Below are 103,711 nucleotides of genomic sequence, written 5' to 3' on the forward strand. Positions count from 1 at the left end.
CTGCCTGACAGCAATTTCTGATTTGGGAAGTCTCACCTGCCCTCAGTGATACCCCAAGGACAACATTTTCTGACATTGCAGGTACTGATATGATGAATGAGGCCGATCAGGTATCTCCTGTAGATTGATGCACTTTTAAAAAAAGAGCCCTCAGTACCCACAGCACAATTTCAGCAGAAGACACATGGACGTGGAGGAGCTAGAACAGTATTATTTTGAATAATTTCAGTATTGCAGAGAAACCTTGTAACCTACCACAGGAGAAGAGAAACTTGGCCATAAATGACCCTGCCTGGGCTTGCAGCCTCAGCGTGAAGCACACGTGAGCAGCCTCTAACTCATCAGGGTCTCAGAGGTAATACAGGAGTTAAGGCTGCTCTGACATCACTCCTGAATATAAAAAATAATAAGTCAATGCTTTAGAGAAAAAAATAGCATTTCCCCTGTTTACCTCAGGCTCCCACAGCACAGCCCCTGTGCTCCGTGTGCCAGTGGCAGCCTGCAAAGGATCCCCATCGTTGCTTCATCTCACTAATTAGAGTTTACCTGCTGCAGATTACAACACGGGATTAGCGTTAAGCAAGAGCTGTGCTGCTCACCCTCAGCCTGGTCCTGAGAAGTGCTGAGCAGCATTTTAATTCAGCCCTTCCTTGTAGGGAGGCTAAAACTTAATAACTTCTATTTAAAGTAATAAATACACATACATTTTTTTATACCTCCAGGTTTGGGAAGGGTTTTCAATTCCCACCATAAATCAGACCCCAAAGGAACCCGTGTGTCACTGAAGGAGGTGTCAGAGCAGCAAAACCTCGGGAAATGCTTGTGATCCTGCAGGGCACAGAGAGAGAACTGCAACGGCAGTGCCACTGTTGGTGCCCAGCAGGTTAAACCCAGAGAGGCACTGCTGGGACAAACAGACCCGGGCTGGACTCCACTGGTACCAGCACCCCTGGTACCAGCTGGCACCAGTACTGACTGCAGCTGCACTGGTACAGACTGGTCCCAGTACTGACTGCAGCTGCACTGGTACCGCCTGCACACCTGCACTGGTACCAGCTGGCACCAGTACTGACTGCAGCTGCACTGGTACAGACTGGTCCCAGTACTGACTGCAGCTGCACTGGTATCACCTGCACACCTGCACTGGTACCAGCTGGCACCAGTACTGACTGCAGCTGCACTGGTACAGACTGGTCCCAGCACTGACTGCAGCTGCACTGGTATCACCTGCACACCTGCACTGGTACCAGCTGGCACCAGTACTGACTGCAGCTGCACTGGTACAGACTGGTCCCAGCACTGACTGCAGCTGCACGGGTACCACCTGCACACCTGACAGGCGCTGATGCTGCCCCTCTCCTGCTCAGAGGAGCAGCTTCACACCCACAGTGAGATGTGTCCAGAGTGCCTTTCCCCATGGACAGAGCATGTTCCCTATGGACAGAGTACCTTTCCCTACATACAGAGTGTTCCCTGTGTCCAGAGCACCTTTCCCCATGGACAGTGTTCCCTATGGACAGAGTACCTTTCCCCATGGACAGAGTGCCTTTCCCCCACGGACAGTGTTCCCCATGGACAGAGCGCCTTTCCCCGTGTCCCGAGCGCCTTTCCCCATGGACAGAGCGCCTTTCCCCATGGACAGAGCGCCTTTCCCCCACGGACAGTGTTCCCCATGGACAGAGCGCCTTTCCCCGTGTCCCGAGCGCCTTTCCCCATGGACAGAGCGTGTTCTCTATGGACAGGGCGCCTTTCCCTACATACAGAGTGTTCCCCATGTCCAGAGCTCCTTTCCCCCACGGACAGTGTTCCCCGTGTCCCGAGCGTTTCCCCGGTGTTAACCCCGTCCCCGCCGCGGGCAGGCCGGGCCCGGCCGGCTCAGGCAGCGCACACCCGGCACGGCTGCAGGCCGCTCTCGTCGCACGCCGGACACCGCAGCGCCCGGTAGGACTCCCGGAATCGGTTGGCCAGCATCGAGAACTTGCTCCCGTGGCACAGGGAGCAGGGAGCACAGCCCGAGCCCTTGCACTGGGAACAGCTGTGCCCAGCATCGCCCTCCTGCAGCAGACACAGAAACAAACTTGTTAGTGGGTGGGGGATACCAAAGTCAGGAGCATTCCTGGGAGAGGGAAGTTCTCTGTCCCAGCCTTTTCCATCACAGTTGCTCCTGACACACCACTCTGCCCGTGACAATCAGTTCTCCACAGCAAGGACTTGGACAAAAAGGCTCCCACATGCTTGGGGACAATTTGTGGCTGCTGCTAGAAAATGAGCAGTTGGTGTGACTGGGCTTATAACACAATACTCCAAACTCATCTTTCTCCTCTGCACAGCTCCACCCATCCTCCTGCCATTTCTTATCACACCATTTCCACTCTGTAGCCTCAGGTTTGAGCCACACTTCATTTCTTCAGGGATTGCTCGTCACCCTCTCTGCCCAAATCCCTCATCACCAGCATGCACACTTTCTTTTGAGCTGTGCTTTGTGCCTGCCTCTCTCCCACTGTGCCAGGCAGCCTCTTTCAAATCCCACCTTGAAATTCCTGGGAGCAGAAGGACCGCAGTGACCCACGCTCAGTTCCATGAAACTATCAGCTCCACATGACAGCATTAGGTTTTGTGGGATCAAATCATGGTCAGACTAATTGGGATTCTGACCAACAAAGACTCCCCCGTGAGAAAGCAAATGTAAGGCACAACCTTATTTCAACTGATGCTAAAATTTTAGCCTGAAGCAGTCTCAGCCACAGAGCAGCTGTGTTTAGCCTTGTCAGGCTGGAGAAACTCTGGCCTGCTCTTATCCCACTGGGAGGGGTGACCAGGGATGGAGCCCAGCCAAGCCCTGTAAATGCCAGCCATCTCCAGGGGAAGAAATCAGTGGGAGACATGAGCACCTGGAGCCAGCATTGTCCCCAGAGCAGCATCTCAGCAGTGTTGGTCGTTATCTCCCGAGGGAAACAGAAAACATTTGCTTCTTATCCAAACTTAGCTGGGAGCCAGATACAGAGAGGGATGGGGCTCAGGTGGTTGGACCAGGCTTGTGGGGAAAAAGCACTTTCCATTTTCTCTTACCTGCACATACTGGCTGCAAGTGACCATATTCTCCACATCTTTTTTATGCCCGCCACTAAGTCGCTCTTTCTTCTCCCGGTACACGAATGTCCAGTCATTTATTCCCTCCGTCTGGATGATTCTTCTCATGAGATCCTTCTGGTCTATCGGGGCACGGATGATTTTCAGGTTATTGGTGTAGATGATGATCTTGCCAAAATCTACAGCTGGGGAAGCCTGAAGAAGGAAGTTGCCAGTGTCTCACCAGGATAAATTCACTCTGCAAACACTGGTGGTCCCTTCCAGAAGAGTGTCCCGTGCCCCAGGCCAGCTCCCCTGACCACCCCCAGAACACCCAGCAAACTGGTGGAGGTACAGCCCAGCTGGGTGAATTTGTATTTTTTTCTAGTCATTTTAAAGCTAAACTTGGTCCAACATTTCCCTGAGAGCAGCACTTTGCTGACCTGGTCCCTCCTCCCTGGAGTCATATGGAGTTACTGGGGCCTATTGTTTTACACACTCTTCATATTTCACAGGCATTCTAAGTGTCTGTGTCAGGAAGCCGTGCAAAAGGAGACGTTCTCCTACAAATGCCCTGAGTCACATCAGCTGCTGCGGTGGCTGGTGCTCTCCTGGCAGTGGGCACCTGCTCCCTGTGGGGAGGAGCAGACACGGCTCTGCAAGCACCCAGTGCGTGTGGATGCAGCACAAGCTGGTACTGGACAGTGTGGTCACTGCAGGTATCTGTGGCTGGGGACACTGGGGAGGAAGAGGAGCATTACCCAAGAATGCAAAACAAATTAAACGGGCTGGATAAGATCACAGCAGGGCACTGCCCTTGGGCAGGAGAGATGCATCGTGGTCTGATGTTTGCAGGCAAACTGCATGTCCAGTGTGTCAAGTATCAGCCATCTGGGTTTCCCACACACAGCTTTGATGAGCACCAGGAATTAACAGACTTTCACTGTGTTCAAATCTAGGCCATAAAAATTATTTACACATATTGTGCATGTACTGCCTCTTTATAAGGACTAAAGAAGCAGTTCTCTATCAGTGGCATTAATAACATGTTAAGAAAATAGCCAGTGAAACTAAGCTGGGATTGTCAAAGTAGCCAAAGAGGAATTCTGGCTGCCAGGGGATGCAGACAGCGATGGCAGCGCTGGCTTCCTGCCAGCCAAAGTCACACAACTTTAATATTTTAAATCTATCTCATTACTTAACATCCTCCTTATATTTGACTGATCTAGATGCAGTAGGATTCCCATGTACAGATAGCAATAGGTAAGGAAATTTTCTCTTTTACTCTACCCAATGGACAGATGCAGACCAGACCAGGAGAAGCTGGAGCACAGCTGGCAGATGCTGTTCCCTCCTGCAGACCCTGAGGATCCTGCCACATGTGCCACATTCAGCACACAGAATTCCTGGAACAGTGGCTGGAGATTCACAAGCACCCTTTTCAAGTCCTGGCCTGACAGAAGAGTTTCATGTGGATGAGGCTGAGGTGTGAGGCTCCTGTCAGCACGATCCCCCAAGCAGGATTTAGGCTGGAGCTGAGCCCAGAGGGGGACAGGCAAGGGCAGCCCTTACCCTGCAGGGGCTGGCAGGGGACAGCCATGGCCATGGGCAGCATTTCCCCTGCAGGGGCTGGCAGGGGACACGGTGGGCAGTATTTGCCCTGCACAGGCTGGCAGGGGACACCCAAGGGCAGCACTTACCCCGCACAGGCTGTCAGGGGACACGGTGGGCAGTATTTCCCCACACAGGGTGGCAGGGCACACCCAAGGGCAGCACTCACCCCTCACAGGCTGGCAGTGGCACAGCCATGGCCATGGGCAGTATTTACCCTGCAGGGGCTGGCAGGGGACACCCAAAGGCAGCACTCACCCCGCACAGGCTGTCAGGGCACAGCACTCACCCCGCACAGGCTGGCAGGGCACAGCCATGGCCAAGGGCAGCACTCACCCCTCACAGGCTGTCAGGGCACAGCACTCACCCCGCACAGGCTGGCAGGGCACAGCACTCACCCCGCACAGGCTGGCAGGGCACAGCCATGGACAGCACTCACCCCGCACAGGCTGGCAGGGGACACGGTGGGCAGTATTTCCCCTCACAGGCTGTCAGGGCACAGCACTCACCCCGCACAGGCTGGCAGGGGACACCGTGGGCAGTATTTCCCCTCACAGGCTGTCAGGGCACAGCACTCACCCCGCACAGGCTGTCAGGGGACACGGTGGGCAGTATTTCCCCTCACAGGCTGTCAGGGCACAGCACTCACCCCGCACAGGCTGGCAGTGCACAGCCATGGACAGCACTCACCCCGCACAGGCTGGCAGGGACACGGTGGGCAGTATTTCCCCTCACAGGCTGTCAGGGCACAGCACTCACCCCGCACAGGCCTGTCCCCGGGCGGCAGTCACGGAGCAGGCCCGCGCTGCCCAGCAGCCGCTGGTGCTGCTCCTCCCGCAGCACGCTGATCCTGTGGGCGGTCAGGGCCGTGGGCCAGCAGAGGCTGTCGCTGCTCCCCGGTGGCTCCCCGGGCCCGCACAGGGGCTCCCCGGGCTCGAAGCTGTGGCGCAGGAAGCGCCGCGAGCGCTCCTTGGCCGGGGGCTCCAGCTCCTGGCCGTCCTCGTAGACCTGCTTGAGCACGCGGCCGCTGCAGGCCGAGGAGATCCTGAACCTCACCCTGCGGGGCCGCCCCTCGAGCTGCGGCTGCTGCTGCTCCTCCATCACCCGGGCCCAGCTGCAGCTCCCGCAGAGCGGCCCCAGGAGCTCTGGGCCCAACAGAAAACACTTCCAGCCTCCCCCCCACGCATGATGTATAATTCAAGGTTTCTAGTAGTTCTTCTCATCTTACAGCAAAACTGACTCCACTCTATTAAATATTGATAGGAATTCACAAAGAGAAAATATCACTGGTAGTGAAGTCAAAAGCAGGTTGGTGAGTGGGGGCCAGGCTGGACACCACAGCAAGAAAGGAGTTAACCTGGAAGGAGAGGATTAAATGGGAAACTCTAGCCATGTTTCTGAAACCATGGAAATGCTTCTGCCACGTGCTAAGAACTACCCCAAATACATCATCCCAGTAGCTTTTCATAATTTTCTGACAAGGTAAAAAGTTAAAAAGACAAGTTCAGAGAAAAAGCAATCCAGCCTCACAAATTGCAAATTAAAATGAATAATTCCTCTCCCATTCTCACACTGAAACCCTGAGAGAACAAAGCTCAGTTTCATTTAATCTAATGCATTCCTCTACAGGTTGAGAGATCTAATTGAGATATTCTCTCGTTAGTGCTCAATCCCTATTTGTAATTCTTGATGCCTTTTAGGGCCTTTTGGACCATTCTGGGTTTGGTTTTCATTTTTAGGAGACAGTCACTCATGCAGCCCCAGCTTCCTTTCCCCAGCACTGCCAAACCTCCAAGTCCAGGCAGCCTGGGACCCAGACACATCCCAGGACAGCCCATCCTCGGAGATGCCCCTGTCGGCCAGAGTGGGACCTCACTGGCCTGGTCTCTGTCACTGAGGGTTTGGTTCCTGTGCCCATCCCTGCCTGGGCACCTCGAGCTCCTCTGACCTTTCGAGGGGTAAAATAAAGAGCACATGTGGTACAAACACATCTACCAGGTAACTGCTGTCTGGGCTTCAAACATCTCCCAACACTTACTTGAACCACGTAGGTCCCCAACAGGAGTTATAATCTCTTTTTTGGGGTTTTTTTTTGAGTTCCGAGATTTTAGTACATATCCACCATTACAATCCAGGGGGATTCCGCCTTGGCAGGATGTAGGCAGAGGGCTTCATTTAACTTCTTTCAGCTCAAATCCAGCACTGTTAAAGCTTAATGCTCTCAATAGGTTAATTCATTATCTTTTAAAAGTTTATTAATGAAATCCTAGGATGACACATTAGAATCTGCACAGCCCTTCCACCAACCAAACAGCCACCACGAGCAGTTTCTGTCACTACAGACCCGCTCTGGAGGGTCCCCTGGGCTGCAGGAAGCCTCAGCACAAGGACGGTAGAAAACGTTTCCTGCCCCAAGAGAGCAGGTCTGAGCACGCCTGCGAGAGCTCCCGGCCCCGGAGCCGCCCTTGGCACGGCTCAGCCCCGCTGCAGCGCTGCTGCCAGGCTCCTTCCCACCCCACACGACAGACCTCGCTTTGTATGAAAATTCGGATTTGCATGGCCTCAGCCCCGCTGCAGCGCTGCTGCCAGGCTCCTTCCCACCCCACTCGGCACAACCTCGCTCTGTATGAAATCTCGGATTTGCATGAGCCGCACCGGGCTCCTGCTGATTCCCTTGGGAAGGCGGATCCACCCCTTCCCCTGCGAACCCACTGAATCCAGCCTCAGAATTGCTACTCTTCAAAGGGTCCCCAGCGGCCACAACCCGACACAAATCGCACTGTGAGGTACCTCAATTGGAGCTCGTTTTCTTTTGATTGAGGGAACAATCAGGCAGGAAAGGCAGTTCAAAGCAGCAATGAGAGAACAGAGCAGGAGCACCGCTGCGAGCCGAGCAAAGCCACGGTGGCAGCACAGTTATCCACAGGTGCTGCCCCGGCTCGGATCCAGACCGTGCTGCTGGCACAGCCCTGCTCGGCGGGACTCAGCCGGGCACGGCCGGCCCGTGCCTCCTGCTGCCCGTGTCACCCCCGGGCCGGGACACAGCTGGCCGTGTCACCCCTCGCTCCTTTGTGTCCGTGCGCTGGTGATTCTTGCAAAGAGAAGCTCCCCAAACGGCCATTCCGCATTTCTGAGCTGTTCTGAACACCCCGAGTCAGTGCTCCCACATTAAATACCCAAACGGGGACTTGCCGGGTGCTGTTTGAGGAGGCCACCCCCAGCGCCACCCGCAACCCCCGGAGCCCGCAGGGTGCGGGGACAGGCGCTCAGCCTGCGGGGCTGGCACGGGACGGGCGGCTGCGGGAGCCCCGGCACGGGATGGAGGAGCCTGGCAGGGGCGGCTGCGGGATGGAGGAGCCCCGACACGGGCGGGTGCGGGATGCGGGAGCCCCGACACGGGCGGGTGCGGGATGCGGGAGCCCCCGCCGCCCGCACAGCCCCGCAGCTCCCGGGGCCAGCGGGGGTTTGTTTCCCACAGCCCGCACGAGCCTTACTAAAAATGCAACAAAAATAATTTAGCATTCAACAGTGAAGTCATTAAGCTGCACGACCTAGATGATCACAGCACTATATTTGACTTCAGACTCTGTTCCAGTGCATTTTAATGACATCTGTCTCCCGAGCGTGGGGCCCGTGCTCCCCCCGCAGCAGGGGAGGATGGGGCGGCCGGGGGCTCTGCAGAGCACAGAGCCAGCCCCTGCCTGAGCAGCACAGCACTGCTCTGGAGCACCGCAGCAAAGCTGGGCCCAAAGAGAGCCACAGGCAGCTGTGGCTGCAGAGCAGAGCCAGCCCCTGCCTGAGCAGCACAGCGCTGCTCTGGAGCACCGCAGCAAAGCTGGGCCCAAAGAGGAGCCACAGGCAGCTGGGCTTTGAAGACGTGTTTCCACCTGCAAGCTTTGCTGGAAAAGGCTTTGTTGTGCTGTGCTTCCTCAGAGCAAGCCATGCTGCCCGCCTTGTCCTGCACAGGGAGCAGGATGGGGATGAGCACCAGGCTCTCACTGCAGCAGAGCCCTGCTCACATCACCATGAGCTCACAGCACCTGGGAGCCAGGTGCAGCACACCAGGGACGTGTCCCAACAGCCCATGTGACACAAAGAGCATGGGAGGGCATTCACAGAGAGCCTGCACAGCCACCACTCCCTCTGGCCTGGCAGCCTGCACCTGGATTTCATCATTCCTTGTGCCAGGGGATACTGGCATCTGCAGCTAGAAGTGAACCTCAAAAAACACAAGTGTTCTGCTAACTCCTGCTCAGGAGTTTCCCATTCAGCAGCACTGAGACAGTCTCAGCTGGCACTGTGTTTTACAAACCTGTCCACGTGAGCCAAGGCAAAGGCCTGCTTCCAGCTGTCTCCAATTGATATCTGCCAGCAGCTCAGAACATCTGTAATCTTTTATCTGACATTAAACAACACATTTTTAAATGAACAACTTTTAAAGGGTGTAGAAGTTTTAAAATAGGATCTGCCCCAGCCAGAGCTGACAGGTCATACAGTGCTCAGGGCTGGCTGTGCCCTGTGCAGGGTTTGGTTTGGGATCCCCAGGGGTACCTAATGCAGTCCCCCCCAGTCAGTCTGGTCAGTGTTCCAGCTCCTACCACGATGCACTGGATTTGTTTGGATTAGCAGAAAACAGGCACAAAAGAGCAGCACACAGGAGCTGCAGTGGGTGGCACCTGCACAAGCAGCCCTGGCACTCACTGCCCTAACACCACTCTTTCCAAGTCAGGGAAACACTGCAGGATTGGCTCAGGTGTGAGCTCTGATGTTCAGATCAGGAGGCACTACAGTCTGTCTCCAGCAACCTGACCCACACCGAGCATTTTTGGCATTCCTGGCCACCACCATCCTCTGCCAGGGACTTACACAGACGTGCTTGAAGTACTGGCCAGGTGGGTGGTTCCTGCTGTGGGCAGGCACAGATCCTGTGAAAATCCAAGGAGTGAAGCAGGAGTTTTCTTCCCTCCCAGTGAGAGCACAGCCCTGGCTCCTGCAGAGGGTGGGTGGGTAGAGCCCAGCATCTCTGGGCTGGGGGGTTTGGTGTGTCCCACTCCCCCAGAAGCCCTGCAGCCATCAATGGCGAGCAGAAGCTGATTGCTCACTGTCAGCACAGGCATTCCCACACATCCCTCCTGTACCCCAATCCTTGCTCCAAAGAGAGCTGAACACGGCACCCTCAGCCTGCCATCGGGGCTGGGACACGGCGGGAATGGAGCAGCAGTGCCGTGGAGGGCAGCAGCCCCTGCACACATCAGGCACGGCCGGGACAGGCTGGGCTCAGGGCTGAACCTCTGATGCAAACATCCAACCCCTCCTCGGGAGTCCTGAGCGCCTAATTAGAGCTGAACTAAGGAGTGATGTCATGCTGCATCACCTGCCTCATGAAGGGGCTGACAGGGCTTCCTTTTGTGCTCAGCCTGCTGTTTTCACAAGCTGCCAAAGTCACGGGTTATTTAAAATTCCGGATGCTTTAACACTCCGGTGAGCTGGATTCACAAGTCACGAGGGTGCACACACACAGAGCTGCACGCACACACCTTCACACCTGCCGTGAGCCCGCGGGACTCCGTGCTCCAGGAGCCGGGAAGCTCGGGAGGTTTCCCCGTGCCGGCAGAAGGCAGGGCCGGCCCGCTGCGCATTCCTGCGGGCTGGAGTCAGCGGGAGCGGAGACGCCCAGCACCGCCGGGAGAGCCGGCAGGCCCGGGATGGCAGCCAGCTCACGCTGCACCTGCCTAAGTAAGCACAAAAATCCTCAAGTCACAAAGAAACAAAGGAGAAAACAGGAAAAAGAGCTTCAAAGAGGGAAATTCCCAGGTGCTGAGTTTTGTCTACAGACACAACTCTGCCTGGGCTTCTCCTGGGAGCAGCAGCACAGCCTGGGACCAAGCCCAGAGAATACGTGTGCAGCGGGCAAGGAGCAGCCCAGGCACTGGCCAGGGCAAGGGGCACTGCCCACCCAGAGCACAGGGGCAGGGAAACGGCCCTCGCTGGATAAAGCCAGCTGGTGATGGAAGCGAGCCCCCAGAGCACTGCTCTGCCCTGCAGAATGGAAGGACACTGCTCTGCCAGCACAGGGGCGCTCCACCACAAGGGCTTGAGCCCCCTGTGCGTTCGCAGTGGCTCAGGAGCAGCCTGGTGCTGCTCCCAGACCTCCTCCCACAGGCAGCTCTGCTCTGCAAGCAGGAGCTCTGGGAGAAGCCCACTCAAACGGAGCCCCCAGAGCCAGCAGCTGGCCCAGTCTGTCCCCAGCAGTAAAGCAGCAGCAGCAGCACACCTGCAGTGCTTTGGCCAGCGCTCACCTCTCCAAGCTGCCCCTCCTGCTCTGCACTATCCCCTCCTGGAGCTGGGGGCTCAGGGCAGCAGGATTTATAGCCTGCTCCTGCCTGCAGCACTCACTGGTGGCCAGAAGCACCTGGGGGCCTTGCAAGCAGCAGGGCCATTTCCATGGGTTTAATTAGGTAACTGGAGCCTGTTGTTTTCTGCTGTCAAACCTATGTGGAAACCAGCTTCTGGGGGCCTGTGTCCAGGTCCATACTGTTTGGAAACCCTGAAATCTTGTCTTGGAGGATTAAAACTGCATCCCTGCAGGTTCAGCACTGATGGGCAGATCCCAGAGGAGCAGGATGCTGTTCCGTGGTTCTCTCTGCACTGCAGGGAAAAAGGAGCAGTGTAGCAGAAGTCCAGAGCTGGTGGGGGATGCTGGGCACTCTCTGCTGAGGGCCAGGGGCTCACAGGCAGCTCCAGCTCCCAGCAGAGCAGAGGGGCTGCCCACTGCCCCCCTGTCTGTGTGGGGAGGCTCCAGCCCTGGGCCGTGCAGCTCAGAGGTATCAGAGCTGGTTTGTGTCTGCCCCACGGGCTCACAGCTTCAATCGCCCCCATTCCATTCCTGCCAGGTGCAGGGACCAGGCAGCAGGAGGAGGAAGAGGAGGAGGAGCAGAAGCAGGTGGCCTGGGTGACCTCTCCAGTCACAGGAAGGACATGTCCATCCTCTCTCACTGCTGCTCAGCCTGGTTCCACCGCCAACTACTCCTAATGACACTTCAACAAACACACAACAAGCTGTCTTCATGAAAATCAGTGAATAAATTTAATTTAAAAATACTTTTCTATTTCTGGGCAGGCACCACTCTGCTCCAGCTACTTCAGAATCAGCTGAAGCCTGCACAGTGCCCAACAGCCAGACTGCACAAGGCTGTAATGGCAAAACACAGCATTCAGCCCTCTGTGAGCTTAATAAACAGCTCCCCTCACCCCTCCTCTTTATGAAGTGTAGATGGGGTCTCAGTGTTTGGCTTCCACCCTCCGGCTGATGTGTACGTACCTCGTGAAGGGGAAAAAAGGAAAAGAAAGCCTGAGCCATGCAGCTGCCCCAGGGTTTGTCCCTGTGGGGCCCCTGGGGCTGTGGGGTGGGCATGGAGCAGGGCAGTGGTGCCCGCTGCTGCTGCTTCCCACACCAGGCATTGGTTTGAGAGGTGGAACATTTCAGAGGCTCTTTCTCTGCTGGCTGCAGGTCCCCCCACTCTGCACATCCCTGCAGAGTCACGCTGGCCTAATTATGTCTTGAGGCAAACACAAGTTATTTACTGAGAGTGCAGGGCTCTGCCTGGGCACCGCGGCGCGCTCAGAGCCCACAGGCAGCGGGCACTGCCCCCAGGAGCGGCCATCCCGTGCCAGGAGGGCACTGCCAGCCTGGCCCTGGGGTCTGCAGACACAGGCAGGGCCTGCTGTCTCCCCTGCCAGCAGCAGCGCTGGGCGCCGTGCTTGTGGGTGGGTGGGAGGGTGAGCTGCCAGCTCAGATCTATAATCTGTAGCAGCTTGTAAGAGGCACCCCCTCTCCCTGCCCTCCAGGAGCTAAAAACAGCCTGAAGGTCCCTCTTCCCCCGGGAAGGAGGCATGCGGCATCCACTTGCACGGTGCAGAGTGGCTGAGGTTTTTATCCGCCCTGGAGGTGCTGCCGTGCTGGGCCCTCAAGGCACACACAGCCCTGGCTGCTGCAGGGCTGCAGAGGCCACTGAACCCCAGCCCTGTGCCCTGAGCTCCTGGGCATGATGAGGACAAAGCTGCTCTGCTTTGCTTTGGGATCCACTGGATCCATTCACAGTTCTGTGTCCTTTCTCATCTAATCAGATGAAAATACAAACTGAGTGCTAATCACGGAGCACAAATAGGGAAGAGTACGTGAAAAAGAAAAACAACCCTCACCATCTTTGTCTTCAGTAAAGTTTAAGTCATTTTGAACCACTGGCAGAGGAGGTGAAGCTGCTTGCAGCATCCCTCATTGCCAGTGTGAGCCCCACCAGCCCAGCACACACCAGCACAGCACAGGCTGCAAAGCAGCACCAAGCACAAGGAAACTGGAGATGAAACACAGTGGGGTCATTGGCTCCTGGCATTATCCTGAAGATGTTTGTCAACATTTTAGTGTAGCCAAATAGCCACTATACTACAGAAATACAGAAATATTTTGTTTTGACATAATCATAATCTGGGGGGGAGAACTTTTGAAAAAGCACATTAACCCTTTCCACACTGTACTTCTGAAGAATCCTGACAGTAGGGCAGGGACAGCTGCAGCCTGCTGGCATTATCTGAGACATCCTTGGATTTACAGTCTTGTTCTCTAACATTTGTAGTACTCTTATGTTGAAAACACAGGGCTGAAATGCAGCAAGGTTTGTAAGGAAAGTGGTCTTGGGCCTTAACTGCCCCTCCTGCTCTGCTTAGGCAATCCATCAGTATGTGCGAGCAGGCAGTCCCGAGATAGGGATTCAGCTGATAAAGGGAATGCAAATTGCAGGTACCGAGGTGATGCCCGGCCTCCCCGGCCAAAGCCAGTGCCTCGTTGGGCAGGAAGGGCCCCTGGGACCCCTCAGGCTGTGCTGGGCTCAGGTCCCGCTGGGCTGGGCTCGCACACGGACCCTGCCCGCAGGGAGAGGGGCCGGCCGTGCTCAGCACCCGGCTGTGCCCCCCTTGCCCGGGCACCAGCGCGCTGCCGGCCAGCCCGGAGCTGGGAGCGCTGGCAGTGCTGGAGCTCAGATGCTCAGAGCACCAGAAGGCGCTCAGAGGGTCAGCCCGGCCCCGCTGGCGCAGTCCCGGTGCCCCTGTGCCAGGGGCGGGCCGGGGTGAGCATCCCCCGATCGCGACAGGAGCGATCGCACCGGGCGCAGGCAGCCGGCTCCGGGCTGGTCCGGCACCCGCAGCAGGCCCGTGCCAGCCCGCACAGGTTGCCAGGGGTGCCAGGGGTGCCCCGTGCCCTCGGCGCACCGCGGCTGAGCTGCGGGAGCTGCAGGCCCGGGCTTGAGCCGCGCCGAGCGCGGCCCCGCAGCCGGAGCCGAACAGGTTGGACGGCTCCGGGCCGTGGGAGGAATAATCGCTCGGGGTTGATTCAGCGAGCTGAGGCGGCCAAACCGGGCGGGGATGTCACTGCGGAGCCAGCCGCGGCACGGCCGGCTACCCCCGGCCAGCGGTGCCGACTGAAGGACTTTTTCCAGAGCCGCAGCGGGGCGGCGTGCAGTGTGCGGGGTGTGCGGCGTGCAGGTGTGCGGGGTGTGCGCGGGGTGCGCGGGGTGTGCGCGGGGTGTGCGGCGTGCAGGTGCGCGGGGTGCGCGGGGTGTGCGCGGGGTGTGCGGTGTGCAGGTGCGCGGGGTGTGCGCGGGGTGTGTGCGGTGTGCGCGGGGTGTGCGCGGGGTGTGCGCGGTGTGCTGGGTGTGCGCAGGGTGTGCGCGGGGTGTGCTCGGGGTGTGCGGGGTGTGCAGGTGCGCGGGGTGTGTGCGGGGTGCGCGGGGTGTGCGCGGGGTGTGCGCAGGGTGTGTGCGGTGTGCGCGGGGTGTGCGCGGGGTGCGCGGGGTGTGCGCGGGGTGTGCGCGGGGTGTGCTCGGGGTGTGCGGGGTGTGCGGTGTGCGCGGGGTGTGTGCGGTGTGCGCGGGGTGTGCGCAGGGTGTGTGCGGTGTGCGCGGGGTGCGCGGGGTGTGCTCGGGGTGTGCGGGGTGTGCGGTGTGCTCGGGGTGTGTGCGGGGTGCGCGGGGTGTGCGGTGTGCGCGGGGTGTGCGCGGGGTGTGCGCAGGGTGTGTGCAGGTGTGCGCAGGGTGTGCGCGAGGTGTGCGCGGGGTGTGCGGGGTGTGTGCGGTGTGCGCGGGGTGCGCGGGGTGTGCGCGGGGTGTGCTCGGGGTGTGCGGGGTGTGCGGTGTGCGCGGGGTGTGTGCAGGTGTGCGCAGGGTGTGCGCGGGGTGTGCCGGGTGTGCCGGGTGTGCCAGCGAGCGCCGCCGCAGCCGGAGCCCCGCACCGCAGGTCGGGGCTGATGCTTATCACGGCCTCTCACCTCCCGAGCTGTGGATTTTTCCGTGCCGTGTCAGCCCCGCTGCGCGGAGCGGGAGCGCTGCAGCCTGCCCTGCGCTCCGCTGCCCCTGCTCGGCTCCGGGACCCCTGCCCGGCCAGCAGCCCCTGGGCTCCGGCGCTCAGCCCCGGCCGCAGCCCCGAGCCGTCCCCTGGCTGCAGCTGAGTCAGGGGTGACTCATTTGGAGCGGGCTGCGGGCGCAGCGAGTGCGCTCAGATTGGCTGCGAGCGCAGCTCTGGATGTAGGTGGCTGCGTTACACGCTCCGGCAGCAGCGCAGCTCTGCTCCGCGCTCCCTCCTCCTCCTCCTCGCCCTCCGTGCAGGATTGCTGCCTGAGCCCGGGCTCTGCTTCTCGCGGGAGGGCAGCTCAGGCGGCTCCGGTGGATGCGGGCTGCGGACGGCCCCGGCCCCGCTCCTGAAGGGGCTCTGCGCTGAAGATGGATGATTTGGCTCTCCTTGACCTGTTGGAGTGTCCCGTGTGCTTTGAGAAGCTCGACGCCACAGCAAAGGTGCTGCCGTGCCAGCACACGTTCTGCAAGCCCTGTCTGCAGAGGATCCTGAAATCGCAGAAGGAGCTGCGGTGCCCCGAGTGCAGGACCCTCGTCCTGGGCAGCATTGAGCAGCTGCCCTCCAACCTGCTCCTCATTCGCCTCCTGGATGGAGTCAGGTGCGGACAGAGCGTCAGCAGGTTTGGCTCGGTGCAGAGGTCGGGGGTCCTGTCGTCCCCCGCCTCCATCAGGAGAGTCCCCAGGGGGCTGCAGCTGCACCAGCACCGGCTGGCAACCAATCCCCGGATCCACATGGAGGGGGTAAGGAGGCTCTTACTTCTTTCTTCTGCCTATGAGCGTAGAAAGGTTCCTGCTGTGTGCCCAGAGCCAGGAACCTTCTCTGCTAGCAGCGCTGCAGAGTGCTTGAAGTGAGACTGAGTGTTTTGTGTGCACATTTGGCTGCTGTTTCGGTGTGATATTTGACTCTTTCCAGCTCACTACAGCAGAAAGTGACTCCCAGGCTGAGACAAAGCCAGCCTGCCCTTCTTACAGAAACTTCCCAGCAGCTCTTTTCTCCCAAAGTTTTCAGATGCTTCCTGGCTTTTGAGGGCATTTCAGGTGCTTGGACTTTCAGGCAATACACTGCTTTTGACTGATAGCCATTAAGTCAGTAATTGCAGAGCTGTTAGTGGTGGAGAAGGTATTTCCATAGCTGCACCTCAGTTTCCCCACACTGGAAGAGAAGGGAGGGGGTGCCCAATGCAGCTGCTGTTGTTCAGTCCAAAGTTATTGGAAGTTCACTAGTTAAGGATTTTAAATTTGACTCACTTATGACTGTACCTAGGGATGATTTACTAGGCTAATTTTAAAATTCTAAGTTCTTTCCATCATTTTCTTTAACAATACAAAAGCTTTTCTTGAATAATGAGGACAGGATATTAGACCTGTTAAAAGAGCTTGGCTCAGTTGGAATTTAGGGAAGAGACTTGTGGCTTCACCTTTCCCACATTATATTCCTGGATTTCCATTTCTCTCACCTGAACTGCTCTGTACATTGCCTCTAAAGCCTTTTAATAACACTCAGCAGCTGGGCTGAAAGGGCTGCTGAGCCCCAGAGCCTGCTCAGAGCTCTGCAGGTCTGGAGGCACAGCACAGGTGTTGTGCCCAGGGAGCCATGCAGGTGCTGCTGTGTCCTGTGGGTATGAGCTGGCACGTGTATCCCAGGCAATCTCTGTGGTGTTGGTGAGGGATCTGATGGATCTCACACCAAACCAGGCATCCCTCAGGAGCTCCTGTCCCTGGTGTTCTCTCTGCAGCCTGAGCCCAAGGCACCGTCCAGGGAGCACAGCCAGGGACAGGGGCAGGTCCTTGGCTGGGGGCTCCCTCCGCAGGGCCCTGCTCAGGGTCAGACCCTTGCTGGGAGCCCCCAGCCCTCCGGGAGCTGCTGGGGGACAAACCCTGGTGCAGGGGACAAACCCTGCAACAGTGACAGCCTTCAGGCACTGCCACCCGGGCAGCATTGCAGCTGACAAGGAGAAGGTTGTAGATTGTCCAACTGGACTCTCCTGGCCCTGGATAAAAGAGCACAAATACACTTGTCTGGCTTTCTTCTCTCTCACTCATTTAATGTTTCTTTAACTGGTTCTCAGGACAGGTAGGAACTTGCTGCTGGTATATAATGGCAACATCCATCCATCCATCCATAGCTCCCAAAAGCTTTTAAGACCAACTTAAGACCAAACTCCGGGGAATCAGCAGAGCCAGTGAGCACTGGGGGAGCTGTGGCTGGCTCCCTGGCACTGGGACAGCCCTCTGAGCTCCTGTGCCTCTCTGGGAAGGGATATAAAACACATTACACTGAAATACTCTTAGACTTAATTAGGTACTTAATTATAAAACACTTTGGAATCCTCTGCTGCGAGGTGAAGAATGCAACTATTAGTCACATTTTGGCTTTAGTGGTTTGAAATACCTGCATTCAGGACCAGACATTGCTTTGGGTACTCCAGTGGGATGTTAATGGGTTTGGAGCCTCCCCTGAGCTGGCACTCAGTGACAGCAGCACATCACCCAGCACAGCAGGGACACATTTGAAAGTGCCCATGCAGTGCAAAGATGAGACAGTGCTGAGGGTGACTTGTCACCACCCTACCCCTGGATGCTTGAGTTCCAGGGTCACCTGAAGGAACCTGGGTAAGCAGAGACCTGCAGATGCTTGGGAACCTCAGAGCAGATTCTTTCTGCCAGGAATCACAGTGAGAGCAGCTGCCCTGCAGTGCTGCTCACCCCACCACAGCTCTCCCTGGGTACTGGAACTGCAGTGTCCATGTGCTGCTGCAGCAGAGGGTCACAGCTCCCCAAATAGACTGCCCCGGCCTGCAAGGGCTGCTGATCACCCACCACCAGTGCTACAAAGCAGACACGACTGGTGTGCTCCACACAGCTCTGCAGCCAGAGCCACCACCCAGCCAGGATGGGGGCCAGCCTTGGTTTCACCAAGGCAGCTCTATAAATAAACTTCCTTTACTCCCTGGGGCTGAGAACATAGCAAGTTTGATCAAAGTTTCTCTCTCAGCAGAGAGGTTTCCTTGCCAGCTCTTTGCTCTTCATGCTCACGAGCATCCATGAAGGCAAAAATAAAACCAATCCCTCATCACCCAGCGAGCCAAGAGCTCATCTCCCTGTGAGCAGGAGGAGCCAGCAGGCCCCCGTGGAGCTGCTGGGTTAGCGCAAACACAGCCCTGCTTTGCAGGCAGGAATTTCCCAGAGCCAGCTGTTAAAAACCAGGGAATTTTCTAATTGCAGCCCATCCCAAGCGATTTATTTGCTGGCATTTAAATCCCTTTTGAATGCACTTCCTCCGAGCAGCCGTGGTGTGGGCACGTGCTGGCCGTGTGCACGTGGAGCAGTGCGGGTGCGCCAGGGCCCGGCCTGAGCCCGGCTCTGCCCCTGCTGCTCCTGGCCAGGCCTTCAGCTCTCCAACAGCAGTGCGGGGAGGACTTCGGATTTTCCAAATCTCCACATAAGAAACTGTCTGGAATTTAAGAATAAAGGGACTTGCTGGGAGGTGTATGCGTAAATAAGGCACGCTGGAGCCTTTGAACTCCGAGGAGCCGCCCCTGGCATGTGCCAGGTGTGGTCACAGCCTGTGCTGAGCTCCTCTCACCTGGCTGCAGCCCCAGCCGAGCTGGTGAGCAAGCAGAGCGTGTGTGCTGAGGTGTGCACGAGCCTCCCACGCTCTTCAGGGGGGCAGGATGACCCCTGCAAAACCCATCCAGGCACTGAGCAGCTGCTGGGGTGCTGAACCTGGTCATGCAGCAAACATGGGACACTGAGCCAGAGGAAAAAAGTTCCCAGTGTGACAGCTTGCCTTAGGAAAACACGGACCACGCAGATTTAACTGTGACTTGGGCTATTTTCTCTTTGCATGAACTGAGTGCTCAACACCCCCTTCCAGCATTTCATGGGAGATAGACAGATAACACCTCTATTGGGATAAAAATACTCTGCACTCCAACGTCCCACCTTCACACGGACGTCTATAGATAGTGCCTGCGTCTTGGTATTTTCTTCTCCTCCAGAGTCATCTCCAACTCCTTTCTGCCTTTGACAGACAGGACTTGGATTGCTGGAGCTTCTTGTTCAAAGCAAACTCCATGTTTGCACCTGGCAGAGGCAAGCAAGTTTCCTGGCCCCCTCACTGAGCCAACCCCATTCCCACCCCACCAAGCCCCCAGCAGTTCCTGTGCAGTCCCAGCAATGACCTCAAAGTGTGTGTCCCATGCTCTGGGCTGGCCAGGAGCTCTGAGGTGTCACACACCCGCGGGTGCTGCCCAGGCCTGGGCTCTGCCTGATGTGCTGCTGCTGGCTCCTTTCCCCCAGAGCATCCTCGCAGCCTGGGGTGGGTGGGGTTGTGCCACAGAGCCCCTCAGCTGGGCACCGAGATGCTCCATGTGGCTGCACAATTCTGGGTGGCCTTACAGCCTTTCTGGAGGCAGGATTTGTCCCAGGTCTCCTCCACCACCGTGTCCCATCTGGGTTTGTCTCATTCCAGCAGAGCAAGGAGCTGCTCCCACAGTGCTGGTGGCACCTTAGGCCAGGCATTGGTGTGTTTTCTCCCTCTGCATGCAGTTCTAGCACTTTTATCTACTACAAAGAGAGTCAACGTAGGCTGATGGACAATGCACAGCCCAGAAGCTGCGTGAGCACCAGAGCCAGCACAGGCACCCCTGGGTGGTACCTCTGGCTCTGGAAACCCAAGGACCTCCACAGCCTACAGCAGGAGCCAGTTTCCCTGGTTTTACAAAATTAGGTACCAAGCTGCAAACACATAAAAGTGTTTTAATTTGTTTCCAAGGCAATGAGTCAGGCTCAGATGGCGAGTCAGGAATAGCACAGCAGGGCTCCTCTGCAGCTCACCTGCACAGTGCTGTGGTCAGGCAGGAGCCCCGAGGTCTGAGCCCCCCCTCTCACACCCTGCTGCTCACTGGCCACTGTCCCTGTGTCCATGGGACCGGTCCCTGGCCCGAGTTTGGGTTTTCCCTCTGCAGGGAGGGCTGGGGAGGAGGCACCGTGCTGTGAGCTCTGCAGGTGCAGGGCTGGAGGCAGCAGTGTCCCCACTGAGGGACAGGACAGCTGTCCCTGCTGCCAGCACTGGGCCTGCAGAGAGGCCAGGCCCTGTGCTCACTGGCAGAGCTGCCCACGGTGCCAGGGCTGGCAGTGCTGGCTGAGCAGCCACACCAGCCACACTCCCTTTCCCAGCACAGGAGGCACAGAACCAGCAGGGAGAGGGCTGGGGAGCAGCAGCAGGGAGCAGGATGCAGGTTTCCTCCCTGCACAGCAAACAGCCTCTTCTGAGAGGTGCTGCTGAGGCAGAGCATCGTGACTGGGCACGCTGAGGGCTGGCACCGTTTGCTTTGTGCAGCTCACACCCATGACACACGGGCCAAGCACTGCCCGGGCCTGCTGACAGCAGCGGGGCCCATCTGCTCCTGCAGCAGCCAGCCAAGGGCCTGGAGGGCTGGGTGCCCACTCTGCAGCCCCAGCTGCTGGGACCCAGTGCCAGCACACCCCTGCCACGTCCCCTGTGTCCTGTCCCAGAGCTGTCCCTGCTGTCCCTGTGCCTGCAGCTCTGCCCTCGCCCAACCAAGCCACGCTCAGGCCCAGCTCCAGCCCTGGGCACTGCCCCTGCTTGCCTGGATGTCCCCCGTGGCCCACGCAGGCCCAGTGCAGCCCTGGGGCATCCCCAGCACGGGGCCAGGCGTTCCCCTGGGCGCTGGGGGCCAGCAGTGCCGCCTCAGCACCTCTCACCCTCCCCATCAGAGAAGCTGCTCTGTGTTTTCTTTAATCATTTCTCGCATTTTCCATGCCACCTTTGCATTCCAAAGCCAGGCCATGTTCAGAAGTGACATGGGCCTTGATGCTGTGGTACCCGGGGCTGCGAGTGGGCACAGGGGGTAGGAGCTCCCAGTCCCTCTGCACTGCCCCAGCCATGGTGCAGATGGAGCAGCACAAAAACAGCTAAATCCACTCAATTCACATCCCCAGCACCTCCCCGTGATGGCCCAGGAGCAGGTGGCCACCAGCATTGGCCATGGCCAGGGCTGGGCTCCCATTTGGGCAGGCCCAGGGGGAGTGGGGGAGCTCCAGGGCTGACGTGAGCAGGAGGGACTGGCTCTGTTCTCCCTGGTGCTCACAGTCTACGTGTGCTTGGAAGACAGGAACAGTTCTCCTCAGGGAAGAAATAATGCAGAAACCACCCAACTGTCTGAATCCTCAGAATATAATTATGTGAAGAGATTGAAATGACAAGTTCACTTTTGAAGGTTTTGTTCTCTGTGACAAGGCTGAAGTTATCTCCTCTGCCGAAATGCAGAAAAACAGAATTGTAATGGCAATTAATTTACATTCAAATAGCTCTTTTCATCCACCTGGATCCTGCAGAGCCCTGAACGGTGCTAGCTGAGCACACAGGCAGGTGATGGGGCTCATTCATGCCATGGAGACATGGGCAGGCTGGCAGGAGGCTGGAGCAGCTCTCAGGAGTCAGGATGGATGGAGATGTCATTGATCATCTCCATAGGAGGCAGCGTGTGCCCGTCCTGTGGTGTCAGGGCTGGATAACAGCCGGCTCCAGGGCTCAGTGCCAGTCACAGCTCCTCAGGAGCAGGGGCTGTGCCCTCAGGCCTGTGCTGCAGTCACTGGTTGCCCCAGGGGGAGGCATCCCCTGCCCAGGGCTGTCCTGCACAGAGACCCTCCCTGGGGCAGCTCCCATGGCACCCGGACTGGGGCAGTCCCTTGGCATTGACTGGGGACAGGCACGGGGGCAGCTGCCCCAGGGCATTCCCTGCGTGGGGCTGGCAGAGCCAAAGCTGGGAAAGCAGCAGTGCAAGCCCATCTGAGGCCATTCCTCTGGAATTCACGAGTGCCCTGCTGCCAGTCCTGAGGAGTTATTTCAGCTCATTTCAGACAATCACAGGGTGCATTTCTGTGCTAGGAAGAGATGCCCCACATTGCTTCCTCACACACATATACGTATTTTTAATCCTTGTTTGGTGCAGAGGGAGACTCAGAGGCATTGGATGGCTGCCCAGCACAGCTGATGCCAAATGCCAAAAATAGTGAAAAAAATCAAATCTTTTCTCCCTTATTGGCCTCAAATCCACTGAGAATGGGGACAAGGAGTTGAAGTGCATCTGCCATGACCATCCCTGCTGGCAGAGTGGCCAAGGAGAGAGGTGGTGCTGATGAAAGGGGGTTCTGCCCCACTCCTGGCATTCCCTGCTGCCTTCTCTCCCCAGGGCTGCCCCATGCTCTCTCCAGGCACCCCAAGGCAAGGAGCACCTGGGGCTTGGCCTCTCTGAGAGCCTGATGTGGCTCCTGGGTCTCACTCAGGCATGATGGGGGAGAAAACAGAGGGGAAAATCAGGAAAAATGAGGCAGCATTGGAACAGTAACAGGCACCCCCAAAATGGGTTTCTTTGCTGTAGTTTCTCTCTCTCTGCTGGGCAGCCATGCTGTACACAAACTTGCAGCACCCTCAGCTGAGTTTTCACAAAGTGAAGCTCCCAGAGTTTTCTCTCTGGGCTGCTCAGACAGATGCCAAGGGTGCCCAAGGGACTGGACCATGTGTGCAATCCTGGGCTGAGCATTTTGCTGCCACCCTGCTAAAATGAAAGGCTGCTTTGGGCTGAGGAGAAGCAGCTGGCCACGCTAACGGGAGAAGGCTCCACCAGAAGAGAGCAGGTCCTGCTCCCCTGCCAGGGCCGTGCTCTGGCCTGGACAGCCTCTCCCTCTGCCCTCAGCCACCTCAGGCACTCCTTGTCTTTATCACAGGTTAATTAGCACGCCAGTTTCTGCCTTTGCAATTAACCTACTTTAAATAAAGCACAACAGATCCCTTGCAGAGGATCTGGGGCAGCCGGAGTGGGCAGGAACCAGCCCAAGCTGAGAGAGGCTCAGCTCAGCTCGGCTCAGCTCGGCTCAGCTCAGCTCAGCTCGGCTCAGCCCAGCCCGGCTCAGCTCGGCTCAGCTCAGCTCAGCCCAGCTCAGCCCAGCTCAGCTCAGCTCAGCTCAGCTCGGCTCAGTTCAGCCCGGCTCAGCTCAGCTCAGCCCAGCCTGCTCAGCTCAGCTCAGCTCGGCTCGGCTCGGCTCGGCTCGGCTCAGCTCGGCTCAGCTCGGCTCAGCTCAGCTTGGCTCGGCTCAGCTCGGCTCAGCCCAGCTCGGCTCAGCTCAGCTCGGCTCAGCTTGGCTCAGCCCAGCTCAGCTCGGCTCGGCTCGGCTCAGCCCAGCTCAGCTCGGCTCGGCTCGGCTCAGCTCGGCTCAGCTCAGCTCGGTTCAGCCCAGCTCAGCTCGGCTCGGCTCAGCCCAGCTCAGCTCGGCTCAGCTTGGCTCAGCCCAGCTCAGCTCGGCTCAGCCCAGCTCAGCTCGGCTCAGCTTGGCTCAGCCCAGCTCAGCTCGGCTCAGCTCAGCTCGGCTCGGCTCAGCTCAGCTCAGCTCAGCCCGGCTCAGAGCTGCAGCCAGGAGGGAGATGCTGGCCCGGGGTGCCCACCCAGGGGCTCTGCTGCCCACCCCAGCCCCAGCACCGTGGCTGGCCCTGCAGGGGGAAGTTGTTCTTTCCTCCACCCTACAAACACATTAAAAAACAGGGACTCTGCGTGTCCTCCTGAAATCTTCAGCTTGCAGATTTATTTTGTGACAGGGCACATTAGTTGCTCCCTGTGGGTAGGTAAAGGCTTAGTTTGTGTCCTAAATAAAGTTGGGAAATTGATGGGATATTTTTGGCTCGGCATCTGAGAAGCCAAACAGAATTTATTTTAAAAAATTGGAAGTATCAAAACCTACAGACTTTGGAAAAAGCTGACTTGGGTTGGGAGATTTGAAAAGGCAGAGAAGTGTGAGGAAAGGGTTAAAGAGGAGGGGAAGAGCTGAAGGTTGTGAGTGTGGTTAGAGGAAAAAGGAGCCCATTCACCCAACCGTGCATGCATGCGAGTGGAGGGATGTGTTCGGCCAGAGCTAACGCCACAAACGCACCTGTCCTGTCCCACCTGGGTTCTGGGTATTTGTCCCAGTCTGCCCTGCTGTCTCATCCCTTTGCCTGCTGAAGAAAGAATATTCCAGACTCTCAGCTCTCTGTTGCTTGCTCCCTGTTCCCTGGTAGCACCAGGTATGCATTTCATTTCAGAGTTTCTCTTCTTTGTAATACATTTCCATAACTCGTTCATGCTGCCTTTAATGCTTTGCTGTATCCTGCCATTCCCTCGCATCCCAGACGCTGCTGCTCCTCCTTCCCAAGCCCTGTTCTCTCCCTTTGTGAAGGTCCCCTTGTTTTCTGGTTGCTCCTGGGGCAGCCCCCGCCCTGTGCTCCTCGTGCCAGTGGTCCCAGCGTGGTTCTGAAGGAGAGCTGCTGTCCCCAGCCTGTTCCCCTCAAGGCACGCCCACCTGCCCAGGTGTGTGTTTGCAGGGAGTCCCCATGGCCCCACAGAGGTTATCCCTGCTTTTCTGATGGAGACAGCACTGGCCCAAGCCTCCCTTCCCCGTTTCCTTTCTCCCAGAGATGTCAGTGTCACTGAGCCAAGCACATGTGTTCACTCTGAGCACAAATTAAGAGAGAGAATGACTTAATTAGAACTAAACATTAAACTAATTGCTTCCCATTTCAAAGACTTTGAAGTAAAAGCAGTACATGAAATTTTTCTCTTCTTGGTTCCTTTTCCCTAGCAGGCATCAAGGTTTGGGGATGCTGGAAGTGCCCTCTTTCCAAAACCTTAACTATTCCCATGGGAAACTCGATCCTTTCCACACTTCTGGAAACCCAGGAAAAGGCTGGGTTAAACCCACAGTCACACGTGTTACAGCAGGGATGGAGCCAGGGGAGCACAGAACCTGCACTCACCTTGCTCTGCTGCCTTCTCCTGGCAGGTGACAGCCACCAGCTGGGCTGGATGATGGCTGTGACCTCCAGTCCTTCTGACATAGAAATATCTGGGCCATTAGAATAGATATTGTGTTGGAGGAGCCCTTATAGCAGGCAATAAGATCCCATGGGAAGAGCAGTTTAAGGCCTTAACTGTTTCTTAATATTCTTAAACAAGTCCAGCCTGCTTTTCATCTTGATACAAACTTAGCATAAGTATTTGGGAGCTTGTCTTCATTAGTAAAAGCCATCAAGGAAGGATGTGGGTAGTTAATCCTAATAAATGCATGCTTGAGCCTTAGACCTCTGCATTTTTTTCTCATTAATTACGAGTGCTTTTGGGGAGCTCTGTGTGTGTGTGACGAACGCAGGGGCTGTTTCTGGTCCCGCAGGTGCCCCGCGCCAGGGCTCTGTACTCGTACCGCGGGCACAACCCCGGCGAGCTGCGCTTCAACAAGGGCGACACCATCGCGCTGCTGCGGCAGCTGGACGACAACTGGTACCTGGGCGAGCTGAACGGCGCCAGCGGCGTCCTCCCGGCCAGCTCCGTGCAGGTCATCAAGCAGCTGCCCCTGCCGCGCCCTCTCTACGGCCTGGAGCTGCGGGGCCGGGACAAGGCGGACGGCAAGGACATCCTGACCTTCCCCAAGGTACCGCCCGGGCCAGCCGGGCCCCGCAGCTCCTCGGAGCTCCGCTCTGAGGCTCCCCCGGCCCCGACACTGCAGCTCCCCTGCCCCGCCATCCCCCGGCCGGGGCACGCAGGGTGCCACGGGTCCGGAGAGGGACGGCGGCCCCGGCCGGCGCCAGCCCCGCGCTCGGGGCCACGCTCCAGAGACTTCCCAGCCTCCCCTCCCTGGCAGAATTTTCCTCCAGCCACCCTTCCCTGGCAGAATTTTCCCTCAGCCTCCCTTCCCTGGCAGAATTTTCCTCCAGCCTCCCTTCCCTGGCAGAATTTTCCTCCAGCCACCCTTCCCTGGCAGAATTTTCCCTCAGCCTCCCTTCCCTGGCAGAATTTTCCCTCAGCCTCCCCTCCCTGGCAGAATTTTCCTTCCAGCCACCCTTCCCTGGCAGAATTCTGTCAGCACTGGTCTAGACATTAATTGTGTTGTGCACTTTAGCTTGAGATGCAGGGTGTACATGGCACCGGCACCAGTTCCTAGAAATAAAATTAATACTTGTAATGCCCATAATTACAGCAAGCTCTGCTTTGTGGCTGTTTTATAGGAGGACGCAAGCAAAACATCTTATTTGGAGTTCTAATATATTTTTTAATGTCTTTTCATTTAATGAAATCATTTTAGCTTCAGTAATGACTTGTTCAAGTCTGGCATCGAGAGACACAAGTTAGTTAAGGGACACATACAGCCACCAAGGAATTAGAAATTAATTCTAGAGAAGGCAAAGGTAGGGCTACTGTGGGAGACACGAGGCTCTCCTGGCTCTGACATGCAGTTTGTGCCCCATTTTATCATGTCTTCTGGGACTTAGGCAGAAAAACATTTCCAGTTTGCTGACACAGAAATGACAGGGTGGCCATGGCACATGTGTAGCTACACACACGCTGTGGGCTTTAAGCCTTATTTTGGAGAGGGGAAATGAGAAACCAGCCCCTGTTGTAAAATATCAACATCTGAGAGCCACCTGTACCTCCCCTGCCATGGTCTCCCTGTCCATCCCCGGCATCGAGCACATTGCCTGCCACGAGTGGGTGAGAATCCCAAGTTTTGCAATTCATTAATGTCAGCAGTAAATCATGATTAATTCCTGTGGCAGCCATGGTGGTGAAAAACGCTGTCACCACATGCCCTTTGCTACCAACACCCTGATCAGCAGTTTCCAAGAAGTACTGAGTGAACACTGCCCGTATGCAAACTCAGGGCCTGCCCCTCCCTCATCAACCCCAGTCCTTGACAAGCCGGGAGTTTTTCAATGGAAGCAGCACTAAGCCATGCCCTCAGCTGCAAGATGCACCCACGTGTGCCAGCACAGACAGGGAAAGGGTGACGAGTCCAAACATCCCTTCTAATTCAGAGCTGGAGTTATTAAGTGCAGCTCTCCCAGCACCTCTGCCAGCCAAAGCTCTGGACGAGGAGTGTGTGGGGGCAGGACTCATCCTCAGTAGCCCCTTGTCTTAGCACAAGTTTTAAAAACCACTTTGAATTTTGCTGTCAGCTTTGAATCGAGAATTTTACACCCCGAGTTTGTCAGTGACACCAGCTGAGAGAAATGACAGAGCCCCAAGATGTTAAAGATAGCTCGGTAAAGGTAACGCCACCTGAGCCCTGGCTGCCAGAGGGAAGGGAGCAGAGCATCGGGGGCAGTGCCGGCTGTGGCCCTGAATCCGTGTCCCCTGTTGTCTCTTGCAGCCAAGTGCAGCCCAGCAGCTCCTGCAGGCCACCAAGGGCCACTGGTCGCCCCCGCCCCGGGCCGCGTCCCTGCGCCCGGCCAAGGCCCAGGCGGCGGAGCCGGCGGCGCTGCCCAAGGCTCCGGAGGCGCGGAGGAAGAGCTTGCGGCAGTTCTCGCTCACCACGGCCCTCAACACGCTGAACCGCATGGTGCACGCCGAGCGGCCCGCGCTGCACATCAGCCCCCCCGTGCTCATCAGCTCCAGCAACCCCAGCGTGCCCACCCAGAGCTGCGAGAGCGCCGAGCTGCCCTGCGCCGCCCCGCTCCAGGTGAGGCAGCGCAGCCCCAGCCCGGGCTGGTCCTGAGCACAGGGAGCCTGGCGCTGAGCTCCACACCCAGGCTGACCCTCTGGAACTCAGCCACTCCTGTCTCATTCCTTCTTCCCTCTCCGGCTGAAGATCTGAGCACAGAATCTTCACAGATATCTGATATGGGAGAAAAAGGGGGGTTTTACATTTATATGGCATCTTTCATAGTGAAGGTTGCTCCCACCTTTTCTAGAGCAGTCACCCAGCCCCTGGCAGTCCATGTCCAGGCAGGAACACCCAGCAGACACCTTGTCCTGGGCACCAGCCTGCAGAGAGCTGGGATGTGATATCCCGGGTTACAGAGGGGAAATGAAACAGGAGTTCCATAATTCAGCTGGAACTGTATCTTGTCTCACACCCCAAAAGGATCTCACCCAAAAGTCTCAGTGTGAACTACTGCCAAGAGCAGCAATGAGAGAGGGGACATGTTATGGTTTGGCCTTAGCAGGGTTGGAAATCTCTTGTTTCCAATCAGCAGTGCTGCTCCCAGAGGTTTGCAGGGGAACCTGTGCCATTTCTGGGCCTGCACAGGATGCAGCTTTCCTTTTCCATCTCTGGGTTTGGGCTGCAATGACTGAGCTGCAACGCTGAGACCCCTTCCCAAGCCCAGGTGGGCCCTGCCAGGGTGGCTGGGAGCCGAGGGAGCAGGGGCTGCACCCCAGGACAGCCAGCAGTCCCTGGACAAGGCAGGGCCCAGGGGCCGTGCCAGCTGCAGGGCTCCCGCCGCGGGACCTGCCTGCCTGGCACTGCCAGCACCAGCAGCAGGTCGGACTCCTCTCGGCCCATAAAAGGGAATTCCCAGCGCTGCCCAGCCTCCTCCCCCGGCTCCCGCTTCCCCTCGGCTGCCAAGCTCAGCTGGAGCCAGAACCGGTCTGCAGGGCTGCGGTGGCCGTGTCTGTGCATGTGCCTCTTGTGCAAGCGGCCGTGGGGGAGGGCAGCGGGGCACCCACGCCCTCCTCTCACCGCTGGAATCTCCTCCCAGCGCAGCCCAGCCGATTCCCTGTGCTGGCTGTTCTGGCTGGCTCTGACCCAGAGCTGCTGCTGAGCCCCGAGCTCGGGGAGCGAGCTGATGGACCCACAGCTGCCCCCAGCACACCCGGCTCTCCTGAGTCACAAATGTGGAGCTGGCAGGGCCCCGTGCCCAGAGCCCCGTGCTGGGATGGGCAGGGCTCCCCTCACCACCAGGACAGTCCCAGTAGGGCCTTGCCTGCGTCAGCAGTGCCGGGGTCACATTGGTGACACGCTGGAAACAGAGATGGAGCAAGAGAGGGGTTTCAGGAGAGGCAGGGAATTAAACCCTTTGTACTTACAAGGGCTTGCAAGGGACTCGTGGGAGATCAGCAAAAGTGAGTGCTGAAATCAGTTGTACGTGACTCGAAAATATTTCTCCCAATCTTTCTTCCCCCCTGCGTGTTGCAAATGCAAAGGCAACTTTGAGGATGCTCTAAGTGATGGCTGCTCCTAGGGACAGGGAACACAGGGATGAAAAACGTGGAGCTTTCCACCCAGAAGGGGACATTTCAACACAGTTCCATCAGGAAAAACAGCAAAAGGCTGGTTTTTGTTCCAATGCAGAAAAGGCTGGTCATTTTGTTCCAATGCAGAAAAAAAACAAACTCCAAATATCCAAATTTCAAGAATTTTGATTATGGTAATTAATAAAACAAGATTATAATTTCCAGTCAACTTTATGAGCACCTGGTCCAATCCTGCCTGGACTAGAAAATGAGGAATGCAGAGAAGGTTTGAAGCTGACCTGCTACTCCAGGTCCGAGACAGAAGCTGGAATTGCTGGGGTGTTTTAATTAATTTAATTTACTGGAGAGCACCAGGGCGGGTGAGTCACTTTACTTTTTCCCTAGGTCCTTGCCAAGCCAGTGCTCCAGCACCGCATCACAGACATGACCACTAGAAATTAGATTTGAAACGAACATGAGATTAAAGCCCCAGCTTGCATCATTTAGATGCTGTGGTGGCTGCTGGAGAGCGCAGCTGCCGCCACATCCAAGCGCGGCGCGTTCCGCTGCCCGGAGCTCCCCGGGGCGCCACTGCTGCCGCCACCAGGGCTCGGAGCTCCGTCCTGGACAGGGGCCACGCTGCTGCCGCCACCAGGGCTCGGAGCTCCGTCCCGGGCAGGGGCCACGCTGCTGCTGCCACCAGGGCTCGGAGCTCCGTCCCGGACAGGGACCGCGCCGCTGCTGCCACCAGGGCTCGGAGCTCCGTCCTGGACAAGGGCCACGCTGCTGCTGCCACCAGGGCTCGGAGCTCCGTCCCGGACAGGGGCCGCGCTCCTGCTGCCACCAGGGCTCGGAGCTCCGTCCTGGACAGGGGCCACGCTGCTGCTGCCACCAGGGCTCGGAGCTCCGTCCTGGACAGGGGCCACGCTGCTGCTGCCACCAGGGCTCGGAGCTCCGTCCCGGACAGGGGCCGCGCTCCTGCTGCCACAGGGCGCAGGGCGCAGCAGGGCACGGCCAGGCCCCGCCGCGGCGTCGCCTTGAGCGAGGGCCGGGCTGGTCCGGACGGGAAGGAGCCGCTGCTGGCAGCTGCTCACCCGGGGACGCTTTGAGCTGCAGGAGGGACGGCCCGGCAGGAGGGACAGGAGGGACAGAAGGGACAGAAGGGACAGGAGGGACAGGAGGGACAGAAGGGACAGAAGGGACAGAAGGGACAGAAGGGACAGCCCGGCAGCAGGGACAGCCCGGCAGGAGGGACAGAAGGGACAGAATGGACAGAAGGGACATCACCATCAGCCCAGCGGGGAGATGAGGAGGGACAGGGAGTGGGACCAGCCCAGCGCTGCTCGTGGCCTCAGGGCCACAGCAGGGACAAGGAGCCACCCTCTGGCACAGCGCAAGGCATTGGTCAGGCACAGGTAGCTCAGAATCGGGGCTGCAGTTCCTCCCTGGAACACCAGAGACCCCGAGAGAGCCCGGAGGGGACACTGTGGTGGCTGGTGCCACCCTGCAGGTGCAAAATGACAGTGGGGAAAGGACCAGGTGGGGATCCATCACAGGGGCTCGATGATCCTGGAGGTCTTTGCCAGCCTAAACGATTCTGTGATTCTGAGTCTTCCTCTTGCTGCCTGGTCTTTTTCTAAGTCAAATGCTCCAGACTCTTCCATTTCCTGAAATGTCTCTGATGGCTTTTTGAAGGGTGGGTGAAGCCAGTCAAGTGTTACTGTCCTCCAGTGGCTGAAAGCTGATAACCAGATCAATACTTTGTTTTCTCTGTTTCCTTTCTCCCACAGGTCTACCCCACACCAGCAGCACTTGGGCCCCCGGCAGCCATCGTGACCCTTCCCCACCTGCAGCACCACGGGCCAGCTTACCTGTACGTAAGGAAACTGGGATGTTTGGGTGCCATTTGCTGTAGCCTCAGCAGGAGCCAGGCAGGAGGTGCAGACAGAGCAGAGCACAGCTGGGATCCAAGGGCAGATCCATGTGGGAATGTCCCTGGCTGGTCCAAGCCAGGGTGGCAGAGATACCACAGCTGAGTGCATCTTTCTGCCTCACTGCAGGTTCTGCGGAGAAACAGTTCTGCCTGTTTGCCAACAATATATTTTAGGGTTTTTTAAGTGTAAAGAAACTAATTACTCCTTAAGTGCCTCTAGTTATTTATCCTGAAACCCTCATGGCCATTGGTGTTTTGAACAATCCAATTTCTGAAAACTTTCATGAAGTTAAAATTTGCAGATAACGCTCTATGGTGATTACATCAAGGTAAGATTCACCACCCTGGCATTTAGTAAAGCATCTGAAATAACAGCAGCATCACAACACACTGTTTACACAGCACTCAGCACCCCTGGTGCAGGCCAGGCCTTGGGAATGCTGGTGCATTGACCCACACACACCATCATCAGTCAGCCAAGACTCCAGCACACAAATAATCCAAAGGACAAGACAACTCCCAAGACCTTAAAATAATTTGCAGAAGGACGGTGTGAGAGCGTGGCACCAGCTGCCAGGTGTGCACAGGGGCAGCGTCAGAGCAGCCCCTGCAGGGCCTCCCCTCCTGAGGAGCCTGAGCAGCCTGAGCTGGGCAGCTCCTGAGCACTCCCAGAGCCCCTGAGCACTCCCAGAGCTCCTGAGCACACCCAGAGCCCCTGAGCACACCCAGAGCCCCTGAGCACACCCAGAGCTCCTGAGCGCACCCAGAGCCCCTGAGCTGGGCAGCTCCTGAGCACACCCAGAGCCCCTGAGCACACCCAGAGCCCCTGAGCACACCCAGAGCCCCTGAGCTGGGCAGCTCCTGAGCACACCCAGAGCCCCTGAGCTGGGCAGCTCCTGAGCACACCCAGAGCTCCTGAGCACACCCTGAGCCCCTGAGCACACCCTGAGCACACCCAGAGCTCCTGAGCACACCCAGAGCCCCTGAGCACACCCAGAGCCCCTGAGCTGGGCAGCTCCTGAGCACACCCAGAGCCCCTGAGCACACCCAGAGCCCCTGAGCACACCCTGAGCACACCCAGAGCCCCTGAGCACACCCAGAGCCCCTGAGCTGGGCAGCTCCTGAGCACACCCAGAGCTCCTGAGCACTCCCAGAGCTCCTGAGCACACCCAGAGCTCCTGAGCACACCCAGAGCCCCTGAGCACACCCAGAGCCCCTGAGCTGGGCAGCTCCTGAGCACCCCCAGAGCTCCTGAGCACACCCAGAGCCCCCTGGGCTGTGCCAGCCCCAGGAGCCACCCCTCACACACACTGGCCCAGCAGCTCACACCTTCAGAGGCTTGTGCTGAACCACAGGGAGAGAGAAACCCTTCTGAGAGTTCTGGGGTAGCCCTGGCTATCCCAACAGCCCATCCATTGTTTGTTTTGTAAATAACACCTGATACTTGTGGTGCTGGGCTGTAACTCATTAATTCTTGGAGCAGATCACGTTCCCCTTGAAAAAAACAACAGTGCAATTAAATGTGTTACACTGCAGACAAATTCAAGTTCTTTAAGGAACAGATAGGGAAAAGTTTTGAAAAATACACCATTTCTTTTGCTGCTGTTTTGCTGTGTGCTCACACGTGGGTCAGAGGGAAGAACGAAGCTTCAGGTCCTGGTCCCAGTCCCAGAATCCCAAGAGAGGTCTAGGGGGGATTTGAGACTAATTTCTAGTCTCATTTCCTCACTACCCTGGAGTGGAGCCATGTACCTCCTCCTACCTCCTGCTCTGTCCATTCTCCGTGGCCTCCAGTGGCTGCCACTCCTGTCCTTGTGCTCCAGTCAAGGAGAAGGAGGCAGGGAGGAAGGGAGGGAAGGAAGGGAGGCAGGGCAAGAGTGGTGCTCTTCCCTGGGCCTCCAACACCTCCTGGTGATGCTCCAGGCAAGCAGATCCAAGGCCTCTGGTTTCAAAGGCAGAGCTGCCTGATGCTATCTTGAACACAACACCATAACTGTGCTCTTTCAAGAGCTTTGCCTTAGGATAGGTACTTGTCAGGCCCTGATCCGTGTTTCTGGTGGAGCACTGCTGTGTGAGGTGCAGAGCAGCAGTTTCCTCCTCCCCAGCATTTGTCACCCTGGACTGGCACTTCTGGGACAGAAACCGTCCTCATGAGCTGCTGTGTTCTCTATTCCTGCTGGCCCTTCTCTTGTCCATGTCCCCTTTGGCCTGAGGCTCCTTCCTCCCTGCGAGTTCTCTCCACAAACGCTCGATGCAGCCCTGGCTGAAGGGCTCAGGAACATCCTCCCCCTGCCCGGTTAAACCACAGAGCTCCGCAGGGCTCCAGGCACAGCCAGCAGCCTCCTCCCCTGCCCGGTTAAACTGAGGAGCCCCAGGCACAGCCAGCAGCCTCCTCCTCTGCCCGGTTAAACTGAGGAGCCCCAGGCACAGCCAGCAGCCTCCTCCCCTGCCCGGTTAAACTGAGGAGCTCCAGGCACAGCCAGCTTCTCCTCCCTGCCCGGTTAAACTGAGGAGCTCCGGGATGCCCCAGGCACAGCCAGCTTCTCCTCCCTGCCCGGTTAAACTGAGGAGCTCCAGGCACAGCCAGCTTCTCCTCCCTGCCCGGTTAAACTGAGGAGCTCCAGGCACAGCCAGCTTCTCCTCCCTGCCCGGTTAAACTGAGGAGCTCCGGGATGCCCCAGGCACAGCCAGCTTCTCCCCTGCCCGGTTAAACTGAGGAGCTCCAGGCACAGCCAGCTTCTCCTCCCTGCCCGGTTAAGCCGCGGGGCTCCGGGTGCTGCAGCCGCCCTGCCCGGGCAGCTCTGCCTCCCCTCACAGCCTCTCTCCCCAGGTGCGTGGCTCTCCACTCGTACGCGGCGCACGGACCGGACGAGCTGGAGCTGCAGAAGGGAGAAGGGGTCCGTGTCTTCGGCAAGGAGCAGGACGGGTGGCTGCGGGGCATGTCCCTGGTCACCGGCAGGGTCGGCCTCTTCCCCAGCAACTACGTCACCCCCCTCTTCAGGTCTGGCACTTCTTACGTGAAAATGAACGGGGAGAGGGAAGGGTCACGTAGAACTTGGGGTTTTCTTGTTTCCACAGAGAACCCATGGCAAGGCATCCCCCCCGTACTGACAAGGGACCCCCCAGAACTGGGCAGGGCCAGGGGTCCCTCGCCAGGTGGGATGGCACCCGGCAGCCCTCGCCCTTCTTTTCCAACAGGAAATCCAGTCTCTCCGACTCGAAGATGCCTTCCCTGTACACCTCATGGACGCTGTCCACGTCCTCGCTGTCCTCGCAGGGGAGCGTGTCCGAGAGCGGCCCGCGGCAGAGCCGAGCGCTGCGGCCGCTGCTGCTGCCCGTGCCCATCCCCTGCCCCGGCCGGGCTCCGGCCCCGCTGCGCCGCGGCCGCGGCAGCACCAGGAGGAGTGAGTGAGGGGGAGCAGGGGGGGAGCGGGACACATCCCCTGGAGTGAGTGAGTGAGAGCGGGGACACATCCCCTGGAGTGAGTGAGGGGGAGCAGGGGGAGCGGGGACACATCCCCCAGAGCACACCAGTGCTGCGGTTCATGGACCCTCAGCCCTGCTTGGCCCCGGCTCTGGGGAATTCGGGAATTCCAGGGATGTGACTCAGCATGGAGAAATTCCTGTAAAGCTTTGTGCAGAGCAGGGTGGTTATATTCTCTACCAGGAGGCCGCAAGGTTTATCTTCATCCCATACACCGTGTTTTGTAACACACTTCCAGGAGTATTTGGGGAGCCAGGTGTGCGTTCCCAGCTCTGGCAGCAGAGCAGCTCCCGGAGGCAGCAGTGCCGTGGCAGGGGCCACTGTCGGAGCTTTTACAGCCGGAATCGGTGCCGGGGCACAGGGGCGGGCACGGGGTGGTCCCTGGGAGCCGCAGCCCCACAGCCTGCGGTGAGCGGGGCTGTCGGTGGGGGCTGCCCATAACCGCTGCTCTCTCTGCACGTTTTGGACTCCTGTCTAAACGCCTGTCCGTGGTCCTTGCTCCCCAGACGGATCCCTGCAGAGGCCGGGCCAGGCGGGGACCCCCGTGCAGATCACCGGCTCCCTCAGGCGCCCCACGGCCGCGGGCCGAGCTCAGCACTTCCAGCTCTACCCGCACAGCCCCCCCGGCGCTGGCACGGACGAGACAGCGAAGCCAAACTCCTCCTATGAGGCTGCCCCGGCGCTGCTGGTCAGGGCAGGGGAGAGCCGAAGCCCCTCCGTGTGCAGCTCGGTGATCCTGGACGCCAAAGACCCCTCGGTGAAGAGCGAGGCCGCTCCAAAGCCGCCGGCGTCGGCCCCGCCGTCCATCCTGGTGAAACCAGAAACCTCCCGCAACAGCGCCGAGAAGGTACAGAACCCCCTGCCCCAGAGCGTCCCCGCGGAACCCCAGCGGCAGCCAAAAGTAGCCAGAGCCAAACCCCCCGAGGGCTTTGCTCCATCCTCACCAATTTCTTCCAGTAGAAATCGGGGCGATTGACACATGCCTTAGGAAATCGGGTATTGGTGCTGCTGAGCAGCTGTTCAGATTAAGCTCTGAAGAAAGGCAGGACTGCAGGGGCTCTGTCCCTGTCACCAAGCTCAGTCGCAAACAAATCTCGAGACGTTTCTGAGGTCATAAATTGGGCAAAAATCTGTGAATTTGGGAGCAATGCCACAGAACTGGTGTCAGGCAGAGGTTTGCAGAACTCCCCCATCTCCCTCATGTCACTTGGGCTGAGCCACTTAGAATGGGAATTTCTTTCCCTTTTGGCAGCCAGAAAGAAATTTCATAAAGGTAAAATCATTCTGAAAATTGCCCTTGTGACAGCTCCCCTCTCCCACTGTACCCAAAGACGCGCCCAAATTGTTCCACATGCCCCCAGAAGCCCAGCCAGCCCCAGAGCTCCCAGGCAGCTCAGCATCAGCAGAGAGAGCCCGCGGCTCTGCGAGGGCAGCAGCTCCCGGTGCCTCCCGCTCGCAGAGCAGCTCCTTGGTCTGGAGGAGCTGCCGGCACTGCTGAGCTGCTCCCCGGGGCTCTCTGCCACCGACGCGCACCACCCTGGGCTGCTCTGCGGGCCCGCTGAGCCCCGCGGGGCCCGGCCGCCCCCGAGCGCAGCCCCCGGTTCCGCAGGGCAGGGCAGGGCAGGGCGGGCTCCGCAGCGCCCACCTGACCCTGGCCCCTTCTCGCTGCAGCAAGTGAAGACGGTGAGGTTCCAGAACCACAGCCCGCCGCCGCCCAAGCGGCACAGCCTGCAGCCCTCGCCGAGGCTGGCCCGCAGCAGGACAGAGCCCGGCCCCGAGGCGCTCCTGCCCGAGCCCCGCCTGGGCCCCGAGCTGCTGGTGCTGTACTCGCCGCGCCTGGGCTCCAGCCCCCTGCACCCGCGCCGGGCGCTGCACCCCAAGGCGCTGTCGCTGGACCTCTCGGGGCAGCTGACCTTCCCCATCAAGAAGAGCTACAGCAGCATCTCGGCAAACTGAGCGGGCAACGCGCGCCTGCTTCCTCCCCGCTCCTGCTCCTCTCCCTCGGCGCCCGGCCCCGCATCCTCCCCCCGGGCAGGGGCCGCTGCTCCCGCACCGCCGGCACCTCGGGAGCTGCGGGCACCTCTGAGGGACCCCGAGCCCCAGGGCTGCCCGAGCGTGGGGAGAGGTGCCCGAGCAGGAGAGAGGTGCCCGAGCAGGGGGAGAGGTGCCCGAGCAGGGGGAGAGGTGCTCGAACACGGGGAGAGGTGCCCGAGCACGGGGATAGGAGGTGCCCGAGCAGGGGGAGAGGAGGTGCCCGAGCAGGGGGAGAGGTGCTCGAACACGGGGAGAGGTGCCCGAGCAGGGGGATAGGAGGTGCCCGAGCAGGGGGAGAGGTGCTCGAACACGGGGAGAGGTGCCCGAGCAGGGGGATAGGAGGTGCCCGAGCACGGGCAGAGGAGGTGCCCGAGCAGGGGGAGAGGTGCCCGAGCAGGGGGAGAGGTGCCCGAGCAGGGGAGAGGAGGTGCCCGAGCACGGGAGAGGAGGTGCCCGAGCGCCGGGAAAGGTGCTCGAACACGGGGAGAGGTGCTGGGCTCCGCGGCCCCCGCAGAACCGACGTTCCCCAGGTCGCTGCCCGCTCTGCAGCCCCCGAGCAGCGGCAGGGCAGGAAGCGTGCAGGTATCGGAGGGAGTCACACTTGCTTTGGTCTCCTCAGGGCTGCAGGAAAGCCCAGAGATCAAACACCGGCTCATTACCTGCCTGCCTCAGGATAAAGAAACCATAAATCAGAATCAGTCAGCTCCCGGCTGATGGTTCATGCTGCCTTTGAGGGGAGGGGGTCGCTCAGATTTTTTGTTAGGGTGGTTGCTTGCTTGCTTTTCTCATTGGTTTTAGCCCAGGAACTTTAACACAGAAGCCTAAAAGGTGATTTGGAAGGCAAAGAGCCAATGGAAGGGGCTTTGCCCTCACTGCAGTCACCCAGGCTCTGCAGTGAGGGCACTGAACCTCCCTTCTCCTCATTGCTTGTTTTCCTCTGGTCACCTGTCAGCTACCTCCTGCCCATGAGCTCCTTCCAGCCCGTTCCCACCACCCTCCCACTCAGATGTGGCTGTTGTAAATATCTTAAGTGGGATTCATGGGTTTCAGATGCATGAAACACTGTCCATGTAACAGAGAGCAGAACTCAGAGCTCACCATGCCCCAGACCCCCTCTGCCCCCCAGCCCCAGCTCTGGTTTGCAGCTCACCCCAGGCCAAGCATTCTCCTGTGAATCCCAGGGAAGCCAGCAGAGCTCTGCTGGCTCACAGCTGTGCCTGCTCTCTGTCAGTCTGCCCAGCAGAGCTTGGTTTTCATGCTTAGTTTCCATCGCTGGTTTATCATCGGCAGTTCCCAGCCCAGCTGCAGGCACCGGCTGCCCTCTCCTGACAGGAGGAGCTGTGCTCCCTCCAAAACTGCCCTGAAATCCCATCCTCGGTTCCCTGCCGACAGACACGGGGAAGGAACTCCACTGGTCAATGGAGACTCCCCAGAGAAGGACATTTTTTCCTAAAACTACACAAAGGGAATGGATAAAACAATTCACTAGACCACAGCCCCCGGACCTTCCCTCTTGCAGACTTCCCGTGTGTGGAGCAGGGAAGCTGGGTCTGCCTGCGGGGGTTTCAGTGGCACAGCGAGCTCCAAGGCACAGCCCCGCTCTCACTCTGTGCCCTCTGCCAGAATCCCTGCAGAAACACCCCGCCAGGCTGAAAGCATGCTCTGTGCCCAGGTGGGAAAGGTGGCGGCAGCTGCAAGACGAGGGCGAGTCCAGCTCAGCCACACCACCTCAGAGACAGCTGAATGCCTCGGGGGAGACGAGCTGCCTCTGTGCTCAGGGCTCCTGACATCCTTTTTAAACTGCACCAGAAAGCAGCTGGCTCTGAGACACATCCACATATCCCAGCACAGCATGAACAGAAATGAACAGAATTGCACTCAGTCCACCAGCCCCTCGCTCCCTCCGAGAACTAAGAATGCAAGCACTGGCTCCAAAACGTTTTAGTTGGAAACACGAGCAGCCTGGGACTGTATAAAATCTCACATTTATCATTCTTAGGAGGTTTATTCACTGCCCAAAAATCACTGCAGTTAATTTGTGAAATGGGTGTTGGAAGTGTAATCACACCTCTAGACTTCTCAGGTTGTTATAAACTTCAGGATCTGTCCCATTCAAAAAGCAACACTTCCAAATATTAATGAGATCAGTGTTTAGAACCCCAAACTGTCCATGGAGCCCGTGGGAGCTCCCCAGGCTGATCCTTTTGTATTGTTTCCAATGGGAAGCACTGATGGATCCGAGACTGCCTGGGGACAGCACACGAGGGACCCCAGTGCCAGGCTGGGGAGGACTGTAGGGGAATGAAGGGGGAAAAGATCTCCCTGCACCAAAGCTACAGCCAGAACAGAGCCTACGGGCAGAAGGGGCCAGCAACAGTTCCCTAATCCTTTACATGACCAAGCAGGGAGTTCCATTGTCTACTTTCTGCATCCAGCACAGGGAATGCTCCAATTAAAGGTTACAGCCAGGTCACCATCAGTGAGAAAGCATAAATTACTATTTTTACATATATATCTTAGAAACAGTAGGATGTATAACATTTGCTTAGTTGGTGATGGGTAGGAAGAATAAATAATGTTTAGTTTATTGTTCAGAGACACTTGTACAAATTCAGGGATGCTGAATATTTTTTCCATGAAGTGAAGTTCATTTTTTAAAAAGGTTTTTTCAATTCAAGGCACTATTTGGGAGAAAAGTCAATAAACAAGAAGATACTAGTTTCCTGTTTTGTATTAATCCTCAGGCTATTTATTTTGTATTTCTGTAAAAAAAAAAAAAAGCAATGTTTAAAGATATTTTAAGTTTTCAGAAGTTTATTCATCTAAGTTTATAGCACTAATGCTTAGCTCTGTAGCCTGTAGATAATTAAATTAATTGGGGCCAAATGGATTACAGCCCCTCATGCACTGCAAGCACTGGGGAGTGCACTGGGGAAAATGGGGCTCAGGAAAGATTTGGCACCCACCGTGTGAGACACCAGCCTGTGGGAGCTGCTGTGGCACCATTAAACCTTTTTGCATGAAAGCATGTTTATTTCCACTTTCTTATTTCAGGTTTTGCCTGTTGGGAACAGATGGCAAGGGGAGGGTGGGAGGGTCACTGGCTGTGGGTTTGAACTGGAATAAAAGCATCCTGAGGCAGTACCCAGGAGAGAATAAACCATGATCAGACCCTAGACATCCAATGTGCCAGAAGGACTTGGAGGCAGCACAGGTGACACCATCCTGGTCCTTGCCTTGTGTGACACCCGTTCCCACCTGCCAGGGCCACCCCCCTCTGCCCCACCAGGCTCTTCAGTTAAAGCCTTTGGCTGAACCAGCTTTGGAGGCAGCTGAATGGAGCTGAGAAGCAGCACAGCTCCCTGGAGCAAGGAGTGCAATTCTAAGCATGGCATTCAAATTTGTTCCTGAGACCCTGCCCACAGCTGGAAAAGAAGGGTCTCCAGGATAACTTTCTTTTCAAAAGAAGCCAAAGCACCACAGGAAAATAATTTTATTAAATCCCTGTTTAAAAGAGCAGGGGCAACTCACATGTGAACTCAGGTTGGTTTAGGTGGGCTTTATTTTTTTACAGAACAAATTCTCCCCTTTGTTCAATACAAATGCTTCAAGTCCCTCCAGGAACCCTCTCACTGGGGTTCAATGGACCAGGTAGACAATTGTGTCCCCAATGTCCCTTGTCAGGCCGTTCTCCGTGACACAGACGTGCCTCTGGGCCAGGTCAATGTGGAAGATGGCTTGCTCCAGGATCGGAGTTTTCCCTGCTTCCTCTTTGCCAAGCACTGGAACACGGCGGGGCCCAAGCACGGGATCATCAAACCTCATCAGCTTCACTTTAGAGAGATCTGCACAGAGAGAGCAGCTGGTCAGGCCCTGGGAGCTGCACACAGGCCACAGCACCTAGAGTTAATGACCACAGCAATGCTGAACCCTTGGAACGTCACACCTGCTCCAAGGAAACATGTTCTCATGGGAATGAATACCTGTCGTGCCAAGGTTTACACCAATACAACAATGTCCTTCAGGGGTTACACAGTGAGTTACCAACAGAAATGGGGATAAACCACACAGAAACACCAGCTCCTAATATCACATTCCAAGCACTGAATTTGCTTTATCTGGCTCAGGAAAGGTCTGAGTAACTGAACAGTTATTCCTCATTTTCTGAGGGGTGAACTGTCGAGAGCGGGAGGAAGAGGAGGGTGAGAGTTGATTTCAGTACAGTTCCCTATCAAAAGGCAGACTAGCAAGACTGCTAAGCAGACCAAGCAGCCTGAGACCCTTCAGCTAAGCCTTCCTGCAAGTGCAGCCTCCCAGCCCTGTGCCCCACAGCACCCTGACAGCTCCTGGGAAGACAGGCAGGGAGTCCCTGTTTCACCTCCCTCATTCCCAAACCTCCAGCCAGGAGCTGGCACTGACTCCCACCCCTGCACACACAGGGCACGTCCCACGTCTGTCACAGCTGTGAGCACCCCCCAGCAGCTGGCACAGCTGTGCCCTGCACTGGAGGCTACCTTTGATGCCCCTGTCCATCTTCATCAGGCGCCTGATGATGGTCTCTCTGTTGTCCCCTTGCCTGATGTCCATTTTTGTGGAGAAGTGGCCGTTGCAGGGCTGAGGGTTCACCAGGAACACAGACACGCCAGGCTGTGAGACACAACACAGACCTTAGGGGAGAACTGTGCATGTGATCCCTCAGGAGAAACATGGAACTAAACCAAAGAAACAGCTGCTGTTCATGAATCTTCCAGAGGGATAAAATCCCTTTAGAACCTGCCTGCCCGTGCTGGATACCAGCACTGCCCCAACTCTAAAATGCAGCCCAAAGTGTAACAATTGTTTAAGATGTATTTAGGGAATGACATTTTTACTTTGCAAGTAGAACTATTCATACATGATAAACATTCATGTCTGATCAAAGTTTTTAAATGGCATATTTAAAAAAACCCAGACAAAAGTAAAGTTTCAATTTAAGTTTTTTAATTAAGTTTTCAGACTTTCAATATCTGAATTTCTGATATTACCTCTGTTCTGAATACAGAAAATGGTTTTCCAGGACAGCAGTCTTCTTTGATTTTATCTTCTGCTTCAGAAGCAAACTTCACCTCAATGTGATCCAGCTGTAAAAGAAGAAATGGGGCAGGAGAGAATAAGCAGGAGTTTAATGGCTTTAGAGGGAACAGCAGAGGCTACAGCCCCATCAAACAGCCGGTGCTCCAGCCATCCCAATAAATGGCAAGTAGTAGGTGCCAAGTCTGTACCAACCTCCAGGGAATTTGTCAAATAGACAATGTTCTCCATGAGCACTGCACGCTCATCGAACTCCAGCTCAAGATCAAGAACACGAGAACCATTTTTCTCCAAGTTTTCCTGTGGGGGGGGAGGGAAAAAGTATTAAAACCCTCCAAAGGCTGCAAGTAAAATGGTGCTTCAAAATGGCAAACTATCCACATTAGTCATGAAAAGAATAGGCTTGTAAATCCAAGAGCTCTCTGCTGGCACAACATTAACATTGGAGCAATAATTTTCTTGTAACAGGGCTTCTTCTTCTGCAGGGAGCTGGTGACACTGATGGGAGGAGTAAGAGCAATTAGAACACATTTTTAATATAGAATTGAAAAGGTGTTTGACATTCACAGTTATTTAAATCCCTACTTAATGTGCAGGTTGAGAATTCACAAAATCAGTCAGCATTTCAGTGGTATTTCACAGCAGGAAACTCAGGCTTATGACCCAGTTTAAAATAAAGGACAAGCCCACAACACCTGGACGTGCTCACAGCGAATTCTCTGCAGGGAAATAACAACCACTTTGTACGTTAACATAAAAGTAACTTAATTAGTCCAGAAAGCCAGCAGCAACAGTCACAAGAGACACAGTATTAAAGGCAGGATAAAAACCACACTTTTTTTTTTTTAGCTAAAACAGAACTTCCTCTTTGGAGTTTAATCTGTCCCTGCCTGGCTCTCACATGCTGAGCCAGCTGTCTCCTTTGAAGCTCTGCTTTGTCAGCCTCAGCATGGTTGTGGTTTCCTGGTTTCCTCATCAGTTTAATGTGAAAGATTCCCTTTTAACATGGAACTGCTTCCCTTTGTAAATCACAGAGGCGCTCCTACATTTCAGCCTCCTCTGATGAGGAGGAAGCACAAGCAGAGATGTTCCTTGTACCCTGGAATTGATTAATAATTGGTTTCAGAGAAAGACACTGCTCAGGGGAGTCTGAGCTCAGGTGTTTCCATGTCTGGCTGCTGCTCTTTGGAAGCAAAAAGCTGGGTTTGAGGTAAGCCTCAGCTCCTTCCCCACTCGCCCCAGGATCGCTCACTGCTGCCAGACTAAAGACACCAGAACACAGCAATGTTCCAGCCCTACCTCTGAGGACTGAGAGCTCGTCTGACCTTTCCCAGCTGCATCAGAGGATCTAACACATCCTACTGTTCTTACAAACCTAGACAGGGAGCTCCAGAACTGCTCTGTGCTCTCTGCTCCTCTGAGGATTTCCAAGCTCCCATGAAAAGGAACAATCAGAACAACCCCACAGAGAGAGCAAAGAACAGTTCCACTCCTCATGACAAAGCTTACAAAGAGAAGTAATTATTATGTGCATTTCAAAAATCAAGCTAAAGCTTAAGAACAAAAAGTATTTTTTTTTTACACTCATTAAGATTTTTTTCCATTACTAATCCCTCTCAATTTCTACAGATCATGAAAAGTCATTAAAAAGGTTTTAAATCATACACTGCAACCCCCACCCCTCATTTTTAAAAAAATTTGTTAATTCTTTGTTTCTTGGCTCTCCCTAGTTGCATTGAATTTTCATCTGCAACAGCAAACACAAGAAAGTTTCTTTAAAGAAATGGAAGCCAAGATTTTCATAGACTTGCATGACTCAGGGAAAATAATGGACTAACAGCATATTAAATGATAAGCATTAAGAATTACACACAAATTGTGTATTTCCATTCAAGGCTCAGAACAGTCTGTTGTTTCCTCCCTTACACATACTGCAATCAATCAACTCTTGGCCTTACTCTCAGCTTCCAGTTTCTATGTCTCCAAAGCAACACTCGACTCATTTCAGCATGAAAAACTGGAGAAGTCAAATAGGACACATTTCAAATACAGAGGGATCCAGCTATGTTTGAAGTACAGATTGCATCACCCACAAAACACAGAAAGCACCAAGCCCCAACCAGCTCCAGAGCTCACCTGGGCTGATTCACACAGAGACATTTTTATTATGTAGCTCTTCTAGAGATGTAGAAGATGTTTCTAAACAAACTCTTGAAGATGCCAAATAAGCACAGGGCAAGGGGAAGCCACTGCATTCACAAAAGCCTTTCCTGTAGCAGAACTGTCCCTCTGACACTTACCTTAACCATGGCAACAAAGGGCATCACCTTCTTCATATACTTCTTCAGCTCTGGCAAGGTGTTCAGCTCACTGGCAATTACTTTATTATCTGGCAGCTGACCTCCACTGCCCTAAACAGGGATGAACAAACATTAAGGAGAACAGCTATAATGAAAAACTTGCCTTTCAATACCATGTACCTTTCCTGCTTTCCCATAAATACCAGCAAGGTTTGTCAGCATCATTGATTCCACAGACAGTTTTCTCATCCTTCTGAAACCCAAACAGCATTTAACACTAATACAGAAAAAAAAGCCTATACAATGCCCAAAGGTGAAAATACCCCCAGGAACAAATCCCACAGAAGGAATTCCACAAATTCCACAAGCTGGAATAGTCAGGACTCCCAAATCTATCAGCTACAACCCTGGTGTGTTCAAGCTGAGGATGGTCCATTGGGATCCCAAAAGCCACTCTCAGCAGTTTCCCCATGTCTGAAACATAATCCTTCTGTTTTCTTAATATATTTCTTCTTATACTCACTTATTCTATTTCAGCTATTTCTTGTGACACTGCTGAGTGGTTTACACTTACTCAAGGACTAGAACAAAGCTTTTAGGCCCACTTGTGGAGTAAGGCAGCAGTAGTCTGTCAGTCAACCATGTTTCCTCAAAAACATACTTGTAAAGAATATTTAAAAGCTCACCACTTACAATTGGAAGAAACAACAGAGCACAGGCATGTTTTTTACTCAGATTGTCAAAACCAATGAAATGCAACTGTCAAATCAATGACAGTCCTTGGGACATTTTCATTAAGCATCAAAACTTACTGGACAGTTGTAAAAGTATGAAGAAAATGAATCTACTGAGATAATTTGATAACGAGGTGCAGCTTATAAACTTTCTACAGATGAGCCCCCAGAGAGCTGGCAAGCAGCTGGGGGGCAGAGGAGGGGAGGAGCACCTGGAAGTGCTTGCGCAGGACGGACAGGGTGGTGTGCTGCCAGGGTGGGTAGCTCTTTGCCACGTAGATGGTACAGTGAGAAGGCTTCTGGGAAGGCTCCTTTGTACCTTTCTGAGGAAATAAAAAAGCCCATCAGGAAGGGGTCCCTAGGCAACACAGACCTATCACAGGTGCACACAAACAGCAGGCTCACCTTTCCCTTCGCAGGGGCCATGTAGCTCTTGAGGCGCAGGCGGAGGTCGTGAGCCGCCTCCATCAGGTACTGGGAGGAGCGGATCAGCACCTCATCCACGGGCCCTGCTGCTGGCCACGAGGCCCTCATGATGGAGTCAGCCTTGGGGCAGAGCGAGACAGCAATGCACTGAGGGACACACCTCAGCTGGGCTCCCAACCAGTACAGCTTCATTGGAAAAGGGAGCTTAGCCAGTCTGGGCTCAGTGAGCCCCTACCCATAACCACCCAAAGGAGGGGGCACGCAAACGAGAAGCACTGCGAGTGTGTTCAGGACTACACACACAATCACAACTACCATGTACCTATGGAATGCCACCTACAAGCAGAGGGCTTAAAAAACATCAAAACCAAGCTTTATGCAGAAGTGTAAGACTACTGCATTGTTACACTAAATTTCAGATCACCTCTTTGTAAGCAGACAACGATAGTGACTGGTACTACTGTTGCACATATCATCACAGCAACAGGCCAGCTCCCTGCAGTCACTGTCCCAGGGACAATGAGCCAGTATGAATTCTTGTGCTCTGACATGTCCTTTCTACTTGTACACAAATATCTGTAAGCCTGACGTGGGTGTTACTGAAATCCGTAAAAGCGCAGATGCGAATCAATGACAGAACTGAAACGTCAGTACCTTCCCCAGCAGGGACCAGATGTGCTCACACAGGTGGGGGCAGATGGGAGCCAGCAGCAGAGTCTGCACCTCGATGAACTGGAACACCAGCTCCCTGTGCATGCCCTCGATGGCCAGCTCCCGGTACTTGTCCTTGGCTGCCTGGAACAGGAGCACAGCCATCAGCCCTTGCTGCCAGGGACAAACACACACACACCCCTGCAGGCTCCAACATGCCTTCAGAATGAGAGCAACTTGTCATAATCCATTATTGAGTTCTAGGAACTGTATTTTCCTGAAGCACCCACATGTGAACCTGCCAGTCGGCCACTGGATTTTTGCATTTATGTGGTACTTTAAAAAACTGTTTATTGGCACAAACATAAAAGACAAAAACATCCACAGCTGCATATCAGGTGCTGTCATCCCAAATAACTTACATACTAATAAGAACTAAGAAAAAGGCAATGAATATGATCTATCATTACACATAATTCAGCCTATTTAACCCTGCTCCTGAGTATCTCAAAGCAGCCACATGAAGGAGTGTGTGTAATTCATTAAATGGAGCAGCATGGCTCTGCAGACACTCTGGAGACATGGTTTATGGAGGATATCAAAAAGCACTATGCTTCCAAACAATTTTGTTGATGCATTTTCTGGCTTTCTTAAGAAGAGTCCTTTATCATGAAAGATATAAAGGCAACACTATTTTTAATAGTGTCTTTTTTAAAGCAGCTTCTTGCTCATATTAGATATCAGGACTATTTTGCAGAATTGCATTTGCCTTCCTCTGGACCTTTGTAAACTGACACAAGCACATTTCTACGATTCCACATTTATTCCCTTGAAGTACTCTGTTTTCTTGACACAATTCTGATTCCAATTCAGCTGTATGATTAAGGATCAGAGACAGAAAGATTAAAAGAAATCCACTAATAACAAATACTAGGTGTCATTTTCTTACATCTCCTACCTGAAACTCAAAGAAGCCAGTTTTCAGAGCTTCCTTAAACATCATCTTCTCATAATTTTGGTCTGTCTTCATTATGCCTGCATTCATCTCACTGGGGAGGGAAGGGAAGTGACAACATCAATACTGCATAGTCTGCCCCATGTAATGGCAACTTTGTAAAACTGTCACCAAGGCAGCCAAACCCCATAACCTAGTCTGGAATGAGATCTGTTTTATGAAATTCATTAATTTTTAGAAAAAAAAATAACTACAGGCTTCCTCCTTGCAAGGAAAAACCTGGTCCAAACTGTATTATTAACCTTCGTACCACACCTGGCAAAGACTCTGTCATTGAAGGTGCTGGCTGGGCCACTCCTCAGGCTGTCTCTGTTTGCAATCATCTCCTTCACCCACTCCACCCACGTGTAGAGACGAAGAATACCAGCATCTGCCATGGCTTCCACAAAGTTGGCATCTTCAACAGTGTCTCCAGCATCAGCCAAGGCCAAACGCATGCCTGAAGAACAGGGATCAGCTGCCAGGGCTGGGTGCCAGCAGGCTGGGTGCCAGCAGCTGCCAATGCCCAGGCGTGCTGTGCCTCCTGCCCCCGTGACAGCTCCCTTCAGCTGCAGCTGACAAATGCCAAGCCAGGTCACAAACTGCCTGGCCAGCCAGAGGCACCTCAAAGGAGGCACTTCCCCGGGAGAGGAGCACTGCCCTCCCTGGGACGGCACCAGAGACACCAGAACCAGGAGCCAGCACGGTCCCTGCCCAAAACACAGGAGCATGGCACACATGGATACACAAGGCACACACATGTACACAGCCCAAGCACACCAACAGCATGTCCTGTGCTCTGATCTCTTTAGTGGATGCAGAGAGCTCAAGCAGGCTGCTCCTGGAGAGCTCAGCCCCAGGAGCAGCTCCTGGCTGAACCAGGTGTGCTAACACACATCCCAATCTTCCATGTGGAGTTCAGCTTTTCCACAAGAACAGGTGGTAAGTGGCAGATTTATTGCCATTCAATACTCCAATAAACTTCTTTGAGAGCAAAACACTAATTTTAGTCATTTTGGCATAATTGACAATCAGATGCAGGTCAGAATGCACTCACCATCTGCAGAAAACTTGTCAACAGCTTGAGTGAGGGTGAGGAAGTTGCCTGTCGATTTAGACATCTGAAAGAAAGATAAGAGTGTTTGTTTTCTCACACATCCCCTGTGTTGGTGGATAAGCAAGACAGACCCAGCAAGGATTTGGGCAAACAATTTTCTCATGAATCACAGCAAAAAGCATTTTGGTAAATCTGAATGAGGTCTCACAGTAAAAGCAGACTGAACTCTTCTAGGATTATATTTTGTCGCTGCGTGCATGCAATTCCCTAAATTAAACTTAAATACCACTTTAAAACTGGTAGCTTCAGATCACCATGTATTGATTTTTCAAGAAGAACTCCACTAGGGTTTATTTTGGGTTTTTTTGATTAATATCAGACAGTCCCCAAGGCCTAATTCCTGGGTTCACACACTTGAATTCAGTGTCAGAACTTGCACATATTAGCAAGCTATTGCCTCAGACTTTTTCCTCTCATTGCACCTACTCCAATGCTCTAAAAATATAAACTTTATTTAAATAAATAAATATTCTATATTACCCTAAAACTTAACAGAAATCTTCACTGAACTTTTCACTAAATTGGTGAGACCACACAAGAGCTGACTTAAGAGAAAGTGCTACATAAAGTCACACACAAGGCAGGTCTTTACCTCTAATGAATGAAAAACTGGAGGGGAACTAATGAAGAAATGTCACTATTTCCCCTGTTTACATGCCAAGAAGAAGTTTCCAGTCTGGCTACCAATGCCTATTTTGACAATACAAAAGCCTGTCACACAAAACCTCACCGTACCTTTTCGGAATTGAGCAGCAGATGTCCATTGGCTCTCACAGCTACTGGCCATTTTTCCCTGTTCAAAGGCAAGATAGAAATCTTTTGGCCAAGTAAATACATTTTCTCTTTTTAAAAATAGGAACAAGCATTTTATATTCCAGTTTGAGATGAATGCCTTGAGTGGAATCTTCAAAAAAAATACCTAAGGGTTGTCTTAAATATATTAAGGAGTGTCTCTGAAGATGAAAAGAACTACAGTATAAAGGCTAAGGATTATCATTGCTGAAACACAGGGCAGGGAGCAGTGCACCTGCAATTACAGTTCTTTTACGTCACCCTCCTCTGGTCAGATATTTTTAATTTAAAGGCCAGTGATTGGCACTGCCCAAGAAATGGGTCCACATTTCTACCCATGAAGGAAGGAGATATCGAATTATCCACAATCATCTTTACTATACATCAGAAACACACTTTTCCTATGTACAGTTTTATACAACCCCTAAACCAAATTTCAAGGGAATGCAAACAGTATCTTCACCATAAAAGCATCATGCAATGGGCAAAGATTCTCAACCAGTCCTGCACAGCCCATGGGAGTACACATGGCTCTTTTAACCATCCTTGAGAAGGAATTAGGGAGACTTAATAATAATGCCAAATAAATTCCAGTGCAGGAATGCAACTCAATGCTTGGAAATCCATAGGAGGAGATAATGCAGAAAAACCAGGGGAAATAATGGTAAAAACCCTTTCCATTTCAATCACTTCTGCTATAGACAACTGTATTAAAGCTGCAATATCAAAGAATACATTTTCAACACAATTCTAAATGTTGTACAGTCCAAAGGCCATTAGCAAATGTAACAGAACTGCAGTCTCCAGCTTTACCTGCCTCAGATCCCAACTCACCTTTGCTCTGACCACATGGCCACATGATTGTAGAGGTAGTACGACAGGTGATTTGGAACAAGATCCTTGCCAGAAACTCTGAGATCCACAGGATACCAAAATTCAAACTCCTCCTTCAGCTTATCCAACTTCTCCTTTGGAATCTCAGTTTTAGGGAACGGGGCTGTCTTGAAAAAGATGTAATCCCAAACCTCTTTGCTCATTTGATGTGGCCTGCACAGAATCAGTCCCACATTGCACAGTCAGTAAAAGCTCCTCACATTCTAGCACTTTCTGTAAAGCAGCTTAAACCTGTGGCTCCATTCTCACAGCACAGTCCACCTGATAACAAACACAGAGAGAGTGCCCATGGCCTTTATCACCTGAGTTCAGGTGATAGCTCTGTGCTATGCAGAGAGGAAACGCATTCTGGACCCCAAACACTTCCAGTACACATTAAAAAACACCTCAGATGGTGACCTGTACTACCAGTCCAGAAAAAATCCTAGAGGCACAGGCTTGCTGGTTTGGTTCTGGCAGTTCTTGTTCCATGCTCTAAATTCCTGTGCCATGACTGGGCTTGTGTTTGGTGCCAAATTCATTGTAACTGTAGGTGACTGAAAGGATGGGTCATAAATCCCCTTTTTCTTCACACCACAGAACAAGTATCAGTAAAAAGCATTTTCCAAGGCTTCTAGATGTTATCTACTTGCATAGGAGAGCATTCTAATTGTGCATGCTTAATTACATCAAATCTGTAATTCAGGGACCAGGATGCTCACTTCAAAGCTTGTTTCTAGACACGACTAGCTCGTGCATAGCTTCTCTGTAATTAGAGAGGTTTGAGCCCAAATGACAGCCTTGCCCAGTCTCAGAGGTATTTCTGTAAGAATCAGAATATTTGCTTTGGAAATGGTTTTCAGATTAGTTATAACATAAAGTAAGAAAAGTTTCCATTCCAATATGTAAGCTACTCCAGAAATTAGTCCATAAACCACACAGAATTAGAGCAGATGATTCAAGGCACAATCTGAAGTGTTTTCTCAACTCCAGACTGAGCTGTACTATCTCATCTCTCTGACCCCTATCACCACACTTCAAAAGCCCCTCCAACCAAGAGGTCACATGCCTCCTCCCCCTTGCTCTGAAGACTTCACAGACAAGCTGTGGATAAAAGATGGTTCTGAGCTTCCAGGAGAGTGACAGTGACAAAAACCAAGAGCTAAATCCTACTCCCTCTGTACACTGGAGCCTCCAATTTATTGTGGTGCACAGCAGTCTCAGCAAGCAGACACCCAAGCAGCCAATCACCCAAAAACCTGCCAAGGTCCATTTCAAGGCAAGTCAAACAAGTATTGAAAAAGGTGATTTACTCTCCACACAGTTCTTTCAGAGGTGCTTTCAGAAGCATTTTTCCACTCTCTCATCCTCTCACTGCCTGTCACACTCTTTCCTTACCGCCCCTCTGTAAACTGTTCTAACTCAGCTCATGGCAGGTTAAGTTTAATAAAGATGCTTTTTATACAGAAAAGCAAAGACTCAGCCTCCTTGGCAAGTCTTTCTGCAGAGCAATTCAGGAGATAAGCACACCTAATTAAACAAGAGAATTTAATGGTTCACTCTCCTTACCTGATGCCCAGAGGAGACTCTCCTTGGCCCCTGAGGTTCCCCCCCTGCAGCAGGTGAGCCACAGTGTAATAGGCCATGTAGATGGTGGAGTCAGAGAGAGACTCAATCAGCCACTGCTCATCCCAGGGTAAGCGGGTCCCTGCAGGGGAAGGCTGTGTCAGGCACCCAGCACCACCCTGACCCCTCACACAGCTGCTGATGGTGATTTCACGTGGAACACATACATACATACATACATACATACATACATCAGGGGAAGGCTGTGTCAGGCACCCAGCACCACCCTGACCCCTCACACAGCTGCTGATGGTGATTTCATGTGGAACACATACATATACACATCATACATACATATATACATCAGGGGAAGGCTGTGTCAGGCACCCAGCACCACCCTGATCCCACACAGAGCTGCTGATGGTGATTTCACATGGAACACATACATACATACATCATACATACATATATACATCAGGGGAAGGCTGTGTCAGGCACCCAGCACCACCCTGACCCCTCACACAGCTGCTGATGGTGATTTCACATGGAACACATACATACATACATACATACATACATCAGGGGAAGGCTGTGTCAGGCACCCAGCACCACCCTGACCCCTCACACACAGCAGCTGATGGTGATTTCACGTGGAACACATACACATACATTAGTACTCATGCTAATGGGTTTAAAAAATATTTGGTTTAAAAATTAAACTATGCATTTGAAAATTTTACTCAAGGGTAAACAGTTGCTGATTTTCAACCTATTTCCTGGCACAGCTCAGCTGCAGAACATCTGCTGTGGGTTACAGTGCACATTTAGCAGCTGGCCCATGTCAGGCTACACAAGATGAAGGCTAATCAGGATTCCAGGAGAAAACTCAAGAAATGGTAGAAGCTCCCTTTTCTTCCAAATCAATGGCCCAGGCAGAAAGCTACTAAGATTCTACAAGAACTACCTGTAGTAACACAAACATTACCAGCCCCATGCACTTCCAACAAAGCACACCTTCTCTGGGATGCTGGGCCAAGATACAATTGGACAATGTTGCTCCCACACTTCCTGTATCACTGGGGATGTTATATAGCACTTCAGCCTTCCAAATGAATGAGGAGTACCATCCTTACAAAGAGCCAACCGAGAAAGGAATGTTTTGCCTACCTAAGCCATACGTCCTGGAGCACGCGTGCTCTTGTAGCCAACCTAAGGTAGCTTCAAAATTTCTCCTAGTCTCTTCACAGAACCTGTAAGAAAGAAGCTCTTACTGCCTTCAGCCCTCTCAGACCCCACCAAGAGCAGCAAAGTCACTCTCCTTTACAGGCACATTCATAACTCACGTCTCCAGATGTTGCAAGCACTCTGACGTCTGTTTCTTCCAGCTCACTTCACCATAATCTAAATACCTACAGCCAGGAGAGGTTTATTGTAATAAAGCAATCCAGAAGTAGTGCACAATTGGAGCAACTTTGTAACTGCAGCTTTGTTTCACTCACCACTGGTCACAAAGGGCCACAACACACTCATCAGCAGATCTTGATATAACTTGTTTCTCAGGTTCCATATAAATCATGGCTTCACCCTAAGATTGAAAGGGCAATGGAAGCTGAGATTTAAGTACTTACCAAAGTACTGAAAACCCTGACAACTTACTAAAAAGCATCCCCTCCATTCTAATTTGGTTTATAGCATTTACTGCACAGCTCTCACCACTACTGAAGCTCTCTGCCTCAGTATTCCCTCAGGTAAAATGAGGCAAGGCTTGACTCTGTAACTTCTCTAAGGTACCAGCTCACAGCACTTTGTACAAAATGCATGAGGAAAAGGAGGACATAAGCACAAAATATTCCCCACCAACTATGCCCCCTGACTGAAACAGCTCCTAGGAAACTCTGGAGGACAGAGGGAGGGGGAAAGGCAAAGGAAAATGGGATGCTGAGCTTCAAATCTACTGCACACATGATGCGTGCTGATGCATTATAATCTGGCCATAACAGCGCCACAACAATAAGGGAATGATGGCTAAATGCCTGAAGCCTCCTCTCACTCCCAATCCTCATCAGGGAGTCTCATTAGAGGGATGCCACAGTCATTGATTGTTTACTGCTGTTTTCTGAAACAGGAGCCCAGCAAGGGGGCATTTGCACATCACACATCTCTTCACTGGCTTGAAAGAGACCTGACAGCCCAGCTCCTACACTTCAGCACCCTCCCAGCTATGCTAAAGAATCAATTGGACCACCAGAACATGTCCTAGGGAGGGTGACAGGCAGGGAACAAGGCAGGGAACAAGAGAACTCTAATGAAGCTGCTCAGCCCACTCAGCCCAAGAACACCAGGTCCCTCTCTCTGCAGCGACCCACAGCACCCTGTGGGCTGCAGAACCACACCAGGGGTGTCTCTGGTGACTCAGCCCTGTGAAAAGGACAAAGCAGACAGTTCAGAAGCAGCTGTGTGCACACTGCCACTTACCTTATCCAACATCAGCTTCTGAATGCGTTTCTTGACATCTTGAACTTTCTGTCCTTTGAATTCATCCACCAGCATCACCTGCAAAGATGGGTCACAGAAGATAATTTTGTTCAAAATTCAGCAAGAAATAGGTGCCATAGGTGTTCAAATCAATATAAGGAAATAGCAGGTGCTGCAATCTTTGACATGCAAAAAATAGGAGTACAGGTATTAGGTTTTTTTCATTATGTGCAGTCATCTTTACCCAAAAACAGTTTGTACACATGTCAGCATCCACACAGATGGCAGACTGCAAAGAGTCAGAAATAAAAACTATTGCTTGCTTACAAAAGAACAGCTGAGAAATACACATGGTAAGCTACTGAGGTAAAGACAGGAGAAAAAAAGAAAAAACATAACAAAACAAAACAAACATCAAAAAAACAAAACAACAAAAAACCCCCAACCCAAAAACAACAACAACAAAAAAACCTGCAAATAATAACACCTTCTCATTTCATATCAGTTTCCCTATCTATACTTGCAACAAAATGGATCAGCTCCCTAGAAGGTGGTCACTTGTTCAGAGACCAGGTTATAATGCTCAGAAAACACAGCAATGTGTGAGTGCAAACTTTCTCCAATTCTACATCACTCCTTCAACTGCAGAACCCTACTGCAGGAAAAGTCTAAATGAAAAGTCCTTTGGGACTTTTTTGGGAAAACAGGACACTGTCCCTCTTTCTTGAGATTTTTTTTTTTAATTCTTTACCTGCCTTTTTTTCCGCCTAGTTGAACTCACCAAGAAACCACTTACCAAAATCTTGTATTACTTACTCCTTCATAGAATCCTTTCAGGTACACTCTCTCCTTGGCCTCTGCAAGCTTCTCTCTGTCATTCTGGCTCTGGATTTTGAGCTCATCACAGACAGATGGAGCACAAAGGCTGCCATAGCCTGGGATTTCAATGATGGGCACCTGAGAATTAACAGAGGGCTGTCAAACCCCTCCTGCACCCCAGTACTCACTCCATACATTCACAGCATCCAACACAAGTTACACAGGGCTTACAACAGATTGCTGCAATTGCACTCGTGGCCCAGAAGTTCTGGCAGCCCCCAGGGGGACTCCTGAGCTGCCCAGGTGTGTCCCATGACATGGCACCACCCAGAGCTGTGCCAGGACTGGAGCTGGCCTGTGGAACCAAGGGTACTGCAGAATTCTGGGATGGCTTTACCTGTAACCTGCATTTCCTAATGAACACTGCCTCTGCCTCGAGGCTGTGCTAACAGAGAGGCACTTCAGCTTTTTGCATTGAACAGATACCCTCCTCATCTGGCCATCAGGGCACAAAGTTTTCATCAGCCAACAGGTTATTAGGATAATGATGCATTCCATTTCCCAAAACTCTAACTCCTATAAAAATTGATGCTTTCCTTTCTCTCTGAAACATAGCATACAACAACAAATCTTGGATGCAACCCTTAACAGACCAAAGGTGATAACTACAGGAAAGGATGAAAACTTTACGTTTTTCAGCTTTCAGCTGAGCAGGACTTTGAACAGAAACTCTGGCAGAGGTGGCACAGCTCCTGCTTTGTTTCTCATCAGTGAACATAAGATCCTGTGCCCAGTAGATGGACACGTCTGGGTGCACTCACCGGCTCGAACGGCAGGACCATTTCATCTCTGATGCCATACTTCACCCTCAAAGCCTTGAAAGTTGGAAGAAAAAAATCAATAGATAGAAGTCTTCTAGATGTAAAGGTTTTTATCCATTCATAGTGGGTTTTTTTTTACATAATGCTTTATTACAAATCAGACAAAGCCACTTCCCTGCCTTCTCACCATTTCTGACACCTGAGCTCAATCTCCATCTCATTTCCAGGTGATTCCTTGCCATAATTGTCTACATTTTTTAAAAGGGCAAAAATTGATATTGCTCTACCCTGAAATGAGTGGGCAAAAATTCAGTAGCCAGGGATAGCTGTTCAGACACTGAGGTACTCCTGCAGTTAGTAACAATCACTTCCAGTCTCATTTGAAATTCATAGAGAATCTTAATCTCATTTTTGGAAGTCATTTCCACAACAGGAATTCATTTCTGTTTCCCTGGTGCTCTTCTCTACCTTAACATGCAGCACAAGTTACATGATTCTCGTCCAAAACTCAGACCTGAAGTCTGGAAAAAACCCATCTGTCCTAGCCCAGTTGGTTTAAACTTCATTTATTTTTAAGTGCTTTGATTTCAAGTTAGAGACGGCAGAATGCCAATTAAAGCAAGTTTCATTTTTCCCACTGGATATTCACTTTTGACCCTTTTCACTAGGAAAAGGAAACAGAAACAATTCAGTTAACAGACTGACCTGCTTCTTTTTCAAGTCTCTCAGTGCTGCAAAGTCATCTGGAGAGTCAGAGGGAACACTTGTCACCACTCCAGTTCCTTGGCAAAGGAAAAGATAAACAGATGAAAGGATTAGTCCCCCATACTACATGCCAGTGCCCATCCAAGAGGCTCTGCTGCAGAATTACCTTTATCCTCCTTGATGGTGAGCATGGGCAGGGCATATATGACCTTGTAGGTGCTGAGGGGTGCTGAAAGTGCAGCACCAAGAATCTCCTGAGCAGGACAAAGGAACAGCATTACAGTAAATCAGGGGCTTTCAGCCTAGTAGAGTAAGCTCTCCTAGCTGATATTCTTCCAATTTTCTGTAAATTTTCCCGACACATTACAAACAAACTAAATACATTTTATGTACAGATGGATAAGGAGGAAGTACATATGAAAACGTGTGGTACTATTTGAGACAGGATATAGGTTATATAATGGTAGGAAAGTCAAATACCAAGAAACTTAAACTACAAGGATGTAGAATTGGGAAAGCATAGGAAGCAGAAGGACAGTTTGCTTCCAAGTATCTGAAGCACAGCAGCACTGAGGCAAAAGTGGCTTAGGAAGCCAGTGTCAAAAGTGACATTAAACAAAGCATATTGTCAAGATAGCCACACACTGACAGGAGGCAGGCAAGATCTAGCAGCTGTCTTCTACCTCACTAATTTGCTTGAATTCACATCATGTCTACTAACAAAGGAAAAAAACACATATTTTCTACTTCATTCTTCAAGGCAAGATCAAGAAAGATGGTGACAAGTTGTAGTGAATGGAGATCAAGGGATGCAAACAGCTGAAGGTGCTTTGTATCAGGATGAATAAACACCACTGATGACACTTGCACAAAGCACACAAGTTAAGGACAGCAAACCCCAAAACCACTGACATTCACTACTCAGCTAAGAAAGCTTCATTCACACAGATGTACTGGAAATGTCAGTACCAACAAAAGCCTTTTCCACATAACCCTTTCTAGCTATTGCTTTTCCCCCTCCCTTTCCATTTAATCTTCCCATCAAGGAAAGCTTTACTTAACACTATCCTTTCACCACATCATGCTGAGGGAATAGGAATGCATCTGTCCCCAGCTAAGTGCACCAGGTTATTCTCCCAGCAGCAGCTCTGGCTTGGCTGCCACAGAAGCTGCCTGCTGCTGGCATTGTTTGTCACTGAGGATTTCAGTCACTCCAATGTTCCTGTAATCCCTCCTGTATTTTCTTGCCCATTAGAACTGCACCATCCCTCACCCCTGTGAGCCGCAAGGGGCAGCAGGGCGGGCCTGCAGGCTGCTCACCTCTCCCATCAGCTCTAAGGATTTCAGTCACTCCAATGTTCCTGTAATCCCTCCTGTACTTTCCGTCCCATTAGAACTGCACCATCCCTCACCCCTGTGAGCCACAAGGGGCAGCAGGGCGGGCCGCAGGCTGCTCACCTCTCCCATCAGCTCTAAGGATTTCAGTCACTCCAATGTTCCTGTAATCCCTCCTGTACTTTCCGTCCCATTAGAACTGCACCATCCCTCACCCCTGTGAGCCACAAGGGGCAGCAGGGCGGGCTGCAGGCTGCTCACCTCTCCCATCAGCTCCTTGACCACGGGCAGCACGCCGCTGTCCCTGCTGAAGCCCTGGTAGGACATGTTGCGGGCGGCGCGCTGCGTGCAGATGAAGATGTCCCCGCTGCCCGTCTCGAAGCCGATGTACTTCATGTCCGGCCGCAGCCAGCAGTTGGTCTGCCCAAACATGGTCTCTGGCCTCAGCGTGGCAGCCACCAGGAAGATGTTCTTCCCTCTCAAGCCACTGGGGGGAAAAAGTACTGGGTAAGTTAGCAAAATAAAATCATCATGGCTCACACAGAACAGGCTTTTACACGAACATCAACTTCCAAGCAACATTTCCTAAGAGACAGAAGTGGGTCACTAGTTCATTGTGGGTTTTCCTTTTTTTTCCTTTTTTTTTAATGCCATCTTGAGGTCCACGCAGACACAGCAAATAGAGCAGGTCAAAATTCTGACTAGGTCTTTGAAGTGATGGAAATAAGCAGGTGAAATTAAATTCTGCACTAGGCAAAACACACTGTTTAATTCAATGGCCAGTTCTGGCCAGGAGATAGAGCCCATCTGCCACTAAAAAGTCAAGACTTACCTCAATTTTGCAGGGTAAGGATCCAACACCTTCATTTTTATCAGTGTGTATTCTTGAGGCCCAACACCCTGCAAGTCCCACAGGCAATGCAACAATCAATAAGTGAAACTCACTTGAGCAGGAAAGAAAACAAATCCTAATCTGTAGGAGCCTAATCCAAACACTATTTAAGGTACTGATGCTTTCCTCAAAGTAAATCCTATTTCCATTAATATGAAAGGCTGTTCACTAAACTGCAGACTGCAGAGAGGTTATATTGTGCTCCTACAGCCAAAAACTTACTAGTCCCAGACACTGATTCAGCAGCATCTAAGTTAACAACAGCTTGTTTATTTAGCTTCAACAGCTAACAACACAATGGAGTAATGCTGCTGGCACAGATTGCCAAACAATCACAGAAACCAGATACAATGTAAAATACTATCCATAGTTCCAGACAAATCTGCTCAAGAGAAGAGTTCATTCAATTTTCACATGCACTGACAGCTGAGAGCCAGTGACTCTGCACATCCAAACTATGTTTTGCTCTAAGATACAACTTACTTTCCATTTAGTATTTAAGATCATAAGCAATGCATGAAAATGTCAAGTTAAAACATTACCTCTCCTGTTTGCCTGTCATGATCCATGCAAGGCTGTCCATCTTTAGGAGAATAAATTGTATATCTAGAAAAAGATTTTCATTTAGCAGTGAGTAAAATAGTGTATAGATCAAGAAAAAAAGTATAGCTCTCTGGGAAAAAAAGACCTCTTAATGGTATTTTCAAATTTTGTTTGGATCTGTTTCCATCAGTGCTAATGTTCAGTTTTCACAAGAGCTTTCAGAATTGCCTGTTTTTTGCTTGGAGTTGGTACCCGAGGAAAAACTAAACCTGGAAGACAAATCTCACGTGCTTTGCTGGCACAACAACTACACTTCACTGCATCAGGCAGAGCAGCAGCAAGGAACAAGTCCATTTTCTGGTGAGTTAAAAGCACACTCTAGAGATGTGTCACAGGGCTCTGTCTCTGGTACAGCTGAGCTTATCCACTCTCCCAAAACCTCAGAGCCGAGTGGCAGCTTACCGTTTGCCAAACTTAATCTTATTTCTTTCCTTTAGAGTAAGGAACTGCCATCGCACAAAGGAATCATAGTAGGGATTGACATTGGTTGTAATGAAGGAACGCCTCCAGTCCACCTGAAAACGGGCAAGAGGCTCCAGTAAGTAAGCACAATCAAGAAATCAAAGGAATCTCACAATACCATAACTATTGCCTTAAAAATAAAAACAGCTTTCTCTCCAAAAAGACAATGCAAGACATGTCCCATAAAGGGTGTAAACTTAAATACACATCTGTGCCTGCTCTCTGAGCAGACATGTCAAAGACTTGAGGTCCCTCCACTGACTGAGAAATTCAGAGGTTTTGTAGTAGTTTAAACCAACCATTTGAGCTGCATTTCAGCACTGCCCTGTTTCATCACCTTTATTTCTCTCCATTTACAAAAATCTGCTGTCAGCGGGACAAGTACTTTTAGGAAGAAGAATGATGAGATGTCAAATAGAACTACTGTCAATACTGACTACTGACAAGTTATCTCACAGGGGAGCCAAAAGTCATAATGTCTTTATTGGACTCATTTCTAGCTGTGACCACTGTACAGGGTACAAGCTCTATATAAGAAAGCACTTAATTATCACCCAAGACCTTAAATGTTAAATGACTAATTCCATAGATAGCAGAAACATTCCTGGAATTATGCTGGTATTAGTCAGAAAATCTCACAGGGAAGCAGTACATTCACCAACACAGTAACAATACAGGTATGGCTGCCTGCATAACTGAGGCTGGGATCACCCAGAGTCACCTTCAATCCCATGCTCTTCAGATCCTGGACAGCAAGGGGAGGGAAATAATCCAGCCAGTGCTCAGCTTCAGAAAAACTGACCACTTCTTCATCAGACAGACCCAAAGACTTCATGATCCCCCACTGGTACTTGGAAGAGCCAGTCTTGGCAGCAGCCTTGCTCTGAAAGAACAGTTGGGATTAGGAAGAAGTCCACAGGCTTGTCACAAGAGCATTTACCTCTGTTTATGTTATGGTTTCTGATTCCAGATACACAAGTTAATACAAATACATCCTCCCTCTAAGAGTGAGGGTAATTGATTAGAGTTTCCATTCTACACCCTGTATTCCCAGAGTTTCCATTCTACCATACCTTGCATTTACTGTTCATTCCCTAACCCTCCTCTTCCCAACTGCCCCATGCCAATGTCCAAAACACCTGCAGAGGCTCTGCCACAACAGCCTGGCAAGGAATTGCCTGTTGTCAAGGCCCTGCTCAATCCCATGGGTTTTTGCACCACAGAAGGGTGGATAGCCTTGCACCCCTGTACCAAAATCCTTTGCTGCTGTCACTTTGCTCATGGTACTTTTCCCAGCTGTTGTCCCTTGAGAATCTCCTGGCTCTCCCCAGCAGTGACCCAGGCAAGGTCACACCTTCTGTCCTGTAGAGCAGCCAGAACCCCAAACCCAGCAGCTCCAGTGGGACAATCTCTTGAGCATAGATAAACAACATACAGTGCATCTCGAAGAGTCTTTTCCCTGACTTGATTCTTTGCCTTGCTTTGGAATACTCCCAAAATCCTAAATCTCATTTAAAAACCTGGTAAGTGAAAATAGTTTGGATGATTTTACTGAGCCTATCTAGACAGAACTGGCTAGACACCAACTTAAAAAACAGTAACTAGAACAGCAGGAATACACATGCTTTACCTCTGAGAAAGCAGGGCTATTTCCTACAACCTGCTTAGGAATGTTCCATGAATGGATTAAAAAAAAGAGAAAAAATGAGAGTATTACTCTGGATTCTTTCTCAGAAAACTATGAGGCAGCACATTAGCTTACCAATAAGGGCTCATGCATTAACATGGTATCTCTAGAACCATGCAGCCAATGCATTTTTCCAAGTCCCCCCTAAAGGTAACTCAGCTACCTTGGAAAAAACAAAAAAATCTTTGTATTGAGATTTCTGTGAGCCCAAAGGAGGAAAAGCCTACAATGTGCACACTGAAGTTTTGACAGCACAGCTCTCAGTCCAGGAAGGCTTGGTTTAAACTTTACCTTTTTGCCTTTTGCTTTGTCTTTGATGATAATTTCTTCCCCTTTTTTACCAGAATTTTCTTCCTCTTCCTCTTCCTCATCAGGAAATTCTGGTGGGCAACCATACAACTCCATTTCTCTTTTCAGCTTATCTGCACAAGCCTGAACAGAGTTATTGGGAGTGTGTCAGCCAGGGCACCAGCTGCATCCACAGCCAAAGACAGGGTTTTACTGATAACATTTTGCATTCCACACTTTAAACTTTTTTTGGACCTTGCATTAAGATCTAGGAGATCCTGCCACTTCCAGAACACCTTCCAGGGCAAGAAGAGGTTTACTGTAAGGATTTTCTTGCAAAGGAAAACATACTACAGGTAAAATGCAGTTTTCCAGCACTTTGTCTTTTAAAGTGATGTTACAGCTCAAGCACAACACAGGTTTATTACAAATTCAGGCTCCAAATCACACTGTCTTGGTGAGCTGTTAAATAAACTAAGGTGCTGTTGGGGATGGACAGTAAGCAAGGCCCCGAGCAGCTTAGGGATAAAAACCCCATCAGAAACAACCCCCCAGCACTGCCAAGCTCTCACCTTGATGGGCATCCCCGTGCAGTGCAGCCCAAAGGGAAACAGGCAGCTCCTCCCCTTCAGCCTCTGGTAGCCGACCGCGAACTGCAGGCAGGGAAAAGGGAACAGCTGAGACGGGAACAGCCGGGCTGGGCCAGCTCCTGCTCAAACACAGCTGGGCCTCCTTCTGCAGCACAGCCAGGGCAGCTGACAGAGCTGGGGCAGCCCTGTTTGTGTCCAGGCCTGCCCCCGTGGCTGCCCGGGCACAGGCATGGCTGCACCAGAGACCCACAGGTGCACAGGGGGCTGCTCTGGAATTCTAGCACCCAAAACCTGCTCCCACACAGAGCACAGCAACCACAAACTAAAGGGACAGGTCTCTTGTGAAGTTTGAGCCGTTTAGCAGCATCTCCTAAAAATCTCATTTCAAAGAACAAACAGGGGAAACGCCTGCAGCCCCATCTCATCAAATTAAAAATTACATTAATGGAATTTCCCTTTAGCTAGCAATATTCCTACTGAAAATGTGGGGAAAAAGGAAAGTTTTAATAAGTCGTTACTAAAGCTATAAAGGAATTGACATGGCATCCTATTAGCTCAAAATTGGACTACAAAATCAGCATTTGTTCTAGAATAGTATTTAAAGGTATCAGCAAAGGAGAATTTTTACCTCACATTTAGATAAGGAAAACGTGTGTCCCAGATGCAGGCGGCCATTCATGTAAGGGTAAGGAAAGGTAACAAAGTACTTCCCTTTGCTGAGAAGAAAGTCAAAGGATTAAAACACATAATGAGCTTTGTAAATGACCATCAGACAATACACAGCAAAACAGGTAACTGGGATGTTCAGCTATTATCTGCCCACAGTGATGTTAAAATATTTTCCTCACCAGTAACATGAGTATTTGATTTTAAAGAGCTGATGCACTAACAGGCTTTATCATCTTAAAAAATAAACACAAAAGAAAAACCCACAGAGGACTGGCATCACACAGAAACATTGAAATAGATACAGCATGCTCCCAAAGGTAACAAATTTAATCCTGCTTCTGTAAATTAATTACAGCAAAGTCTTAAAGTCATTTATTTAATCTCCCACTGTGTGAGTTCAGATTTTAAGGGCACACCGCTAGCAATCACTCCTTTCACAGGGATATATTGTTGCAGGGTGTTTCAACCATGCATTAAGTTGTTGGAACCTGAGCTCTCAAAGCAGCTAAGAAAATATTTACATTTAGAACACTGAATTTCTACCTCCACCTTGTACTTCACGCCTTGTCTCTCCCCTTCACACACTCCCTCGATCCATTACCATGAAGGAATAAAGGCCAAGTAATTTGTTTGCCTGCAAAATCTACAAGTTAAGAACCTGACACCTGTTACACCACTTCAGTTATTATCTTGGTTTAGTCTGACTTTCCCACACACCAAGTATTAACCTCATAGTGCCAAGGTCAGTGCTTTTCCAGCCAGAAAACCACAGGATTAACGCAGCTCCCCCAGACAGCCCTCCACAGCTGTGAGGAGCATGGATCCCACCAATTCCAGAGGAACTGTGCTTCCAGGCACGCTCCTCCTTTATTCCCAGAGGATAAACAAGTTTCTCAGGGTTTACTCTGGGGCAGAAATGAGAGCAAGAGTCCCATGGTCATCCCCAGAGTGCAGAGCACTCCCTGCACCTGCGCAAGGCTCTCCCTCCCCGCAGCTCTCTCCATGCCCTGGGGCTGGGGCTGCAGCCAGTGGTGACCAAAGGGGCCCACCCAGGACCCTGCCCTCCTCCAGCTCCACACAAGGACAAGAGGCTGCCCCACAGCAGGACCTGGGCTTCTGCTGTGCCCTGTGAGGCAGAGCAGGACACACCTTCCCTCAGAGTGAAACCTCCCCAGGGGGAGGGCTCAGGCACCCACCGCAGAGCCTCCTCCATGTCAAAGGGTACAGGTCACCAAAGAGAACTGGTTTTCAGCCCACAGAGGGTAACTGACACTGCCAGGCAATGAAAAAGCTTCTCTCATCCTGCTGGAACTCAGCTACACACGTACCCAGCTTTATGTCATCAGCTACAGAAATGCCAACAACGTGTGAGCAAGTCCCTGCAGCTGAGCCATGAATACTGCTCATTACAAAGGGGCCACTTTTCCCCCCAGCAGATCTCAAATGAAAAGACATTTCAAGCAGTGAAAAACCAAGTACAACCATACCTCCTCTGGTCCTTCCTGTCTGCAGCATTGACCTCAAACACTCGATCACGCTCCCACTTCTGCTGGACCTCTCTTTCAATCTTCTTCAGGAAATCCACTTTCGCTGTTCCTTTACGCTCCTGTTCAGCAGAGAAAGGAAGAGAGGTCTGGCTGAGCAGGGTAAGAAAGAACTGTAACCCATCACAGCCCACCCTGATCTCCATGGGCAGGGGCAAGCACTGCCCCCGGTCCCTGCAGCAGCGGTGGCTCTGCCAGCCTGAGATCCAGCCCTCTGCAACTGGAGCCAAGATCTGCAAGGAAAGCATCAACAACCATTTTCTACAGCAAAGGACTCTACAGTAGCCAGGACACACACACACACTGACCATCTTGCCAATAAAACAGAGGTCTCTGAACTGGGGAGGTAGAAGAGAATATAAATCATAAGTGAAAACTCCTATAGAATTCTGGTTTTATTCCAGGCTCTCCATAAACCCACGTGATGCGTCCCCCTCTTGAAGTACATAAAGTGGGTACAGCATTCCCTATGCCAGGAAGAGGGCAGGTAACAGCTCTGAGTGTAGTTCACGGAGCTCCTCAGGTAAAGCATTCCAAGCGATTTTAATTAAATCAGTGCTCAGCAGCCTTTCCTCTCATTCTTTTATCACATAACATATGGCAAGTATTAAAGGATCTTATTATTTCACCGTATAACACACAGGAATTGTTAAAGGACACACGCATTACGGACACACGCATTCTGCACTCATAAAGGCTGAGGATGTATTTTTTGCCCATCAAAACCAAGACACGCCTAAGACCTTTACACCAAGGGGCCGCAGCCGCGGCCAAAGGCCCCGCGCATGCCGCTATAGGACCCTCGTCCCGGAGAGCGCGGCAGCGAAGAGTGACCCTGAGGAGCGGGTGAGGAGCCTCAGGAGCGCCCCGAGCCCCCGCAGAGCCCCCAAGCCGGAGCCCCGGCCCGGCTCCTGAACTCACCGCCATGTTGCCGCGCCTGACGGGGCCCGTACGGGCCGTGCCAACAGCGGCAGCGCGCGGGGGAGCCCAGGCCGTACCAAGGCAGCGGGCGGGGGGACACCGGGCACTTTTTAGCGTGCAGGGAGGGGAGAGAAGGAGAGCGGCAGGAAGAGCGAGCGGAGCGGTCGCTGCGGGCACTCGTCCTGGCCTGGGAGCGGGGACCGAGCCCGGTGCGCCGGGCCGAGGGGTGCGTCCGCCGGCACGCTGTCCCTTTAAGAGAGCCCCCCCCAAGATGTCGCCGCCGGTTCATGTGCTCGCTCTACCGAACTTGCTGGTTCTCCCTGACCCTCGGCTCGGGCTCTGGGCGGCTGCCATTGGTTGGCAGCGCGGAGCGGCAGCTTCTGGTTGGTGGTGTCGCGCGGCCCCGCCCCGGCCATGCCCAGCAGGCTGCGCTGCGGGCGGTGCCGGGCAGGTCGCGGCGATGGCGGCGGCAGTGTAGCTGGGAGCGGGCGGCGCGGGGCCACCATGATCATCGAGAGTGTAGACGCGCTCAAGTCCTGGCTCGCCAAGCTGCTGGAGCCCATGTGAGTGCGGGCGGGCGGGCCGGGCGGAGCGGCGGACAGCGCTTCCCGCGGGCCGGGCCCGGCCCAGGCGTTACGGCCCTGCCCCCGGCCCGGGCCCGGCGCGCCCGGAGTGCGGGACAGCCCGGGCCTGGGGAGCTGCCGGCGGCCTTCTGTCCTACAGCGTGCAGCGGAGCTGGAGAACGGCTTGGAGCACAAGTCTGATGAGGAGCAGCTAGGAAAGGGGCTCAGCCTGGAGAAAGGGAGGCTCAGGGGGGACCTTGTGGCTCTGCACAGCTCCTGCCAGGAGGGCACAGCCGGGGGGGCCGGGCTGTGCTCCCAGGGAACAGGGACAGGAGCAGAGGGAACGGCCTCAGGCTGGGCCAGGGCAGCTCAGGGTGGGCACAGCAGGAATTTCCCCATGGAGAGGGGGCTCAGGTGCTGGGAGTGTTCATCCCTGGAGGTGTCCAAGGAAGGACTGGCCGTGGCACTCAGTGCTCTGGGCTGGGGACAAGGTGGGGTAGATTGAATTTGGTGGTATGGGAGTGCTTTTCCAATCTATGTGATTGTGTGTGCTCCCAGCTGCTGCCCCGGCTGTGCTGTCGATTTCAGTCCCAGCTCTGTCATCTCAGAGCAGAGCCAGGGGCTGCTGCAGGAGCTGACAAAACCAGGAATAACGCTGAAACTGTGGGAACTCTGCATTTATGTCCTGCTGCTGCTTGCACTGGGAGTGGGACTGGGATGGAATCAGCATGGGTCCAGGTTGTGTCGTGCATTTTGTGGGTTCTGGTAACTGGCTGCAGAGGGGCTGGATTTGTGCTGGTCCCGAGCTCTGCAGTGCCTGAGCACAGCTGGTGCTGGTGGCACAGGCACAGCGAGGGGTCAGCAGGTCTCACCAGGGGAAGCTGCTTGTCAGTGCCTGGCCAGGCTTGGGTCTCCCATGGAGTACAGCTGAGACCTGTGGGAAGAGTTTTAAACAGGCCTTAGGTCTGCTCCGTTGCCATCATTAAGTATTGGGCTTTTGGAAGTTCTTCACAACTTTCTTTTTCCCTTGTTACAGTCACGGGTTTCTCTGGTGTTTGGTCAAACCCTGCTGAAAGTCTCTAGGCTGGAGCACAACTCCTGCTCCTGCACTTTCCCTGCCAACTCCAGTCGGTGTCGAGCGTTCCTTGGGCATTTCAGCTGCACTGTGCAGTGGGAGGCAGGAAATCAAGGAATTGGCCAGTGGGCCCCGACAGTCACAGACTCTGTAGTGGCACCAGTGTGACAATACAGACTGGCTTGCCTGGAGGAGGGCACTCACCTTGTGTGCCCCTGTACCCCATGATGGGATGGGATGGGGTGCTTGGGAGGGTCTGACCTATGGAGGAAGGAAAGGTAATGGTTGTGAAGTGAGGGGTAACTTCTTCTATTTGAAATTGAACATTTATAGTCAGTGGGTGAGGGCCCCAGTACATCACACACAGTGAATGGATCACATGCAGGTTATTTCTCTGTGTGTGTAAGAATTGTAAAATCTGTTAATTTGTGGTTTCTTTGTTCTTAATTGCTCCATTTACCCTGGCTTTCATTGGAGGTTGGATGTTGTTGGAGGCTATATGAGAGCAGAACTACTTGATTGCTGCTCATTGAGGATTTTTATTTCTTTCACCTGTTGCCCTCTGTTTGGCTTTTTGCCTTTTGCTTGTTTTCTGGATCTTTTTCTTACTTGAGATTATTTTGAGGTATATATATGTCAGAATTTTCCTTTCTATTTCCAGAGTTACTGTTCTCAGAAAATACACAATCATCTCTTTAAATGTTAATTAAAAAAAAAAAAGGTCTTTTGAGTATTTTAGGTTTCTGCCCCCACCTGATATCTGCCATCTGCACACTCTGAGAGGCCAAACAAGGAGCTGTAATTTAGTCACACTGTTACTCTATTTCATACCTGGGGTGTTCCTAGTAGCTGAACAATGGGATCTAAAGCAATATCCAGTTAAAAGATCAGTGGTGTGAAGTATCACTGCACACAGTTGGTGACTTTGGTCTTTGTGGACCAGATGCAGGTGAGGGAGTGTGAGGAGGGAACCTGGGTCAGTAATTGCTCCCGTTTAGATGTTGTACCAGCACTAAAAGGTTGCTGTGAAATCTGGCATGGAAGTGTCCTCGAGGAGGAAACCCCAGGACAGTCACTGAAGCTGTGCAGAATGTGTCTGTGTGTGTATTGAAAATGGACCTCTGTGACCTCTTCTGCACTCCTTTACAACAGTGTTTTAATTTTTAAACACATGTTAATCAGTCCTTCTGAGCCCTTGTGCAGTGCCTGCCCTGGCCCGTGCTGTGCTGTGGAGCCATTGGAGGTGTGCTTGCTGGGCCAGGAGGAGGTTCAGCAGCAGCAGTGGGTCTGTCTGGGCAGAAGAGAGGTGCTTTTCTTTCAGCAGAGCTCAGGAGGAGCAGGGAAGAGGGGCCTTGGCCAGGTGTGGCTGGGGGTTCTCAAGGCACTGAAATAGTGGGCTGTGGTTGCAGAGAGCCCTTTGCAGGCTCCATGGCCCCAGTGCAGCTGTGCTGGTGCTGCATGTGAGCCCAGCAGTGCAGGGGTGTTGCAGGAACTCCGGGGGGCTCTGCAGTGCCTGTGCCCCCACGGTGCAGCAGCCAAGCACAGTTCTCTCTCTCTCTCTCTCTCTCTCTCTTACTAGATGTGATGCTGACCCCTCAGCCTTGGCCAACTATGTCGTGGCGTTAGTCAAGAAAGACAAGCCCGAGAAGGAGCTGAAAGCTTTCTGTGCTGACCAGCTGGATGTGTTCTTGCAGAAAGGTGTGGTGGCCACGGCTGGCTGGGGGCTTGGGCTCTGCATGGGAGGAGGGAGGGTGGTGCACCACTACTGCCTTCAAAATCTTTCTTGGTAGCCATGAATATTCCATACAGAGCTTGAAGGAATTGTGTGATTAAAAAAATAATAATCATAAGATGAAGTCATGTAACTTGGACTTTTCACAGTGGGTGGGAAGAAATGTTCTTAAATAAAAGCAATTTAATTAAAAGTGTCAGTCGTGTTGCCAGAAGTTTCTCTGACAGGTGTTTGGTAACTTTTGAAAACCTGGTCCACATTAGTCCTCCAGACTGCTGGGACCTTCACATGTGGCAATTTGCTTCATAGTCAAGGGTTTAAACACCTGAAGGTCTGACACTCACTGGGAAGGTTATTGTGCATTTCTTGTGATGTTGAACTGCTGGTGAGGGTGTTGAAAATTATTTACTCTCATAAAAATTGCCCTTGAGAGGCTGCTGAGTGTTGCTGATGGAACTTGTGGATAGCTGTGGACTTGCTCCTTGATCACAGGCACCAATCATGCTTGCCCCTTGGAACAGAAGAGTCTCTGTTGCTGTCTGTGATATACCCAAGGAATTTCTTTCTCTAAATGAACAGCCTCAAGTGCCACAAATGTAATGGCAGCTCCTTCAGTGGAGCTAATGCTCATTAATCTGAGGTGCTGCTGCTGCAAACAGCCCACCTGGCTGACTGTTTTCAGGGTCTTCTCTAGTAAATGTAAGCATGCACTTAAATGCATATGTAACAGTATTTTTATGTGTTCTGTATCCTCAGAAACTTCAGGGTTTGTAGATAAACTCTTTGAAAGTTTGTACACCAAAAGTTATCTTCCTTCTGCTGAGCCCACAAAGGCAGAGGCAAAGCCTGCAGGACAAGAGAAAGAAGAAGTCAAGGAGGAGGTAATGTTATTTATTCTGCCTGCCTTTTATTTTCAAATTAGCTCTCCTACATTTGTGAGGCAAAATGTGACAGAAAATGTACTCTGTTGTGACTAATGATCTCTGTGCCAAAGAACTGTGGAAGGTGACTATTCAGACAAGAACAGTTTACATCCCTTTGTAGAGTCTACCTTTGATTAAGCGCTCAGAAATCCTGTTCACAGCTCTGGTAATTCCAGTGGATGATTACTTGCAAGAGTTTGAGAGGGGGAAGCAGCAAAAACATTTCCAATTTTGTATATTCTGTGAGGAATGAAAATTACTTAAAATGTTTTCTGTGATGCTTAAAATCATTGAAAGATGTCAGCCTCTGTATTGTAATAATTACTTTGGAAAGTCAGGTAGGGTTGGTTTGCAAAGAGTTTTACCTTAAGTTCTGTTGGCAAAATTGAAAGCAATCAAACTTTTCAGAGGTGACAAATAATTGCAGAAATTGTCAGTCAGTGAAAACCAGTCAGTGAAGCCCAAACAAGTGCAGGTCCATATTTAGCTGACTGTGGTTCATCAACTGATTTAGATTAAAGTTGCTTTTTACTTTATTTTTCCTTTTCTCTGATGTCCTTTTTTACCTGAGGATGTGATGCAGAGTTATGACAATTTATGGAAGTAGCTTTGCTTATGGCAGTTCATAATTTGAACAAGATTTTCACTATGAGAGCTTTCCCCTCTGTTCTCAAAGCACTGCCATAGTCTATAGACAGTCCCATAGAACTACCTTCAGTTGACTTTACCAGTGCTCTGGTGGGGGCAGAGGAGGAGGTTTGAGGGGCTGGAGGGGAGTGGCAATAAGCCAAAGAAGATATCTAGGACAGCTTTATGGGACAACGTTACAGAATTCAGGACATTAATTAGTTACTTTGACATCAGCAAGGCCTTCACGGTGTGTCATGAAGCTCAGTGTATGGTGTGATTCCTGCACACAGGCCATGAAATAAACCACACATGGAATCTCAGTGAGGTCAGAGCTGGAGGGGACCCCAGGGGCTGTGTGATACACCTTGTGCTGGGAGCAGGACGGCAGGTGGAGCTCTCCAGAGCCAAGTCTTGAGTATTTCTGCCAGTTCTCCCCAGATAATCCTGTTTTAGAAGGATGCAGGTAGCCTTCCTTTTGGTTTCAATTGGTAAAAAAAGTCTATTAAAAATTAGTGCATGTAAACTTTTTCCACCAAAATTTACAGTAACTTGTAAGCAGTGTGAAATGGCAGCAGAAATGCAGAATGTGGCAGTGGTTTGCAGTAGTGGTACAGCTGGCAGACTTCTGAACCTGCTGTAGTGGAGGCCAGCAAGAAATGTGACAAGTTCCTCCATGGAAGCAGGTTTTTGCCTTGAAGCAGTTATTTAAAATGTCAGCTAGTGACTTCCCTACCTGGAGAGGTGACTGCAGACTTTGTTTAAAGGTTCAGGAAATACCTCACTTGTAGAATTGCTTATGCTAAATAAGGAAGTAGAGTGGAGAGAGATCTTGTCCTTCATGAATCCTGTTTAGAGACAAAACATCAAAGTGGTTTTATTTAGGGGCATCTCTTCTGCAGAAAAAAAAGACAAACTCTTCAACAGACTCTAGTGCTTGATTACTTGTAGTGCTTCAGTACTCTGGGCAAGTAATACTTATATATTGTTTTCTTTGTGTTGCTGTCTGTAACTTGAACTACATTTTGCTGTCATTTTCTTACTTTAAAAAAGTGATTCTCGTCCTTGTTTGGTAGTTGTGTGTTAAACAGAATTTTCAAGAGTCTGTTGAAGAAGAGCGGGAGAGCAGGAAGAAGAAGTATTCCAGTCCCCAGAGGAGTCGTGCAGATTCCAGTGAGCAAAGGTTAGCTTTGAGCCACAATGTTAAGAAATTTTTACTGTATTTTTTGTCAATCTTTGACTGTGTTTTTTTTACCTTGTAGGTAGTGATTTTTGTGAAAAATAGGGATTTTCTCCTTCCTTTGACTGTGATACGTTGTACGTATGCTGATCACGTACATGAGAAGTCTCCACAAAAAGTAGCCTCTTGCACAAGAGGCCAAATATTCTTCAAATTAAAATTCCTAGGAATGTCATCAGTTCCATTGTTTCCTTGTTATATAAATGAAGAACATTTTTGGGGCCTGTAGTTTCTGGGGGCAGTTGTTCACACTGTGTCAGCATCACTTTTAAAGCCTGTTCTGGTTTGAGCATCATAACTGTCTCACCTTGCCAGTTCCTAGCCCTGCTTTCTACAGAGCAGTGAATCAGCTTAAAGATTCTGTACTTCCCTGTGTAATTTGTGAAATTCTGACTGGAGTGTTTCACTGCCCAAATGGATGGGAAGGGTGAACAGTATCTCTCTATGTCGCAAGCTTCTTTTTTAATTTTGTTTCTCTTTTCACTGACATGGTCTACGTCTGTCTTTCCTAGAACCAGAGAGAAGAAGCGGGATGATGGGAAGTGGAGGGACTATGACAGGTACTATGATAGGAGTGACTTGTACAGGGAGAAGTCTGGCTGGCGCCGGGGCAGGAGTAAAAGCCGCAGCAAAAGCAGAGGGCTGAGTCGGAGCCGCAGCCGCAGCAGGGGCCGCAGCAAGGACCGGGACGGCAGCAGGAGCGGTGAGTACCTGGGGTGCTGCTTCAGGACAGCCTCCCACTGCAGTGACAGCTGGGACTTGCACATTCTGGATGATCTAGCAGGCAGGAGATGCCCTTGACAAGTTGGAGCAAATTCTGGTAGCTTTGTGTTCTTGAAATTATTAATTAAGATGCTGTTCTTCAGAGTAGAACAATTAAGGGGTTTGTTTTCTTCTTTGCTAACCTCTTAATTTATCCACAGGTGTATTCCTGTGGATAGCAGTAGCTCATATTTTGAACAGTAGCTCATATATCCTCTTTGTGCTGTGTGTTCTGACAAAGCTGTTGATTTTATTATTTTTCCCTCTTAAGGACTGAACTTTTTGCAAAGCAGTGTTTCCCTCTTTCGTTTTGTTACTGTGTATTTTCTAGAGAAGGCTTCTTTGCAGTTGCAGGTGGTTACCATATGATTGTTCTTTTAGGGCTAGTTCAGGTCTGTCGGAAAAGTAAGTCGCACAGATTACAGCATTCTACGCACCTTGAGACCGCGTTAGTTAAGGGCAGAGGTAGGTTTGTTGTTTCAGGCTTTTGCCCTTCTTTCTCCTTTAAAAGAGAGCTGTAAGCTAGAGTGAAATAAGTAGTAGAGGAATGAATGTGCATTTTGCAAAGAAAACTTGGATATTTCTGAAGTTAAACCCCTGTTTACATTATATTTAGTTATTACTCCATTGGTAAGACCAAGCTCCTTCAAGAACAGTTCAATGTGAAGAATGCTGAGTATTTCAGAGAATGTATTATGTCTCTTGCTCATGGCTCTGATGTACAGAGCAAAACATGAAGGCTTTACTCAGCTTTATTTTTTTTAAACAGAGCACCGAGAGAGAGAGAGATCAAAATACAAGAGTGAAAAAAATGATGTTGAAAGCTCATATAATCCGGTGTCTGCATCTCCCAGTAAATCCTCTGAACAGTATTCCTCTGCACAAGCTATCCCCAGTGCTGTAACTGTAGTTGCACCTGCACACCACCTTGAAGGCACCACAGAGAGCTGGTCAAATTACTTCAACAATCACAGCAATCCCAGTTCATTTGGCAGAAACCCTCCCCCTAAAAGAAGATGTCAAGACTATGATGGTAACTGTTCCTTAGTTTTCAGTTTCATGCCTTATTTCAATGTTTATGTGACTTTTTTTTTAGGTATTCACTGAATGTGAGCAGCAAGTGATGTGTACCTTGTATGTAACAGATGCAGAGGTGCCCTTTGTTGTACTGGAGAAATAACCAATCTTACCGCAAGCAGTTTGCATGTGCTGTGGTAGTTGCTGGATAGGAACATATGGAGTTTTTTCACAGTTCTCTATGTGCTAGACAAATACCTCAACCACTGGCAGTCCTGGTGCAGATTGCAGTGTGTGGATGTTTAAAATAAACCGCAGTACTTCTGATTTTTTTCCACGGCTTTTATGATGAATGCGTGTACGTTTGTGTGCTTTTATGAAAGCTTGTTCTAATTTCAATTATTTTGTGAAACCTTACCTTACAATGTAATAATGTATCAGTGGATGCATGTTTTCTTTAGTAAGAAACTCTGTGAAAACCTGAAATGTTACAAGTGACTGAGAACTACTGCTGTGTGTTTTGTAACCTGAGGTGAAATGTCCTGTTTTGCAGAGCGAGGCTATTGTGTCCTTGGTGATCTCTGCCAGTTTGATCATGGAAACGATCCTTTGGTGGTAGATGAAGTCTCCTTGCCCAGCATGATCCCGTTCCCGCCCCCGCCGCCGGGGCTGCCGCCGCCGCCGGGACTGCTGCTGCCGCCGCTGCCGGGGCCGGTGCGCGGGCTGCGCCTGCCGGTGCCGCAGCCGCACCCGCAGCCCCCGCCGCCCGTCGTGCTGCCCGTCCCGCGTGAGTCACGGCAGGGGATGCGCCGCTGCTCCTTGGTGGGCAGAGTGCAGTCCAGAGCTGCAGCTCCTTGGTGGGCAGAGTGCGGTCCAGAGCTGCAGCTCCTTGGCTGGCAGAGTGCGGTCCAGAGCTGCAGCTCCTTGGTGGGCAGAGTGCGGTCCAGAGCTGCAGCTCCTTGGTGGGCAGAGTGCGGTCCAGAGCTGCAGAGCTGCAGCTCCTTGGTGGGCAGAGTGCGGTCCAGAGCTGCAGCTCCTTGGTGGGCAGAGTGCGGTCCAGAGCTGCAGCTCCCTGGCTGGCAGAGTGCGGTCCAGAGCTGCAGCTCCCTGGCTGGCAGAGTGCGGTCCAGAGCTGCAGCTCCCTGGCTGGCAGAGTGCTGTCCAGAGCTGCAGCTCCCTGGCTGGCAGAGTGCTGTCCAGAGCTGCAGCTCCCTGGCTGGCAGAGTGCTGTCCAGAGCTGCAGCTCCCTGGCTGGCAGAGTGCTGTCCAGAGCTGCAGCTCCCTGGCTGGCAGAGTGCTGTCCAGAGCTGCAGCTCCTTAGCTGGCAGAGTGCGGTCCAGAGCTGCCAGCTCCCTGGCTGGCAGAGTGCTGTCCAGAGCTGCAGCTCCCTGGCTGGCAGAGTGCTGTCCAGAGCTGCAGCTCCCTGGCTGGCAGAGTGCTGTCCAGAGCTGCCAGCTCCCTGGCTGGCAGAGTGCGGTCCAGAGCTGCAGCTCCCTGGCTGGCAGAGTGCTGTCCAGAGCTGCAGCTCCCTGGCTGGCAGCGTGCTGTCCAGAGCTGCCAGCTCCCTGGCTGGCAGAGTGCTGTCCAAAGCTCCAGAGCTGCAGCTCCCTGGCTGGCAGAGTGCTGTCCAGAGCTGCAGCTCCTTGGTGGGCAGAGTGCTGTCCAGAGCTGCTGCTCCTTGGCTGGCAGAGTGCTGTCCAGAGCTGCAGCTCCTTGGCTGGCAGCGTGCTGTCCAGAGCTGCAGCTCCCTGGCTGGCAGAGTGCTGTCCGGAACAGTGCCCAAAAAATTCTGAATATTCAGCTGGTAAACCATGATGTTCCAAGCACTGCAAACTGAATTAAATTGGGCGGGGGAGTGGAGCTGGAGATCTTTCAGCTCACCTCAGTGGTAGTTGGTGGTGATTGGATTGGTCACTGACACTTACTAGCCAGGTTTTTCCTTGCTGTGTAATGCAAGAAATGTTGCAATTCAGTCTCTTAGAGGTTCTAATTAAGATTTGGTGTTGGTGCTACATTATCTACCACTAGAAGGCAATACATTATTGACACATTTAAGAGCTTTCTTAGCTCTCAGTGATCTGAGATGTTAAGCCTTTTGTGTTACCCTACTGCATCTTATGAATGCTATGAAGAAATAGCATATTAGGGGCATGCTTACTCTGTTTCAGTGTCTATTCCAGGAACAAAATAAATGCTGTGATAATTGTGTCCAATATCAGCAATTTTGGGATGAGGAATAATTTGATACAGGATTAACCCTAAACTTTGCATGAACCCTTTAGCAGGCAGAAGTGACCTGCTGTGAGAGAACAGACAGTGCTCAGGATGGGCTGTGTAGTGTCACTCGGGGTCCTTTTTGATCATACAGTCAGTAGGAATGTCCGTATGGTACACGGGGAAACCAAAGCACAGCCAGCTAGAGAAATTCCTTGTCTGGGAATGCCTCTTGCCCTGCAGTTCTTATTTCAGAGCTGCAGTCTGAATGCTGCTGAAGTGATCTCTTGCTCTGAGCAAGCCAGAGTAGCTTACCTGAACAGGCTTCTCAGTTTACTGTTACTGTGGTGCAATTGGACATATTTACAACCTTGACCTTGCTCGAAGCAAGGCATGAGCAGAGCACTGAATTGTTTGCACGTTCAGCTTTGAGCTGTCAGTGTATGATGTGTTGTGTGGTGTTGTTGCAGGCCCACCTTTAACACAGTCCAGCTTGATCAACAGTCGTGACCAGCCGGGGACAAGCGCAGTGCCCAGTCTTGCACCCGTGGGAGCAAGGCTGCCTCCTCCTCTGCCTCAGAACCTGCTCTATACAGTGTCAGAACGTAAGCAAATGCCTTTGGTTTCAATCTGTTCGATGGAAACATTTCCAATTTTCTCTGTTGTTGTGTGATTAGAAATTATGATCTGTCTTCCTCCAATATATACAAATCTAAAAAGAAGTCTGATGGCTCTCCCTGGCTCAGCCCATCATCCATTCTGGGATGGAGTGGCAGCAGTGCTCTGCCCTGGTCTCAGGAGGAACACTGTGGGGAGCTCTGGGTTTCATGTGCTTGCAGCAATCCAATTGTTGTATAAGAAATGTTCTTTTCATCTTCAAGCCATTCAGTAGGGTATTAGTAGGTGAAAGATGGATCTGCAAACCTGTAATTGCTTTTTAACTTAGGTTTTATTCCTCTTCACTTTGGACTAATACAGATGAGAGCTTTTTTTTCCAGCTGTATGTCACAGTAGTCTGTACAGTCTTCATAGACATCAGTGCTTTTTCTATTCTTTTTCCAGAATCACCCTGATTCTAGCTTTCTAAAGGTTGTTAGCTTCCACTGGACACATCCCTCTTCCTTAACAGAGCTCAAAATTTTTAAAAGTATGTTTTTACAGGGAAAAATAGCAAAATACCTGGAAAGTCCTAGATTGCTCAATTTAAATACAACAAAATTACTTTCTATGATAATTAAAGGATTAATGGCATTCCCATATTCTCTGTGACCAAAATAGATAATTAAATGTCAGTGTTTTATAATATTCTCATCTGGGGTTTTTTAACATAAATATTCTGAATTTTATTCAAAGAGGGATCTAGTTCAGTTCATGATCCATGTCATTTTATTTGTAACTTCCGTGCTTTTCAGAACTTGAGACACTCAGATTTCTTATTAGATAACCTGTTCAGTTATCCCCAAGTCCTGTTGGGTGTTCAGGTGTCACCATCTGATCCTTCCAGCTCCAGAACTTCTAATGGGTGATTCTGCCTGTTGGAGCTCACAGGGCTTCACAGTAATTCTGTTCTCCAGGACCTCTGTGGAGATTCTCATGTCCTGTTCTTGGACTGTTGTGGTAACAGCTGCTGGTTGCCCTCTTGCAGTCAATCATGTTCTAAATAAGGGAAGAGGAGCTTGTGGTTCTGCTCCTTCGAGGTTAGAGAAAGTTCTTGTTTTACAGTGTCAGGCTCTGCTATCAGTGTGGATATTGTGGAGCATCTGATTTTAACTGTAGAGTTGTCTTTGCTGCTGCAGAATAAGGAGCTGAGATTTTGGAGCCATTCATGTTTGTCAGGTTCCCTTGTACAGGCATTTGTTCTGTTCATGTGGAGGCTCTTCACAGACTTCATTCATTCTAGTTCTTGTACAGCTTTTTCCTTTTTAAGGTTAAAAAAATGTGTTATCCTCAATTTGGACCTTGGGATGGAGGAGCAATAGGAGTCAATTGTCATCTTGTATTCTTGCAGTGACCACTTCTAATGGAAATAATCATTAGTACCTTACCTAAGCTAGGCAGCTGATCTCACTCTTACATAAAGAGAGTTCAGTAGGTAAGTATTGGTTCCATTACCTCATTTCTCAGCTTTCTTTGATTGAAATCATTTAAGAATGTTCTTCACCTAAAATTCTTCTCTGAAGAGACCCAGACTGTTGGGCAGCAAAGGCTGAAAATCTCTTTGCATCTTAGACTCTACAGTATAAATGCTGAAACCAAAACCTGTGGTTTTGCCCTTAAAACACTGCCAGATGTTGTGCACGCTGTCACACAGACACCTCAGGCTTTCCAGGCATACTCTGTATTGTGACCTGTGTGCTTTGGACAAACAGTACCGGAATAAAAACCAAAAGAGAATGTGTCTAGATAGGCTAGGCCTGGAATGCAGGTGAGGGTTTGAAATGGCTGCACAGGTTGGCTGTACCACCTCTTCCCTTCATCCAAGACAGCTTCTGACTCTTGGACATCCGTGCACTTCCTTGAAGGAAAACTAACCCCGAGTCTTAAACTCACTTGAAAAATTCTGTCGTTTCTCTCCTTTTTTTGTAGATACATATGAGCCAGATGGCTATAACCCTGAAGCTCCTAGTATTACCAGTGCTGGTAGATCTCAGTATCGGCAGTTCTTTACAAGAGCACAAATGCAGCGTCCAAATCTAATTGGCCTAACATCTGGGGAGATGGATACAAACCCTCGAGGTAGGAAGGGTTCTGGTCATTGCTGTTGCTATTTTTGTCCAAGACCGTCAACACTTTTCCCTCTTTTCAGGCTGAAAGCACTAGTTTTTCTCACTGATCTAGTGTTTCAGAGCTTTTTTTTTGGCATTTCTACCTTTTTTAAGTGCTAACATGCCCATATTAAAGTCAAAGCAGCCTTTTTGATTAAAAATAACCACTTGCTTGGGAATGCTACAAGGGTTTTGTTGGTTGGTTGGGGTTTTATTCCTCTTAAGCCTGTGGAGGTATTTTCCAGGTACTGGTAGCTCCTAGAAAGAAAAATGGTGCCTAAAGGTGGATTTAGCAGCACAGTCTGCAGACTGCTTTTGATCAGCCGAGGGCACAGAGGTGATGATCCAAGCTCCTGGCCTTGGCTGTTGTGATGATAGTGAAGAAGGGAGCTGCCATGGCATGTTTTGGTGCTTCATGCTCTGACTCTGTCAGCCAGTTGTTCTCTCTGAAATGAACATCACAGGTATCATTCCAATTTCCCAGCTGATGGGAATCCCAGTCTGCACTTACATAATTCCTAGCCCCTGCCTGAATGGATGTGGCTGCTGTCTCTTAGTGGTGATGTGCACAAAGCATCTTTTAGGGAAGGGCACAGGTCAAGTCTCTTCAAAGTTTAGTTGTAGTAGCAAAACTTTCTCTCCCCCTTGTGTTTTCCTGCCCTGATTCTTAAAACCAAAGATGTTAAGTTTTGGATTTTATTATTCTACTTCAGTATTTCTTACTCAGTAGATAACGAAGTTTGGTTTTTTTCAGTATTCCCTTCCAATGATTCATCTTATAAGGAATATGGCTAAATATTATTGTAGAAATTGCTGTTGCTGTTTGCATCTTAATGACTGTCACAGAGGCAGGGTTGGGGCTTCATTGAGAGCCCCTCCCAGGGGTAAGGCAGGGATGAGTGCTCGGTGGTAGGGCCTCACTAAACACGTTTTACTGTCTTTATCACAGGTGTGAAAGGTTTGCTCTCAGATCATCCTTCAAAGTGAGGATGCCATGCCCAGAAATGCCCAGTCTCTGTTCTCACCAGTGTAACCAGCAGAGCCCTGGCTTATACAAAAGCCATAGAAATTGCTGTGTAGCTCAGACTTCTTTTTAGGGGTTGAATATTTGGCATTCACAGGAGACTAACACAAAGGCCATAATCTTGAAAAGGTTGCAAATAAATTTCTAGCAAACTTTGTGTTGGTAGAATTTGCTTCAAGCTTTAAATCTCATGTCTTAAAAGAGTGTAATAGTTATGCTTAGTTAACAGTTTGTTGCTGAAACCTGTCTGGGTGGCTGGCAGTGGGATAGTAGTGGAAAGAATGGGTTTTTGGTTGCTTTTGCTCTGTCAAGGGTTCCTACAGGGCAAGCTGGTTGTTAATTCAGCCTCTGAGTTTTTAATACCTGAAAAATGAAGTTTTAGCTTTGTTTCTTCAAGCTAGTACCAGCCTTAAAGGTCAAAACCCATCCCTCCCAGCTGGACCATGTGTGTTTCTCTCAGGATGTTTAGTTAGGCTAGGGAATGATCTGAATGATTTTGTTCGGAAACAAAACCGACCAATTTGATAAAGTCATCCTAATGTTTATGTTTTTTAATCTCAGTTCTGTTTTGCTGTGTGAAAGCTTTTCCATGTGTGATGGAATAACACAGGCTTTTTTCCTTCCCTCCAGCTGCCAACATTATCATCCAAACGGAACCTCCCATTCCCATTACAAATAACAGCAGCAATGTCACTAGAGTTGTCCTGGAACCAGACAGCAGGAAGAGATCTCCAAGCAGCATGGAGTGTCCACCATTGAAGAAACCCTGGTTGGGAAAGTAAGAGTTAGCTACAGATGTTAATTCAAATGTACTCGATTGCTGTCAGTGCTGTGAGCATTGCTACTCACCAGTCTCTGTCATTTGGGATGGTTGGGTCACAAAGTCTGTGTCCCCATAATATGGAGACTAAGCATGGGGTTAGGGGAAGCTCTCTTTTGTTAGTGGCTAGAAGGTGTACTTTTTAAAGGAAAAATGCAATTCAGATGTATGTTAACATTAGCTGCTTTAACTGGGCACTTACATACTTACCTGAACTCTTCCTGTTCTCCTTTTCTCTAGGCAAGTGAACAACAGCCAGAATAAGCCGGGGTTTTTGAAAAAGAATCAGTACACTAATACAAAATTAGAAGTTCGAAAAATTCCACCAGAACTGAACAATATTACACAACTCAATGAACACTTCAGCAAATTTGGAACTATTGTAAACATTCAGGTAAAAAAGCCAAAGTCAGTTTTATGTCTATGTGTGGGTATTTTATTTTCCCTGAAACCTGCTTGAATACTGCATAGTTTCTTTGAGAAGTCTTAGAGGAGACAAACTGGGAGAGAGGTAATCAAGTTCAGAGAAACCTTTGCTTGGTCTACTGTGTATTATTATCTTAATACTGTAAAACATATTGGTTTCAGCCTTCATGATGACTGCGTTTGAAAGGCTGGCAGGTTTAACAGTGTCTAACCAACTCAGGGTTTTGAGCAACTTGTGTATAACTTTTGAAGGAGATGATCTGACAGTTTGTCTTATATGATAGTCATTCATCTGTTTATTTGAATGTGTATAGACTTTGGTGCAAGTACATGTAAAGTTTGCCAAAAGCTACTTTGCTTTAATTACATCGTGTTTTACCAGTGTTTGGAGCTGTCAATACACTGGATACTCAGCTCATCATTGCACATTATTTGTAGGTGGGGTGCTAATGATTGCAATGTTTTCTTCCTTGAGAAATGAAGCATTTGTGAACTCTTGCTTTAGGTGGCTTTCCAGAACGATCCGGAAGCTGCTCTCATTCAGTACTTGACCAACGACGAGGCGAGGAAGGCGATTTCCAGCACGGAGGCAGTGCTGAGCAATCGCTTTATCCGGGTGCTGTGGCACAGGGAGAGCGAGCAGCAGCCCCCGGCGCTGCAGCAGCAGCAGCCGCCGCCCGCCCCGCAGGCGCTGCAGCACCTGCAGCAGCAGCAGGCGCTGGCCGCGCCGCCCGCCGTCACCGTGCACAGCAGCCTGGCCAAGGTGCGTGTGTCAGGGGCTCAGCCACGCTCCCAGGGGCTGCTGCTGCAGAGGGGGACAGCATCTAACCTTGATGTTTCCAAATCTGTGCACACACAGGTGATGAACAAGCCCCTGGCGTCTGGTGCCTATGTCCTTAACAAAGTCCCAGTGAAAAGGCGCCTTGGAGCAGCGGGCGGCAGCCAGCCTGAGCTCAGCCAGCCCGGGGCTGGGGTGGAGGAGTCTCAGGTATGTTCAGGGTGGACCATGGTCATGCTCTGAGGTACAGCTTTAGTTTGTCAGCCAGGAAAGAACAAGCAGAGAGAACTTGTGCATTGTTCCCTCTTGGTTCTGTTCCTTTTCAGTAATGTTTTGTGCAGCCATGGTCAGTCACTTCTTCCTCGTTTCATCAACTGTTTATATGGAATAGGGACAATGATTTTAGGAACTATCAACTACAACACTATCAGTCTTGTAAATAGCATAAAATATTTTTAGCAGTGCTTGATAGTAAATAAGTCTGACAACCTGAATGTGATACCAGCCTTTTGTTGACAAATCTAATGGCTCTCCCAGTAATTTTTGTGCTTTAACAGCCGTGCTAGAAGCTTAGAGAGTATTTGTACCCAGAGTTCAAGCCAATAAGTGTTCAATTCACACTGATACCATAGTGCAGCATGTGTTCTGGGCCATGGGGAAGTTCTTTTAAGAAAGGAAGCTTGGAGTGGATTTTGCTGCCTTACTTGATCAGAAATTGGGATGTTGGGCTGTGACTGAAACTAAGGCATGGGCTGCTCATCACCTTCAGTGGTGTCCTGGTGGGAATCAGGATGCAACAGGAGTCTGCCATGGAACAGAAATCCTTTTAACTGTACTGATGTCTTTATCCATATGTTTTAATTGCCTTGGTCTTTCTGCCTCTTTGCACAAATCTGAACATCTGAGCTGAGGTTTCAGGGAACATGATCTGCTGAAGTTCCCTGCTGGTATATCATGATCACTTTGAAACATTCCATATTTTACTGGGTGCTTTTTACTATTTCAGATATTTCCTACTTCTACAAGCCACTCAAAAATGGTTTACAGTTCTCCAAACTTGAAGACAACTCTGAAGTCTGGTGCAGGGTCTAAGCCTCATGATGTGCAAGAAGCCCTTAAAAAAAAACAGGTACTTAATGCTTGATGGCTGCCTGACAGTGTAAGGAGCAAAGTGCTTTAAATGCAAGGTTTGATGGGCACCTGAAACCTCAGGTACCCATCAAAAGCCACTCCTTTACAGCTTTATATGTGGGTGTGGAGCTGGTCCTTGTTATGGGGTGGTCTTGCAAACACACCTGGGGTAATCATGTGTGGAGTGTCCTTTTGGGGTGTCTTACTTGATGCTCTTGGCCGTGTTGGGTTTTCTGGGTTTGCTTAGGGTTTTCTGGATCTAATCTCTGCAGGTATGAGACACTTGCAGGACAGTGCACACAGTATGTTTCTTAAGAGGTATCTGAAAGGGGCAAAATGTTAGTAAAGTACCATGCAGCAGAAAATGAGGATTTTATTTGTTTTTTATTTATTGAATCAGTTGCACTTCATACTTGTGCTTTTTGCAGACAGTACTTTTGGTTGTGGATTTCACTTCCATAGCTTGAAGGGGACAATATGATCCCTTTGAGTACATACATGATCTCTATGAGTACATACAATGCTAGACTGCTTTTTACTGATGGAAAGAATTTTCTCCTCTTATAGGAGGCAATGAAACTCCAGCAAGATATGAGGAAAAAGAAGCAGGAGATGTTAGAAAAACAAATAGAATGCCAGAAGGTAAGTCTGAGATGTGGCTAGTAAATACATTCTGATTTTGTACATACCTGTCTGTTGAGGGCTGTTTTTCCTGGAATTTTATGTTCCTGTTCTTTTATTATTGTATAGATGTTGATATCCAAGCTGGAGAAAAACAAGGCCATGAAACCAGAAGAGAGAGCAGAAATTATGAAGACTTTAAAAGAACTAACAGGAAAAATATCTCAGTTAAAGGATGAATTAAAAACTTCATCTACAACCTCCACACCATCCAAATTGAAGTCCAAGACAGAGGTATTTCTTGTGCAACACACTTGCCTCCTTGGTTTTTTATTTCTATTAATGTGTCTTAAAAATGCAACAGCATTAGATCAAAACACTTGCAAACAGCATTTTAGTGTGAGTGATAACCATGGACAAACAAGCCATGGTTGAAGGAACTCCATGACCTAGTTTTGCCTGTAGCTCATTCATGTTTGTTCCAGTTCTAAAGCAGCGAATTCTGGGTCCTTCAAAAAATGGGGGGGACCACACACACAGAGAGGCAATTAAAACAAAACTGAATTTAGAGAAAAGCATGGCTATTGTGTCCTGATCTGTCTGTATCATTTGCATGAATGTACTGCTGAAGTGGAATAAAACATTAAGAGTGTGCCTCACAGTTCTGCCCTTTCCTTCTGTTTTCTGTTCCTCTTTTTCTGCCAGGCACAGAAGGAACTGTTGGATGCAGAGCTGGACTTCCATAAGAGACTGTCCTCTGGAGAGGACACAACCGAGCTGCGGAAGAAGCTCAATCAGTTACAGGTGGAGGTGAGCCGCTCTGACTGCTGCTGTTCGTGAGTTTGGGAGTGCTGGCTGTTTCAGCTCCTCTCATGGGGCCCTGGCTGTGTTCCTTCCCCAGGCTGCCCGCTTAGGCATCCTGCCTGCCGGTCGAGGGAAGGCGGCGGCAGCCCCGGGCCGGGGCCGGGGCCGGGGCCGTGGGGGCAGAGGCCGGGGCATGCTGAACCACATGGTGGTGGATCATCGGCCCAAGGCTCTCGCCGTGGGAGGCTTCGTTGAAGAGGAGAAGGATGAATTGTTACAGCACTTCTCTGTAAGTGTGGCCTGGAAATTAATACAGGTTTCCTTTACTGCTGTAAAATCAAGCTTGTCTTACTATAGCGATAAATCTGAGCTTTTGCCCAAAAATACAAGTACTACAATAGTGATGGCTGATGCAGCTGGGAGTCCTCTGGCTCTCACTTTTCTGTCCAAAAAATCAGATTTCAGTACACTACAATTGTACCATGATTATGGAAGTGGAGGAGAACATTACTGCTGATCCTAATGAACTTTTCCTCACAGAAATTTGGAGATATCGAAGATCTTCAGGAAGAGGATTCCCCATTAAGTGTTGTTGTAACTTTTAAGTCCCGCTCAGAAGCTGAGAATGTAAGTAGAATCATGGATATATTTTTTCACATATCTAAAATAAGAGTTTTTAACTACTTGCATCTACCTTTGTATTTTAAAATTTCAGAGGCTTTGATCCCCCGGTTTGAGCTTGATAGTGCTTGGTGCTGCTGAATGGGAAGTACCTCCTGGTGGTCTGAGCAGTGGCACAGGGCTTTCCCTGATAAAGCTGCCTGTCCCTGGCAGTTCAGAGCTCTGCTCATCCTCTCAGTGCTGGGGCACGAGCAGGATTTGGCAGATTTGGGTGTGGCTGAAGTTGTTCTTGGAACACTGAAGTGGGTGATTGTGGTTTATATATCTGAGATCTTGTGGTTTATATATCTGAGATCTTCAAACATGCCTCTGTACCACATGCTGTGGGTCTGGCTGTTGCTGATGTTAGAAGTTCTTTGCTGTTTGGTCCTCTGAAAATCTGTCCATTTAAACCCGACTCAGGCTGCTAACCAGGGATCCCGCTTCAAGGACCGGCGGCTCCAGATCTCGTGGCACAAACCCAAGGTACCCTCTGTGTCCACAGAAGTCGAGGAAGAGGAGCCCAAGGAAGAGGTATGGAAATCTCTTAATAACCTGATCATTCTTACTGGAATCTACTAGCTGAGAGCTCTTAGCATACAGTTTCCTGTGTGCTGAAGAAACTTCAAAAAAGATGTTTTTACAAACCAGGAGCTGAACTGGTTTTGAATAGTCAGGTACACTTCCCACATTTTAAAACAGAGAAAATGGGGAGAAGAAAAGACACTTTGTGGATGGGCTGTTAATTTGTCAGTGATGTAAACAAGCCTCAGGTTCTGTATGTGCAGGCTGCAAAGCCTTTTACTTCTCACTCTTCGTGCTCTACTCTAGGAGAAGTTGTGTGTTCTTCCCTATAATTCACCTTAACACCTTAAGCTTTTAAAGGTTATTTTGTTGTAGCATTTAACAGAAACCTTGTTTGGGAGAGGGTGAGTGGTGGTTTATTCCTGCTTCCTCTGAAGCTTTGCTCTCTCTTTCCTGACATGAGGCTGCTGTTCTTCCCCTAAACTGTTTGGATGTAACTGTGTGAGTTTGAGAGAGACGCGCTGACACCTGCACCAGTGCAGGCACCAGTGCAGGCGCCAGTGCAGGCGCCAGTGCAGGCACCAGTGCAGGCACCAGTGCAGACACCAGTGCAGACACCAGTGCAGCTGCTGCTGTGAGCTGGGGTGTGTCCCTGGGCAGAGCTTGGAACTTGCATCTGAAAGTTCATTTTTTTTCTTCCTCCAGGAGACTGAAACCTCAGATTTATTTTTGCACGAAGATGATGATGATGATGATGAAGATGAGGATGAATCCCGTTCTTGGAGAAGATGAAACTTGATGTTCGAAATGTATAATTTTAGGAATATAGTTCAAACTACATCTTTTAAACGTTTATTTAAGGAAGTTGATGAGCCAAAAAGAGCTTTACTTTCTTTTCAAACCACAAAATTTACCATGAGCAGTTTGGTATGAAAACATTTGGGACACAGAGCTGTGAGACTGAGCTAGCCAAAGGCCCAGGAACTTCTTACAGGATTATCAAGCTCACCAGGGTGGTGATTTTTTTCTATTTAAGAAGGATAAAAAGGGGGGAGGGGGTTGGAAATCAGTATTTTCTTGTCCTCTTTTTGTGTCACCTGTATTACCTTGTTTTGGGTTTTTTATAATGTGATTGGTTTGTTAGTTTATAATTGAAAAGATATTACAGGTTTTATTTAGCAATATTATGAGGTTAGGGGAAAGACAAACTTTCATTAAATATTATGAAAGAAAAACTGGCCTCATTTGCTCGTTGAAAAAAGAGGGAGCATTTTATTTCCTGTGGAGTCTCATGTTGTAGGAATTATTTGTGGTTAGATTCTTAAATCATTTACTTCAGTATGTATGACAGCCACACTATCTCTGTGTTGTGCTGCTTTTTGTGAGAGGAGGTGGAAGAAACAATTTAACAGGATATTGTTATAACATTGTCCAGTTCACTCTGTTTCTCCAAATTCTGCTTCACAGAAAACATCAGCAGGAGCACACAACAGAGTGGATTTTCACTCCTTCTTGATTTCCTTCTGTCATTTCAGTGTAAGGCTCAGCGTAGGTCAGGCTGTTTATTGCATTTCAGTATTTGTGAGCAAGAATGGAAGGAGTTCCAGTCTTCCTCAAAAGCAGCTGCACTGGCCCCTGTCTATCAGCCAGGAGCAGCTCTCCTCTGGCTCTTCCCAGCTGTGTTCCAGGCAGAGCCCTGGGGTTCAGAGCAGGGTGGGTTAGAGCAGGGTGGGGTTCAGCCCACAGGACTGGGGTGTCCTGCTTAGCCAGGGGTCCTTCAGCAGGGTCCAGTGTCCCAGGGCTGCTCAGGGCTGTGCAGTGGGTGTCCCTGTGTCCCCTTCCCAGTGCCTCTCTGCTGTCCCTGTGACCCAGCAGGGCGTGTGCTGGGCTGGCTCTGGGCTCTGTGCCTTGTGGCTGGGGCACCCAGCAGCACCTGCCCTGACTGCCCCCTTGCCCTGGCCACTCCTCAACCCCTCTTTTGTGCATTTCCACACAAAATCAGCACCGTGGCCATGCACAGCACTCCTCTCTCTTGAATGGCTGCCAGTGCAGGCCCCAGTAACTCCTGACTGAGGGACAGCATCTACCAAACCCTTTGTCTTCCTGTGGCTCTGAGTGTGGCCAGGGCAGGTGCTGAGCACCTTTGGGCTCACAGCCCTGCTGACTCTGTCCTTGTGCTGTGGTGAGGTACCCAACTTGTGTCATGTCCTGTTTCTTGTCAACTGAAGGGGATGTCTCCAGTATTCTGTCTCTTTCCAAACTCTTCCTAGAATTAGGACTGTCCTGCTAATGCTGAGACTATATTCCAGGCATGAAGAATTGGAGGAGAAACCCACCCCATGAACTTACAAGAATGTCTTGCTCTTCTCCCATCACCTCCAGGGGTTTTAATGTCTGTGGCACAGTGTGTATCTTGAGAAGTCCATTGCAGCAAACATGTCCGAGTCCTGACAACTTAAAAAAGGAGAGAGGGATCAAAAGGATTTATATATTTTTTTGTACAGAGTTTTTTCTTAAACTGTATAATTTTGTAAATATTTTGCTTTTTTGTGTACTAAAATTACCGGCGTATAGATTTCAATAAGAATTGTTGTATTTTTGTATTTGGAAAATGAAAATTACGGTGGATTAATTAAGCTGTAAGAGAAATTGCGGTAGCCTTCAACACACACAGAATGGATTCCTTTTCATATGGTTTTAGCTCTGAGTGACACTGGGGTGGCACCTATGTCTGGTGAGGGAGCAGGGGCTGTCTCTGAGAGCTGCATCCCATTGCAGTTGGCCCTCCCAGTGCCCCTGGCAGTGCCACAGTGCCCGGTGCCACCCCAGGGCGGGCAGTGCCCCAGCCTGGCTGCACCAGGGGCAGAGGAGGAGAGGAGAGGAGCTCTGTGACCCTGGCCTGCCTTCTGCCAAAGCTTGTGCACCCTCCTGCATTTCAGGGCATGCTGGGCCTGTCTTGGGGTGTTTGGCTTGGATTTCTGTGTTTCCAGAGGCAGCAGGGCAGGAGCGCTGAGTTCATTTCATGGTGATGCTTTACTGGGAAATTCACCTGTACCTTGGGCAAAACAGCCCTGCAGGGAACCTGTGTGCCCCAGCCACGTGTACCAGCCTGAGCTGGGGGCCAGACACCGAAGGATGAGGGGATGGGGAAAGAAGTCACTGCAAAGAATTCCCTCCCTTTCTGTGCTGAATTAACCTGAGCAAAAATAAACAAAACCACCTCAAATACAAAACCAGGCACCTGCTTAGGAAAGCACCACTTAGCAAAATCATGTGAAAAGGAACAAAGCTCCTCTTGGTGTATAGTAACCTTGTACTATAGTTTTTACAGATTGTGAACTTGTGTAATAGGATAATAGCAGATATTGTTGAATTTCTAATTGTTTACACATTAAAATTCATATATGTAATGTTTGTTTTATTGATTACAAGCCAAATTTCTAAGATGCATGTTGACTTTTTTTGCAATAAAGTTATAGTATGGAATGGTTCAAGATTTAGAAGAGACAAAATTCTAACTGAAATAAATTGGAAGGAGAACCATTCAAAAAAATGACAACTCTCAGAAAAAGAGCATTATCGCTTCTTTTGGGGGAAGTGAGTGTGTGAAGGGATTTATGTGGGTGTAATGTGTGTGCAGGTTTGGTGTAGGTCAGAGCTGAGAGAGAAATCTTCCAAGTGCTCTGGAACAGAATGTGTTAGGACAGGTAAATGGATGTGGGAGGAGATGGGCTGGGGGAGGCCAGTAAAGGCTTGGAAGGATGCACAGGAGCTATTTGAAGGGACCAGCCACATGAAGGTACATTGTTGGTGTAACTGTCAGGCCAAGAATCTCTTTGTTGTCTCCATCTGAGGCTGTATGGAATGCAGCACTAACTTCTGGAGAGGGTTCCCAAAGGTGACAATCTAATTTTAACTCAGCTCTGGAAACAGGGGACCCAGTTCTGTCCTCTGGAGCAGGTTGTGTAACGTGTCTGGGCCTTTACTGATGAGATCACTGATACAAGGGGCTTTCAAAAGGGAAAAATAAGTTTGTCTGATGTTTCTCTGGAGGTTTTTGTGTGCTGCCACCACTTTATTCCACGACAGACTTACAATGGTGATGATCAAAACCTAAATTCATAAACTAGAGCACTTTCTTTCTTGCCAGGATCATTCCACAGCCAATTTCCAGTGGCAGTCTCAGGCTGGTCCCTGTGGGGTGCTGAGGTGGGCAGGGCTGGGTGGGGCAAGGCCTCTGTGCCATGCTGCCAGGTGCCTCCTTCACCTGGAGCTTCCCCCTTTTTCCTACCAAAAAATCCAGGTTTTTTACTACTTTTTAATGGCATCTGGAAAAGACATTTTTTATCAGAAACATCTCTTGGATTTGAAGTCCAAAAACATGTGTTACGTGATCAAGAGGCTTCAGCCCAAAGAGAGCCGTGAGAGCCCTGTTGGGTGCCTCCAGCGGGGCAGAGGCGCCTGGCCAAGGCCAGAGGGGCCCGGCAGGAGCAGGGACCCCGTCAGCAGAGCCGGTCCCCGGCCCTGTGCCAGCTAAGGGAGGGTCGGGGACAAGAGCCTGCACCGGGGCCGCTTTTCCACGATGCTCTGCTAATGCCAAGGGCTTTGGGAGCCGGGCTCAGCCGGGGCAGCTCCGGGGACGCCTGAGCCCTGCCCAGACCGCGGGAGCACCGGCATCGCCCCGGCCCGGGCTGTCACTGCTCTGCTGTCATTCATCTCATTTTTAGGAGCCGATTCCTTTCGTGCCGCGTCCCTCCGAGCCTCGCGGTGTCGCGGGGCGCTGCCGGAGCAGCCTGCGCTCCGTGACGTGCGAGTTAATTATAGCCCGTCCTGCGCCGGCAACCTTAAAGCACTGCTGCCAGTGATTTATTTAAACACTGATAAATTATACATTTCTTTAGTAATTCATGTGAAAATTATTTGAAGTCAACTCAACATCACGTACCTCTCTCCGTGTGCTCTCTCGTGGTGAAGGCTCTGTCAGACAACACTTCCATCCGCCGTTCTTCAGCTGCTTCTCGTGGCTCTGGGTTATTACCTGCGGGTCGAGGGGAGTGCGGGGGCTCCCGAACACTCTCACTCCCCGCTGCTGCTGTGGGCGCCCAGAGGGAGCTGTCTCTCATTTAACCGCTCTGGGCCGTCCCTGGCTTCGGGAGCAGACTGCCCCTGCCCTCCGTCCCTGCTCCCCGGGACACCCCCGGCCGGACCCGCCCGTGTCCCGGCTGCAGGAGCAGCTGTGAGCATGAGAGGAGCTGCTCCTGGGCAGTGCAGGGCCAGGACTGCTCGTGCTCCCACACTTGTGCTGGGCTGGGAACAAACACCCTTCACTGAGTTAGAGGGTGAGACTTTGGGGGCAGCCCAACGTGCCAGAGCTGTTCTTCTGTACCCCCAAGATTGCCCTGAGAACATACAGCTGTTTCACTTGTTGATTAGCAAAAACACTAGGAGACCTACTGTTTCAGGGCATGAATAATTAATGTTTGTTCCTCATTAACTTCTTGTGGCAGAGTCCTGTTAGATGCATTTAGATGTATTTCTAGAATTAGGAGCAAATATAACCAGATGCCTGGCAGCAGAGTGTTCTGTTCCACCCGTGGAAAGCCCCATTGCTCCCATCCTCTCTGGCAGGAAGGGGAGAGCTTGTTCTGATCAAGGACTGATGTGTCCTTTATTGCAGTTTTAATTACAGTGAATGATACATGTAAAAAATTCTATAATTCATGTACACTGCAAGCGAGTAAAGGATGCCACTCCCAAGAGAGTGGCCACCTGTTTTCCTGGGATCTCAAATAAAAACCTTGCTTCCTGAAAAATTCAAAACTAAGCTGCTGAACTTTCTACCTGCTGCTGCTGGACAAGGCTGTTTGTCCTGCCCCTGTCACCCAGCATGGCAGAGCTGCAGCACAGCTTCAGCACTTCTTGTGCTCTGAGGTGGCCACAATGCTCTGCTAATGCCAAAGGCTTTGGGGTTCGCTCTGGGATTCACACCCACAAACACCCACTCAGCCCCTGGAGCCACCTGTGCCACGTCTGGGGCCAAGGACGTGCCCAAGGCTTTGCTTGGCAAGAGCCTGTCTGCAGCCAGCAAAGCTCTGCTTGGATTTTAACTATAGAACAGGAGAGAAAGCACTCCTAACTTAATCTGAAGCAATGCACAGGCCCCAGCTGCTTCCCCTTGCCTCTCCTCAGAAGGCAGCTCAGCAATTGGCCAGGGCTCAGTCCCTCTGGGGCTCTCTCTGGTGGTTTGTGTGGGGTGGCTCCCACTGTGCAGAGCACAGTCTGACCCCAGGCTGCTCTCCCTGAGCCCATTCCTGCACACCTGCAGTGGAACTGGCTCCACACCAGCAGGGGCTCTGGAGGACACCCTGCACACCCAGGGCAGTCCCAGTGCCGGGCCCTTTCCTTTGGAGCCCCACACTGCCTCGGCCAGACAGCTCCTGTAACTTAGCAACTTTTTCTTTGCTCTCTTAAGGTGGGTTCTTCAATCTCCTTAATGAATAAGAGAATCAGGCCAGGTAATTGATGCTTGGCCATTTAGCTGATGAATAATTGACTGTCTGGGTAACTGGAGATATTTCCTCGATCAGATTGTGCAGTGGAACAACTGCATCATCCGGGGTGCAGCATGGCTCACAGCTGTGGGCTGCTGGAAATGGGCTGTGCAGGCCCACAGGAGGAACCTCCAGCGTCAGCTCTAGTCCTCCTCCACATGGACCAGGCACACGAGCTGCAGCAGTGGGCCCATGGAACCTCCTGAGGTTCAGCAAAGCCCAGGGATGATCCCTTCCAACCCAAACCATCCCCTGATTCTATGATTTTGGTAACTGGCTGCATTTTAGCAACAGAAGTTATTTTATCACATAAACCTTGACTCAGGATTTCTTTTCCAGATCCACAGTGAAGACAAACACTGGCCAGGCCTCGAGGGGAGCTGGGGAGGGGAGCAAAGTCTCCAAAGCAGGAGCAGAAGGGGAGAAGGTGCTGGGTGTGAAGGTGCAGGGAGCTGTCCCTGTGTGTGCTTCAGCTGCCTCACAGGCAGACACTGCAGCAGCCTCCTCCAGGGGAGCTGGGCGTGCAGGACATCCTGGGGCTGTTCTGAGCATTTAAAGATTCTGCCAGGAGTTCTGTCAGCTTTGTGACTGTAACACATCGTGCTGCCCCCAGCCTGTGGCAGAGAGGGTACCAGCATGAACTGTGGATTAAATAACTCATGGTTTTATTTCAAACTTCCCAGGAAACTTTCACAAACGTTCACAGGACATCACTCCTGTGTCAGCATGTACTGCAAATTTTTTAAACTACATGGAGTTCATGCAATGAAACCTAGAACCTATTGGCACCAGTCTATGATGAGATTTGAATTAAAATCTAAATAAGAACAGAATAATTTGATGCATTAGGAAAATGGATAACAATCCATGAACTGTGACAAAGGATAAAATAGCACATGCTTTTTATCTGACTTTTGCCTTCAGATTTCCAATGAGTCACCAGCAATGTTTCATCAGAGTATGGGTTTGGGTTTTTTCTTCCAGAAATGTCATTAATTATTTACCAGTAGGTGAATGATCTCTGAAATCTATTGCAGTGACACCTCTGAGTCTGCAGACAGTTTCTGATGGCAAACCATCTGGGCTCCTTTAACTTGTTATTGTTTATCCTTTGGACTCCTCTCCCCCGGCTGTAAGGTGTAACGGCAGCAGACAGGGCCAGGAGCATCAATATTTTACAGCATTAATTAAAGGGAGCTCAGCAGCGGCATCGCCCAGCCCGGCTGCCTGCGGGAGGGGAGGACCGCGCCTGAGGCGGGTGCCCAGGGGAGCTGTCCTGGGACGGGCAGAGGGACCCTCTGGGCTGTGACAGCGGCCCCGAGCCCGGCGCTGGGGTCACACAGGCGATGCTCGGTGCGACAGCGGGACCGGCAGAAGGAGCGTGCGGGGTCCCGGCAGCTTCTCCTCACCTGGGAGAGAGTGAAGCAAGAGCAGAGAGACGGAGAAAGCTGCCAGTCCTGTGCGAGCACCCTCGGAGCCGGGGAGTCGGGCCCTGACGAGCAGGCGCTGGTCGGGCTCTGCATCCTCCCTTCGCATCTTCTTGTTTACTGGCGTTAACAGACAGCCCTAAATAAAGGGAGGGTTAAAACCAAAACAAAACAAAGGCCTGAAATTTATCCCTCTATTAATTACTTCCAGCAAGCAGGGCCGCCTTTAAAGCGGTGCCACTTCAGATAAAACTTTCATGCAGCTATTTAGGGCCTCTGAAATATAAATGATTTCCTTTAAATGTTTTATCATAAATCAGGGCAGGCAGCTTCGCCACAACGCGCCGGTTCCCCCCGTGGGAGGGAGCCGCTATCCCGGCCCGGCCCCTCGCCCCCGGCCCAGCGGCGGGACCCGGGTGGGGCGGAACGGGCCGGGAGAGAGGAGGGGTCGGGGCGAGCGGGCCGGGAGCGGAGCGGGCCGGGAGAGGAGCGGGCCGGGAGCGGAGCGGGCCGGGAGAGGAGCGGGCCGGGAGAGGAGCGGGCAGGGAGCGGAGCGGGCCGGGAGCGGAGCGGGCACGGGAGCGGAGCGGAGCGGGCACAGGAGCGGGCAGGGAGCGGAGCGGGCACGGGAGCGGAGCGGGCACAGGAGCGGGCAGGGAGGGGGCAGGGAGCGGAACGGAGCGGTCAGGGAGCGGAGCGGAGCGGGCACAGGAGCGGGCCGGGAGCGGGCAGGGAGCGGAGCGGTCAGGGAGCGGAGCGGGCCGGGAGCGGAGCGGGCCGGGAGCGGGCACGGGAGCGGAGCGGGCCGGGAGCGGGCAGGGAGCGGAACGGAGCGGTCAGGGAGCGGAGCGGAGCGGGCCGGGAGCGGGCATGGAGCGGGCAGGGAGCGGAACGGGCCGGGAGCGGAGCGGGCACAGGAGCGGGCAGGGAGCGGAGCGGGCCGGGAGCGGAGCGGGCCGGGAGCGGGAGCGGAGCGGGCAGGGAGCGGAGCGGGCCGGGAGCGGAACGGGCCGGGAGCGGAACGGGCCGGGAGCGGAGCGGGCACGGGAGCGGAGCCGGCACGGGAGCGGAGCGGGAGGCACGGGAGCGGAGCGGGCACGGGAGCGGGAACGGAGCGGGCAAGGAGCAGCTCGGCCCCGCCGCCGGCGCTGTCCGCGGTGCTGCGCCCCGCGCTCCCGTCCCGCCGCCGGCGCTGTCCGCAGGGCCGGGCCGAGCCGCCCTGGGAGCCCCTTCCAGCCCGAGCCGTCCTTGATCCTGCGATCTGGGCTCGGTGCGTGTTTCCCAAAGGAATCCGTTTCACCACAGCAGCACCGCTTCTTTTCTCTGCCCGCGATCAGAGTCAGTCGTGTCAGTTTGTCAGAAACCAGACAGCAGCTCCTTCGGCTCTTGGTCTGTGTTTATCGAGGCTTATAAGACTTGGAAACTTTAAATCTCGGACTAAATTTTATTTTTGCTTAAGAACTTCGAATTTTGCAAAATATTTGCATCTCTGGTGCTTTAAAGTACAGTAATGTCTGAAGATGTGTGAAGATTGGGAGAGCAAAACTGAAAGAGCCGCTCAGCAGTAGAACAATGCCAACTTCAGAGCCGCTTTCCTTTGGCTGGGTGTGGGGACGGCGGCCCCTCTGCTCCGAACGTCAGCCCGCGGGTTTAGCCCACGGAGAAACGCCCGCTCCTCCCCTCTTCCCCCGGGACCCGCCGGCCGAGGGAAGAGCGCGATTCCAGCGGGAGCGGCCCGGGGGCTGCGAGTCGCTCCCGGCCCCAGCGGGGGCTGAGGGCGGCGGGCCCCGGGGCACCGGAGGGTCTCGCCGCCCGTGCCCGCCGGTGCTGCCGGGGCGCATCACGCGTGCGCGGCCGGTGTAAGATGAGCGCGGGAGCGCGGGCGGGGCGGGCGCCGGCGGAGCTCTGCCATCGAACACCGCTCGCTCGGGCAGTGCCGAGGGCAGACACAGCCCCGCGCCCATGCCCGGGGCCTGCCGCCCGCGGGCCGCGCCGAGATGATGGCCATGGACGCCAAGCAGCCCTTCGCCGTGCCCGCCGCCCTCCAGGAGCCCAAGTTCCCCAGCCTGCACGCTGGCAGCGAGGCGATGCGCAGAGTTTGCCTCCCGGCCCCGCAGGTACGTGGATGCAGCGCAATTCCCGCTCTGAGCCGCATTTTCTGACAGGCACCGGGTTAATGTTTTTTTCATGTCGGCAGCTCCATCGCGCGTCGCGGCTCCGCGCCCCCCCCCGCGCCCGCCCCTGATCCGCGCCATGCGGAGCGGGGCCGCTGTCTTGCTATTAATTTTTATGACCTGAGCTCCGGGGAGGACCCGCGGTGCCGGGGCCGGTTTTTCAGGCGGAGATGACAGAATTCCCCACTGACCTCGCCATGCGTGCTCTTGCTCGCAGCTGCAGGGCAATATATTTGGGAGCTTCGATGAGAGCCTGCTGGCCCGCGCCGAGGCGCTGGCGGCCGCGGACATCGCCCCCCACGCCAAGGGCCACCACCTGCACCCTCACTTCAAGCCGGACGCCGCCTTCCACGCCATGAGCGGCGTCCCCTGCGCCGCCGCCGCCCTCCCGCACCCCGCCGCCCTCGCCGCCCATCCGCACCCGCTCCCGCACCCGGCGCTGGACGGCGGCGACCTGCTGGAGCACCTCTCGCCGTCGCTGGCCGTGGCGGGGCTGGCCGAGCCCCCCGCGCTGCCCGCGCCGCTGCCGCCGCCGCCGCTGCCCGCCGCCGCCGCGGGAGCCCTGCCCGTGCCCGTGGGCGCCCCGGGGGCTCCCGCGCCCGCCGCGGACCCGCGGGAGCTGGAGGCGTTCGCCGAGCGGTTCAAGCAGCGCCGGGTGCGGCTGGGGGTGACCCAGGCCGACGTGGGGGCGGCGCTGGCGGCGCTGAAGCTGCCGGGCGTGGGCTCGCTCAGCCAGAGCACGATCTGCCGCTTCGAGTCGCTGACGCTGTCGCACAACAACATGACGGCGCTGCGGCCGGTGCTCCAGGCCTGGCTGGAGGGCGCCGAGGCCGCCCGGCGCGCCCGCCCCGCCGGCCCCGACCCGCCGCCCGGCGCCGAGCGCAAGCGCCGGCGGACCTCGATCGCCGCGCCCGAGCGGCGCTCGCTGGAGGCGTATTTCGCTCTGCAGCCTCGGCCCTCGGCCGAGAAGATCGCGGCCATCGCCGAGAAGCTGGACCTCAAGAAGAACGTGGTGCGCGTCTGGTTCTGCAACCAGCGCCAGAAGCAGAAGCGCATGAAGTACTCGGCGGTGCACTGACGGCCCCGGCCCCGACCGCCCCGGCGGCGCGGCCCGAGAGCCGGGACGGGACGGGACGGGACCGGGCGGGACGGGACGGGACAGGACAGGACAGGGCGGGACGGGACGGGGCGGGACGGGACGGGACGGACTGCCCTGAGCGCGCCCCGGCCCGGGACAGGAGCCCGGCGGGGCGCGGAGCCGCGGAGCGGAGAGGCGCGGCCGGCATTCCGCGGGTCCCCGAACTGCTCTGGCGCCGCCCGGGCAGAGCCGCTCCCTCCGCGCCCGCCGTCCCGCCCCGTCCCGCCGCGGCGAGCGAGCCCCGCGCCCCGCTCCCTAATAAAGCTTTATTTTTCAACCCGCCGGGACGTGTCGTTCCTCGCCGCCCCGCGCCGCAGCGCCGACGGGAATACCCGAAATGATCTGCAAGAGCAATCGCACCCTCAATAAGCGCCCCTCAGCGGGGCGACGCCCCGGGACACGGGACCGGCTTCGCCCCGCGGGCCCCGCGCCGCCCCCGGCCCCGGGGAAACGGAAACATCCCCCCGCCAAAACCGATAAAACCGATGCCGGGTTCGTTTCTGAAAGTGTTCAGGAGGGGGAAAGGGCTTTTATTTGCGATTCCCAGCAGCACCTTAACGATTAAAGATTAATGTTCGAAGCGTGAGCCTCCTCTGGATGTTCCACTTTAGCATTTCAATGAGTGACAAACATCGAACTTGAGAACTGGGTCTCGTCCTCCTCCCCCGTCAGGAAACGATCTCACGAATTCACCTTTTCCTCGCGGGTAACTCTCTTCCTCGCATCGCGTTTTCCCAATCATTCTCAGCTATTTTTCCCCAATCAAACGTCCTTTAACAAAAAATGCCCTTATGCCATTACATTATATTGTGGGCTCTGAAAATTTAGAGTAAGGGCGACGCACAATAAAGAAGGCAGCTCCGACGGCATCTTCCCCCGCAGCTGCGGGCTCCAGGCCCGTGTTTTCACAGGTAGGATGTGCCTTTATCTCTTCCCTCGTTCTCGTGTGTGTCCGGGAGCTGCCCCGCCTTGCCCCGGGCTGGGGACTGGCCCCGCGGCCGCCGGGGCGCCGGAGGAGCGGGCACGGCCCCGCCGGGGGTCGGTGGCGGGAGCGGGGCCGGGAGCCTTTCCTGGCACGGGAATGGAGACCCAGCCCAGATCCAGGCGGTGCCACTGCCCGGGGCACCGCCGCCTCACGTCTTTTGTGTTGCAGCAGAAAGAACCGCTAGCGCTGCTCTCGGACGGGATCCGTGTCCCCCCGGCTCGGGTTAAACCCGGTGCGAGCCTCGCCGGCAGTGCAGAACGCCCTCACTCTCGGCTCACGGCCCCACCTCTGTCCCTGCACACCTGCAGAGGGGACATCGGACCGGGCTTGCTCCCACAACGGCAAAGGGATCACCGCTGTCTCTCTTGGGGCTGTTCTTGCGCTGCCTAGCTTGGTGGGTTTGGACGTTTCCATGTTTGTTCCTTTTGCAGAGCTCTGGAGAGTGCCTTAAAGATGGAGAACAAATCCTAAACGAACTTTCCCAGACCCGCAGCTACTGTCCCGCAAAGCAGCTCCTCTGAGCTCCTCCTCACCTCCAACAGGTTCGCCAGGGACACCTTAAGCCCCTTGACCTTTTAGCTCACCCTCCCTCCCTCCCTCCCGGCTCCTTTTCTCGCGGCAGCGCTCTGGACCGGGGGCTCTGCCCAGATTTCACACACAGGACCTGACCCCTTCGTTTGAGATTGACTTTGGAGGTCAGGCACGTCCCGGCTGGTCATCACTGATGCCTTCGTCTGCCCCTGGGTTTGGCTCCCAAAGCTCTGGTGCTCTGGGTTAAACCCATTGTGATGCAGGAAGCTCATTTAATCTTCCTGGAGCTGGGGATGAGCTTCTCTCAGCATCGGCGGAAGAGTTCGGAACCGGTATCTGATGCTGAAGAGGCACAAAGAAGCTGCCCGCGTTTTCCCTCAGGATGACGAGCAGTGCCCCGGAGCCAGTGAGCGTCACCAGCAGGGGATGGGAGCAGGATGGAGCCAGCGCTCGGAATTCCGGGTTTGTGGGAAGTTGCCACCACATCACAGCCCCGCACTCCCCGCTGCCCCATCTCTCTCTCCAGGTGCCTGGGGATCAGGACTCGCAATTTTCTTGGGGCTGGGGCTCCTTGTCCTGGGCAGTAGGGATCCTTGTCTGTGGGATCCACCTGGGACACTTGATTCTTCAAAACACACCCCATGCACAAACCCCCATCTCCCACAGGTGAAATGAAAAATGCCGGTGAAATTTGCTGAGAAAGGGAATTCCCTCTCAGTGACAGCCCAGATAAAGGGGAAGGGAAAACCTGCTGAAATAGGAAATACCCAGTACACGTGTGAGACTCAGCAGGCAAACTCCCTGTCTATGGTTTCTGAACCACTAACAATTGATTTATTATTTTTCCCCATTCCATGCTTGTTCCTTAATATCCTGCTCTCTGTCTCCCGGGACCTGTGCACAGGAGATGAAAGCACAGAAAACCAAACAAGCCATTGGCGCTACTCACTCAATTGATTTTTACACAAAATTTGCCTTCATGCACAAAGGATGGAAAAATGATCCCATTAATAATGAATAACAAAAACAAATGCAGGGAGGAAATCAATAGCAGCACATCTGATAACACGAGGGGCCGGGGGGAGCTCCTAGATGTACAAAAGCATCTGTGAGAAGGAGGGGGGAGAGGAGAGAGGGCTCAGGGGCTTGGGGGGCTCGGGAGCAAGGCAGCAGGTGCTGTGGGGCAGGTGGGAATTGTGTGTGTGTGTATGTGTGTGTGTGTGCACGCACATACGTGTGCACATACGTGTGAGTGGGTGTGTGCACGTCCCCACCAGACACCAATGTCCTGGGGGAGCAGCAGGACCTGCTGCATAGAGCCAAGCCCACGCTCATGACGGTCCAAGAAGCAGCCACTGGCAAGGAGAGCTGGAGCTGGAGCTGCAGCCATGCTGCTTTCCCAGAGAACACTGGTTTGCAGCTGCACAAACTTCCAGTCCCCTTTTCCTTCACACGTTCTGCCCTCAGTGTTTCCCTTCTCCTGGGTTTTCAAGGACCTCTGTCCTCCCAAGGAGACACATTCAGTTTGAGATGAAAAATGTTCCTTAGGACAGTGGTTTCTGCTGCTGCCCAGGCTTTGCTCCGGGCCCTGGGCTGGGAGCTGTGGTCCCCACGGTCTGCAGCTGGGGGAGCTGGGGCTCTGGGATGAGAGAGCAGCAGGGTGCTGGGGCCAGAGCACTGGGCCCAGAGTGGGTCACTGTTTGTCAGTGTTGGAGGAGAGAGATCTCTGTCCATTTACTCTGGACAGCTGGGAAGGGAACCAAGGCACCACCTTCCATCAGAGCTCAGCATTCGGAGCTCAGCGAGGGGAGTGAATAACTCAGTCCCTGTTTGGAGTGGAGAGGTCTTTGGTTTCAGTGGAATCACCTTGGTGCAGCTCCCCATATCGCTGTGCTTGGGGTGGAGGCTCCCGCCGGGCAGGTGAGCCGCTCCGGGGTCAGCCCAGGCGAAAGCCCCTGGAGGGGCGGGCACGCAGCGCTGTCCCCTGCCAGCGGGGCATGTGTGCCAGTCGTGTAGGATTAGTGGCTCCATGCTGCAGTCAGGTTGAACGCCACGTGCAGGCACGTTAACATGGAAAACACATTAGCCCCCGCCGAGGAAACCTGAGCAAATTGGCCACGAGATGAGGCATCCTGGGATTTCACACCGATGCCATTCCTGAGACAGGACAGCCGAGCCGGGGCCTGAGGAGCGGGTTGGCTCCGGTTCGCCGCAGTCCCGGGCAGCCAAAGGAGCGGCGGACGGGAGCAGCCCCTGGAATGGCACGGAGCCGTCAGCGGCCGCAGCGCCGGGGCCCCCGGGCCCCTGCGAGCCCCCGCCCCGCCGCGGGAACGGCAGCGAGGGCGCGTCCGGCCGCAGCTCGGAGCCAGCCCTGAACCTCATGAAATATTAACCCCGAGCCGGAGCGCGCCTGGTCTCCGGGGGAAGGAGGCGCGTTCGCAGCGCTGCGGGGACGATGTCACGCGCGGCCAGCACAAACCCGCGTGTCCGGCCGGGAGGGGACACGGAGGAGCCCCGGCTGTCCCCTCAGCCCACCCCGCGCCACTGCCTGCTCTGGGGCAGCACGGGCCGGCTCCGGGAGCCCGGCCAGCCCCGTCCGGACCGGGTGCGCCTCGGGCTCCGGGGGACGGAGCTCCCGCAGCCCGGAGGAGAAGCCCGCGGCAGGACGGGCTGGAGGAGGGCGCTCGGGGGGACCAGAACTCGTGGTCAGGAGCCGGAGAAGAGCCTGGCATGAGAAGGGAAGCGAGCACGGCATCTCCAAGCCCGTGGGAAGCCCCCGCCTGCTCCGGCCAGCAGCCCCAGCCGCGGCACCGAGCTGCTCGGCTCCGCAGCCGAGGGACCCGGCTCTGAGCCCGTCCCGTGGCCCGTTCCGTGCCCCATTCCGTGCCCCATTCCGTGGCCCGTTCCGTGGCCCGTCCCCGGGCCGGCGTGGGGCCGGCGCGGCCGCGGCAGCGGCGCGGAGAGCACGGGAGAGCGGCAGCACCCAGGCACATCAATATTTCATAAAATGCCAGCAGCAACGGAGGGAGAGAGGGACGGGGAGCAGAGCAGAATATCGCACAGCTTTTTACTGGTCTTTTTCTATTAGTGTCAGCTCTGCGGCTGGTTTCAGACAGGAGAACTTTCCCCGCACGCTCCCAGAATTTCGGGGTGTGGCCGAGCGCCCTCCCGGCCAGGCTCCGCTCCCAGCTCTGCCCTGGCTGATGCAGCCACGGGACTCCGACGCTTTCAGAAGACTCGCAGGGCCAGTGGCACTGTCCCCGCTGGCCAAGGAGCGGGGAGAGGCGCTGTGCTGCCGGCAGCCGGGCTGGCTCTGCTGGCTGGGCTCTTTGCAGCCATCACCTCGCTTGGGCTAACCCCTGCTCTGACTCAGGGCACCTCCCAGGCCTCCCGCCCATCTGCTGCTCTTACCATGGCTGAGCCTGCACTCCCCTTCCCCGTGTAGGAGGGAATCTGCAGGCTCCATGTGTAGAGACAAATGACATGTTTTCAGGTAAATACAGGGAAAGCCTGGGACCAAACCGGGGAGCTCCGTGCCCAGAGCCTGGGTGCAGCACACTGAGCCATGCTGTGCCCAGGACAGGGAGGTGCCCTGTTAAATTTCAGTAATGCCCAGACCCATTTGCTCCCCACAATGCCCAGATGATGCCTCACATGCCCTCAGAACGGGCCAGCCCAGCTCCAAGGCCAAGCAGGGACACAGCAGCCATGGCCCCCAAGGTCCCCGTGGCTGGAGGCGATGGGGGGACCCCCAATGGCTTCAGCCCCAGCAGTGAACCGTGAGGGGGCTGGGAAATCGGGGGCACCTCGGCGCCAGCAGGAGCCTCCCCCTCTGCCACCCCCAGCACGGGGGCATCTGGGGCTCTCCCCGGCAGATGCTGGCACCGCAGCAGCCCAGAGGCCCTGCAGACAGCCCAGGGCAAAATTTTTAATTTGTCATCACACTTCAACCTGAAATCTGAAAAAATTAAAAAAGAATGGCAGGATGTTGGCGTCTCTGAGACGACACAGGCCCACAGCTGCTGCAGCTCCATGGCAGGGGCCAGTGCCAGCAGTGGGAGCCACAGAGCTCAGGGGCTGCCACACTAAGCCAGAGGGAACCTTGGAGCAGAAACCAGCCCACGGCACAGAGCTGCAATGAGGATGAGGAACACCACTCACCTTGGACCAAGAAAACACAAGAACATGGGCAGGTTTGAGAGGGAGCACCCACCCTGGAGGGTTTCAGGACTCTTTCCTATATGCCTGGCAGAGAAGTCAGACTGTGTCACAAACAGCCTTTTAAAAACTACAGAGATCCAAATATTTGAGAAAGTTCCTGGTTTAAAACCTCCCTGGGAACAATTTCTGGGGCAGCAGCAGCAGCAGGGGCAGCAGCACAGCAGCTCTGTGCTGGTATCTGGCACAGCACAGCCAGCAGCTTTCCAGCCAGGGGACAACGGCCCTGGGGAGGACTGGCAGCACAGACAGGGGTACCAGGGCTGCAGACTTCTCTGGAAAACCTGGACACCCAGTGCACCCACAGCCATTTGCAGAATTCCATCAGCAGATCCACTGGCTCTGCAGTGGGTGTGGGTGTTTGGGATTCCCCGGAGAGATTTCCCCTGGCTCCAGTGCTTGCCACAGCTCCATTCCCCAAGGAGCACGGCCAGCAATATCCTCCCAGCTCCAGGAGCAGTGCCACAGCTTCCTGAGGGATTAACGGAGCCTCTGCTCAGTCCCCTGGCACCTGCACCCCAGAGCCCACCAGGAGCCAGGGAGGGTGTCCAGGCAAACAGCGAGCTGAGCCACTGGAATTCTTGTTTTCAATGAAATCCAGGGAAGTGCGTATCAATCACAGTAAATTGTACTGCTGCCAGGAGCCACGTCCTGCAGCACAGGGAGCTGCCAGCAGTTTCGTCAAAGCGACTCATGTTTTGCAGCTCACATTAACTACCTGCTCCTGAAGGAGCTGCAGTTCGACAATTCCTGACTGGAATGTTGTGAGAACACAAAGGTGAGGGGGCTGGCGTACAGCAGCAGCTCCAGCCCCCCCGAACCTGCGAGAGGGCCCTGCAGCTGCTCCTGCTAGCTTGGCATCAATAAAACATGGAGACAACCGGGGAGCGGGGAGATAAAAGAGGATGAAAGACGCGGGGAAGACAGGCAGCCCCACGGTGTGCGGGGGATTTGAGCACTCGTGGGCAAAACCGGTTTTAAAGTCTGCCATCAGAAAGGGCCGGGGAGGGGGATGCGGTGGGGACGGGGCGGGAGGGACACCCGACTGCACCCCCTGCCCTGGCACAGCGAGCGGGCACCGTGCCCCGCATCCCCCGGCACTGAGCCCCTGGCTGCACCACCCGGACACCGAGCAGGACACACGGGCAGCCCCAGCACCCCCTGACCTGCCCCACACCCTCACCGAGGCAGCAGCCTCAAGCCAAACACTCGAATAAAGACCCCGCTGCAAACTCAGAGCGTGCAAAAGTCTCTGTGGCTCAGCACCGCCAAAAGGCCCCCCCGCAATTCCTTATTGCCATGATCTAAGCAAAGACATCTTTTTATTGAGAGCAGGAGAGGAATGGGAAATGTGGGATCACAGAACAGCTGGGGACGGAAGGGCCTGACGGACGGTCACCACCGGACTGTGTCCCGGGAACGCGGCCCTGCCCTCGGCCATCCGGGGGCTCCTTGGCACCGAGCGCTGCAGCTGCCCCGCTTGATGTCCCCGCCGTGCCGAGCGCTCCCGGGGCCGGCAGCGCTCCCCGCACGGCTCACCCGTAACTCCGGGCTTTCCTGGTGCCGCTGCCGAGCGTCCCCAGGAGGAGCCGCTCGCTCTCCCGTGCCAGGGTCCGGATCACGGGCACCCGTGACAGGGCGGGTGCAGGCGGGCGGTGCCTCCCCCGCTGCTCCGTTCTCGTCCCGGTCCCGCGTGCTCCCGGGCGGACTCGCCACGCTCCTCGGAGGCCCCCGCATCGCCCGGACCCCCGAGACCCCGCGGACTCCCGGATCCCCCTGGACTCCTCGGACCTCTCGGACCCCCCGAGCCCCCCGGACCCCTCGGAGCTCCCGGACTCCCCGGACCCCCAGGATCCCCCGCATCCCCCGGACCCCCGCATCCCCCGGAGCCCCCCCCCAGACCCCCCGGGGCCTCCCCGGGACCCCGGAGCCCCCGTGCGCACCGTGCGCACAGCGCCCCCTAGCGGCCGCCGGGCTCCCCCTCCAGAATCGTTCATTGGCTCCGTGATCCGTGACGTCACGGGGCGGGACATTCCCTATTTGGTTGCGGGGGGGCGCGCACCGCCGACTGCGGGCGGTGATTGGTGCACGCGATTCCGACCGCTGATT

General features: G+C 52.6%; 5 protein-coding genes across 56 annotated transcripts; 3 read left to right on the plus strand and 2 right to left on the minus strand.

Moving 5' to 3' along the window:
* Window positions 1-1,875: 1,875 nt before the first annotated feature.
* On the minus strand, window positions 1,876-5,781 carry GRXCR2 (glutaredoxin and cysteine rich domain containing 2). Its single transcript, XM_071443064.1, has 3 exons — window positions 5,440-5,781; window positions 3,070-3,285; window positions 1,876-2,055 (listed from the first exon to the last, which is right to left on the minus strand). The coding sequence occupies exons 1-3, from the start codon at window positions 5,779-5,781 to the stop codon at window positions 1,876-1,878; spliced, it is 738 nt and encodes a 245-aa protein (XP_071299165.1).
* Window positions 5,782-14,912: 9,131 nt separating this feature from the next.
* On the plus strand, window positions 14,913-37,700 carry SH3RF2 (SH3 domain containing ring finger 2). 50 transcript variants are annotated; one of them, XR_011681767.1, is made up of 11 exons: window positions 14,913-15,821; window positions 25,308-25,565; window positions 27,282-27,590; window positions 30,877-30,959; window positions 33,850-34,020; window positions 34,218-34,423; window positions 35,010-35,350; window positions 36,175-36,647; window positions 36,688-36,707; window positions 36,817-36,856; window positions 36,965-37,700. XR_011681767.1 is itself a non-coding variant. In XM_071443681.1 (8 exons), exons 1-8 carry the CDS (start codon window positions 15,450-15,452, stop codon window positions 36,457-36,459), a joined length of 2,025 nt encoding a protein of 674 aa, XP_071299782.1. In that variant the 5' UTR covers window positions 14,913-15,449; the 3' UTR covers window positions 36,460-37,700. The 50 variants fall into 50 exon arrangements, 1 of the variants encoding a protein (XP_071299782.1); XR_011681770.1 differs by lacking the exons at window positions 36,688-36,707; window positions 36,817-36,856 and adding exons at window positions 36,774-36,793; window positions 36,903-36,942 and having other exon boundaries at window positions 36,987-37,700; XR_011681769.1 differs by having other exon boundaries at window positions 36,175-36,628.
* A 2,315-nt stretch (window positions 37,701-40,015) lies between these two features.
* On the minus strand, window positions 40,016-65,082 carry LARS1 (leucyl-tRNA synthetase 1). The gene is made up of 32 exons (XM_071443677.1): window positions 64,872-65,082; window positions 63,894-64,012; window positions 62,366-62,453; window positions 61,720-61,800; window positions 61,151-61,291; window positions 59,894-60,055; window positions 59,113-59,225; window positions 58,650-58,713; window positions 58,048-58,115; window positions 57,477-57,702; window positions 56,047-56,134; window positions 55,881-55,957; window positions 55,176-55,229; window positions 54,352-54,492; window positions 53,536-53,613; window positions 52,560-52,645; window positions 52,404-52,469; window positions 52,228-52,310; window positions 51,064-51,202; window positions 49,456-49,668; window positions 48,565-48,622; window positions 47,770-47,833; window positions 46,989-47,172; window positions 46,677-46,767; window positions 45,722-45,862; window positions 45,047-45,187; window positions 44,854-44,964; window positions 43,908-44,018; window positions 41,803-41,907; window positions 41,562-41,657; window positions 41,052-41,184; window positions 40,016-40,382 (listed from the first exon to the last, which is right to left on the minus strand). The coding sequence occupies exons 1-32, from the start codon at window positions 64,875-64,877 to the stop codon at window positions 40,177-40,179; spliced, it is 3,534 nt and encodes a 1,177-aa protein (XP_071299778.1). The 5' UTR covers window positions 64,878-65,082; the 3' UTR covers window positions 40,016-40,176.
* A 195-nt stretch (window positions 65,083-65,277) lies between these two features.
* RBM27 (RNA binding motif protein 27) lies at window positions 65,278-88,022 on the plus strand. Of its 3 annotated transcripts, XM_071443678.1 has the most exons (22): window positions 65,278-65,434; window positions 68,089-68,207; window positions 68,998-69,122; window positions 70,868-70,974; window positions 71,544-71,734; window positions 72,175-72,258; window positions 72,563-72,826; window positions 73,364-73,597; window positions 75,495-75,629; window positions 77,611-77,760; window positions 79,444-79,591; window positions 79,874-80,027; window positions 80,565-80,822; window positions 80,919-81,047; window positions 81,844-81,966; window positions 82,536-82,610; window positions 82,719-82,883; window positions 83,295-83,399; window positions 83,491-83,682; window positions 83,934-84,020; window positions 84,477-84,587; window positions 85,284-88,022. In XM_071443678.1, exons 1-22 carry the CDS (start codon window positions 65,286-65,288, stop codon window positions 85,368-85,370), a joined length of 3,192 nt encoding a protein of 1,063 aa, XP_071299779.1. In that variant the 5' UTR covers window positions 65,278-65,285; the 3' UTR covers window positions 85,371-88,022. The 3 variants fall into 3 exon arrangements, with proteins under 3 accessions (XP_071299779.1, XP_071299781.1, XP_071299780.1); XM_071443680.1 differs by lacking the exon at window positions 77,611-77,760; XM_071443679.1 differs by lacking the exon at window positions 72,175-72,258.
* A 6,531-nt stretch (window positions 88,023-94,553) lies between these two features.
* Window positions 94,554-95,808, plus strand: POU4F3 (POU class 4 homeobox 3). The gene is made up of 2 exons (XM_071443761.1): window positions 94,554-94,673; window positions 94,948-95,808. Exons 1-2 carry the CDS (start codon window positions 94,554-94,556, stop codon window positions 95,806-95,808), a joined length of 981 nt encoding a protein of 326 aa, XP_071299862.1.
* Window positions 95,809-103,711: the final 7,903 nt, after the last annotated feature.

Source organism: Agelaius tricolor, unplaced genomic scaffold (genome assembly GCF_023055355.1).
Source record: "Agelaius tricolor isolate 1412-34295 unplaced genomic scaffold, bAgeTri1.0.p SCAF_18, whole genome shotgun sequence".
NCBI lineage: Eukaryota > Metazoa > Chordata > Aves > Passeriformes > Icteridae > Agelaius > Agelaius tricolor.

What these genes read in the sequence shown, in the direction of transcription:
- GRXCR2 (XM_071443064.1), bottom strand. Translation starts at nt 5,781, where the DNA reads ATGGAGGAGCAGCAGCAGCCGCAGCTCGAGGGGCGGCCCCGCAGGGTG. An exon ending in CGGGGACAGGCCTGTGCGGG is followed by an intron (nt 3,286 to 5,439) that starts GTGAGTGCTGTG and finishes TTCCTTCTTCAG; the next exon opens with GCTTCCCCAGCTGTAGATTT. An exon ending in CTTGCAGCCAGTATGTGCAG is followed by an intron (nt 2,056 to 3,069) that starts GTAAGAGAAAAT and finishes TGTCTGCTGCAG; the next exon opens with GAGGGCGATGCTGGGCACAG.
- SH3RF2 (XM_071443681.1), top strand. Translation starts at nt 15,450, where the DNA reads ATGGATGATTTGGCTCTCCTTGACCTGTTGGAGTGTCCCGTGTGCTTT. An exon ending in CCCGGATCCACATGGAGGGG is followed by an intron (nt 15,822 to 25,307) that starts GTAAGGAGGCTC and finishes CTGGTCCCGCAG; the next exon opens with GTGCCCCGCGCCAGGGCTCT. An exon ending in ACATCCTGACCTTCCCCAAG is followed by an intron (nt 25,566 to 27,281) that starts GTACCGCCCGGG and finishes TGTCTCTTGCAG; the next exon opens with CCAAGTGCAGCCCAGCAGCT.
- LARS1 (XM_071443677.1), bottom strand. An exon ending in ATGACAGGCAAACAGGAGAG is followed by an intron (nt 58,116 to 58,649) that starts GTAATGTTTTAA and finishes TGGGACTTGCAG; the next exon opens with GGTGTTGGGCCTCAAGAATA. An exon ending in TGAAAGGATTCTATGAAGGA is followed by an intron (nt 53,614 to 54,351) that starts GTAAGTAATACA and finishes CCATCTTTGCAG; the next exon opens with GTGATGCTGGTGGATGAATT.
- RBM27 (XM_071443678.1), top strand. Translation starts at nt 65,286, where the DNA reads ATGCCCAGCAGGCTGCGCTGCGGGCGGTGCCGGGCAGGTCGCGGCGAT. An exon ending in CCGGGACGGCAGCAGGAGCG is followed by an intron (nt 71,735 to 72,174) that starts GTGAGTACCTGG and finishes TTGTTCTTTTAG; the next exon opens with GGCTAGTTCAGGTCTGTCGG. An exon ending in TGCACAGCAGCCTGGCCAAG is followed by an intron (nt 80,823 to 80,918) that starts GTGCGTGTGTCA and finishes GTGCACACACAG; the next exon opens with GTGATGAACAAGCCCCTGGC.
- POU4F3 (XM_071443761.1), top strand. Translation starts at nt 94,554, where the DNA reads ATGATGGCCATGGACGCCAAGCAGCCCTTCGCCGTGCCCGCCGCCCTC. An exon ending in TTTGCCTCCCGGCCCCGCAG is followed by an intron (nt 94,674 to 94,947) that starts GTACGTGGATGC and finishes TCTTGCTCGCAG; the next exon opens with CTGCAGGGCAATATATTTGG.